At 35.8% G+C, this 126,943-nt stretch overlaps 1 protein-coding gene across 2 annotated transcripts; it reads right to left on the reverse strand.

Annotated features, from left to right (window-relative positions):
* Window positions 1-18,087: 18,087 nt before the first annotated feature.
* Window positions 18,088-120,128, reverse strand: LOC136027307 (cilia- and flagella-associated protein 58-like). 2 transcript variants are annotated; one of them, XM_065704419.1, is made up of 13 exons: window positions 110,879-120,128; window positions 105,053-105,187; window positions 98,294-98,442; window positions 96,463-96,637; window positions 91,340-91,563; window positions 88,640-88,833; window positions 83,693-84,186; window positions 70,378-70,486; window positions 55,604-55,782; window positions 51,051-51,223; window positions 42,952-43,114; window positions 26,887-26,985; window positions 18,088-18,389 (listed from the first exon to the last, which is right to left on the reverse strand). In XM_065704419.1, the coding sequence occupies exons 1-13, from the start codon at window positions 110,915-110,917 to the stop codon at window positions 18,300-18,302; spliced, it is 2,223 nt and encodes a 740-aa protein (XP_065560491.1). In that variant the 5' UTR covers window positions 110,918-120,128; the 3' UTR covers window positions 18,088-18,299. The 2 variants fall into 2 exon arrangements, with proteins under 2 accessions (XP_065560491.1, XP_065560492.1); XM_065704420.1 differs by lacking the exon at window positions 26,887-26,985.
* Between the last annotated feature and the right edge of the window lie 6,815 nt (window positions 120,129-126,943).

A 126,943-nucleotide genomic window follows, 5' to 3' on the forward strand; every position in this document is an offset into this window, starting at 1 on the left:
GCTTTACATAAACATAAAGGATAGTTTTTTTTAACTGAAAGTAAGGAGCGACATTAAAACTTAAAACGAACAGAAATTACTCCGTATAGGAAATGGGTTGTCCCCTCCGCAATCCCTCGCTCTTTACGCTAAAGCTTTTAATTGTTTTAAAAAGCAGAATTGAGGCAAAGAGTCAAACTTTAGCGTAAAGAGCGAGGGATTGCGGAGGGGACAACCCATTTCATATACAGAGTAATTTCTGTTCGTTTTAAGTTTTAATGTCGCTCCTTACTTTCAGTTAAAAAAACCAGTTTTTTTTATGTAATTTCTGAACGTTTTTGAATTAATGCATGTTTGATTTTGGCTCTCCATACATAAATTATTAAAATGAATTTTGCATATTCATTCCTTTTTAGGCTAAATGGCTTTCTCTTAGTTTTGATCAGACGATTTTGAGAAATAAGGGATGGGGAGGGAGGCCTAGTTGCAATGCAATTTTTCGGTTACATAAAAAGGCAACTATAAATTTTAATTTTTAACGAATTTTTTTATTAGTAAAAAATATAAGTAACTTAAGAATTAACTTACGTAACAAACTTTTATATTCTTTATTTTTTATTATGTATATGAGGGGGTTTGTACCCTCGTTAATACCTCGTTCTTTCATTAAATCGTAAGTTTTGTCCCAAATCTTTAAGAATGACCACTGAATCAGAAAGGCCTTAGAATAAATAGTTGAAATTACTAAAAATACTATAGCATAAAGAGCGAGGTACTCCTCCTAAATACTTCGCTCTTTATGCTAAAGTATTTTTAGAACCCCTCAAATTCGTAATAATCTCTGTTCGTTTTAAGTTTCAATGCTACTCTTTACTTTCAATTGAAAAAACTTTTCCATGTTTATTTTTTCATTGTTTTGTATAGTAATTTTAGAAAATCCTGCGCCCTTTTCATTGAATTTCTGTTCCCCCATGACATATCTCCCCAAGAAAAGATCTTCCAACATAGGCCCTTCCCCTCAACCACATCCCCAAAACCAAAAAAAAAAATCCCCTGAAAAAGACTGTACACTTCCCAGTAACCATTATTATATGTAAACACTGGTCGAAGTTTGTAAATTGCAGCTCCTCCCCCAGGGACTGTGGGGGAGTAAGTCATTCCCAAAGACATAGTTATTATGGTTTTTGACTATGCGGAACAAAATGGCTATTTCAAAATTTTGATCTGTTGACTTTGGAGAAAAAATGAGCGTGGGAGGGGGCCTAGGTGCCCTCCAATTTTTTGGTCACTTAAAAAGGACACTAGAACTTTTCATTTCCGTTAGAATGAGCCCTTTTGCGACATTCTAGGACCAATTGGTCGATACGATGACCCTTGGAAAAAAACAAACAAACAAATAAACACGCACCCGTGATTTGTCTTCTGGCAAAAAATACGAAATTCCACATTTTTGTAGATAGGAGCTTGAAAATTTTGCTTTAGGGTTCTCTGATACGCCGAATGCGATGGTGTGATTTTCGTTAAGATTCTGTGACTTTTACGGGGTGTTTTCCCCTATTTTCTAAAATAAGGCAAATTTTTTCAGGCTCGTAACTTTTGATGACAAAGACTAAATTTGATGTAACTTATATATTTAACATCAGAATGAAAATCTGATTCTTTTGATGTATATTTTAGCATCAAAATTCTGTTTTTTAGAGTTTCGTTTACTATTGAGCCGGGTCGCTCCTTGCTACAGTTCGTTACCACGAACTGTTTGATAGGGATTGTTTTCTTCAAGATGCAGATGTTTGTTACGTAATCGGGAGTGTTTTTTCATTAATTGTTATGTTAATGACTTAAAAAATCTACAAGTCAGGTGGAAAAAACCTTCAGGACCCACCATTCATAATGCGAAACTAGACGTTACGTCACTGTTTTTTAGTTGATTCTTCAAAAACCTAAGGGTCAAGGGAAAAACTTTATGGCCCGCCAATCAAGATGTTGGTATTATCATGCAAACGTAGGCATTACGTTATGTTTTTTTTCTTTGATTGCTTCAAAAAACCTAGGACGGCCAGGGGAAAAACCTACAGGATTGCCGGGGAGGCCCCGGTTGTAAAAAGATATTATAGCCCTAATATTTACTAATGAAGTTTACGTAATTTTCCGTGACTTGTTTTGTTCCAGTAGACCTTTATAATCTGGCAGAAACAGGTTTTGAAGGTCGACGAAAAGTGACTTGTTAAATCTAACAGTTTATTTACCTCAGCATTGAAAACAGTTCAATGTGTCAGCATCAAGAATGTCATTCTTGGCATATTTTGTAGTAATGGATACTTTTCAACTATTGGAACTTGAAGACACTAGCAATGGCGACATAAAGCCAAGAGTAATTAACGTAGCAGTAAAAATTATACGGGGTTGTCAGCTACCCTAGAATGGTATGAGATGTTTGCAACACATGTAATATCATTGTGCAAATACAAGTTGGAAGAGCAGTTATGTTTTGCAGCAAAAGTGAATACAATGCATATACAAAGATAACAAGATGGATTAAATGCATGTGAAATATATTGAAGACGATGATCTGAATCGATCTAGAAAAAAAGAGTGAGTTTATTACTATTTTATTAGGGAGAAAGAATCTTCATTCTTTGTTAGTCTGTAATCGAAAGTGAGAGTGTCAAGATTAAAAATGATTGGATTTGAAAAACAAAAAATCATACGGAATCTAGTGACTTGATTCTAAATGTTTGGTTCTAAATGAGGATTTTCAAGAGTTATCAGTTCAAAAAAATTCTCTCAAAGAATGCTTAACAATATATTTAATATGAGTCTCCATAATTGGACTATTGCATGAAACTTTGCGTCGTAGGCCAGATTCATTAACTCAAAATATTTACAGACTAATCGAATCAAAACAAAATGACATTGTGGATATGATTTTGAACACTACCTAGATTCAAACAAAAAGTAAGATTATTGTGTTATGTATAAGATTATGTGTTACATCACTCGAATACTCCTCCTCCTAGAAGACATTTATTTTATAGATCGCAATTCAGTTTTCTTGGAAGTGAAACAGTCAACACTGAAAGACAAATTTACAACAGTCCATTATGTTTGTACACATTGGGAAGCTTGTCATCCTGTGAGAATTGTAATATTGTTGATGTCTATACTGAAAAGTGTAGATTATGTAATCCATATAAATTTCATAGAGGATATGCAGTGCAAATTAAAGACTGTAATTCCTCTCTAGAAGATATTGTGACTCTCACACAAGAGGTTTCCTCTGCTCCAATTGTCACTATGATAAATGTGATCATTGGGAAAGTACTTACCCTGGTATGATTGGAAAAAATCCTAAACATGATTTCAGTTCATTTTTACGAGACTGATATTGTATTGGTTCTAAATTATTTTGGGGGGTAAGAACCTGGTCTACGCTTCAGCTACTGAAATAATAAGAGAGTCTGGTTTGTGAGACATTTCTTTCAAGATACTGGCTACATTGATTATAAACCTTCTGCCTTTTATTTCGCTGTTACCCAAAGTAATTCTTCATATGAGAATATCGTTTGTGACATTACTTCAAATAAGCAACTTGAAACAATTAAATTTTACAATGTGAATCAAATAATATTATTGACTTTACAAGGAAATATAATAAAAATGAGGTTACATTTTAAATATAAAATTGAAAGAGTGGCCCTGACTTTGCCTGCCACGATGAGTACAAGCTGAATCAGGACGAGCTGTCGTTACTTATCGTTGCCGATGGTTACCTATATGTGAAAGAATAAATATAAGGAATGAAACTGTGTACATACACGTTTTATTAATAAACAAATTCACATACATTTATAAAGTACTATACTTTTGGGGCTCTGAAATTTATATCATACAGGTAGGAGAGGGTATTTTCAACTAAAAAGTCATTCAATCGCGGATTGTCTACATAAATACTGAGAAATTTACTATAAGTATATACATGACATCGAAGATTAAAATATAATACCGCATGTAAACCGCAGTTTTGGTTGATAAATCTTTTACTCGCATGCGATTTTGAATAATACATTTTCTACTTTGTTCAACAAAGATTTTTGTGTGAGGCGTGTAGAATGCCTATGGCAGGCTGAGACGATCCAAAAATTCAATATACTTTGCTATTTGACAAATGCATAGCCAGTGTCCCTTCTTTACAGTTGACAGACTACTATTAACGATGATAAGAGTATTGTTAACACTTTAAATATGGTCTAGGGAATTTGAGGCTATGCAATAGGATTTGTTTTTGGACATGCAGGGATCTAAGGTGAAAATTTTTATTATTTAATTTACGTTCATGGTGCCAAATCTAATAGAAAACTACCATCAGGGTTAATTTCCGAATATGTTCCAAATTGATTAAAATAGCATAATTCCGTATTCTCCGCCAACCGTTTGGCAAAGGTAAACTATAAAAGTAATGTGCCCTTTCGGACAAAACTTATATTTTGAGTACCAGACAATTCCAGTACAATGATGCCATGAAGTTTTTGCAAATATTTCATCGGTTATACCATTTTCAAACAGTTGTAAATCTTGATCTAGGGATTTCATTGTCAATTCATATAGTACCTTGCAGGATTTGTCAAAGCATAAATTGTAAAGCGGAATTCCATTAGTTTAGATAGAAGAGATGAAGTTCCAAACATTGCAAATTTGTGTGGGGAATTTGTCCATTATCCAATTACACTAACACTTTTCACAAAAGTAAGAGCAAGTTTTGATGGAATTTCACCATTAATAAATGATGAATCGGTATAGGCACGGGAACCAGTAGCACAATGTCGTTGATTCGTCATTTTATGCAGAATGAGCAGTGTGATGTTATTTTCACAAGTTCTTAATTTTTCAATTACCAAAGCAACAGAACTCATAACCTGTTGTTTTCGTACATGGAGTATTGCCAAGTTTAGAGAGACTGTTGCATCAGGTTCAGCGGCAAGTAGTTTTTGCGAAGTAAAATTGGACGAGCAAGTTGTAGCAAGTATATTGGTAATTTCAGTGTTTATTTTATATTCTTATCCAATAGCTAAATCTCTCAATAGCTTGTAGAACTTTAGAGTCATCAGCATGAACTATATAAAACTTCCATAGTTTGATAGATTGTTGCCTGTGCTCACCAGCATTCCATTTATGTAGACACCCACTTGTCTAAACAAATTATGTAGTACACACTTTTCATATGAAAGCCTCTCGGCAATGCTTGCTTTTTCATTTTTAGGTTTTTTGACCATCACAGGCAATTTTTAAATATGGATATTAAATCTATGAAATAGTCTTCTCTGGAATAAATTTGAAAACAAACGATTTCCCAGAGGAGTTTCTGCAGAGAAAATTATTTACTGCAGAGTAAACATTAATTACACTCACATCAACATTTTCTGCATTGAAAAAATTCAATGATGAAGTGACTGAGGGATAACATTCTTTATGTTGTAGATATGCCATTTCTAGGGAAAGAAATCCTTTTTCGACCTAAAAAATTCCATTCTTGGTTTCTTTTTCTTATTTTACAAGTAATGTTTTTCACGCCTGACCTTCGTTAAGACTGCTGAGCGTTGAGGTGTTTCTAACTCCTTTAATACCTTTTCCAATTTGTCATGATTTCAATCGCTCACTGAGGGATCGTGGACAAGACTTTCCATAGCCTCAATCACGTAGTGTACAGGATGTAAAATCAGGAGCAACCGGTAAAATGTATTTTTAGCCAAGAGAAATACAGAGCGAAACAACCTAGCAAAGCAATTGCCGAGGCTGGAACATGGACAAAGAATCCCTTTAATGAAAAATACCACGACCCAATTGTCGTGGTTTATGAGTAACAATATAGCAATCAATATCAGGACAAACAAAAGTATTTTTTTTCTATTAGCCTTCTCACTGAATGTGTCGAAAATGATATGGAATCACAGACAAACCCTTTGTTATCGCTAAAGGATCCCCTAATTTGCTAATTAAGGTTAAATGAGAGAGTTCCAAATACGAAGTGTTTACTAGAATATATTGAAGCTACTTTATATTGTAATGGTGAATGTGTTCGTGAAAGTTTTGCGTTCAAGAAAACGTAGGAGGGGGACATTGGTATTATTGGTATATTTGTTTGTTTAAATTTATGAGAGAACTTGAATCGCGAACAACGCTGTAAATAATATAGTAAGTAAAATTCAAAGCAAGTGTTTTCATATATTTGTGCTGATGAAAGAGATAGTGGAGAACAACGATCATAGAATTTTTTCTGATGAGATCGGATCGTGAATAAAAGTGACATCTCCTGATACCATTCTTCAATGGATTTAGCTGAATCATCAATAATCAATCACGAGTATGGTTCAATATATCAAACATCTCCCGTCCCCGTATGAGTTTTATAACTGGTGCAAAAGCCTTTGTTTTATCATAGAACTCTTGCCACACGCTATAGCAATAATGGATGTTTTTGGGTTTTCTAAAAACATTTCTCGCGATTTTGCATTATTTTCGTTAAATGTGTTTTTTGCCAGACGTTGATGGCCGGCAAATGAATGATTTGAACAGTCTTAAATTGATACGTATTACTCTTCTCATTGTCAAAATGTAAATAACCTAACCTAACTATAATCCGTTAAATAAATACCTTAGGAGACAAAAATTAAAACGCCTGTTTTGCTTTAATTATAATACATGCACAACTTACTTACATAAGTAACTGGAAAAGAACATAAAATAGGCGCTTAAACTTATTTACATAGGCAATTGGATATTAAAAAAGCACTTGGAAATTTTAAAAGCACAAGGACATACTTCCATTTGAAAGGCGGGGCCCTGAAAACGTGGTGGTCGGAGCAGTGGCTGAATGCCGAGGCTGGGCCAGGTTGATGAAGGTAAATAAAGATAGTGAAATATCAAACACTTTTTAAAACACGATGATTCCGCCTTGCACCAGAAAATAAAACATATAAAACACTATAAAAAACACACTGCAGAGATAGAAACTGTTGGGATAGAGACTGAAAAAAATTGGAATAGCAAAACGGATCCCCTCTCACTAACGATTGAACTTTTTCCACAACGGGAAGCTGTCTATACTCTAAACATTCATGCGATCTGAAGTTAAGTAATGGCCATGTGGTAGTACCCCAACATCTGCCATACGCACATAGACTTTGTCCGTTAAGGCTGACATACCATTTTTCCTCTTTAACTGTGTAGTTTTTAAAATTCAAAGAGGAAATGGCCATAACAGTCACTCTTGAAATTGAATTATTTTCCGCATAGTCTCTATAAAAATTTATGTTGCAATTTTTCTTTACATACTGAGTATGAACCCCCTTGCACGACTTTTTTGATAAACTCATTCTGGGTTTGCACACAGTACAACACCTATGGACCTGCAAGCATACCATGGGAAATAAATTCGCTCCCTGTCTACGATTTTAAAAACAAAAACGTATTTGAGGCTTTGCACTCCACTAACTCCGGGTAAATGGACTCGTCTCAGTTGGCACAGTCAATTCGAGAGCTAATGTACTCGCCTTTTTCCAAATATTTTAATAAATTTTCCGTTTTAACTTTTAATAGTAGCGAATCTGTGTCAGCGTAAACTTTTCCCTCCCCCAGCCATTGGAGCTTTCACAAATTGTAATAAAATTCCAAATTCCAATTGAGTCGGTTACAACTTCAAAACGACTCCTATTGCACACAACCTCACACATTTTACCGAAGGCTGAATTTAAAATGAATTTAACGATTTTTTTTAACCTTCGTTTTTCCCTTTGAATGTTTACTGACAAAAGGGTCAATAATCCTCTTTATATATGGATTTTGAAAAAACAGGAAGGCTCTATGTATATTTTTGACCTTGAAATCATCGGCTAGCATCTCCATCGGCCCATGTCCTTGTAAAAGCGTTCCGTACTCACTTTGTACTGATGTCCTCGGAGATGATTTTTATTGAACTGCACGATTCTCTGGGCTGGTACGTTATCATAGGCTCCATTGCAGAGCTTGTACATTTCAATAAGATCACCACGATGGAAGCTATAGGCGAGGATTGGGATTTCAAGCTTTCTAAGCCGCTCTTCGCAGGGAAGGGAGCGTCACCTGGGAGAGAATTTAGTTATCCTCCTCTTAACATTTTCGAGAGCATCTATGTCCTTGTTGTAGTATGGTCTTGTAGAACAATGTCCATACTCAAGAATCGGGCGGACAAGTGACTTATAGAACGTAGCAAGTATTTTGTCGTCCTCGCACGAGAAGTTTCTTCTGATCATAACGGCAACTTTGGAAGCCTTCTTGACGACAGCTTCATAGTGGCTACTGAAGTTCAGTTCAGAATCCAGAAAGATGCCTAGGTCTCTTTCTTCTTTACTAAGAGTGAGTGCCGCAGAACCAAGAGAGTACGAGGACGAAAAGTTTTGTGGACCCAGAGTGAGGATATGACTTTTCTGGGTATTGATTTCCATGATCCACTTCTTCAGCCAGTCATCGATTCGTTGGAGATCCGCCTGCAGGTGGTGAATGTCTTCACATGACGAGATGACACGATAGAGCTTTGTGTCGTCTGCATAGAGAAGGATGTCAGATTCGATGCCTTCAACTAGGTCGTTGATGTGGAGGTTAAACAGAAGAGGGCCGAGGATTGTACCCCTGGGTTACTCCACTAAGAACTTCCTCTTCGGTATTGCTGAGACAAACTTCTACGCACACAACTTGCTTTTTGCCAGTTAAGAAGTCCGTAATCCATTGAAGAAGACTCGATGAGGACCCAGATGAGGAGAGACCGTATTTCCTGAGCTTCTGGACGAGACGCTTATGGGGAACTTTGTCAAAGGCTTTCTTGAGATCCAAGTATATGAGATCAATCTGGAACCCCTTGTCGATGTTTTTCTTCCAATCATCTGTGGCACAAAGTAGTTGGATTTCTGCAGATCGTTCCTTAAGAAAACCAAACTGCTTTTCGGTAAGTGTTTTTTCTCGTTTTAAGTGTTCTAGGGTGTGGTTTGCAATAAGAGACTCAAGTACTTTACACGTGATACAAGTGAGGCTTATCGATCTGTAGTTTGATGGGTCTTCTCGTTTCCCACCTTTGGATATTGGGACGACAATAGCTTTTTTCCAAATAGCGGGAAGCTTACCGAGTTCAAGAGACTTTCTGCAAATGTAGACTAGTGGCTCTGTTATTACCGTTGCAAGTTCTTTGAGCAGTTTTGGATGTAGATTGTCTTGGCCTGTGGATTTGCTTGGGTTAAGTTCTCTGAGTTTCTTTAGAACATCGATATGGTTGATCTCTATCGGTCTTATGGAGTCGCTTAGACCCTGAATTGGTTCCTCGCGGCTAAATTGGGCTTCGTTCTCAGGTTCCTGAGTAAAAACAGAAGAGAACTGGCTGTTGAGAGTATTTGGCTTGTCCGTTGGGTCGTGTACCAGCTTTTGTTTCACGGGATCGTAAAGAGATGAGACTCCACTTTTTTTTCCTTTTGCTGTTCACGTGTTTCCAGAAACTTTTTGGGTTTTCTTTCAAGGAGAAAGCTAATTTACATTCTCTAAGCTTTCCTTCTCTTCTTGTTGCTTTCCGAACCCTGTTGCGAAGCCTCTTGAATGTTTTCTCTCGGTCGTTACTTTGTCGATTGCTTTTGTAGTCTTTCCATGCTTTTTGTTTTGCTTTAATCAGTTCAATATTGGCTTTAGGTAATGCAACACAGGTGTATTTCTTGTGCATAGGAATAAATTGTTCTTCCATTGAGGCTACAATCGTAGTGAACCTTGTGTAAATGGTGTCTAACGACTCCAACCCACTGAATTCTTCAATCCAGCTGACATCCGAAAGCTCTCTTCTAATAGCAACGTAATCTCGTTGTTTCCCATGTTATTGTTATGACATGGTTATAGTTATTATAATATGGTTATATAGTTTAACCATGTTATAGTTATTATAAACTAAAGTTTATAATGTTAGTTTCCCATTAAATTCAACGTGAATAAATCATTCCATTTGTACTCATACCACTCGGGACTGCTTACTTTCCTTTTTTTCTATATGAATGTTTTGAATCATTCCCTTTGTACTCATACCCCTCGGGACTGGTTACTTTCCCTCTTTTTTGATATCAATGTTTCGAAGCATTCTTAAAAAAGATAAACATGGAAATTATGAATGAAAAGATAAGTTTCTCAAAGGAAATTAAAGGGCTCCGTTAAACCAAAAATAAGAAAAATAGAATAAAAGAGTCTGCCTAAGTGAAGGTGAATGGAAAACCCAAAAATAGAATATTTGACAGAAACTTTCATGAGTTTTAATGAGAATTAACGAGTATCGTCGACCCTAAGTATCTATATTCTGCGATAAAAAATCAGATTTTATTCTCTCTATAATAAGCAATAGTAGAGGAAAATCATTCTATTAATCATACCTATTTTGTACTTGAGCTATAAAAGTTTTATACAAAGCTGTTTAAATGAAAAAAAATAAATTCGAATCAAATAAGCTGGGCGTAACCAAAAAGGAGTGGAGAGCCCCTCTTTGGGGAGGGGCTTACACAATAATTCATTATTATATATAAAACAACGCTTGTTTGCCTATTTTTTTTTACTATAAGGAAATGATATTATCTGGCCTACCATTTAATACGAGTATAATATAAAATATTTCATGCAATGATTCAAAATGTTTAGGTAGACAAATTACCATACAATACAGGTGTTAAAAGCAACCTTTTTTGGCAATTAACTAGTGGGTAATAGGTCATGTTTGCCCTCTTCCCATTTAGGTAATTTCTAGTTCCATTGGAACTAGTCATATTTTCAAAATAAAATAAGCCACCCCTTCTCGCAAATCAAAGATTTATTGTAGAAAATAACTCATCAATTTGATCAGAAAAAACATCTTTGTTTGTGATTTGAATTTCTGGATTAAGCAATAATATAGAATTTGATTTAGCAGAGACTGGAATTGTTCCCCTATGTAATTGAGTAACGGTGTCTGATCAATATCATTAAGGTTTACAACCCATGTAACTGTTTATGACAGGTTTACTCAACTGTTGGAATAAGCTTCAATGCGGTTTAATAGAGAACGTGAATTTCACGGTAAAGCATATATCGATGTGAATAAATAAGATCAATTAATCAGCGACTGGGCTTTATTATGAGGGAGGGGTTAGGGTTTTAGTTGATGATTTCATATAGAGAATCATACTAGCTCTTAATTCACTATAATCTCACCGCCTTTTCTGGTGGGGGGAAGAGTATCCTTAATAAACATAGAGGCCTATCTGTTGGTATCTTTGGTTAATATCCATTTTTTGGAATTGACTTGCACTGTTCATCTCTAAAGTAAAACTAATAAAATTTCCCCTCTAGGGTTTTATAGTCCCCAGAGAACAAGGGAAATTACCCGGTCCTGATATGCAAGTAAACAAACTCTTGCATAATGACTCACCTTTGTTCCTGGAAAATCAAAACAAGGCCATGCAATAATATTTTTTTGAATGCCTTTGTTCTTGAAAATAACGAGGAATTTCTTTGTCTGCTAGTAACAACGAAATTAAATGGCCCTTGTAACGCAGAGAAAATCTATGTGAATATTAAGGCTACGATCAATTTTGACTATGTACCAACATGGGGTTTCTGAAAATTTTCCCCTACATCCTTTGGTCTTAAAAGAATGAAAAAAACAACTATGATATCAGAGTCTGTATCTTGATTGGTGGGCCCTGAAGGTTTTTCCCTACATTCTTCGGTTTTTAAGGAATCAAAAATACTCCCAGTTTTGTCGTAAACACTTGCATCTTGAAGACAACAATCTCTATTATGTTACAATCGAAGAAAAAATTTCCTATTACGTAACAAACACCTGCATTTTGAAGAAAATTAATAAAAACCTACGTCTTGAGTGAATTGCTGTTAGACTTCTGCGTAGTTAAAGATCTAGAAGAAAAGACACCTTTTAATTAATTCACCTTACCATTATTTTGTCGTTTTTCAAAAATTTCAGTTTTTCTTTTAGACTTTTTGTATATAAGTAATATCCTTCTTGTAACATGTGGGTGAAGTCGTTTGTGCGAGAATCCTATTGAATCTCTGGGATAGATAAGATTTAGTTTACTGGGTCGGGTTCATGTAAAATTTCTCGATAGTCTAAACAACGGAAGATCAGCGATTCCCGTGAGGAGGTCTAAAGTAGGCCTTATTAAAGAGTTTATCTCTAAAAAGGAAGAGCAAGTTCAGTCAGGTATAACAGAGGCTTTAGGTGGAGATGAGAATTCTAAGAAGGGGATCAGTAGTTTAGTAATCAAGGAGGACGACAAAGTATGAAGCTTTATCCGAGGCTATCTTTGTCATAAAAGATAGTAAGGCAAATACAGAGGAAGTGGAAGGGGAGGTCAGCATATATGTAGCTTCAGAAGTTTCAGCAATTATTCAAGCATAGAGTAATAGAAATACAATTCCATTGGATGCATTACATTTTAACCAGGTTACATTTAACCACTCAATACCTAACAACAAGCTTGATGGGTCAACATACGGTAAATTGGCAGCAGTCTATATCAACACAAGCTCTAATTAGGTCCAAGCTAATGAAATTTACAGATAGTGACTACAAAGAATCATTTTTAAGCATGTTGGAGAGTACTGCAATACCAAGTGTCTAGGGAACAATGGGCAGCCAGTTATTTCCAGTTGTATCCAGTTATGTTCGGTCCCACGTTGTAGGGGCTGTCAAGCTTATCAGTGGATATATTCTCTGATTATGATGCGGTTAAGACAGAAATACTTCTTTCACAAATGAAACATATTACACATGCTTCCAAATTGGAAGAAAGAAAGAAAATAAGTCTTACAGAGAATTTGAAAGGAAGCTGGTAACCAACTTCAATAGATGGCTTAATCTACCCTCCTATCCTGCGCTTGCAGAGAGACTTGGTAGAGGCGAAAACCCGGTTAGCCAGAAAGTGTGCACAATTGAACAATAGCAGACGGAATTTTTTAGTTTTTACAAGTTTATCAGTTTACGGAAGCAGTACCGTACCACATGCAGGTAGCCCTTCGTGAGAGATAGTTAAAACTCTTAAGGAGCCTATTTCTTTTCCTGAAGCTAGTGTGATAGCTCGTAAAATAACAAAATATTGTTTGAAGACTGGTGGTGCAAACCGAGACCAGTGTCAGGACAGGGAAGGAAGAAAACAGAACCTATAACGGCAAGCACTAAGGAGGATAGAATAGTCATCAAGCGAGAGCTGAGTCCAAGGAAGGGAGCTCACAGGAGTGTCACTGAGCACGAAACAGAAGAGTCTGCTTTGTGTGTGATGATACATACAACTGTGCAAAAGAATATCAAAGGAAAAGACAAGACCCAGAGAATACACGACAGGGTTTTCTAGCTAAGAGCCTGAAAAGACCTAATTACCAGAAGAGGGCAGGGGCAGTGGAAGTGCTTCACTGTAAAGTAGACGGTAAACATATCGAAATGCTATTGGAAACTGGGGCGGATATAATAGATCTGCACTCTGAACTGGTACCAGAAGAATGTAGTACCGGGAGGAGCTTAAAGGCTTAAAATACGGACATGATGACATACATTAATAACCTATGGCAACAGTAGAGACACGGGTGGAACAAGAAGATGCATTGCTTGTTGAGCTTCCAGTGAAGGTTGCAGTCCCATGTTGTATCCAAAAGAAGTTCCTGATAGGGAAAAATATTACCGGGTTCTCGTGGCTGGTAGATTCGAAAGCTGAGCTGTTTGTGACAATGTGAGGCAGAGTAAGCAAACAGATTGAGTCATTAATGGATATTTCGGAGGCATAGCAATTTTATCTCGACTAATCAGTGTTCATGAGAAGGAAAGCACAGAATAGTTGGGGGCAAAAGCGTAAAAAAGGAAGGTCGCTTTTCAGAGTAAGTTAAACGGAGAGGAGTCTCCAATTGAGCTTGTACAGAAAGGAAAATATTTTCATGAGTTGAGAGGATGGATGAAACCTAGCAATAATTTTGGGTGAAGATGAAGGCTAAACCTACAGAGGAAAGAGATTTCGTGGTAAAGGATGAGACCCTTTAACGAGTTGTAAATGATAAAGATGAGGACAAGCAAAAGTGGAAACTAATGATTCCTTCAGCCTACAAAACGGACGTTTTAAAATTGACCCATAATTCACCTATGGGAGGTCATATTAATAGGCAACGAACTACTGATAGGGTAATGAAGAGATGATTTTTTTTGAATATTTATTTGAACTTGACATAACATTGGAAAATGTCCTGACTGCCAGACGGTGGCCAGAAAACGCCAGATAGAGATGGTACCACTGCAACCACTACCGATCATTGAAACTGCTTTCCACAAAAAAAAAACGAACAGACCTGGTGAAATCTCTAGAGCTTAGTAAAACTGTTTCTAATTGAATACTAGCGATAAGCCACTATTCAGCCAGATGATATCCAGAGGCAATACTGCTTTGCTCGACCCATTCACAAAAGATAGCTGACAAATTGATCAAATTTTTCTCTCGAATTTCTCCTCGAATACCTCCAGAGATCCTTACCAACAACTGAAGTAACCTCATTTCTCAAGCCATTCAAAAGCTATATGTGGTCCCTGGCATTAAACCCTTCGTACCAGTGTTTACCATCTGGAGACGGAAGCACTGGTTTTAGGGTAAGCGAGACTATAGCGCAAACGCTAAGGAAATTTGTCAGAGTTAAGCAAAAACCTGGGATCAGTATTTTAATATGTTTTATTTGCCTACAGGGCAACTAAAAATGCTTCCACGATTTTTTTTTGTCAATCAAGAAAAGCATCAAGTCAAAATACCACTAGATGTATTTTGAGAGGAGTGGGAAAAGAAGAAGAAAGGTATGTCTGAATAGGTAGTCAGTCCTCTATTCAATTTGTGGGAATGACTTAGCAAATGGACCGAGACAGCAATGCTAAACTTATTGTCTAGTCAGAAGTGACAGAATACCTGGTATGATCATAGCTGGAAGCCAAGAAAACTTGAGGTGGGAGAATTGGAGTGGGAAGTTTGAGGTTGAGAGAGTACGAGAGAATTACTGGTTCTCTTTCTGTGTGGAAACATACAACATGAAGTAAAGTGGGAAAGCCCGTACAAGATCTTAAAGAATCAGAGAGCTATGATTGCGAAATTGAATTTGCCAGAGGAAAAAATAAGATCCTGAAGTACCAGATCGCCAGGAAATCCGAGAGCTTGGATTGTGTAGTGGCATTTCCCAAGGGAAAAAGAATTCAAAACTTTTCCACGTAAACCTTCTTAGAAAGAACCACAGGGCAAACACAATCGAAATCTGATTTATTCAAGTAGATAACTATGAGGAAACAAGTCTGGAAGAGATTTTGTACTGCAATGATGAAGGAAATGATGGAGACTCTGAAGAAGCCGTCCAGACATTCATGAATGAAATTTTGAGTCATAATTTGAAAAGGGAATCGGCTTAAGTCCTGAGAAGATACAGAACAAACCTCCTCGAACACACCTGTGAAAACCAATCTCGTGATGCACGACATTGAGACTTAAAGTAAGCCACCAGTGCTGAAGAATTCCTTACCAAGTTCTAGTAGTGAAATAGATGAGTGATTATACTTCACCGATAGTACTGGTATCAAAGCCAGATAAGACGGTGCTGTTGTGTACCGAGTAAATTAAATTTCAAGGCAGAATTGTTACACACTACCTCGCACGGGTGAGATCCTTGAGGGAATGGGAATGACTAAATTTATACATAAAGTAGAATTTGTGATGCCAAATGGTCTATTCGAATCTTCGTATTGCCATTTGGGATTCAAAAAGCAAGTAAACGATTCCGAAAGCTAATTGATCGTGTTCTCAGAGGTTTCAAGTTCGATCGCTGATTTATCAATGATATTGTCGTCTTTAGTGATACTTTTGAAGATATTGGCAGATAAAAGTACACCCTAATAGCACACACTAGTTACCATTTGTGATGCCAAATGGTCTATTTGAATGTTTGTATTGCCATTTGGGATTCAAGGAGCAGAGGTTTGAAATTTGATCAATGCTATACCGATGATATTTTCATCTTTATTGGTACTTTTGAATATCACCTGGACACATCGAGATGATGCTATAAAGATTGCAGTCAGCTGGGCAGACAGCCAGAGCAAGGAAGTGCAGACTCAGTGATACTAGAGTAGAGTTCTGAAGTAGAGTTCATCGACAATCAAGGTCCTGGAGATTGTCATATAGGCAAGACTCATCTCGATAAAGTATTTTTGAAATTTTATTGGATTAGATAGATACTATGGCCACTTTTATGACCAATATTCCGCAGCTTTGGCCTGACCACTCCGTTGGATGACAGCCATGAAGGCTCCTGCATGGTGTCCTAATCCAGAATTGGTCTTTAATCCCCTGAAGGAGATGTTGTGTGCAGCTGTGGTTTTTACAAGATCCAAATTATAACGAACCCTTTATGCTACAAACGGAAATTAGTGGCAAAGGACTGGGGGTAGTGACTCAGCAGCCTGACCCAGCAGACTGGTGGGAGGAAAACCCTATCTGCTTCATCGGCACAAAACTTGCACCAGCTGAGAGTTTATGCTCTAAGATTGAGAAGAAGGAAACTCTAACAATAAAATGGGCAATATCTAAGTTCCATTAATTCCTGATGACTTGGCATTTTTATGTTCAAACCACTCATGATCTGTTACGGTGGCTTTATGTGATATCAAACCAGAACGAAAAATTTTCTTATTGGACCCTCACGTAAATTATACAATCACACCGTTATTAGTCATCAAAGGGTCGCAAACACCGACGATGGGGCCCTGTCAAAAAATTACGAATAGATGACCCCTCCTCGTTTGGGAGGCTAAATATTGTATATAAATTTTTCGCTAAAGGATCAGGAGCGAATCGTCACCGCGGAGAATATAAATAAACTGGAACAAACGTGTGGGTTTGTCTACGGTGAAGTAATCCGTTTGCCGTGTCACGTTGAGTTGGTAGAGTCTGAGATGACTGATGCAAGTGGCGTGAAATCAGTCTATAGTTACACATGTGTCATCGGGCTAAACCAAGGTGCTGCCATCTTGTAAATAATGTTCAAAGTTGCGTTACCTCTTCCTCATTAAAAATGAGACCTTGAAGGAAGAACTCATGAAACAACGCTAAAAGGGGAAGGGTTGTGATGATTTTTCTCAGTTTTCCTTTTTGTTATTTTCACTTTGTGATATTCATTTCCTCTGATCGTACTTTGTTAATCTCTGGCTTAAAATAAGATAATTACCTGTTTTGGCAGAGAGTGGAGACACGAAGTATTTTCGTTTTGTATGAATGCTTTGATATAAATTTTTTGTTAAATGAGTCTGACTTTTCCTGAGCATTGAGTAATAAACATCTCTGCTGGAGACATCGAGAGCGAGTAAAACCGAGAGCGAAAGAGACCAAGAGCAAGAGAGAGCTATAGATTCCAAAAGTGATAGAGACTAAAAGTGAGAGAGAGAGATCAAGAGAGTGAGAGAGATCAAGAGAAACTGAAAGCGAGAGAGACCAGTATCGAGAGACACCGAGACTGGAAGTGAGGGGACCGAGAGCGAGAGAAACCGAGACCAAAAGTGAGAAACTGAGAGATAAAGAGAGAAACTGAGACGAAGGGAAAGTGAGGCCGAGAGTCAGAGAGACTGTGAGCAAAGGAGACCGAGAGAGAGAAAGAGAGAGAGAGAGAGAGGAGAGAGAGAGAGAGAGAGGAGAGAGAGAGAGAGAGAGAGAGAGAGAGAGAGAGAGAGAGAGAGAGAGAGAGAGAGAGAGAGAGGAGAGAGAGAGAGAGAGAGAGAGAGAGGAGAGAGAGAGAGAGAGAGAGAGAGAGAGAGAGAGAGAGAGAGAGAGAGAGAGAGAGAGAGAGAGAGAGAGAGAGAGAGAGAGAGAGCAAGAGAGACCAAGAGCGAGAGAGAACGACATGGAAAGTGAAAAAATATAAATTTATCAGAAGTAGAAAAGTAAAACTATAAATTTTTCAACTGTTGGTAAAATTTTCTACCCCATATAGTGAAATGTCTGCCAGTGGTAGCCATTTGGGTGAAAGAAAAAAATCTACATAATTTGGTAACAAAGTGACATAGTAAAGCTTCCGGTTTATTTCAGTTTCAAGAGTGAATTCAACTATATTAGAAAGATGAAGGAAGAATTCAAGTTCGTAACTTTTTTTGGCATAATTCCTTCTTTCAGTTTCGATAGCCAGTTTAAGGACTTGTTATTTTAATCACGCTCGGCCATGACAGAACTTCTGAAATATTACTATTTTGGTAAATTCATCGTTTTGAAATACAGCTATCAAGTTTGGGAAGTTTTTTTACACTGTACTTTGAATAGCCTTTGTAATCCAAGTTTGAACAACTCTTCGTTTTTATTCTTTCCTTGAGCCTAAAAGAAAAAAAAAAGAAAAATATTAAAATAGTTTGCTTAGAATCCCGCAAGAGGAATAAGAGTCAACAAGTTCACTTTTGTATATATTATGCCAATTTAAATGCAATAATGTTTTCAGTGATGGAAGTAGCTCTGTACGGGAATGGGTAAATTCCTACCTATACCAGCCTGTTGGGGATGCAGAGAGTTTCAAACGTACTAATTTTTCATTTAGTTTCGTAATTACTATTGAGTATCGAAAACCCGTTTCGGTATTAGATAAATATTCTTTCCCCTTTTCTATAAATCTGACTTCCGTTGTTCTTCAAGTGCCTTGAAATTAAATTCTTTCAAATATATTTCAAGAAGTATCGTTTGATTTTCCATCTGATATTTCGTAATCAAGATATTTTAGCCTGACTACCTGATTCATTTTTATTACCATCACTAATTGGCTACTGTCGTGTGACAATTTAAGCGATTTTTTTTTCAATCTGCTATACTAATGATTTTCTCCTAGCTCACGAAGTGGATTGAAGGGTAAAAACCGGATTTTAAAGGCTTGTGACATTAGGCTATGGTAGGAAATACATTTTAAGCTAGTTTTAAGCGTGGGCTAACTTCGCTAGTTTCCTAAGGATAATATTCCAATAGTATGGAATATTGGTTTGAATGTGCTCCCTCTACATTTCCCAAGTGGGAGAACACTATTCCCTGTGAATCTGTACTAAAAAACCTTTAGTGGCACACTTTTACGTATCTGGGCAAGGGAGTTGTTGAGAGCAATAAATTTAAATAGAGTAGCTGTCAGCAGTTGAGATTTTCCAATACGAACCCACCTTTTTTCAAGAATATATCCTTTTGACCTCTTTCCATCCCTTTTGAGGATCATTAATAGCCTTGAATGAGCTAAATATGGCAAGCTTAATTTTATCCCATTAATCTTTAGGGCTAAAAAGCTAGACTAGACAAAAAAAAGACTAGAAATTAAGTCAAATAGTTTTCTAAGCGTAGAACCTGTAACAAATCACCACCAATGAATAAATAAAACCCAAAATGAACAGAAACTACAATAAATAACCTATTCAAACCCAAAACTAGGAGAAACTAATATGTATGGGCTGACACCATCCATGCCTTCTGAACACCAAAATATAAATTGTACCTTCCTAAAAACAATCTAATTTCTATCTAAATGTTTCTATTTTTTCAACAAAAAAAAACCACTATAACCAAGATTACTGAAAACACAACAAATTAATGTGGATTGACAGTTTATTCTGCAAAGTTGAAAAGTGAAAATATCTAAAATATTGTTTTTCAATAAAGTGCAAATTATATTTTGGTCTTAAAAATGCATGGGGTTATTTCAGCACTGCTTATCTTAGTTTCTTGGTCTCGTTTTGAATTTGACTCGGTTATTTTTTATTCGTTTATCTATTGCGATTTGTGATAGTTTTGCACTCGGAATATTATTTGACTCTATTTCAGCTCATTTTGGTATATTCACTAAAATCTATTAAGCCGACAATTAACTTCTGTTCGATTTTTATTTATATGATCTTTTTCATTCGAAAATAAAATAATATTTTTAATATTTTGGAAGTTTTTTTTCTATAAGAATCCATAATTAAACTTACTATGTATGTGTTCGACAAAATTTTTTGAGTAATTTTTTATAGAAATTTTCTCTTGAAAATGTGGGCACGCACAGTATTGTTTAATTTAGTCTATACCTCTTTAAAATTTCTTGAAAAATAAGCTTAATACCATTCCCAAAACATTGTATCTATACCTTTATGACAGCCTAGATGGACTTGCACTCTTTTGATTTAATTCAATTGTAAGAACAAATATAGTAATAATAGTCGCACTCTTTTGATTTAATTCAATTGTAAGAACAAATATAGTAATAATAGCAACCTTGACAGGCTCCGACCCATCTAACAAAAATTTTTAATCTTGAGACCTATCTTTTTGCTGTCTTAGAGAAGAGAGGTAGAATATATTATTCTCTACAATTAGATGAGTCTACCGACGTGTAAGGCCTATCTCAAGTGCTTGTTTTTGTGCAATATATATGGCAGAACGACGTGTACGAAGATATCTTGTTCTGCAAGCCAATAAGTCGTGAAACTGCTAAGGCTCCACGGTCGGTAAACCCCAAGCATTATCAGTGACTCGTGAACAGCTCAGAGTTATAAAAGAATACGCAGATTATGTAGGTGTAGGTCGTTAAGAGGTCGAACGCGTAAGAGCAAGTATAATTATTTTCGTATGAAATCTAATCTGAAACCTACTACTTCCAGATGGAGTTACCAGTGTTTATTTTCATTTCTGTTTTGTTTCACAAGACTTATGCCGAGTATAGGGTTGTCAAAGGAGTTGTCTTTCGGAAGCTGAATAACATACGACCAACCGAAGGTGAATGGCAAGTAGCAATTCGTTTTGATGCATTACCTCTGTACTTGCTTCAGGGTAAAGTAAGTCTTTTGTCTAAGAACCTAGAATCCACAAAGCAAGATATGGTGTCTACATTTCAGAAACCTGAAATGTCAAATTCACCTAGCGCAAGATTTTCCAAGGAAATTTTACCCCCGGAAACTTCCCTCCCAATGAAACATTCTCCCCGTAGAAAACTGCTCTTCCCACACATAAAAATGTTAGTATACTTCCCAATAAAATAATATGTGATTACAATGGGCAAATTTCCAAACTTCTAGCTCTTTCCCAAGAGGCTGTGGAGGGTCATGGTGTCTCCAAAGGCATAGTTACTAGATCTGGCAAAAATTCTTTAATCAAATCTCAAAATTCTCGTTTGACGACGTTAAGGAAAAGGGGGCTTTGGAAGAAGAGTAGTAACAATCCAATCTTTTTATTCACTTAAAAAGCACAGTAGAGCTTTTAATTTCTATTCAAATCATTCCACTTCCAATCTTCTAAAACCACTGGGTCAACAAAATCACCTCTGGGAAAAATAAATAGTAAAACTAACACACTCATTGGATTGGAAATTGAAAGGTCTAATGTCTTTTTAAATAGTCAAAAGTGAATGGAGGACAACAAGCTCCCCCCACACCCATTATTCCCCAAAAACTTACATTAAGACTACTACAAATGCGTCAGCTCTTTCTATAGCTTTGTTTTTTGGTTTAATGAGGCTCTTTACTTTTCTTTAAAAAAACTTGTTCTGTATGTTTCCCATTAACAAATCCTATGTATAAGTAATTAAAGAAAATAAACAACAAGTTTTTCAACCAAAATAAGAAGCAACATCAAACCTTAAAACGAACTAAAAATATTACCTATATGAAAAGGGTTTGCCTCTTCTTCATTACTTTGCTCATTACGTTAAAGTTTCTTTATGGAATTTTAAAATAATATTTATTGTTCCAATTAAACGGCCATTGTGTTTCAGGAATCGTTCGTAAGGAATTGGGACAAAAAGTCAAAACTTTAGCGTAAAGAGTAAGGTCTTGTGGAAGGGGGAACTCCTTTCATATACGTAATAATTTCTGTTCATTTTAAGTTCTGATGTTGCTCATAACTTCCAGTTGGCAAAACTCGTTTTTTTTAAATTTAATTTCTGATCGTTTTAAATAATACCCGAAAATCCAGCTCTGTGTCCTTAAAAAAATTCGGTAATTGTGGATTATAAGCCAGTCACTCAAGTTTATGATGTGTAAAATACTAGAACAATTCTCTTTTTATTTTATTATCTTTTTAGGGGAGGGGTAAACGACAGGGGACAGGACGCTGGACGCCAGTATTATTAGTAGGCTATACATATAGTGACTTTTAACTAGTTCAAAATCCACCACAACATACTCTGAAAGTTCCAACTTAATAATGTAAGTCGTTTCTGAGATATTGCTAGTACACCCTTTTGACAATCAACATACTCGTAGTTCGCTTTGATAGTTAAACATTCACCTAAACATTCCGTGAAAAGCTTAGCTTATGCAGTAGCAATAGTTGTAGTAGTAGTAGCAATAACAACTGTTCTCACCCTCACCTTTGTAGCCTTAGCCATAGTTTTAATAGCACTCACAGTAGAAGTACTAGTTGCCCTAGTAGTAGGACTAGTACAAGCATTAACAGCAATAGCGCCAGCACAGTGGCAGCAATAATATTAACATATTGCCTTTTGTTTAGTTGAATATTCACCTCGTCAAGTCCTGACAGTTGCAACTTAGTGCAAAAAGCTGTTACTATGAATATTGTCGAGATGCACTTTTTTATAACCCGTGTGTCCATAGTGTGTTTTAATTTTGCTCAACTTTCCCCTCAACACTACCTGAAATTTACATTTTTAATGCTTTTAGCCTTATTAGTGGTTGTAATAGAAGCTGTAGCTGAAGTGGTAGTATTAGTAGTAGCGTGGACTTATGCTTTTAGCCTTATTAGTGGTTGCAATAGAAGTTGTAGCAGAAGTGGTAGTATTAGTAGTAGCGTCGACTTATGCTTTTAGCCTTATTAGTGGTTGTAATAGAAGCTGTAGCTGAAGTGGTAGCATTGGTAGTAGCGTGGACTTATGCTTTTAGCCATATTAGTGGTTTTAATAGAAGCTGTAGCTGAAGTGGTAGTATTAGTAGTAGCGGTGGACTTATACTTTTAGCCTTCTTAGTGGTTGCAATAGAAGCTGTAGCAGAAGTGGTAGTATTAGCAGTAGCGTGGACTTTTGATTTTAGCCTTATTAGTGGTTGTAATAGAAGCTGTAGCTGAAGTGGTAGCATTAGTAGTAGCGTGGACTTGTACTTTTAGCATTATTAGTGGTTGTAATAAAAGCTGTAGCTGAAGTGGTGGTATTAGTAGTAGCGTGGACTTATGCTTTTAGCCTTATTAGTGGTTGCAATAGAAGCTGTAGCAGAAGTGGTATTAGCAGTAGCGTGGACTTTTGATTTTAGCCTTATTAGTGGTTGTAATAGAAGCTGTAGCTGAAGTGGTAGTATTAGTAATAGCGTGGACTTATGCTTTTAGCCTTATTAGTGGTTGTAATAGAAGCTGTAGCTGAAGTGGTAGTATTAGTAGTAGCGTGGACTTATGCTTTTAGCCTTATTAGTGGTTGTAATAGAAGCTGTAGCTGAAGTGGTAGCATTGGTAGTAGCATGGACTTATTGAGTTTTGGTCAAAATATCTTCCCCTTCAAGTATTCCCTGAAAATTCAAACTTAATGCCCTATTTCACTCCCTAGATATGCCATTTTGACTATCTGCATGCATGAAGCGTGTTTTGATTTAGTTCCATCTTTCCCTTAATGTTCTCTCAATAATTTTCCACTTCATACCCTTAACTTAATAGGGCTAGTAACATAGTAGTAGTGGCAGTAGTAGGAACAGCAGTAGCAGCAATTGCAGTTGCAGTGATAACAGTGGTACTAGCAGCCGTTATGAAGGTAGTACTGATACCCCCTTGGACAATATGCATGCACGTAGTATATTTGGATTTAGCTCAAAACTCCAATCAACATTTCATTAAATTTAAATTTCTCCTCCTTGGTAGATCTCTTTAAAGATGCAGTAGTAGTAGTAGTAATAGTAGTAGTAGTAGTAGTAGTAGTAGTAGTAGTAGTAGTAGTAGTAGTAGTAGCAGTAGTAGTAGTAGTAGTAGTAGTAATAGTAGTAGTAATAGTAGTAGTAGTAGTAGTAGTAGTAGTAGTAGTAGTAGTAGTAGTAGTAGTAGTAGTAGTAGTAGTAGTAGTAGTAGTAGTAGTAGTAGTAGTAGTAGTAGTAATTGTACTAGTAGTGGTGGTACTAATAGTAATTGTAGTAGCAGTAGGATTAGTAGTAGTAGCAGTAGCAGTAGCGTGAAGTTATTGCCTTTTCGGTCAATTGGTCATGCCCTTCATCATTTCCTGAAAGTTCAAAGTTAATACACTCAGTCAATGTTGAGTTACCCCCTTTTGACAACCCGTGTGTACATAGTTATTTTAATTTATTTCTACACTCCCCTCAAAATTCACTGAGAAGTTTACCTGAATGCCTTTCGTCTTTTTCGACACTAAAGGTCAAACCTACCCACTTGTCTCAATAACAATACTATATGTAAACAATGGATAAATTGTTTGACTTATAGCCCGTGCCCTAAGGGATGTGAGGAATTGACACTACTAAAGACATACTTATTAGACCGTTCAATTATGCTGAGCAAGATGGCCTATTCAGAATTTTACTTGGATGTGTCCAATTAACTCTTGACTCTTTAAACGGGCACTAAAACTTTCATTTCCAATCGAATGAGCTCCTTCTGAACAAAGTTTGTACAACAACTCCTTTTATGCAAAGTGGTATGATGAAAAAAAAAAAAATAAATAAGTGACTAATAGCCCATATTGTTGCCACACCGCTTTTTACTTAGGCGGAATTATGGTGCTGCCTATGATAACAATTTTTGGCAAATTTTCCAATTTTTATGATTTTTATCCCATATTATACATAACTGTCCACTTTCTGAGACTATAATAATTCTTCCGAATATTTTAAAATAAATTATGAACCTTTAGGTAATATACTTGTAGCCAAATTTCTGCAATTCCAATATCTAACTCATTTCATAAATAGACATACACATAAAGAAAAATATTGGTAGTGGCAACCTATTTCATCTTAAGATAAAGACGCACTTCTTTCTAAAGTTCTTAATTATATATGATGCAGGAGTTAAAACAGATTTAGAAATAAGAATGGTACATACTCTCCCCTCTTAAAAAGCTTGATCATATTTGTTTTCAATTCTAATTACATTTATAAATTGTACCTCACCATTCAATTTCCTATATGTTTTAAATGTTAATGATAGCCCATACCTGGGATCCTGAGCTAAAACTGAGAAAATTGTGTTTTTCAGCTATGGAGCAAACAATACTTTTATTTTGACATTCCTGGTATTTAAAGTGAAATCATAAGATCTTGATGTTTCGAGGGCTAAAAATCAAACCGCAACCCCTGTTTGTCAGGCGAAGGATACAATACGAGACTGTTTTTGGATTTGCTAATGAGGAACTGTCGACATATTTTCAAGGTGTAATAAATTTCTTGTTAGTGATAAAGGGCACACAGCTAAGCAGATGTAAATATAATTTTGTTATTTAATTATGTAAATGTAAATTTTTATGTAATTGCATGTTTCTTTTAGCTCAATTTACTTTTAATTAGTGAATCGAGTTTTCCCAAGACCCCAAATAGCAGTAAATTGAGCTTCTTTCATTCTTCAATCATAAACTACAGCTTTTATTACTATTTTGTTTGATTATTAATGAGAAGTTATCCACCAAGAATCCTCATCACAGTAGTTTACGCTTCACCTCCCCTAGTGGCACCCCGCCACAAAAAATATCTACATACCCTCCATAGCCTGTTTATAGTCCTTTGCAAATCAAATAATGATAGCTCATTGTTGGGGCTCTTGACCCTGTATATCGGAAAAATGCCTTTTTTTGTAAATTTAATTTAATTTCTTATTAGTTTCAATATTTGAAACCTGAGCCTACTTGTTAATAGTCCTTTCACCCTATTAATACTTTTTCTTGGTTAACCCAATACAAGACGGCATGAAAGAATCTGCTAATTAGCAAGCCTCTAAGAAATACAGGGAACTGATAACTCATATAGGCATAAATTTAGCGTTCAAAATCCAGGTGTAATTTTTTACTTCGATAAGAAGTAATTAAATTTTTTGGCATTCATTTCTCTGGTTGGAGCTTCACGAACCTCCAAACGAGAGGCAGGTCGCAAAGTTTGTTATTTGCTTTTGTCCTTAGCTTGTATTGTAAGGTTTATTTGAGAATTAGTCAGCTTTTTTCTACTTTTACTTTTGACTGCTTTTTGATCTGGCAAAGCCAGTATAGTTTTGGAATAGGAATAGGGCTCTATATTAAGTGAGATAGATTTCCCGAAGGATAGTAGGATTTAGAAGAAAGAATTTTAGGCTTGAGGCCATGGGCCTATAGCAGGGTAGATATATAACACGGAAAGTAAACTTATCGCATCTCTACTGGTTTTTAGAAATCAGCAAGGATAGAACTCATAAAATCCGTGGCGCATCAGGTCAATCTTGTCATCGTGGTACCAGAGGTCTAACACTAGTGGTTTCAGGACTGACCCTGGAAGCTCATTAGATTACAAATATTGGTCGCGAAATAGTCCACAAATGACCGTGGGCCATGATACCATTCTCCCGTACCATTAGTAGTGTAGCTGGGGCATTGTGCCATGTACACAGGGGGCACTAGGTAATTGCACCGGTGGTGCTCGGAAATTTAGTTATACTAGTGACAATGACTTAGTGGAATAATCAAAATAATGATTTCGATAAAAAAAAAGACTGGATTAGAAAAGATATCCAATGTGTGGTTCCCAGATATTAATTTCTCATACTTTTGATGGATCACCTTAAATTTTTTCTTACTATCATGTAATTAAACTCTATGAAATAAAATAAAATATGAAATAGATTTTTTTCATATTGCGTTTATTGCATAATATCTTCCGACATCAGGGTTCATTAAACGTCTTACCTTAGTACTTAAGAGATCTTCCTTAGTAGGTCGCAGGATAATTTCTCTCGTAGCATTCTGCATTCTCAAAAAACCTTCATACGAAACAGGATCAGTCACCTAAAAAATCGCGCTGTTTGCTGAACACAAAAACCATTATATTTCGGGATAATACACATTAGCACTGTTATAAGACATTTATCACTTTGAAAAAAACTCTATTCTAATTAAACGGCACTTGTCTTCCAGGAGTCGTTCTTAAAAAACTATGACAAGCACTCTAAGTTTAGTGTAAAGAGCAACGTATTGAGGGGGTGGGGGGTGTATGTGAAATACAAAGTGATTTCCGTTAGTTTTGAGTTTTAATGTCGCCCCTTACTTTCAGTTGAAAAAATTGTTAGTTCTATCTAATTTCTGATCGTTTTTCAAATATTACTTGCAAATATACCCAATCCTCCATTAAAAATCCGCTCTTCTCTCGGCAAAATCCTCCATGGTAAGTTGCACCAGCGTCAAATATATCTCCAGCCCGTAAGATATCTCCTGGACAATTCCATCCCTACTGAAAATCCCCCACTCTTTAAAACTTCTTACTGAAGATTCAGCCTGAAAAATCCTCATTAGCATACTTTCATTTGAAAAAGACCAAGTTCCAATCATTTTTCTGATTATCCTGAAAATCTCCCCATTCGTCAAAATTATTTCTCGGAAATCTAAACACCCTGAAAATTTCCCATGGACAATTCTCACGGAACATGACATGCAAAATTGAGTTTACAAAGAGAAAGTAAGACAAATAAAATAATTTCGTACAGGAATTCTGTCAGATTCCCCTATTGTAAAATATCCCCTGGATATTTTGCCCCCAAAATGACCCTCTATGCAGAATTGTATCCTCAGGGAAACCCATCCTAACCACAACAACACTCTTCCCAGAAATGTCTTTATACTTTCCAATAAAAATGGTACAAGTAGTGAGGGGGATTCAGTTTTGAACGGCCAGATAGAGGATACTGTTGGAGTTACCAATCCCTCAAGATAATGTTGCGTGAGCTTGGGTCTTACGTAATACTCTAGTACACTTGCAGGTTAAGTAATAAGAATTGTTTATTTACTTATGGAAATATTTTCCTGAAGATGCAGGTGTTTGTTACGTAAACCTGCGTGACTTCTTAGAGCTGAAGACTCATCAGTCAAGTGGAAAACCCCTGGCTTTAGCTGAGGACGGTGCACACGTCGGTGCTTGCGTATTGATGGTGCAAACATGTGTATTACGTAATGATGACGCACACGTGAATATTACGTAATAGTGGGGATCACCTGGGTGTAACGTAATGACGGCGCACACGTGGGTGTTACGTAGTATTGCATAAGATGTTTTTTCTTCAAGGAGTTTTTTTCTTCAATAATTTTTTCCTTGAAAATTTTTTCTTCAAGATTTATTCCTCAGAAAACTTTATAACCCGTTATGGAAGATGTTTTACCCGATGTAGGATTCAAATATAAGACCAGAAATTTCCACAGTAGAACGGTACCTTATACACTTGGACCATATTGTTATGATAATACTTTCTGGTAGAAATAACTCGATAAAGCTACGGATTGCATGTTTCCTATCGCCGGGACAAGTCATATGCGGGGCGAAAATCAATTACAACAATTGGGCTACATTTGACGCACGCCTGTTTGTTAAGTAATGGTTTAGATGGTATTATCAGGAGTATTTTAGGTTGTTTTTAGCACATTTTCTTAGTAATAGAGTCTTTTACTCCATTGGAACTTGAACACATTATCAGAGGTGAAATAAAAACAAGAGTATCCTTATGATTAGAATATAGCATACTTTCATATACGTTCAAAAGTCTATTTTTCCCCTTCGCTACACAGAATGTTACTCTCATATTAAGAGCAATCTTGAACGAGCACACCTATGTACATAGGCTATAAGATGAAAAATTTGCATTAGTGATTTATATTAAACATTAATCCGTGAGCAATGGATCTAAAAGACATAGACTTTTTATTATGCATACAAGTTTCATTAATATACAAAAATTCTGAAAACACATTATTATTAGTAAACTTATATTATACAGTAAGAAAAGAGATATTTTCAACTAGAGAGTCGCTAGTCGAGGATTGCTAACATATATGCTGAGAAATTCGCGATAAGCATATCCACAACATCAAAATATAATACTGATTGAAAACAGTTTCTTTTAATCAACAAATATTGTACTCGCTTCCCAATTTGGCCTGAAAACCTTTGTAGTCTAATAAGAACATGTATAAATCATATACCGTATTCATCATTTTCTGAAATAAAACTTTTTCTTATTCTCTTTAACCAGTAGTTTTGTACGTTTCCCCTGTAAAATTAAATACATCTAAAATATAGAGAAATCGTCTTCTAAGAACAGAGCAACAACCTTAGGTTTCAACATCGCTGCTTACCCTTAGCAAAACATTTGATTTTATGTTTCATCTTTAAAGGCATTCTCAGAATTTTCTTCTTAAAAATCATGCTTTAAAACCATTGGTTTGTGTATTCGTAAGTCAACCCTCCGTGATGCCCTTTATGATGATTCCCGACCAATATCATTCTATGACTAGTCTGTGGCAACCCTCTGGTGAACATTATCACACCTAAGCCTTTTTCAGACATTTCCTACAAAAACAACCGTATACACAAAACAACCGTCTACGAAAACTGCCTTATCCAATCCCATTTTCAAATCTAACTCTGGTTCTGTCAGTTCCAAATCACCCTATCTGCCCCTTCCAATTCCAGACTTCAAATTCCACCAATTGTGTTCTTTAAAAGACCTTTACGAGGCTGTTTCAATAAGTGCAACCATGGCCATGCCCCCGAAATCTTTCCCACCTCGTTTCTTTTCTTATTCCTTTGTTTCGAACAGTATTGTTTAGCTTTTTTCCAAATAATATCTCTATCAAAGTTGAACTGCTTTGTTTTCTTTCCCGTTCTTGTGTTCCAACAAGGTTTCTTCGACTTTTCCCCAAAACACCAGTACCAAAAAAGAATTACTCTATTTTCCTTTTCTTATTATTTTGTTTCTACCCTGGTTGTTTGACCTTTTTCAAAAAAAAATTAACAAAGAAGAATTGCTTTGTTTCTTTTCTAATTCTATTGTTTCAACCAAAGTTATTCTACTTTTTCCCCAAAAAATCAATACCCAAGCAGAGTTGCTTTGTTTTTTTCTAATTCTTATTTTCCAACCAGGGTTATTTGACTTCTTTTCCAAAAAATGGCAATAACAAAGTAGAACTGCTTTGTTTCCGTTCTCATTCTATTTTTTTCAACCAGAATGTTAAAATTTTTTCACAGAAACAAAAATACCCAAGTAGAGTAGAAGTATGATTTAGGATGTTTAGTTGTGCTCTTTTGTGGTTAAGCTTGTCTGTATTAGCCATATTAGTGTTTCTTGGTGTTTGTGGTGTTGGAATTCTTTGTTGGAGTATGTTTGTGTTTTGGAAGAAATAGGCTAGTTGTACTGTTCCGAGCCTAAGAACCGCTTTTACGGTTTTTACAAATGTGTTTTGGAAGTTTTTCGTTTGAAACATAGGATTTAGGATGTTTAGGTTTGCTGTATAGTGGTTTAGCTTGTCTTTAGCTTGTCAATTTTATCGTTGTTAGTCATTCCAAGTGTATTTTAGAAGTTTCTCGTTTGAAGCTTAGAATGTTTAGTTCTATTGCTTAGTAGTTTAGCTTTTCTTTGTCAGCTCTATTAGTATTTCAAAGAGTATTTTGGAAGAAGTTGTTTGGTTCTACTTCTCGTGGTTTAGCTAATCTGTGTTAGCTTTCTTATTGTTTCGAAGTGTATTTTGGAAATTTTCGTTTGAAACATATGATTTAGAATGTTTACTTTTGCTGTTTGATTGTTTAGCTGGTATTTGTTAGCTTTTTGGTCTCTTTAGGTGTAATTTGGAAGATTTTCGTTTGAAATGTAAGATTTAGGATGTCTAGTTATGTTATTTCGTCATTCAGCTTGTTTGTGTTAGCTTTGTTGGTGTTTCCATGTGTATTTCGGAAGTTTTTGTTTGAAATGTGTGATTTAGGATGTCTACTTCTGCTGTTTTGTGACCTAGCTTGTCTGCGTTAGGATTGGTGGTGATTGCAACTGTGCTTTGGAAGTTTTTCTCTTGAAAAGAATGATTTTGGACAATTAATTTTGCTGTTTTATGATTTAGCTTGTCAGTCTAAGCATTGATTCCTGTGTATGCTTCCAAGTGTATTCTGAAAGTGTTTTATTTGAAACATATGATTTAGGATGTTTTGTTTCGCTGTTTTATCTTTTAGCTTGTCTGTATTAGCTTTGCTGCTGTTTCTAGATCATTTTGGAAGTATTTCGTTTGAAAAATAATGATTGAGGGTGTCCTGTTGTACTGTTTAACGATTCAGCTTGTTCCTGTTAGATTTTTGTTGCAGTTTCCATGTGCATTTTGGAAGTTTTCATTTGAAATTATGATTTAGGATGTTTGGTTGTGTTTTTTTTATAGTTATCTTATCTGTGGTAGCTTTGTTTGTGTTTCTAAGAGAATTTTGAAAGAAATTGTTTAGTTTTGCTCTTCGTGGATTAGCCTGTCTGTGTTAGAGTTGTTTGTGCTTCTAAGTGTGTTTTGGAAGTTTACACTTCAAACTTAAGATTTAGGGTGATTAGTTTTTTTTTGTGGTTTAGTCTGTCTCTGTTAGCTTTGTTGGTTGTTTCAAGTTACTTTGAAAGTTTTCCTCTGAAATAATATGATTTAGGATGTTTACATGTCCTGTTTCGTAGTTTAGCAAGTATGCGCCAGCTTTATTGAAGTTTCAAAGATTATTTTGGGAAAAGTTGTTTAGTTCTGCTGTATTGTTGTTTATCTTGTCTGCTTTAGCTTTGTTGGTGTTCTTACGTATATTTTGAAAGATTTTGTTTTGAAAGTTTTATTGAGGATGTCCACTTGTCCTCTTTTGTGATCTAGCTTGTCAGGTTGGCTTTGTTGGTGTCTCCAAGTGCCTTTCGGAAATTTTTTGTTTGAAAAGAATGATTTAGGATGTTTAGTTTTGCTGTTTTGGGCTTTTAGCTTGTCTGGTTTAGCGTTTGTTGTTTCCAAGTATATTTTGAAATTTTGTCGTTTCAAACACATGATTTTGGATATTTTGGTGTGCTTTTTCAAGGTTAAGCTTGTCTATTTTAGCTTTGTTGATTTTACCAAGTGTATTTTGGAATTTTTTTGTTTGAAACGTACGATTAAGGATATTTTGTTGTGCTATTTTATGATTTAGTTTGTTTGTGTTGGTGTTTTCAAATGTATTTTGGAAGTGTACGTTTGAAACATATGTTTTAGGATGTTTAATTGTGTTGTTTCGTAGTTTAGCTTGTCTGTGTTAGCTCTCGTGGTGCTTCAAAGAATATTTTCGAAAAAGTTGTTTAGCTTTGCTGTTTCGTGGTTTAGCTTGTCTCTGTTACCGTTGTTTGTGTTTCCAATTGCATTTTGGAAGTTTTCTCCAGAACATAAGATTTAGGATGTTTACTTGACCTGTTTCATGGTTTAGATTGCCTGTTGTAGGTTTGTTGATGCTTCCGAATATATTTTGGAAGTTCTTCGTTTGAGACGTAATATTTAGGATGTTTAACATAACCTACACACGGTAGGTTAGATGATGCACCATCTAACATAACTTAAAGTACCGTGTGTAGGTTAGGCTGTCTCTACTGACCAAAGGTCGTCATCTAGAAAAAAGGGTTTGGTAAAGTTGAAGACTACCAAATATTTAAAAGAGAATACACTTGAATAAGTAATTATGGCTCGAATCTGTGGTATTAGTCCCTTTTAATCAAAATTTCAAATAAGACAAATTCTGCTAATTACGTTAGAGATGGCGGCACTACTATAACAGGTTTATTTTGTCAGTCAACGTATTTCAAATAGGATACGAGAAGGTCAATTAAAGACTTTTAAGGTGAGCTAAGAACTTTGAGTAATCACAAATTAGACATAAATGTATTAGTTAAACTGAACATAAGGTGTTTACTATTTATTTCTCCTAGTAATAATAAATGTTCCTTAGAACTTAGGCAAATTTTAACTTCAAAAGTCAGAACTCTGACTGAATTTCCCTGGACCGTGAAAGAGCTTTTGAATTCCTAGCTTGACTAATAAAACTTTCCTCTCCCTAGCCTCTTTGAATATACATAATGGCTAGTCTAGCTGTATGGGCAGCAGAGAAAGGATCGGGAAGGTAAAAGAGCAAGCTGGAAGGGAACCTACCTCTTCTCAGGATTCAGACTCTACTGTATAGACACTAGAAAGCTAATCTAGGAGATAAATACAGCTAGAGTCTAGGGTATTCCAAATTCTGTGTCTGAGATCTATTAGCATAATTTCCTTGTTACGAGTTGAACCACATTAACACCTGATTATGCCAAGTTCGTTTTCACTCCTGCACAATTAATAGTAATTTGGGAAAGTGACAAATCTTAAGATTAATCAATCTTTATGTCGAGTTATATTTCAATAATGGCGATTTTAGACTAACCTGGCCTTAACTAAGAAAAGAGACAAGAGAAAATTATAAGACCCGTAACCAAATCAAAGAAAAATCTAAGAAGGATGTTAAGCTAGTTAAAAGAAAATCACAGCTTCCCACAGTGGTTTCAATAAAGCTTACTATAATGTTTTAATTAAAGGAATTAATTAAATAATACCCAAAAGATGTGGTCCTCTAAGAGGAAGACACGGCTCTAACTAAAGTTGGAGCTAAAACCCAAAGGAATTTCAAAAGATTTAATTGATAACTTAATTCAACACAAAACTAGAATATTTCGGTTTAAACAAAGCAACGAAAATTTTTTATGCTAATATTTTATATTTACATTAAAAGAAGTTGAGACAAGGCAGGTGGTTGCTATAATTAGTTAATGAAAGGTTACTTACCAAAGTTTACGTCCTTCCGAATCTGATCCCCTCACAAGACAAACCCTAGTTATATTAGATCCTTATGTCTTATTTGTTTAGTGCTTAATTGTGATTTGTTTAGAGACTGGTTTTGCACCGTCCCTTCTCAAAATTTTAGCCAATTTCTAGCTTCTTGCTAGATATGTGCTGTTTTTCGGTACCTTTGAGCCTTGCTCTAAAAACTTGTAATTTTGCAACATTTTACGACATTCAACTTAGTCTTTTACTAAAATGGACTTGGCTGGGTTTTCAACTATTTAGTTCCAGAGTTATTGTGGGTGAGTTTGCTTCTTTGCTGTTAACTGGATAAAGCTGTAAGCTATTGCATTACTTTGAGATTATTTTCATACTGATCTCTGTCCTCTAAAGATAGATGTATGGTTACATTAAATTGAGATATATTCTCCAATACCTAGAATAGGTCTTTGTCTCTGTTTTTTTTTTTACTAGTGCCATATATTTTCTCAAGTAGACTGACACCCCATTTATACTTATACTATCACTTTCATGTACCACTCGGATTTTTGACTCGGAACAGGCAAAAAAGGTGAAAAAGCCCCCAAAAGTGCCGTAATGTACGTGCCGGTGTTCAGTTATCCGCAAATTGTAGGGCATAGGCGAGGGGGTCCTTAAACTTCCCTTAGTCCTGGGTGATTTCAGTATTCTCTGATGACTATTTGCTCCACTCACGTCTATTCTGATTGGACTACGCTCTGAGATTTTGCATCTAAATTGGACCGCCCACTGATTTTGCTTACTGGGTCAGAGGCCAGTTCATTCCGAATTGGAAATGAGCAGTGTGAAGCCAGACTTGGTTTACAGCCCCATTTTGAACCTCATCTTCCAAGCAATCAAAGCGAGTAATCTAATAATAGCCATCCGGACTTGTGACGAGAAGAGAGTAGTCCTCCCCAAGCTTGTAATCTATGAGCCTGACGAGGTACCCATACTCTCAGGGGAGGTTATAGCCACTCTGACTCTCCAGGTCAATGAGCTTCATTCTACTGTGGAAGATCTTATTGACCACCTAAGCTTCTTCAGATCAGCACAAAATAAGGCTAGTGTGACTTTGGGTGCAAAAGCAACAAACTCTCCAGATGCAGCGAAACCTTCTTACTCTGTGATTCTCAAACAACCTCCGAAAGGACTCAAAAGGCCCAACAGTCAAAAGGAGTATCTTGGGCCTTTCTGGTGATTGCCGAACCAATATAGTGAACCTGAGGCCTCTTAGCAAAGAATGACGCATAATATTTGATGACAAAGATGCAGCAAAGTCTCTTACTGAAGCGCTAAACAGTGCTACAAGCACTTATGCGTGGCTGAAGAACCTCGTCATTATGGTATTGTAAGACATATTTTTGATAAAGTCTTGCTGAACGATCTATGTTCAATGATTGAGAATTGCATGAAAGCCAAGAGAATTTGACGAACTCACTCATATAAGCTTCTCTTTGAAAGTAAGGACGATTTACAAGTAGCAATGATCAACCCTATAGCTCTGGGCTATGAGCGCTTCCGAATAGACCCGTATCGGTATTGGCCGATGAGGCGTTTTCAGTGCTAAGAGTAGAGTCACACTGCTAGGGACTCTAAAAACGCTATTCGCTGTTCCCATTGCAGTGGCAATCATGCTACAATAAAGATCAGCCCTGCAATGCTGCACTGAATTGTGCTTTCTGTAAGCAGAGAGACCATCCGTGCCAGACTGTTAAGTGTCCTACGACCAGAAAGCTCATGATGAAGCCATGACCAACTCTGAGCTAAAAGTATCTCTGTGGAATCTGAATAGGGATGTACTCAATAAACTCGCACTGATTGAAAGCTTCATATCTCGCAACGACGTTTTTTATCGACAAGAACATTTCCTTTCATTGGACTCGCTTTCCCTATTAAAAGTAAAGGATAAAACTCACCTTTTTGTAGTGCCAGCTAACAATTCGGGCAGAGGAAGAAATTCCGGTGGACTGGCGATTCTAATCAGTTCTCATCTTTCGGCATCAGCATTTGTCAAGAACGAGTGCTTCCTTGGAATAAAAGTTACGAATCTGATAGTATGTTACTGCTACTTATAACTGATTACAAGAAATGGGCTTCCAAAGAAAATTCCTCTCCTGCAACAATGTAGATATAAATCTTTGCAGCAGTTTTCCTATGCATCTAATCGTGTTATCCTCACCGGGGACGTGAACTGCAACCTCTTAGTGCCAGATCACTCAAGATCAAAAATACTTCTGTCTGCTCTAACCAATCTGTATGTTGTCCCAAACGACCATTCGTATACGGATACCCATAACTCCGAAGCAACGAGTTCACTTGATTTCATGCTTTGTTCAAACGGCGTGACTACGAATGGCTCAAGCCATGTTGACTTTAGCATATCGATATTGGATCATTTACCAATCTCCAACTCTTTTGTTATTGATTGTGCTCTCTTTAAAAAAATGAAAAGAAACGGAAGTGGGAATTCAAACATGACTAAAAGGAAATAAATACTCCTGCATATAAAGCAGAGCTTGATGCAACACTTGACAAAATTAAAATATCTTTCAAACTGCTGCGACAATCCTCAGAACTCAGCGAGTCGGAGAAAATATTTTAATCAATACTTATTGTACAGAAGTCACGCACGCAATGCGTTTTGCTGAGTGGTGTGCCGCTCCTGTGCATAAAGTTCGTCCGGGTTCAGAAATACCTAACTGGTCAATAAACCAACCTTTATAGCAAAGTTGCAAACCTTCAAAGTTTTGGCAAGAAATATGGAATAATCGCGACCGGCTGAAATCTGATGCCGTTAATGACATATGTTTATATCCCAAACGTCGTTTTGCTAAGCGTCTTGCCAATCACTAAGCTGAGGCTATTGACTGCAGGAGCGAACTTATCATAACTAGCCCAAATAAAATCTGGGGACTCATCAGGGGAAAAAGTCAAAACGTGTCGCTGCAGAGCTTGCAAGTGAGAGTGACTGGATTAACTATTGAACCAGCGAATTTTCACTATCTAATCCAGTACAAGAAACCCGGTATAAATCAGTACTAGTTGATGCTGAATCAGGTATTGGTTTCGCAGTTACGGCGTCTGATATATAAAGTGCTATCATTCCCCTTCCAAAAAAGTTCTCGTGTGGTTATGATCAATTATGGGGTTTTCATTTATTAAATGCAAGTAATGAGCTGTTGCAGCATCCACATTTGTTTTACCAAATCATTTTAATTCTGGTACTCTACTCGATTCCTTTTGTGTTGGTACATTGACTCCGGTTCCAAAAAAAAACAGAACAAAAACATATAGCCGGCAATGATGCTCCTGTAACAGTTTTTTCTGTCCTATGTAAATTTCTTGAGTTAGTAGTGAATAAGGACGAAAATAAAGCTTGTTCAACATCGGACAACCACTTGGATTTAAGCAAGGCCATAGTCGGGGACACGTGTGTTATATACTTGACAACGTTCGGATGGATATAGAAAATGGTGGCAAATTTCTCCTCCTTGCGGCTCATGATGCCTCTCGTGCTTTTGATTCTAGTGTGAATTCCCATTTGTTATAAAGTGCACAGCAGCGAAGTCTCAACTGTTCAGTTGTGCTGGGGTGTAAAAATCCGTGTGCGAGATTATGTGTTATCGTGAAACTGCCTACTCTTCACCGGTTACGTAATGAGCATAGCCGTAATTTGAGTTTGGAAAGGAACCGCCAAGGTGGGGTATCTTCACCGCCATTATATAATAAGTAAGGTTGTAACCCAGAAAAATGCTAGAATTAGTTTTTTTTTTTAAGGTTTGGTCCTTTCTATACTCAATTGAGCTGAAGACATCTTGAATTTAAGTAGAACTGTATGGTCTGTTGTGGAAAAGTTTTCTCTGCTTAGTAGAGAATATGGCAAAAATAGTCTCAATTTTAATGATTCGAAGAGTAAGGTCCTTGTTTTCGGCAAATCTGTTGGTGATGTTGGATGCGTGCAGATCGGAATTCAGAGTACTTGTACTAAGCATCTCGGTCTTCCGATGGTGGATAGTGTAAAAAGGACAAGGGCTTTCCTTATTTCTCATCTAAGTGAGAAGTTTAGAAAATCATTTGGGGTGATGGCTCACTGTAAAGCTTGCTGCGGAAGGCGTATTCTCGTCCATGTCTACAACGATTTTGCGATGCCTCATGTCCTCACATTGACTCTATTTTGGAATATATTTACACCTAGTGATGAAAAAACCCTAGATCCGTATATTTCCTTTTTCGCAATATTTCTCTTGTGTATACCCCTATGGGCTAGAAACAAAAGACTAGTTTCAGCCTACGGGATAACTGAGCCACTATCCATGGCTGAGATGCGTCGCAGTCGCTATTTTTATAGACCTGACAGGACGAACAGTCTCCGTCCTGCTGTGAATTAACAGAAATATTTGAATCTATTATTTTTAGTATAGTTTTCTTTGTGAGTGTGTTTTTCTTATTTTTTATTCTCAACTACTCCATATTGGATTCTTGTGTGTTTTTTGGGCAATAAAGATATTGATTGATTAAGGTTTTAATGTTTCAATAGTTGCTAATCTCAGAAACAAAGAGATGATAATATATTTTACGATTTAAAAATTTATTATAGCTGAAATAAAAAGCGAGAAGATTTTCAGCTGTTACGTTGAAAATTACCAGATAACTGAGATAGCCGGTTTATATCAGATTTATTGGACCAAAGGGAACTTCTACTGAAATTAAGTTACTAAAAAGAAGCACATTTATTAAGCATAATGCTAAGGTGTTTTTATACTAAACAAATACTTCCAAAATACTCTTTGAAACATCAACAAAACTAACACACACAAGCCAAGAAAGAGCGTAACTAAACATGCTAAAATCTTATATTTCAAATGAAGAACTTCCGAAATACGCTTGGAAACACCAACAAAGCAAACAGAGAAGCTCTGTTTTTTTTTTTAAGATAACCATGTTTTAAAAGTTTTTAATTTTACAGGGGGAAAATTATGAAACCACTGCCTGAAGGGAATAAAGAACATGTTTATTCACGAAAATTTTGAATAAATTAGATGGTTTATGCTCGTTCTCGTTAGATTGCAAAAGTTCTCAGACTAAATTTGAAAGTGAGTACAAGATTTATTGATTAAAAGTAATGGTTTACATACAGTATTATATTTTTCATGTTATGGGTATAATTATGGCGAGTTTCATTGCATTTATGTTGACAATCCTCAACTGAACGACTTTCTAGTTGAAAATATATCTTTCCTGTTTGTATGATATAAGTTTAAGTCCCCTAAGAATAATGAATTTTTATAATGTTTGTAAATTTATTTATTAGTAAAACTTGTTTGCTCAATAAAAGTCTATCTTTCAGATTCCTTGCTCCAGGATGAATCTTCCATTGTTTTAATAATTCAATATATGCATCGTGCAACCTATGTACATAGGTATGTGTCGTTCAATATTGCCTTTAATATAAGCGTCATATTCTTATAGCAAAGAAGAAAAGATAGACTTTTTACCACATGTGAAGGAGTACTATATTCTAATCATAAGGAAACTCTAGGTTTTATTTTATCTCTTCTAGTGTATTCAAGATGCAATAGAGTAAAAGACTTACTCTATACCTTTATCAAGTTATTTTCACGAAAAAGTAGTCTCCGAATCATAACAAATCAATTGGATTTTGTTCAAAGGGTCTAAGGCACCAGCCCATTGGGGAAATCTCTGGTCTTACATTTAATTCCTATACCGGACAAAAATATAATATAATATATTGGAGTATTATAAAGCTTCCCTGAGGAATAAATTTTGAAGGAAAACATGCCTTGACGAAAAAATCCTTGAGGAAAAAATATCTCAAGGTATTAAGTAACATCCACGTTCCCACCGTCATTACGTAACACCCACATGTGAATCGTCCTCAGTTACAACTTGGGGTTCACCGCCTGAGTAGCAGACCCTGAGCTCTAACAAGTTACGCAGGCTTACGTGACAACACCTGCATTTTGAGAAAAACATTTGCATAATTAAACAAGCAATTCCTACTTCGTAACAACCACCTGGATCTTTAAGAAAATATTTGAATAACTAAACAAACATTTCCCATCACATAACATACTGGTGCGCTATAGTATTATGTAAGACCCAAGTGTGTGTAATAACGTCTTGAGGGATTGGTGACTAAAATAGTAAAACTCCTATCTGGCCACTCAAATCTTAAACCCTCTCGCTACTGCTACGTGCAAATAATTGGAAAATTTTATGAGTTAAAGACCTATATCCAAACACTCGGGGGGTCCTATAATTTCCAAAGGCATAGTTTTGGGACTTTTAAACTATGTTTAACAAAATGATTGTCTCAAAGTTTTGATCAGACGATTTTCTGGAAAAAGATGTGTAGGGGGGGGGGGCTGGTTGCCCTTTAATCGTTTTTTCACTTAAAAAGGACACCAAAGCTTTCAATTTCCATTCAAATGAGCCCTTTTCCAATATTATAGGACTATTCGTTCAATGTGATCACCCTGGGGAAAAAATCATATCCATAATCTTTGTTCTGGAAAAAAGGGAAAATTTCACGTTTCCGCAAATGGGAACTTTAGACTTCTAAAAGAGTCCTCTCTGATACACTGAATCTGATGATATCCTTGACCATTAGGGGGTTCTTCACCCATTTTAAAACGGGAAACATTTTCTCATTCTCGTATCTTTTGATGGGTAGCACAAAACTTAATGATGTGCAGCTCCAAACATCTTTTACATTTTCAATCAGTATAATTAGCCGATTCTTTTGATATATCTGCTGATATTAAAATTCCATATTTTAGAGTTACGGTTGCTATTGAGCCGTATCACCGCTTACTTACAGTCCGGTATCCTGAACTGTTTGATTACTTTATCTCGCATCTAACAAATAGAGTTGTAATTAGTTACAAGACATTTTAAACCAAAATTTATAGGTAAATATGCTTGAAAATGAATAAGATACTTACCTCCGTTTCACAAAGCGAGGGGACCCGCATCGGTATTGGAAAAATTTTTGAATACATTAGATGGTTTATGCTCGTTCTCGTTAGATTGCAAAAGTTCTCAGACTAAATTTGAAAGTGAGTACAAGATTTATTGATTAAAAGTAATGGTTTACATACAGTATTATATTTTTCATGTTATGGGTATAATTATGGCGAGTTTCATTGCATTTATGTTGACAATCCTCAACTGAACGACTTTCTAGTTGAAAATATATCTTTCCTGTTTGTATGATATAAGTTTAAGTCCCCTAAGAATAATGAATTTTTATAATGTTTGTAAATTTGTTTATTAGTAAAACTTGTTTGCTCAATAAAAGTCTATCTTTCAGATTCCTTGTTCCAGGATGAATCTTCCATTGTTTTAATAATTCAATATATGCATCGTGTAACCTATATACATAGGTATGTGTCGTTCAATATTGCCTTTAATATAAGCGTCATATTCTTATAGCAAAGAAGAAAAGATAGACTTTTTACCACATGTGAAGGAGTACTATATTCTAATCATAAGGACACTCTAGGTTTTATTTTATCTCTTCTAGTGTATTCAAGATCCAACAGAGTAAAAGACTTTATTACGAAAAAATATGCTAGGAAAAATCCACACTACTCCCTTATTTTACCATTAACAACCACACTACTCCTCTAAACCATTATTTAACAAACAGTTGGGTGTCAAATGTAACCAATTTCATATTTTGGTTCTCTCCAAGCATATGAATTATCCTGGCGATATGAAACATGTAATCCATACCTTTATCAAGTTATTTTCACTAAAAAGTAGTCTCCGAATCATAATAAATCAATTGGATTTTGTTCAAAGGGTCTAAGGCACCAGCCCATTGGGGATATCTCTGGTCTTACATTTGATTCCTATACCGGACAAAAATATAATATAATATATTGGAGTATTATAAAGCTTCCCTGAGGAATAAATTTTGAAGGAAAACATGCTTTGACGAAAAAATCCTTGAGGAAAAAAATATCTCAAGGTATTAAGTAACATCCACGTTCCCACCGTCATTACGTAACACCCACATGTGAACCATCCTCAGTTACAACTGGGGGTTCACCGCCTGAGTAGCAGACCCTGAGCTCTAACAAGTTACGCAGGCTTACGTGACAAACACCTGCATTTTGAGAAAAACATTTGCATAATTGAACAAGCAATTCCTACTTCGTAACAACCACCTGGATCTTTAAGAAAATATTTGAATAACTAAACAAACATTTCCCATCACATAACATACTGGTGCGCTATAGTATTATGTAAGACCCAAGTGTGGGTAATAACGTCTTGAGGGACTGGTGACTAAAATAGTAAAACTCCTATCTGGCCACTCAAATCTTAAACCCTCTCACTACTGCTACGTGCAAATAATTGGAAAATTTTATGAGTTAAAGACCTATATCCAAACACTCGGGGGGTCCTATAATTTCCAAAGGCATAGTTTTGGGACTTTTAAACTATGTTTAACAAAATGATTGTCTCAAAGTTTTGATCAGACGATTTTCTGGAAAAAGAGGTGTAGGGGGGGGGGGCTGGTTGCCCTTTAATCGGTTTTTTCACTTAAAAAGGACACCAAAGCTTTCAATTTCCATTCAAATGAGCCCTTTTCCAATATTATAGGACTATTCGTTCGATGCGATCACCCTGAGGAAAAAAAAAAAATCATATCCGTAATCTTTGTTCTGGCAAAAAAAAAGGAAAATTTCACGTTTCCGCAAATGGGAACTTTAGACTTCTAGAAGAGTCCTCTCTGATACACTGAATCTGATGATATCCTTGACCATTAGGGGGTTCTTCACCCATTTTAAAATGGGAAACATTTTCTCATTCTCGTATCTTTTGATGGGTAGCACAAAACTTAATGATGTGCAGCTCCAAACATCTTTTACATTTTCAATCAGCATAATTAGCCGATTCTTTTGATATATCTGCTGATATTAAAATTCCATATTTTAGAGTTACGGTTGCTATTGAGCCGTATCACCCCTTACTTACAGTCCGGTATCCTGAACTGTTTGATTACTTTATCTCGCATCTAACAAATAGAGTTGTAATTAGTTACAAGACATTTTAAACCAAAATTTATAGGTAAATATGCTTGAAAATGAATAAGATACTTACCTCCGTTTCACAAAGCGAGGGGACCCGCATCGGTATTTTCTTGTCATTTTCAAGAGCACTGCAACGCAATCTTTCTTCATCAAGCTGAAGCTCTAACTTATGAACTCTCTTTTTCAACGCAGCAATTTCCAAAACCCGGCGCTGCAAGTTAGCTTTTTCCTCTCTGAAAGAAGCATCGGTATAAAAAAAATTTGGCGAATAAATTAAGTTGATATCTGAGACATTTTGGAAGAGAATATGAGACATTTTGGAAGAGAATATGAGACATGAAATTTAGTTTTAGTTCAACAGGCCTCTCCCTTTATATAATTACCACTATTTAATTTTTTTTTAGTCTTTTATGGGTATAAAGTTGAAACAAAAGAGTGGCGTTTGGTAAAATTTAAGGAAAATTTGTAACTTGGGCTATACATATGCACATTAAGAGGAGAAAGTGAATAAGCAAATAATAAAGTGAATAGAATTTAAGAGAGAAAAACGGGTATAATTTAAATAAGAAAGTGGAAAAAAAACAACAACAAACTTTAAATAATAAAAATCCAAATGTTTCGACATCCGAAGCCTTTATCAAGGGAAAAAAACATACAAAACAAAAGACAAACACATACCCATACACGCAAATAATAAAAATTACATCTTAATAATTTCCAAAATACTACAATCACCGTGAACAGTCTGAAATTGCACTCGTAAATGACAAAAGATTGTCGTCTTTGCATCAGATTGTCTCTTGTATAATTTCAATTTGGCAATGAGATCTAGCAAAAATGCAATACTGCACTTATTTGAAAAAATCTAAATAAATCCCAGAATTTATATAAATCCCATTTTATATATGGGAACAGGTCAAAGGAACCTATGCATTATATATTGAGTGGATTTTTTCATTTGCTAACTTACTTGCATTCCGTTGACTCTTTTTTGCATTGACCTCATCCCGAGTTAGCTCACAAGGTCTACACTTTTGTGGGGACTACTGTGTAACATACTAACATTTGGAATTTTGACTTGTCCCCTGATTAAATTATTGTAAATTGGATTTAATCTATATTCCCCTTCATCAAATAGTTCGTAGTAACGAACTGTAGTAAGGAGCGACCCGGCTCAATAGTAAACGAAACTCTAAAAAACGGAATTTTGATGCTAAAATATACATCAAAAGAATCAAATTTTCATGCTGATTTTAAATATACAAGTTTCATCAAATTTAGTCTTTGTCATCAAAAGTTACGAGCCTGAAAAAATTTGCCTTATTTTAGAAAATAGGGGAAAACACCCCCTAAAAGTCACAGAATCAAAAGTCACGAAAATCACACCAACGCATTCGGCGTATCAGAGAACACTATAGCAAAATTTTATAGCTCCTATCTACAAAAATGTGGAATTTCGTATTTTTTGCCAGAAGACAAATCACGGGTGCGTGTTTAATGTTTGTTTTTTTTGTTGTTGTTTTTCCAGGGGTCATCGTATCGACCAACTGGTCCTAGAATGTCGCAAGAGGGCTCATTCTAACGGAAATGGAAAGTTTTAGTGCCCTTTTTAAGTGACCAAAAAATTTGAGGGCACCTAGGCCCCCTCCCACGCTCATTTTTTCTCCAAAGTCAACAGATCAAAATTTTGAGATAGCCATTTTGTTCCACATAGTCAAAAATCATAATAACTATGTCTTTGGGAATGACTTGCTCCGCCACAGTCCCTGGGGGAGGGGCTGCAAGTTACAAACTTCGACCAGTGTTTACATATAATAATGGTTATTGGGAAGTGTACAGTCGTTTTCAGGGGATTTTTTTTTTTGGTTTTGGGTGTGGGTTGAGGGGAGGGGGCTATGTGGGAGGATCTTTCCTTGGAGAATTATGTCATGGGGGAACAGAAATTCAATGAAAAGGGCGCAGGATTTTCTAAAATTACTATAAAAAAAACAATGAAAAAATAAACATGGAAAAGTTTTTTCAATTGAAAGTAAAGAGTAGCATTGAAACTTAAAACGAACAGAGATTATTAAGCATATGAGGGGTTCTAAAAATACTTTAGCATAAAGAGCGAGGTATTTAGGAGGAGATAAATACCTCGCTCTTTAAGCTATAGTATTTTTAGTAATTTCAACTATTTATTCTACGGCCTTTCTGATTCATGGGTCATTCTTAAAGAATTGGGACAAAGCTTACGATTTAGCGTAAAGAACGAGGTATTAACGAGGGTTCAAACCCCCTCATATACATAGTAAAAATTAAAAAAATATAAGTTTGTTACGTAAGTTAATTCTTAAGTTACGTATATTTTTTAGTAATAAAAAAATTCGTTAAAAATTAAAATTTATAGTTGCCTTTTTATGTAACCAAAAAATTGCATGGCAACTAGGCCTCCTTCCCCATCCCTTATTTCTCAAAATCATCTGATCAAAACTAAGAGAAAGCCATTTAGCCAAAAAAGGAATTAATATGCAAATTTCATTTTGATAATATATGTGTGGAGAACCAAAATCAAACATGCATTAATTCAAAAACGTTCAGAAATTACATAAAAAACTAGTTTTTTTAACTGAAAGTAAGGAGCGACATTAAAACTTAAAACGAACAGAAATTACTGCGTATATGAAATGGGTTGTCCCCTCCGCAATCCCTCGCTCTTTACGCTAAAGTTTGACTCTTTGCCACAATTCTGCTTTTTAAAACAACTAAAAGCTTTAGCGTAAAGAGCGAGGGATCGCGGAGGGGACAACCCATTTCATATACGGAGTAATTTCTGTTCGTTTTAAGTTTTAATGTCGCTCCTTACTTTCAGTTAAAAAAACTAGTTTTTTTATGTAATCTCTATAAATGCTAATACCCTCACAGATAATTATTTTAATTCCCATAATTTATCGGAAACATGCGAAAGTCCAACAGGCGGGTTTATTATTTTCGTTTAATCAAACAAATATATCATTTTGCGGAGGGGCAAATAATTGTTCTGCTAAGACTGATTTAAATTGTTTTATATGTATTATGTTTAAAATAGCAGCCTATGGTATTTTTATGTTGTTGTAACTTGTTCTCTAAATCTTGCCGTGTCCTTCCCACATAAAATTTACCACAAGAACACAGAATTCTGTATACCCCACATTGTATATTTTCCAGAATCATATCTTTTCAATTGTTCAGTAAGGAGCCTATAGTTAGTCGAGACATAAAAGCTATTTTTATATCATGGTTTTTAGTTCTTTTTTTTAATATTTGTGACAAAACTGTAATATACGGTAGAGTCGTGTAATTGTTTTTTGATTTTGCTCATTTTCCTCTTCCATTAAATTTCCATTGACTCATATTTCCGGTTCCAATAACTTTTTCTTTCTTTTTCTATTGCGAGCAAAATCAGCTTTTAGAGATATCCATTAACAAGAAAAAGATATCTTGAATGAAAATGAGTTCCCTACTTATGTATTTTGGTAATATTAATTTCGATACCCTATCAACTGAAGAAATAATTACTCCCTTTTTCATTATAATTGAGTGATTTGACATAAAAGACAAATAACGGTTGTGTTTGTAGGTTTACAATTAGCTGAAAAAGCTAATTCATTATTATCTCTATGGATCCATATATTCAAAAAACTGCAACTTATTCTCTTGTTCTTTTTCAATTGTGAAAACTAATTCCTCTTCTATATAATTTAATGTTCTAAAAAGCCCTCAATTTCTGATTCTCCATAATTCCAACTAATTAAAATATATATATATATATATATATATATATATATATATATATATATATATATATATATATATATATATATATATATATATATATATATATATATATATATATATATATATGGTAAAGGTAAAGGTAAAGGATACGGCATTAGACTTTACAGTCCCTACCGGCGGTGCTGATCTCCGTTTCATGGCCCTTCAGCCAGGAAGTGCAATGGGGGGTTGGGGGCCAGCCATCCTGTGCTTTCGCACACCCTTCCTGTTTACCTTCCCCAGATTTCTCCAGGTACCCATTTAGAGCTGGGTCGACTCTGGCTAAGCTTACAGAGTCACGCCACTGACCCCCGTCCCAACTGAAGAATTGGGTACACTGGGATTCGAACCCTCGTCCTCTCAGACAAAGGATCCCGAATCCATCGCACCAACCAACTCGTCCAGGACGGCTGGCTATATGATATATATATATATATATATATATATATATATATATATATATATATATATATATATATATATATATATATATATATATATATATATATATATATATATATATATATATATCTTCCCCAAAATTTAGGTTTTAAAAATATGCATCTGTTAAATTCGGTCTTTGGTATTTAAGGTTTCTTTTTTTTTTTGTCTTTTCTGTGCCATTGTTTTATCTAAATTGTGCCCGATTTCCTCTCCTAAAGACTGTAAATGGAAAAGCAGGGTTGTCTAAGAAATTATTTAAAGTAAAGTGAAGTACTTTTAGAGCGCTAGTTTTCAGATTTTTCTCATGAAATACGACGGTTTCAAATCGAATAAGCATATATGAGTAAAATGTGACTATAGGAGGTGTAATCCCGTACAGAATGAGAAGGGATACTAAACGTATTAAGAAGTACATAGAGGGAAATAGAAGCATTCTTGCTATGAACTATGTTTAATATAGAAATCTCACAATAATTGGAAGAAATAGTGAGTTATTTCAGTAATTTAGTAGAAGACACAGAAACTTCAAAAGTAAAAAATTAACATAAAAAAAATAGAGAAGGAATAAATAAAACCTATTGGTATTTATTATGACCTTAAAAGGATTATTTCTAATGTCTGTCAAGAGGCACTAAGTTTAATAAGAGGCTTATATTCAAGCTTATTTAAGCTTATATTCAAGGTTTGTAAGATAGTCAGGTCGCTGACGAATTTCCATCGCTCGGGGCTTGAGGAATTCCTTATTGAGACTCTGAATCATAACTAAAAGAAACAGGGGACAAAATTAACTATCTTGGAGTACTCCATTGTAGACAGGGAGGAAGAGTGAAAGTTTGCTGATCTCTCAGATAAGGCAATTATATTGTAGGTTCAATCGTAAATTTTTCAGAACTTCAAGTGGAAGGAGGAACAGGCCAATTGGCAGCTCTCTCCAAAAATAAATTTCTTAGCGTAGTGGTTCTGCTGTGTGAAAAGCGTTTATTGTATGGATATGTTTTACTTTTTCATTGTTATTCGTAATAGTCCACGACGTACAACATTAAAAAAAAGGCATTTTACAGGGAAAATGTGAAACATTAGAGGAGACACAAAGATCCAGAAGAATACTTTCTATGAATCTGATCCCAGATGCAACGCAACCCTCTTTTGTCTGTATTCTCATGTAATTCAGCCCCCGCTCAACTGAATCCTATGCAACTCTAACTCGTTTAACTGAACTCTCGTGCAACTGAACCCTCGTACAACAGAGCCCTCGTTTAGCTGGAAGCTCGTACAATTCAACCCATGTGCAACACAGCCACATTTAACTGAACCCTGGTTCAACTAAACTCCCGGCAACTCAACACCATTTAACTGAACCTCGGTTTGAATCAACCCTCGTTTAACTCAATCCTCATGTAACTCAACCCCTGCTTCAATCAAGCTCAGTTTGAATAAAATCAACCCAAAAGCCTAAGAATAAATTGAAGTTCAAAATTTTCTTCTCACTTTATTCGCAGTTTCTAGCTTACATTACACTTTTGGGCAACCAATGAGTTTTTCGAAATTGAAAAAAAAACTTTCAGAAATAAGTGTATCGTTAAAATTACGGCCCAATAAATTATAATTTCTTATTGCAAGTTTTAAGCCTTTCAATTAATACTCGGGAAAGAATTTGTCAAGGGGCAAGTGAAAACTTTGATTTTATACCTAGTTCCCTAAGCTCTTTTAGTGTAATGTTTGATAAGGAAATTATGCAAAAGCATTTTGTCCGGGTCATTCTGCATAAGATCAACCAGGAAGTGACGCCCAGTGTTACACATTCTAAAAAAAATTTTGGTCGCTTTCTATTTTTGGCTTAACAGCCATTCATAACATTGGCGATTTTCACTTCTTTGTGCAAAGGAAACAAATCTTTATATTTATTATTTTTGAAAATAATATTTTCTTGCCTATTTACTAATTAGTTTCAACGGATATTTTTTATTTTAAACACCTCTATGAAGAATAAAAATACTTTGAATCTCTAGATACTTCCAAAGGATTAAAAAATGTGCTTATCAGTAAGTGAATATTTTTCCTAAGATATCCATTTTATTCTATGGTAATATCCCAAAACATATGGTTAAAATACTTTTTTTTTACAGATTGTCAACTAGGGTCTATTCTACACTTTTATAGAACAAAAGGAGTGGAACTGAACAGCTCCACTCATTTATCAAAATGTGATAAAATTTATCAAAATTTGATAAAATCCTGTTTATAAAAACAGAATTTATCCAAATGTTGGTTGAGTTGCAGGAGGGCTTGGTTCTACAGGGCTCAGTTAAACAAGCGTTTAATTACAAAGCGGTTGTGTTGCATGAGGGTTCAGCTGAATGAGGTTTGGTTGCACGAGCATTTAATTATTCCAGGGTTGAGTTGCACGGGAGTTGAGTTAAAGGAGGTTTAGCTACACCTGGAGTCATCAGTTGCATTGGTTCAGTTGCTTGTGGTTCAGTTGCACGAGGGTTCAATTTCAATGGAACAATTCAGATCTTCTGAGATATAGCCGCGGTTGCGCCAGACTTTTATTTCATTGCGAATGACGTTGTGCTTGCAACTGAACCCTCGTGTAACTGAATCCTCTGCAATTGAACATATGTAACTGAATCCTTGTACAACTGAACCCCTGGTTAACTGAATCTCCTGTGCAACTCAAACCCCCATAATACTAAACTCCATTTAACCGAAGCCTCGTTCAAATGAACCCCGTGCAAGTGGAGACGATTTAACTGAACCCCCGTTTAACTCAGCTCCTGTGAAAATCAGCCCCAATTAACTAAATCCTCGTTCAAATTAACCCCCGACCATCTCAACCCCACTTCACTGAGCCCTCATTAAACTGAACAATTGTTTAACTGAAATCCCATATATATCATCTCTATTGAACGTAACCCTGTTTAGCTCAAACCTTGTGTAAGTGAGCCCCCATTTTAATCAAAACCCTTTGACTAATAAATTTGAGCTAGAAATTGAGAATCAATTTGATCTAGCGATGACAAGAAGCTCAAAATTTTCTTTCCACTTCGTTCACAGCTTCTAACTTATATTATCCATCTGACCAACTCCATACTTTTCCCAAACTGAACGAACATTTAAGGAATGGGTTTATTGCGAAAATCAGTGCCCGATAATGGCTGGGTAGATTTATATTTTCTTTTGTTTTTGCTTATCGGTTTTGTTTTTGCTTATCGGTAGTTTTTATGACACTTATTTTAACTCTTAATCAACCTTCAGTCTTGCCCTAATATTGTTCAGTACTGCAACTTTCAGCATCCTCCTCCATGAAAAAAGGGTGAGGTATTGGCCAACTGCAATTAAGGTTTGGGGTTTTCGTCATAGTTCTAATTTTCAGGGTACATCACCGAGAGGAAAAAACACCAAGGAAACCATTTTTCAACTATTTTTAGACAGTATTGTTATACCCTTGCACTTTGCTCGTTAGAACATGGCCATTTTGCCAAACCCATGTGCGGTTGTGCTTTTCACTTGTACCAGCCCCATGGCTTTGTCTAAGGCAAGTCATCCTTATTCTTTTAAATGCTATTCTTAAGAAATTTCATATATGCACCTGAATGAGAATTGGGCTGTATATGGTTCAGTTTAATGGGGATGGAATTTCACGACGTTCAGTTAAACGGTATTGGATTCCATTGATTCTCAGTTAAGTGGGGGTTGAGTTGCACGAAGGTTCAGTTACACGGGTTTAGTTTTACTTGGGTTCAGTTGCACGGAGAATAGGTTGTATGAGGGATCAGTTCAATAAGATTTACTTAAATGGGTTTTAGTTTTATAAGAGTATAGTTGTACGATGGTTCAGATGCACGAGGGTTCAATTACACGAGTGCAGTTGTACGGGGTTAAGTTACGCTAGGGTTACGTTGCAATGGAACTACACAAAAAAGGTACCTGATTTGAGCAATCTCAAGTTCCAACTGAATCACTTTCGTTTTCAAGTTCGTTTCAGCACTTTGAGACCTATCCATTTCGGCCCGATAGTTCTTGCCCTTCTGTACGAATTCACTTTCGCATCCAAGCTTTTCTCGAATTTTCTTAGAGAGAATATCCCTTTCTCGAATTACCTGTAAATAAAGTTCAATATTATTTATATTTTGATAAGAATGTATCTATACAATTCCAGTTTCCTTTCTATATAGTTTAAGTCTTAAAGAATATCCGCCAATTAAGTAATGTTTAGACGTGTTATGCCTTTAATGCCTTTAGACGTGTCTGCAATTTTGTATGGTCAAACAATATATTTTGATGAGGAAAGTAAAAAAAAATGTTTTCGATTTTTGTTTATATTTTAGCGAAAAGTCAATGGGATTTTTGTGTTGCTATAGTCTATTTTCTAAATTTTGTTGTGTCCTTCCTATAACATTTACCACACGAACACGGAATTTTGTATATGCCTCTGTATGTTTTTGAAACCCTATCTTTTCCCTTATTTAGTAAAGATAGTTTGTCGAGATTTAAATACTATTTGTATATTAAGCTTGCTTAATTTTCTTCTGAATTTTTCTGACAGCTTTGGGACATAAGGCAAAGTTGTATAATTTGATTGTTGATTCGACCCATTATCTTCTAGTATTTTTATTTCCGTTAACTTTTTTATCCGTTTTTCGATTATTTCGGAAATCATTTTTTATCCATTAGTTACTGAAACCTTGTGAAACCTTACTGAAACATGTGATACCAATCTTAATATCAACTAAAAAAGCAACTACTCCCCTTTTTATTCGGATAGAGTGATTTGACATGAAAAACAAATAACAGTTGTTGTTGGTTGGTTTACGGTACATTGAACATTAGCGCTATCTGCAAAAATGCAGAATTTTGTATTTTTTACCAGAAGAAGATCATGGATGCGTGTTTATTATTTTTTTTTTCAGCTATCGTATCAAACCGGGGGTGCTAGAATATCAGGAAAGGGCTTATTCGAATGGAAACAAAAGTTCTATTACCTTTTTTTAAGTGTCCATACAAATTTGAGGGTAACTAGGCCCCCTTTTCTCTTAAAATCATCTGATGGAAATCTTCATATTTTTTGGAAATCTTGCCATTTTGTTCAGCAGAGTTGAAAGGTTCAATAGCTATGTCTTTTGAGATAACTTTACCCCCCAGAGCCCTGGAGAAAGGTCTTTAAGTTACAAAACTTGTCCATTTTGCATGTAAAGTGTTTATTATTGGGGGGTGTGCATATGTTTTCAGATGGGGAAGGTGAATTTTCTGCCAGGGGGGTTTCCTTGAGGTGATATTTCCATGGAGATGAATGTTTCCGAGCAGTTAACTTTTCAGTAGAAATTTTTCACTGGAGGTATTTTCCAGAATTCCTATACGAATTTTTTTTTATTTGTCTAACTTTCTCTTTCGTGACTCAGTTTTACGTGGAAAGATGTTAAGGCTAAGTGCCTGGGGTAAATTTTTCCCTGGATTGAATTGCCTAGTTGATCCTTCCGTTGGGGGAGTTTTTTCGTGGAGGGGGATCCTGATTTCAGGCATTATTGAAAAAAAAATGTCAGAAAATTGAACAAGAAAACAAGTTTTTTTTTAAATCAATCTAAGGACCAAAATTAAAACTTAAAACGAAACAATAACCTGCCCATCCTTTTAAGGTCCAAATAGGGGTTTTCCACCACAAAATGGCAGGAAAAGTGACTTTTCTGGGGAAAAGCCTTGTTTCATATTTAAAAAGGGCACTAGATTATCTAATTTCCGCTTGAATGAGCTTTGTCTGAAATTCAAGGGAATAAGATCTGAAATTGTCTGAGTACATTCACCATGAGGAAAAAAAACAAGCAAATATGTAAAGACTCATCTGTGATCATCCTTCTTGCATAAAATACAAATTTTGCATTTTTTCTAGATAGGAGCTTGACACATATAATATTTTGATGATAATCAAGTTAACGATAATTCCTCAGGGTTTAATTCGAAAGATAATGAGTAGGATCGCTGTTACAAGGTTGACCAGAAGTCTATGCCTCCTCCCTTCCCCGAATCGGCGTGGAAAATAAAAATCCCTTATAATTCGAGCAAAACAATTATAAAGTTTGTATTATAAGTTTGTGGAGCCAGCCAAAGAGTCAATTTTCTCAGTACAGTCAATGAGGCTAGAAACAAATCGTTTTTATGGCACTTGGTATCTACCAAGTGACACATAACGATCCCAAATTCTGTCGGTCGGTTTGTCTGTCTGTACCGGGTTTACTAGTTTAGGCACTTCCAGGTAAGCTAGGACGAAGAAATTTGGCAGGCGATCAGGAACCAGACCAGATTAAATAATAAATTGTAGTTTCCCTGATTCAACCATCTGGGGGGGATGTGGAGAGGGGGGTGGTGGTGGAGAAGGGGGATGGTAAAATCGGACAATTAGAAAAAATGAGGTATTTTTAACTTACGAACGGATGCTCTGATCTTAGTGATATTTGTCAGAAGATCATTGTGTCTCAGAGTCATTATTTCAAATCCCGGCCGGATCCAAGTACATTGGGGAAGCTGGGGGAGCCTAAAATCCTCAAAACACTTAGAGTGGAGGGATCGGGATGAAACTTGGTGGGAAAAATAAGCACAAGTCCTAGATACATGATTGCCATAATCAGAACGAATCCGTTTTATTTTGGGGGAGTTGGGGGGAGGTTTAATTCTGAAAAATTAGAAAAAATGAGGTATTTTTAACTTACGAAGGAGTGATCGGATCTTAATGAAATATGATATTTAGAGGAACCTCGTAACTCAGATCTCTTATTTTAAATCCCAACCAGATCCAGCGTTATTGGGGGGGGGAGTTGTGGGGAAACTGAAATTTTGAAAAGACTTAAATCGGAGAGATCAGGATGAAACTTGATGGGAAGAATAAGCATAAGTCCAAGATACGTGACTGACATAGCCAGACCGGATCCGCTCTCTTTGGCGGAGTTGAAAGGGGGGGGGGGCAATTAGGAAAAATTAGAAAAAATGAGATATTTGTAACTTACAAACGGGTCATCAGACCTTAATGAAATTTGGTATTTAGAGGGATCTTGTGCTTTAGAGCTCTCATTTTAAATCCCAATCAGATCTGGTGACATTGGGTGGAGTTGGAGGGGAAAACCGTAATTCTTGGAAAACGTGAAAATTAAGGTATCTTTATCTTACGAATGGGTGATCGGATCTTAATCCGATATAGGAGGATCTTAGGTCTCAGATACTCAATTTTCAATTCGAATCGGATCCGAGGACATAGGGGGCTGGAAGGAGAAACAGAAATCTTGGAAACCGGAAATCTTGGAAAACTCTTAAGAGTGGAGAGATCGGGATGAAACTTGATGGGAAGAATATGCACAAGTTATAGATATGTGATTGACATAATTGGAACAGATCCGTTCTCTTTGGGGGAGCTGGGGGTGTTAATTTGGAAAAATTAGAAAAATTGGGGTATTTTTAACTTAAGAACGGGTAACCGGATCTTAATGAAATTTGATATTTAGAAGGAACTCATGTCTCAGAGATCTTATTTCAAATCCCAACCAGATCTGTTGACATTGGGGAGTGTTGGAGGGGCAAACCGGAAATCTTGGAAAACAATTAGAGTGGAGAAATCGGGATGAAACTTGGTGGGTAGAGTAAGCAAATGTCGTAGATACATGATTGACGTACATTTACTGGATCCACTCTCTTTGTGGGAGTTAGGGGGTGGTACTCAGTGCTTTGGCGAGTTTGGCACTTCTGGACGTGCTAGGACGATAAAAATTGGTAGGCATGTCAGGGAGCTACACAGATTGACTTGATAAAGCCGTTTTCCCCGATTCGGCCATCTTGGCTGCTGAAGGGAGAGGGAAAGTTAGAATAAATGAGGTATTTGTTACTTACGAATGGCTGACTGGATCTTAATGAATTTTGATATTTAGAAGGACCTCGTGACTCAGAGCTATTATTTTCAATCCCGACCGGCATTAAGCCTCTGATTTTCCTTTTAAATCAATCTATTGATTCTTAGAATTTTGCTAGAGCTAATACCATATGAGCTCTTGGCTCTTGCGACCTCGTCACAAGTGCCATATGAGCTCTTAGCTCTTGTTGAATTATCATAAGGCAAGTGCCAAAACTATCAGAAAACATACATTATTGCTGGTGTAGGAACCTTACAATTAAAGCCAAAAAATGTTCCAGTTTAACTTTAAGGCTATAAATTTTTGTCATCTTGACTATTTGTCAGGGTTTTTATGTAACTTATTTTCCAGCCATCACAAAAAGTATCATTGCAAGGAGTTGTAGGGGGTTGCTTCTTTCTTCCATCGAAAGAAGTGCGGTGGTATATAATTGGAGTAAAAAATCCCTCTTCTCGAACCCATACCAGCTAAAAACTATCTCTGATGAAGAATCATTGTGTAAAATTATGAACTAATTAAAATATATTATTCAGTTTTTCAAATAAAGAAACTTCAGGAATAATAACTTTTGTACTATAAGAGAAAATATACCTCTCTTTTTTCATTTCTTTCTCTTTTCAGCTCTTCTTCTTTGATTGTAGACAATTTTTCTGCTTTCAATATTTCCTTTTCTAGCGACTTAATTACGTTTCTAGCACCTTCTTCCTGCTTTTTCAAATCACCGATAATTGAATTGAGAACTTCAATCTCCTTCTGCAGAGCTGAATTAACTAAAATAATATGAAAATTGAAATTTTAAGCAAGTATAGTATAATGTCTGTTCTAGCGAAATACTTTGGAAAGTGAATAACATGACAGATTAAATCATACTAGCTCGTATGGCCTCAACGTTTGAGCTGTAAAGTGTCCAAATTTACATTGAGTTCAAACTTAAACCTCGTAGTTATAGAATACCAGACTTTATAGTTCAAACTGGCGGCACTCAAGAAAGTGCAAAAGGAATAAGGTATTTTGTTTCAGCCAGACTACAGTAAACAGGGGCGCCACGAAGGGAAGTAGTAATTGTGCCTTTCATCCTATTGAATGAGGACGACTAAACTATAACTAATGTATGTATATTTAAAAAAAAAGCTTAAAAGAATACAGAAAAAAACTTGAAAATTTTCAAAAATTGAAAAATATGCCGTTGGTTTTTTCAATGATAAAATTTAAAAAAAAATACATTTAAAGCGCTTACAGTTCCTGGCCTCAAAATAAACATTTTTGAGGTTAAGCTCCAGATGGAAGAAACATAAAAATCCAGCTCATTGTCAAAAAACTGGATCTTGACAGCTTGAGCAAAAGGTCAAAAATAAATATCAGGTAAATATTTTTGGTGGTATACAGCTAATAGTTTTTTTCCCTAAAACAAAATCTTTCAAGGGTCTTTATTGGGGGCCAACGCCTGATCCTCGACTCAGTTTGGCGAGTCTGTCAAATAAAACTGGCAGGTAAAATATCTCCCTTTTCCTGTATACCGGCACCAGATGTGGTAATTCCCGTGCACCAAGATGTAAGCACGGATGAACAACATAATGAATTAACCCATTAGCACCCAACGTTCCCATTTGGGAACGTCTCTTTTAATATTTTGTTGCTCAGAATGTACCAGCTTCGTCAAGTTTTAAGTTTTCCAAAGAAACCTAAGTCTAATCAGCAACATGCTCTAATTTCATGCTCTTAAATTAGAATCAGTTGAGCTTTCAGGATTTTTTGGTATATGGCTAAAGTTATTTATTTTTTTTTAACCAATAGTTTCAATGAAATACCACCAAAGATGATTGTTTGAAATTTTTTGCTTTGGTGTTTTCAAAGTTTATACTGACCTAATTTGGAATTTATGAAGGGCTTATATGAAACTATCCACAGATTAAGGACAGAGTATTACATAACTAAAAGTATTCCAAATTGGGAACATTGAGCGTCTAAGTACCAAGAAATACCTTATGAATTTGCAACTGATGGCTAACTCTATACTAGACAATCTAACTGATGACAAGAAAGAGATTGTTATGGTTGTAATTTTTCTTGACATGGGGATAGTCAGTGAATAGAAGGAGAAGAGAGGATGAGAACAACACAGAGTCTTTCGATTATCTCTCAAGTGAGGTTGCAGGGAAGATAGAATTTGATATTACCCGTAATTCTGAAACTTCCTGTCGTCTCCTGTCACTACTACTGTAACAGCGGCCTTCCTGTCGCTTCTACTTTTTCAATACAGATGATTTGGAAGTTTTCTACTAAGCTGTAGTAGGGAAACAACTGCAGCAGTATTGCAAGGACCTGCATCTAAAAATCTGAACCTTGTAAAAAAATAAAGGGGTATCCCAAACTGAAAACAGATAGTACAGTCTTAAGATCTTCCGTAAGAATCATTCTCTAGGCTGAAACACAAGGTCATTTACATGAATTTTTTTTTTAATTTGAGGTTTCCAGTCAATTCAACGACGAAACTATTCGTGCTACGACCATGTGGAAAACAGCATAATATACTTCTCTAATGGTAACATCAGCTGTGCATTGAGCTTTGACGTTTTTCATGTTTTTTTGGGATTGGGGCTACTATCAGGATGTCATCACCACACGTGTGGTGATGACATCCTGACACTACGTGTCAGGTGATGTCAGGACACTACGTAGTGTTGTGATGTGACATCACAACACTACGTGTTTTTAGAACTAGCTCTTACAACCTTCCCCACTTAAATACTAAGTAAAAAAAAATTTAAAGGGTAAAAGGGAAAAACAATAATTTACTAAGAATCATTGTAATTAAGTTTCTTCTTATGCTACCGCTATATGAAATCCTTGCAATTTTCGGTGTTGACTGTCTATCTATAGTTTTTTAATTTTATTGATATTAGTCCTACCAGAGAGTCCTATTACGGAGATAAAAAGTGGAAAAATATTGAATATCCATGTCCAATATGTTGATACATGTTGCTTTTTGCCTTCTTGCAAGGAAAGTCGTATTTTATCCACTTGATAAAGGCCAACAATTGAACTAGGGCTATTCTGAAACTAAATAGAGAGTAAATTTTTAATCCTGTCTTCTCAGTCACTAATTATTTCTGCTAGGCAAAGATTTCCCTTTAGACCTGTGATTGTAATACTTGAAGGCGCAATCTGCTTTGTAATGTGTCCACCATATGGTTTATTAACCCCTAATGTATTTGTGAGTAATGAACACTCTTTTGTACTTGAACGAGCTTAACTTTGTTTTATATAGGCAACCTTATTTTCATTTTCTTCCATACATTCTAAGAGAATTCTGATTCCCTCTTTAAAGGGGGATATTACAATATATACTGCCTTCCCAATTGGTTCAATCAAGATTGTATTCGCTTTTACTATTTTGGTTGTGCATAACTTGTTTACTATGGCACTATTTTATACGAAGTTTGCTAGGCTATATACGGTCATTTGTGTACTTCTTAAGAGAAACTGGAGTTGCATAATATTGTTATACTGTATCCTTTACATTCTTTATCTCATGTTCAGTTTGCTAGGAAATATCTAATTTGATCCTTAATGAATTAGAAGAATTCAATTCATTCTCTATTTGAAAAAAATACGAGGTATTGAATAATGGTAATGGTATACTTATTATTTCAAACATTCTGAATTTTTAATCCTGTCTTCTCAGTCACTAATTATTTCTGCTAGGCAAAGATTTCCCTTTAGACCTGTGATTGCAATACTTGAAGGCGCAATCTGCTTTGTAATGTGTCCACCATATGGTTTATTAACCCCTAATGTATTTGTGAGTAATGAACACTCTTTTGTACTTGAACGAGCTTAACTTTGTTTTATATAGGCAACCTTATTTTCATTTTCTTCCATACATTCTAAGAGAATTCTGATTCCCTCTTTAAAGGGGGATATTACAATATATACTGCCTTCCCAATTGGTTCAATCAAGATTTTATTCGCTTTTACTATTTTGGTTGTGCATAACTTGTTTACTATGGCACTATTTTATACGAAGTTTGCTAGGCTATATACGGTCATTTGTGTACTTCTTAAGAGAAACTGGAGTTGCATAATATTGTTATACTGTATCCTTTACATTCTTTATCTCATGTTCAGTTTGCTAGGAAATATCTAATTTGATCCTTAATGAATTAGAAGAATTCAATTCATTCTCTATTTGAAGAAAATACGAGGTATTGAATAATGGTAATGGTATACTTATTATTTCAAACATTCTGAATTCATCTTGTTTTTTACAGACAAAAAAATTGCAAATTACTACTAGTTTAAGTTGTTGTGTGGCTACCTTACAAGGAATTCCTATGTATAATTGCAATAATCTGTATCGTCTATGGTTGACTGATATTCTAAATCCTTTGAACAGTGCCCTCTCAATCTAGAAAATTGTCTTAAGAATGGCATCAGGACTGGTAAATAGAAATAAGAAACTCCTATTTTCCAGCTGAAGAATGGAACAAATTATCTTTTCAATTTTCCTTTCTAGTATTTTAATTTGCACTAGTCTCTTTGTTATTTCTTTATCTACCTGCAGTCGTCAGAGCTTTGTTTGATTATTCTCTTTGAATACATATTCAATAATCCTACTTGAATTTTTATCCAAGATTTCTATGGTCTTGTTTCTTTCCATTATCAATTCTTGGTCTAGCTCATTCACTAAGAAAATATTCATAAAAGATTTTATTATTTTTAAGATTCCTTCACTTTCAATCAATTCTTCGTGTAATATTTTACACGTCTCGACTACATATTCCATCAAACCCTTGATATTCCCTTCCTGCTACTTGTTCATCCCTTCCTGCTACTTGTTCCACCAAATTTACCTTTTCAACACTTGAAACGATCGAATTTTACTCATCCAAGTTTAATCAGATACATTTTAAATTAACATACCATAGTGCCAGGTGAACACCATTAATGGGATTTATTTTGCCGATATCCTTGAAGGCTATTTGGTTATGTATTTCTGCCCTATGAAGAGTTATGCCTCTTGTAAGCAAGGGCGACAGGCCAAGTAGGGTTAATACCTTTCTCTGAAACGGTTTTGAATTCTGTCAGTTAAATCTAGATGTTAAATCAAATGTTTAGTATTTTTTTATCAAACGATGGAGATTTTATCCGACATACACAAGCCACTATTAGTTTAGAAAAAATTAAAAACCTTAGTATTCGGACCCTTCCCGGTGTCTTTGAACTCTGCCTTAACGATTTTAGATATATGGACATTGTTCTAGGACTTATTCCACTTATCTGATTTTACCGTAGTATAAAGATGCTCCTACATTTTCACACCAACTTAACGTATGTGTTAATTTAAAAGGTACCTGATCAAACTTGGATGAGTTAAATTCGATCGTTTCAAGTGTTGAAAAGATAAATTTGGTGAAACAAGTAGCAGGAAGGGATTTGGAAAAAGGAAAGGGGAACTTCAAAGATCTTAAGGTGATCAAGGGTTTGATGAAATATGTAGTCAAGACGTGTAAAATATTACACGAGGAATTGATCGAAAGTGAAGGAATCTTAAAAATAATAAAATCTTTTATGAATGATGGTTCATAAAGACACGAAAGAAGCTTTATGCCCCTTCTACGGCAAGGCATAGGGTGGGTAACAGGTCAAGCCACTGAGAGGAAAGTAGAAACAATTTTTCAGGAGATGGATTATTTATAAAAAAAAAAAAAAATAATGAAGAATGAATTTATATGACTGAGGAGTCTACTTTATTAGTGAATGAGCTAGACCAAGAACTGATAATGGAAAGAAACAAGACCATAGAAATCTTGGAAAAAATTTAAGTAGGATTATTGAATATGTATTCAAACAGAATAATCAAACAAAGTTCTGACGACTGCAGGAAGATAAAGAAATAACAAAGAGATTAGTGCAAATTAAAATACTAGAAAGGAAAATTGAAACGATAATTTTTTCCATTCTTCAGCTGGAAAATAGGAGTTTCTTATTTGTATTTACCAGTCCTGATGCCATTCTTAAGACAATTTTCTAGATTTAGAGGGCACTGTTCAAAGGATTTAGAATATCAGTCAACTATAGACGATACAGATTATTGGAATAATGCATAGAAATTCCTTGTAAGGTGGCCACACAACAACTTAAAATAGTAGTAATTTGCAATTTTTTTGTCTGTAAAAAACAAGATGAATTCAGAATGTTTGAAATAATAAGTATACCGTTACCATTATTCAATACCTCGTATTTTTTTCAAATAGAGAATGAATTAAATTCTTCTAACTCATTAAGGATCAAATTGGATATTTCCTAGCAAACTGAACATGAGATAAAGAATGTAACGTATGCAGTATAACACTATTATGCAACTCCAATTTCTCTTAAGAAGTACACAAATGACCGTATGTAGCCTAGCAAACTTCGTACAAAATAGTGCCATAGTAAACAAGTTACGCGCAACCAAAATAGTAAAAGCGAATACAATCTTGATTGAACCAATTGGGAAGGCAGTATATATTGTAATATCCCCCTTTAAAGAGGGAATCAGAATTATCTTAGAATGTATGGAAGAAAATGAAAATAAGGATGCCTATATAAAACAAAGTTAGCTCGTTCAAATACAAAAGAGTGTTCACTACTCACAGATACCTTAGGGGTTAATAAGTCATATGGTGGACACATTACAAAGGAGATTGCGCCTTCAAGTATTACAATCACAGGTCTAAAGGGAAATCTTTGCCTAGCAGAAATAAGTAAAGACTGGGAAGACAGGATTAAAAATTTACTCTCTATTTACTTTCAGAGTAGCCCTTGTTCAATTGTTGGCCTTTATCAAGTGGATAAAATACGACTTTCCTTGCAAGAAGGCAAAAAGCAACATGTATAAACATATTGGACATGGATATTCAATATTTTTCCACTTTTTATATCCGTAATAGGACTCTCTGGTAGGACTAATATCAATAAAATTAAAAAACTATATATAGACAGTCAACACAAAAATTGCAGGGATTTCATATAAAGGTAGCACAAGAAGAAACTTAATTAAAATGATTCTTAGTAAGTTCTTGTTTTTCCCTTTTACCCTTAAAATTTTTTATTTTACTTAGTATTTAAGTGGGGAAGGTTGTAAGAGCTAGTTCTAAAAACACGTAGTGTTGCACTGAGTGGGACCAGTACGTTCTTTCACTGTTAAGGTGATGACATCCTGATAGTAGCCCCAATCCCAAAAAAAACATCAAAACCGTCAAAGCTCAATGCACAGCTGATGTTACCATTAGAAAATGTTACCATATTGGACATGGATATTCAATATTTTTCCACTTTTTATATCCATAATAGAACTCTCTGGTAGGACTAATATCAATAAAAGTAAAAAACTATAGATAGACAGTCAACACCAAAAATTGCAGGGATTTCATATAGTGGTAGCACAAGAAGAAACTTAATTACAATGATTCTTAGTAAATTCTTGTTTTTCCCTTTTACCCTTAAAAAAAAAAAAATTACTTAGTATTTAAGTGGGGAAGTTTGTAAGAACGCCTTACTATTATGATTAATACATTTACACATTTTCAGTAGCTCAATTTTGTAAAAAATTGAAATCCTCTTTGGTCCAATAAATCAGAAATAAACCTGGTATTTTACATAGCTTAACTTGAAAATTGGTTTGCCTTTCATATCCAATTTAGCCCAATTTTACTGGACAAAAAAGACCATGTTGCAAGGTATTGCAACATTACGTGTTTTTATAACTAGCCCTGAAATATATATATAAAAATGCTAATTTAATTACAATGCAGGGAATGGCTAGAATTTCAAGAAGGGATGGGACAAAAAGTCAGTAAATCAATAGCCAAAACGAACATAATATACGGATCTGAGATAAATAGGAGTTGTGATGTCTTGAGGTTAAGTAAAGAAGGAGAGAAACTTTTTGGTAAGTAAGTATTCTTCAGCTATCTGTGGCATCCATCTTTTTTTAAAATATAAAGTGAAAATAATATTATAGAACCTTTTGGTCACCAATTCGTCTAACCGATATATCTTATTTTTGCGTTTTGAGCTGAGTTGTCAGTTAAAGCCCTTTTAATTCCCTTTTGGGCTTTGGCCCTACCTTAGTTAGAGCCGTATTTTCCCCTTTGAGAACAAGCACCTTTGGTTTATTAGAGCATTAAATCTCTCTGATAATTTAAAGTCGCCTTTCAATTCACTCTGACTTGTTTTTTATGGCATTAAGTATTAACCAAGTGACATATAGCAATCACCAATTCTGTCGGTCTATCTGTCGGTCCCGGTTTTGCTACTTTAGGCACTTCCAGGTAAGCTAGGACGATGAAATTTGGCAGGCGTATCAGGGACATAACCAGCTTAAATTAGAAATAGTCGTTTTCCCAATTTGACCATCTGGGGGGGGGGGAGTAGGGTGCCGGTTAATTCGTAAAACATAGAAAAAATGAAGTATTTTTAACTTATGAGCGGGTTATGGGATCTTAATGAAATTTGATGTTTGGAATGATATTGTGTCTCAGAGCTCTTATTTTAAATCCTGACCGGATCTGATGACATTGTGGGGAGTTGGAGGAGGGAAACCTAAAATCTTGGAAAACACTTAGAGTGGAGGGATCGGGATGAAACTTGGTGGTAAAAATAAGCACAAGTCCCAGATACATGATTGACGTAATCGGAACGGATCCGCTCTCTTTCGGGTAGTTGGGGGGGGGGGTAATTCTGAAAAATTAGGAAAAATGAGGTATTTTTAACTTACGAACGGGTGATCAGATCTCAATGAAATTTGATGTTTAGAAGTATATCGTGTCTTAGAGCTCTTATTTTAAAACTTGACCGGATCTGGTGACGTTGGGGGGGGGGGGAAGTTGGGAGGGGGAAACATAAAACTTGGAAAACACTTAGAGTGGAGGGATCGGGATGAAACTTGGTGGGAAAAATAAACACAAGTCCCAGATACATGATTGACACAAACGGAACGGATCCACTCTCTTTGGGGTAGTTGGGGGGGGGGCTATTTCTGAAAAATTAGAAAAAATGAGGTATTTTTAACTTACAAACGAGTGATCGGATCTCAATGAAATTTGATATCTAGAAGGATATCGTGGCTCAGAGCTCATATTTTAAACCCGACCCGATCTGGTGACATTGGGGGGGGGAGGGGGAAACCTAAAACTTGGAAAACACTTAGAGTGGAGGGATCGGGATGAAACTTGGTGGGAAAAATAAGCACAAGTCCTGGATACATGATTGACATAAACGGAACGGATCCGCTCTCTTTGGGGTAGTTGGGGGAGGGGTTAATTCTGAAAAATTAGAAAAAATGAGGTATTTTGAACTTACGCACGGGTGATTGGATCTCAATGAAATTTGATATTTAGAAGGATATCGTGTCTCAAAGCAATTGTTTTAAATCCTGACCGGATCTGGTGACATTGGGGGAAGTTTGGGGTGGGGGAACCTAAAATCATGGAAAACGCTTAGATTGGAGGGATCGGGATGAAACTTGGTGGAGAAAATAATCAAAAGTCTTACATACGTGATTTACATAATTGGAACGGATTCGCTCTATTGGGGGGGGGGGGGTAATTCTGAAAAATAAGAAAAAATGACGTATTTTTAACTTATGAAGGAGTGATCGGATCTTCATGAAACTTCATATTTAGAAGGACCTCGTAACTCAGATCTCTTATTTTAAATCTCAACCAGATCAAGCGTAATTGGGGGGGGGCAGTTGGGGTGACCGGAAATCTTAGAAAATACTGAAAGCGGTGAGATCAGGATGAAACTGGAAGGGAAGAATAGAAACCTGTCTAAGATACGTGACTGACATAACCGGACCGGATCTGCTCTCTTTGGTGGAACTGGGGGGGGGGGGGGTAATTTTGAAAATTGAGGTATTTGTAACTTACGAAAGGGTGACCAGATCTTAATGAAATTTGATATTTAGGAGGATCTTGTGTTTTAAAGTTCTAATTTTAAATTCCGACCAGATCCTGTGACATTGGGGGGAGTTGGACGGGGAAACCAGAATTTTTGGAAAACGTGAACATTGGGGTATTTTTATCTTACGAATAGATGATCGGATCTTAATGAAATTTGATTTCTAGAAGGAATTCATGTCTCAGAGCTCTTATTTCAAATCCCGACCAGATCTTTTGACATTGGGGGGAGTTGGAGGGGGAAATCTTGGAAAAACACTTGGAGTGGAGGAATCGGGATGAAGCTTGGTGGATAGAATAAACAAATGTCCTTGATACGTGATTGACTGAATCGTACTGGATTCGCTCTCTTTGGGGGAGTTGGGGGGAGGGGTTCAGTGATTTGGCGAGTTTGGTGCTTCTGGGCGTGCTAGGACGATGAAAATTGGTAGGCGTGTCAGGGAGCTGCACAATTTGACTTGATAAAGTCGTTTTCCCAGATTCAACCATCTGGGGGGCTAAAGGGTGAGGAAAAATTAGAAAAAATTAGGTATTTATAACTTACGAGTGGGTGATCGGATCTTAATGAATTTTGATATTTAGAAGGACATCGTGACTCAGAGCTCTTATTTTAAATCCTGACCGGCATTAAGCCTCTTATTTTCCTTTTTAAATCAATCTATTGATTCATAGAATTTTGTTAGAGCTCATACCATATGATCTCATGGCTCTTAGCTCTTTTCACCTCGTCACAAGTACCATATGAGCTCTTAGCTCTTGTTGATTAATGTGTTTTATTAAACTCCATTCTGATCATAAAAATAAGCTGCGATTACCCTTTAAAAAGTTCAAGGGGTTTCGTAGATTTAAGTTTGATTTGGTTGGGGGTTTTATAATTTTCTCTTAGCCCCCTTTATTAGTTTTGGCCGAGTCCATCAAATCTATTGAATTAGTGTAAATAACTCAGTCTAGAAATTTATCAGTCTAAAGATTTGTACCTTTTTAAGGACCCCACTGGGATCTTTCATAAAACTTAAATTACGATTAATTGCAGAACAGCGAGAATTAACTTTGAAAAGCCAGTTGCCGAAGTGCCGAGTAACTCACAAAGGAACAGAGGGTCTGCAGAACTTTCCCCCCTCCCTCAACTTAGCGTCTCTTGAAACTTATACAGGGTGACCTAAAAAGATTCGTACCCATATTTTATTCGATAAAAAATCTATTTTTTAACAAACATTCTTTCTGATGCAAGACATGAAAGGTGAACCTTTGGATGATCGTTTGCAGCTATAGTTACCCCCAAAATGTCTTGGACCAATCGGCAGGAGATGTTCTCCCTGGAGATCTATTTTGCAACAAAATCATACCAGAGAGTATAAATTCAGTTTCGAAAACTTCCATTGTCACAACTTTCCACCAAAATCACGATTGTTATTTGGGTTGCGAAATTCAGTAAGCATGGGACGGTAGTGGACTTATTTCTAAAGCCACAGGAGGAACTTATTCAGGCAGGAAAGAGATTGCAAGGAAAGAAGAAAACATTGCTGTAGTGTGGGACTACACTGTCCATTTTAACGTGAGAACACGCCTAAGTGACTCCTTTGTCATTCCGAGTTCTTGGCTGCGTCTATGCACTGATTTCCTAGGGTTGCATCCTACTGAGTCCCTCACTGCAGCAATATTTTCCTCTTTTTCCAGCCTGAATAAGTTCCCCCTGTGGCTTTAGAACATAAGTCCACAACTATTTTGGAAAAATTCGTCCAAAATAGGTCGCAAAATAAGTTGCGACAATTGAAAAGTTTTCGAAACTGAATTTGTACACTCTGGTATGATTTTGTCACAAAATAGGTCTCCAGGGAGAATATCTTCTGCTGATTTGTCCAAGACATGTTTGGGGCAGCTATAGCTGTAAACGATCATCCAAAGGTTCACCTTTTATGTCCTGCAACAGAAAGGATATTTGTTAAAAAAATGGATTTTTTATCCAATAAAATATGGGTACGAATCTTTTTGGGTCACCCTGTATTTCAGTGTTTTTAATATATCTCACACATATAATTGATATTTCCCAGATACTAGTTTTGTTTACCTCCTAGATTTGTTTTCTAGTGTCAATAAGATGGAGTTGAGATCCCGAGAGAGGTGTTCCCCCCCCCCAAACTCGTTCTTTTACCTACCAAATCTTTTCTCTGCTGTCATTACAAAAGCGCTACCAATCCTGATTGTTTCTTTAGGTTCTTTGAGCAACTAATTTTGCAGGTTAAAATTATTATGTTGAATAAGAGCGCTTAGTAACGCAAGCTATCCAAAGTCTAACTAAGGCAACATCCATACGTTATAAAAGGTAAAGGAACAAGCGTCTTATCTACCTCATTGTTTTTCTGGTCCTCAAAAGAGGACAATCTTGCAAATGAGCAATTCTATGATTTACAGTATTTTTAATAGTTCTTCAGGACATAGGAAAAAAAAATTGGCAACACTGTAATGAAGGCAATAAATTGGGAAATTGACGAAGGGTATTCACTTAATAATTTGGCTACACTGAGCTTTGGACAATAGCGATGGGTTTTTATTTCAGGCTGGTTGTTTGACATGGTGAAGTGAAACTCTCGTAGTGAAACTAGGTCTTGGACCTAGATTGTGTTGATGATTCAAGCGTATTAAACAAAAATGTTAGCAAAAGAAACGAGTATTTTTGTGAGTTCAGGATAAAAGAATCTGTTTGAAAAATAATATCAAGAAGACTAACTCGCTAAGACTAGGAATAAGTGAAGATGAAGAGGTTATGCTGAGTAATAAGAATATTAATTAAGTTGGCAGCTTCACTTACCTAGGTAGCATTATTAGTAAGGACCGTGGGTACAGCGAAGATTTTAAAAGTAGAATAGCAATTGTTCAGGGTGTTTTTCACATTTGAAAAAATAATGGAGGAATAGAATACAAGTATTCTAAACAAGATTGAAATATTGGAAGCTAGATTGATGATAGTGGTTAAGCATGGTTCTGAAGCATTGGCGGTTCGAAAAAACGTAAAAGGATTTTTAGGGGTCTGGCTGACTGAACGAATACCAAACAGTAAGCTTTATTGCAATGTAGTTCAATCCCCTTTTCTAGGCCAATAACGAGGGAACGGATGATATGTATAAGACACATTCTGTGCATGAAGGATGACAGATTACTACAGATTGTCCTTGTTGACCCAAGGTCAAGGGCCAAACGAAAAACACGTCATCGCCAAGTGGGGTGGATTGATATCGTAAGGAAAAATTTCAGGGATATTCAAACTTCTTAGGAGGATCGAAACTTTCTCTTTACACAAAAAGAGATGCTTTTATTGTGATGGAACATGAGCGTGCGTAGCTGTGCTGGCCTCGGGTGGCCTGGTGCTGCAGTGAGTTAGCAGTAGCAGCAGTATTATTGGCTAAAGTTGTGTCGTTTGAACAGATTAGGATAGAGGATGCACTGTACGCACATTGTGCGTAGCTGTGTTGACTGCAGATGTTAGACTGAGCATAGACTTCCGTTTTATTAAAACATTCGTCCACATAGTGCTCTCCATTCGGCTTAAATAGAAATGACTGCGCCACATGAATTAGGTGAAGATTCAGTTTATTTAAGCTTAAATGATTATCTTTCCATTGAAATGAAGTTCCATGAAACTGTTTCATTACGTTGCATCTAAAAAGTTATAGTGGATTCTTACAGTCCCTTTCCTTGTCTATGACTAATCTATGATTGCTTATCAAGTGACTTACCATATTATACTGACATATGTACTTGTTGTAATCTGTTACAGTTCTTGGGCAATAAATAGTAACTCGTCTTTTCTTCTTTTTATTTTATCTGTCTTCTGTCGTCTCCTTTTCTGTAGCCCTGCAACCTGATTCAAGTTTTTGAACAAGCTTTCATTCCAGTAATTGCAATCTTTTTAGCTGTTCTTCTTAAGGCTGCGCTTAAACCTTCACCATTCTTCTTCATGTCTTTTCCCGACCTCAAAACTACTGATACAGTACCAAAACTGTTGCTCTTAATTGAACATGCCATGCTAATTCGAAGATCAAACAGCAAATCAAGCACTTTTGTCAAGTTATAAATCAATCAAAGTTCAAGAAGGAGCCAGGTGGGAGTGTTTGGGTTAGGCTAACTAATATGCCAGCTGCGAGGAAATGACCACAAAGATTCCCAGGAAGTAAGTTTTAATAGCATGAGACCCCAAGGACTGGCCATTACAAAGTTTCTAAGCCAACTGGAATATGTTTGTTAGATACAATCTGTCTTGGTGAAGTTTTTGCATGAAATAGCATCATCTACTCATCAATAGAGCCATTTATGTGCTTCAGGAGGGAGAGGCAGACGGTTAAGAGAAGTTAACAATTGGTTAAACTTGCTGTAGGCTATTATATAATCTACTGTATTGTATCCAGGGACAAAACCCAGAGAAAAGTTTAAATCGCTTTTAAGAGGGAAAATTCTTTGACATATTTTAAGCAATCTGGGCCACACAAAGCTTAGTTTTTCGATATATAATTTTCCGCACACAAAGCTACCAAACTAAGTGTCTTCAAATGACCAGTAAGTCGTCTTCAAAGTCTGACCCTTGACTGGGCTGCCCACTTAATTCAACAATCTGTCTTGGCTTTTTTCTACAATTGTGACACAATCGTGACACAAGGCTATGTCAGTTAGGTTGGTCTAAAACAAACAACTCCCTAGCAATATAATTCGAAGCCGGTTGCCCACCCGAATACACAAGGATGGCAGGAAAGTTAAAGACTACGCTTTTACCAGCACATAAACCAGCAGATAAAAGTGACAGCTCACATAGCAGCAGCCCAGGGCGATAAAATCAGAAGCCACTAGTACTAATCCTTTTTTTAAATCAATAAAATTCTCCTATTCAGGACATTAAACGGAATTTGTTTCAAAACCTATATAACAGAGTTTATCCAAATGTACTAATTATACAATTATGCACAGTACGCATACTGAGGGATTTCAAATAAAAATGGTTAGTGTCATAAAATTAAGACTTAGTAATTACTTACATGACAAAAATTCCTGCATTTTGCGTGAATTACAAGATAGACTGAGTTTTTATTTTCAATGTAGTTTGTGAATACAAGGCAGAAAATCTGAGCTTTTATTTAGAAAAAAGCTTTCTGTAGTAATATAGCAAGGATACAATCATGAAGATTATTTTTTGAACTATAAGCACTTCATTGTCAAGCAGAGTTTAGTAGCTCATTCTTATTTTAATTTTTGTTACAGAATTAGTTGAGCTTGGTTAAATTGGCACCCCATTTCTACCACTCAATCCATATCCCTAGAACCATGATGCTTATAAGTTACGGAATTCTCTAGTTTCAAAATTTCTGCTGTACCGGCCCGTACAGGGCTCAAACATTCACCCCTAAAATATACAAGTCAAAATTTTCCTACCAGATTCTTTTTTTCCAAGTTCTGTCTCAGCTTTGATGAGTTCTTTCTGGTAGTTTTTTGCTTCTTCATTAAGTCTTCTTACCTGAATCTCGGCTATTTCAGCTCTTTCCTGCAATAAAAGGTAATGAAAATATAAGGCCTCTATTAATCAATATGTTGAATTTGTCGCTTTACTATTCGAGCTGGAAACATCTAGTTAGTACCATGAGAATAAAATGAACTATAAAAAAAATGACGGCATCACAACAAGCGTATGAGGGATAAAAGGCCTAGTGAGTAAACAAAGGCAACAGAAGCCGACGAACAGGGTTTTTGGCTAGTTTCTTCCATGTATAGAAAGCTAAGTATGGGTATCTAAGAAGCGGGAGCTAATTAATTTCCTTCAGAACAAAGTAGAAAGAAAAAGTTGGTAAAATTGTCACTAAGACGACATAATTTATTTGCAATAAATAATGGATTCACATGGGCCAAAGGCCTGACCTGCTTATCTTATGTGAGTGAAGTGAGGACAATCAAAAAGCCAGTATCACGTTCCAGGTACTATTTTACAGCGGTTTTGTATATATTTAACTCACGCTGTTGCTTGTATTCTCAAAAAACATTTTGTGATGTAGTAGTTATTTTTCTTAGAATCAATACAACCTCAAGAATAATTAGGGTCACCGAATCGCAATGAATGTAAGTCTTCACGCTTATAAAATTTTTGTCTAATGTGTTCTTTCTAATTGTTCTTTCTAATTGCCTAATGTGTTCTATTTCTAATATTAAATCCTAGTAAAGGGGTCAACCTACCCCCCTCCTAATTCTGTTACGATATTATTAGTTTATTTTAAGAAGGAATATGTTAGCCTTTTTATATTTGTTATTTAGAACTTTTGTGTTTCTTCTATAATAAGGAAATTTCACTACCAGCTAAAACACGAACAAGAATTTGACCAAGGTTTCTGAAACCACAAATTATAAATGCTGAACATTTGATTCTAATACAAAACTCAAATTAAGTTAAGTAAAACTCTGTTCTGATATAATGAACTCTTATTTTTTATATCTTTGTTGTCTTGCATATTTTATTACGAGGTCAGGATTTATCAAGGCTCCATCTATATACTTTTCTCTCTCACTTACTTCAACTCTTCATTTGAGGCTTAAATAGGGTGAAATCAGGACTTCTGGCTAAATTTGAACATTGTGATCCTTACCATAAATTACATATAACAAAATGGTGGAAGCGAAGAAGCGATGTACTTCTTTGCATAAAATACGCCTATTTTTTGACACTGTACCGCATTTTTACACAGCAAAATCATGCTTATAAAATCCTTTTTGTATTTTCTGACACTTGAAATAATATAGTGAACTATTTCCCCTTAATTTTCTTTTCCTTCACTGCTTGCTTGTATATTTGGGCAATAATTTTTTTTTGTGCTGTTGCATTGGTGATTTCTTTTTTCAATATATTGTTGTCGTCTTCAATTGCTGGACAACAACTAACAGTAAACTGTAGTTGTCTAATGAATAAATAACAATAATTTCTTTACCAGTCCTACTACTTTGTTATTCAAGAACAATAAATTAGAATAATAGTAGTAGAATAATAGCAATCTTCGTCTGTTTGTATGTCTGAATTTGTCTGTTTGAAAGTGCTTGTGTCTCTCTCACACTCTGTGCCTCTGTGTCTGGGTGGGTGCTTGCTTGTCCCAGTGTCTGACTTTGTCTGTTTGTACGTCTTAATCTTTGTGTTGGTACGTTTTTTGGTTTCTCTCACTCTCTATGCTTGGGAGTCAGGGCTAGTATTTGCTCGTCCTAGTGTCTGTATTTATCTGTTTGTAAGTCTGAATCTTTGTTTGTATGTCTCTTTGTCTCTCTCACTCTTTGTGCCTGTGTGACTTGGAAGATGTTTGCTTGTCGCAGTGCTTTCTGTTTGTATGGCTGAATCTGTGCGTTTGAATATGTTTTTGTCTCTTTTACTCTCTATGCCAGTGCATGTAGGCGGGTGTATGCATGTCCCAGTGTCTGTGTTTATTTGTTTTTAAGTCATAATCTTTGTGTTTGTTAGTGTTTTTGTCTCTCTCACTCTCCGTGTCTGTGTGTCTGGGCGGGATTTTTCTTGTCCCGGTGTCTACTTTTGTCTGTTTTATATTTGAATCTATATTTTTGTAGGTGTTTTCGTTTCTCTTACTGTGCCTGTGTGTCAGAGCAGATGTTTACTTGTCCAAGTGTCTCTCTATGTCTGTTGGTATGTCTGAATCTATGTGTTTGTATGTGTTTTTGTCTCTCTCACTCTCTGTGCTTTTGGGTCTGGGCTGTTGTTTGGTTGTCACAGTGTCTGTCTTTGTCTCTTTGTATGTCTGAATCTGTTTATTTTTATGCGTTTCTGTCTCTCTCACTCTCTGTACCTGTGTGTCTGGGCGGGTATTTGCTTGTCTCAGTGTCTGTCTTCGTCAGTTTGTATGTTTAGATCTGTGTGTTTGTATCTTTTTTATTTCTCTCTCACTCTCTGTGCCTCTGTGTCTGGGTGTTTGCTCGTCCCGGTGTCTGTCTTTGTTTGCTTATATATCTGAATCTGTATATTTGTATGTTTTTCGTTTCTTTCACTCTCTGTATCTGTGTGTCTGAGTGGATGATTGCTTGTCCCAGTGTCTGTCTTTGTCAGTTTGTATGTCTAAATCTGTGTGTTTGTATCTTTTTTTCTCCCTCACTGTCTCTGCCTCTGTGTCTGGGTGTTTGCTTATCCCGGTGTCTGTCTTTGTATGTTTGCATCTCTGCATCTGTGTGTTTGCGTGTGTGTTTGTCTCTCTCGCTATTTGTGCCTGTGTGACTAGGTGGGTGTTTGCTTGTCCCGGTGTCTGTCTTTGTCTGTTTGCATGTCTGAATCTGTGTTTGTGTGGGGTTTTTTCTCTTACTCTCTGTGTCTGGGCGGATGTTTTCTTGTCCCTTTTTCTATCTTTGTTTGTTTGTATATCTGAATCTGTATGCTTATATAAATTTTGTCTTTATCACTCTCTGTGCATGTGTGTCTGCGTGGGTGTTTGCTTGTAATAGTGTCTGTCTTTTTCTGTTGGCAGATTGAATCTATCTGTTTGTATGTGTTTTTGTCCCTCTCACTCTTTGTGCATGTGCGTGAGGGCGTACTTTTGCTTGTCCCAGTGTCTATCTTTGTTTGTTTGTTTTTCTGAATATGTGTGTTGGTATGTTTTTTGTCTCTCTCACTATCTGCGCCTGTATGTTTGAGTGGGTGTTTGCTTGTCATAGTAACTGTCAATGTCTGTTTCTATGTCTGAATCTGTGTGTTTGTGGGTGTTTTTGTCTCTCTCACTCACTTTGCCTGTGTTTTGGCGGTTGTTTGCATGTCCCAGTATCTGTCTTTGTTTGTTTGTATGTCTGAATCTGTGTTTTTGTATGTTTTTGTGTCTCTTTCACTATCTGTGCATGTGAGTCTGAGTGGATGATTGCTTGTAATAGTGCCTGTCTTTGTCAGTTTGTAAGTCTGAATCTGTCTGTTTGTACATGTTTTTGTCTCTCTCACTCTCTGTGCATGTGCGCGTGTGTGGTCGTTTGCTTGTCCCAGTTTCTATCTTTGTTGCTTGTATGTCTGAATCTGTGTGTTTATTTTTTTGTCTCTCTCACTATCTGCGGTTGCGTCTCTAAATGGGTGTTTGCTTGTCATATTGTCTGTTATTATCTGTTTCTATATCTGAAACTGTGTATTTGTATGTTTTTTTACTCTCTCAATCTCCGTGCCTACATATCTGGGGCAGGTGTTTGCTAGTCCCAGTGCCAGTCTTTGTTTGTTTTTGTGTCTACATCTGTGTGTTCGTAAGTGCTTTTGTCTCTCTCACCCTCTGTGCCTCTGTGTCAAGGCGTATGTTTGCTTGTCCCAGTTTCTCATTTTGTCTATTTTTACGTTTTAATCTTTGTGTTGGTAGGTGTTTTAGTTGCACTCACTCTCTGTGCCTCTGAGCCTGGGTCGGTATTTACTTGTCCTAATGTCTGTTTTTATCTGTTTTTGTGTGTCTCTGAATCTGTGTGTTTGGATGCGTCTTTGTCTCTCTCACTCTTTGTGAATCTGTGACTGGGCTGGTGTGTGCTTGTCCAAGTGTTTGTCTTTGTCTATTTGTATTTCTGAATCTTTGAGTTTATATGTGTCTTTGTCTCTCTTATTCTCTAGGCCCGTGTGTTTGGGTGGGTGTTTATATGTCCCATTGTCTCTCTTTGCTTGTATGTCTGAGTCCGTGTTTTTGCGTGCTTTTTTGTTTCTCTCACTCTCTGTGCATGTCTCTCTGAGTGGGTTTTACTTGTAAAAGTGTCTGTCTTTGTCTGTTTGTATGTCTGAATCTTTGTGTTTATTTTTTTTTTCTCTCTCACTACCTGTGCCTGCATGTCTGAATGGGTTTTTGCTTGTCATAGTGTCTGTTATTTTCTGTTTCTATATCTGAATCTGTGTGTTTTTATGTGTTTTTGTCTCTCTCAATCTCTGTCCCAGGATATCTGTGGCAGGTGTTTATTAGTTCCAGTGTCAGTCTTTGTCTGTTTTTGTGTCTGAATCTGTGTGTTTGTGAGTGCTTTTGTCTCTCTAGCCCTCTGTGCCTCTTTGTCTAGGCGGATGTTTGCTTGTTCCAGTGTTTCATTTTGTCTATTTACGCGTATTAATCTTTGTGTTGGTAGCTATTTTAGTTGCAATCACTCTCTATGCCTGTGAGCCAGGGTCGGTATTTGCTTGTCTTAGTGTCTGTTTTTGTCTGTGTTTGTGTCTGAATCTGTGTGTCTGTGTCTCTCTCACAAAGAGAGTGAGAGAGACAAAAGTACATACAAATACAGATTTAGACATACAAATAGACGAAGAGAGACACTAGGACAAGCAAACACCCGCCCCGGCACATAGGCAGAGATATTGAGAGAGATAAAAACACACAAATTCAGATTTACCATCAGGCAAAGACAGATACTGTGACAAGCGAAAATCTACCCAGACGCACAGGCAAAGAGAGTGAGAGAGACAAAAAAGCACACAAACACACAGATTAAGACATACAAATAGACAAAGCCATGAGAGGAACAAAAAACTTACAAACACACATATTCAGAAATACAAATAGATAAAGACATCCATTAGGACAAGCAAACACTGGCCCTGACACAAAAAGACAGAGAGTGAAAGAGACGAAACACTGACAAACGCAATGATTTAGACATACAAATAGACAAAGACAGACACTGAGACAAGCAAACGCCCGCCAAGAAACAAAGTCACAGAGAGTGAGGGAGACAAAATCACACACAAACACATAGACTCAGACAAAAAAATAGACACATACAAACACTAGGGTAAGCAAACAGCCGCCAAGACACACAGGCACGGAGAGTGAGAGAGAAAAACACTTACGAACTCACTGATTAAGACATACAAACAGGTAAAGACAGACACTGGGACAGCAGTCATGCAACTAGACCAACAGGCAGAGAGAGTGAGCGAGACTAAAACCTACAAATACACAGATTCAGACACATTAACATATAAAGATAGGCACAGACAGTCAGAAGCACAGACTTGATGGTAGAGAGACAAAAACACACGCAAACACAGACAGTCAAACAAATAAACACAAAGACAGACATAGAGACAGGCCAGCACAGATTAGGACACACAGGCAGACACAGAGACAGCCAAACACACAGTCGGACAGACAAGCATGGTAAAAGAGAGACAAGAAACCACAAACCTACAGACTCAGACACACAAACAGACATGAACAGATACAAAGACAGACAAACAAACACAGTGAGACACACAGGCACAGCAAGTGGGAGAGAGAGAGAGAGAGAGATCGAGACAAAACACACAAAAACACATAGGAGTTAGATACTCAAAGACACAATGGGAAACAAGGAGATATACAATCACAAAGGCAGACACACAGGTACAGCGGCAGAGAGACATAACACACACAAATACAGACACACAGGCACAAAATACAATTACAAACACACAGAGTAAGACACACAGGCACATAGAGACAAAAACCCAAACAAACATACACAAACACACACAAACGCACGATGAGAGAGACAAAGAGACAAAGAAACACACAGAGTCCGACAAACAAGCACACAAGGACTGAAACACAGACATTCAAACAGACAGCCAGACACAAAGGCTTAGTTAGAGAGATACAAAAACACACATAAACACACAGAGTCAAACACACAAGAACACAAAGACAGACTTCGAAACAGGAAAACAAACAGCGACAAACACAGGCACGGTGAGATAGAGAAATAAAAACACGCACCAACATAGAGAGTCAAACACACAAAAACACAAAGAATGACACAGAGAAAGGGAAACACGCAGTCAGACAAATAGGCATGGTAACAGAGAGACAGTAACACACTCAAACCTACAGAGTCAGAGAACACACACAAACACACAGTCGGACACAAAAACACACATTGACAAACACAGAGACAGAAAAATGCAAAGTCAGACACACAGGCATAGTTAGAAAAATACAAAAACGCACAGTCAGACACACGAAGAAGCAAAGATAAACACCCAGATAGAATCACACACGCAAACACAGAGTAAGACACAAAGGCACATAGAGAGACAAAAACACAGACACAAACACACAGAGTCAGACAATCGAGCACACAAAGACAGACAAAGACACAGAAACACACACAAGCACACAGAATCAGACACACAGGCACATAGAGAGAGAGAAAAAAACACAAAAACACGCAGAGTAAGATAAACGAACACACAAAGACAAGCACAAAGTACATTGTCCCTGTATCTGTCTTTGTGTGTTTTTGTGTGTTTGTGTGTCTAACTGTGCGTTTGCGTGTGTTTTTGTCTCTCTCTCTCTCTCTCTCACCATGTATGTGTGTCTGACTGTATGTGTCTGTATGCATTTTTTCACTGTGTTTGTGTGTTTTTTATGTCTCTCTCACCGTGCCTGTGTGTTCGTCTGTCTCTGTGTTTTTCTTTGTGTGTTTGTGTGTCTGACTGTGCGTTTGCGTGTGTTTTTGTCTCTCTCTCTCTCTCACCATGTCTGTGTGTCTGACTGTATGTGTCTGTATGCATTTTGTCACTGTGTTTGTCTTTGTGTGTTCGTTTGTCTGACTCTGTGTGTTTTACTGTGTTTATTTTTGTCTTTTTCCTTTGTGCTTATTTCTAACTATGTATGTTTGTTTGCGTTTTTGTCTCTCTGACAATGCCTGTGTATCTGAGTTTGTGTTTGCCTGTATATGTGTCTTTCTTTGTGTTTTTCTGCATTTGACGCTTTGTGTTTGTGTTTGTTTTTGTTTCTCTCCTTCTCTCTTACCAAGCCTCTGAGTTTGATTGTGTGTTTGTCTGTCTCTGTGTCTGTCTTTTTGTGCTTGTTTGGTTGTCTTTGTGGGTTTTTGTCTTTCTATCGCCGTGCCTATGTGTCTGATCGTCTGCTTATCTGTCTCTGTTTGTGATTTTGTGTGTTTGTGATCTGACACTGTGTTTTTGCGTTTGTGCTTTTCGGATCTCACCGTGCGTTTGTGCGTGTGTGTTTGCGTGTCACTGTGTCTATGTGTGTGAATGTGTGTGTAAATGCATGTTTATGTGTCGGTCTTTGTTTGTTTGTGTATCTTAATATGTGTGTTTTTGTCGCTTTCTCTACGTGCCTATGTGTCTGACCGTGTTTGCCTGTCTCTGTGTCCGTCTTTATGTTTTTTTGTGTAACTGTGTATGTTTGAATGTGTCTTTGGCTCTCACTGGGCGTTTGTGTGCGTGTGCGTATGTGTTTGTTTGTGACTCTGTGTGTTTGTGTGTGTTTTTGTCTCTCTATCTCAATTTGTCTGTGAGCGTGAATTTGTGTGTGAATGCTTGTCTCTGTGTCTGTTTTTGTTAGTATGTGTCTCTGAATCTCTCAGTTTGTGTTTTTGTCACTCTGTCACCGCGCCTTTGTGTCTGACTGTGTGTTTGCCTGTCTGTTTGCCTGACTCTGTCTGTTTGTGAATGTTTTTGTATCTATCATCGTGTCTGTGTGGCTGACTGTGTGTTTGTCTGTCGCTGTGTTTGTCCTTGTATATCTGTGTGTCTGACTCTTTGTGTTTCTATATGTGTTTCTCTCCCTCACCATGCCTTTGTGTTTGAGCGTGTGTGTTTACTTGTCTTTGTGTCTGTCTTTATGTTTTTGTGTGTCTGACTCTGTGTGTTTGTGTATAGGTTTCTCTCTCTCTCTCTCTCTCTCTCTCTCTCTCTCTCTCTCTCTCTCTCTCTCTCTGCTTGTGTCTTTTTGTGTGAATGCGAGTTTGCATGTTTGTGTCTGTCTTTGTGTGCTTGTGTGTCAATATCTGTGAGTTTGTGTGTGTTTTTGTCTCTTTTTCACCGTGTCTGTAATTCCAAATGTGTGTTTGCTCGGGTTAGTGTCTGCCTTTATGTGTTTGTTTATTTGATTCTGTGTTTTGTGTGTGCTTTTATCTCCCTCTCATCATGCATGTGTGTCTGACTGTGTTTCCCTGTCTGTGTGTATTTATGTGTCTGAGTGTGTGTTTTCCTGCTCCTGTGTCTGTCTTCGTGTGTTTGTATGAGTGAATCTGCACACTTTTGTGTGCTTTTACCTTTCTCTCACCGTACCTGTGTATCTGGATGTGTTTTACCTATTAGGAACTGGGACTGAGTGGGTATAGTGGGAACTGGAGTTACTTGAACAGGAGGTGGAAGCCGGCGGAATTGGGACTGAAACCAGGGTCTGTGGATCTGCGGGGATTTTCTTTAAGTTTAAATGATCAATTCTTGTGTAAACGTTTATTTTTGTAGGAAAGTGCCTGGAAATGCTGTAGGCGTTATAATGCGCACCAGAGTGTGCCACAAGCCAGCCATTGAGTGTCATAGACTGGGAATTGCCTTGCACTCTTACGCTTTAACGATGAAACGGCATGTTCCCAGTGTTCAAAGAAAAATATCTATCGGGATGATTAAACGTCGAAAAAGGCTAAATTGAAAATCACCGGTACCAGAGGTTGCCACCAGACGGGCATGCTGGTGTGGGTCGCCACAAATGTTCAGAAGAAACATAATTGGGAATTTTCCTTTAAGTTTAAACGATCAACTCTTGTGTAAACACTGTTTTTGCAGGAAAATACCTGAACTCTCTAGGCACGATTATGCGTGCCAGTATGTGCCGTAAGCCAGTTATTGAGAGCCATTGAGCGTCATAGACTGGGAATTGTCTTGAGTCATCAAGTTCTAAAAATGAAATGGTATGTTCCCATTCATGTTCCATGAAATATCAATAAGGATACTCCAACAACAGAAAAAGTTCAATTGATGATGACAGTAATGATAGGGTTCCACCGGATGAACATATTGTGCCATGCTGGCGTCAATTACCACGAGAAATCAGAATAAAAGCTATTGGGAATTTTGTTTTAAATTTAAACGATTAATTCCAGTATAAACGGTTATTTTTGTATGAAAATGCCAAAAAATGCTGTAGGTGTGATAATGCACGCCAGAGGGTGCCACGAGCCAGACATTCAGTGTCATAGACTGGGAACCACCTTGGATGATTATCTTCTAACAATGAAATGGCATGTTCTCACTGTTCAAATAAAAAATATTCCATCAGGATACTCAAGCATCAGAAAAACGCTCATGTGATGATGACTGGTATCAGAGGGTGCCATCAATTGGGCACATTGTGCCAAGCTGTTTTCAATTGGCAGTAGTCACCAGAAAAAACACTATTAGGACTTTTCCGTTAAGTTTAAATGATCGATTCTAGTGTGAACGGTTATTTTTGTGGGAAAATGCTATAGAATTGATGCAGCATGCCAGAGGTTGCCACGAGCCAGCCTTGGCGTGTCAAAGGCTGGGAGTTGCCTTGGACTATCACAATATAATCATGACATGGTATGTTCCTGGTGTTCAAAGAAAATGTCCTTAGGGATATTCAAACGTATTATAACGTTCAAATGATGATGAAGGGTACCAGATCGGGCCACAAGGCGACAATACCCACGTATGTGTCGTTATTACATAACACCCGCGTGTGTGCCATCCTCAGTTACAATCGGTAGTTCCCCACGGACCCTGAGACTTAAGAAAAGACGTGAAAGTACATCATCCTCCAAAATCTAATAAGTCACGCGAGATTTTGTCATCCTCAAAGTAGAGTAAAAATTTCATATTAAGTAACGTACATTCCCTATTACGCAACATAAAACTCCCTACTACGTAACAAGCAACTCCCTATTACATAAAAAGCAGCTTCCTATTACATAAAAATCAAAGATAAACATTCCCTATTGTGTAACAAACAGGTGTGCTATATCATTATATAATTAACAGGTGTGCTATAACATTAAGTAACAAACAGGTGTATCACGTATGCCTAATAACGTCATGGAGGGCTAGTAACTCCAATAGTATACCCCCTATCTGTACGCTCAAAGTACTGCCCCCCTAACTACTAATGCGTGGAGAAATTCTTCATGCGAAGAGAAGTTTACGTTAAATTGCTTAAAGGCAAAAACTGGTAAGTGCAAAAAAAAGAAATGCACATATTTTGAAAAGACATAAAAACAATTGAAAACCCTTAAAAAAGAAAACCAAAAACTTGAAGCTTAGTAGAATCGTTGTTAGAAATAGAACTTGTTTCAATAATCAAATATCGTGTAAAAGACTGTAGTATGAAAAGACGTTAAATTGCGCAAAGAGCAAAAAACTGGCTATATGTATACACAATGTCCTTTCCAGACATAAACAAAGAATGGAAAAATGTTTCACAAAAATTTCAGAGTCGCTAAACCTATCATGTAAACTGTAAAAATATTAACTTCACCTGAGCAGTAATTTTGATATTTTAATTCAAAATAAAAAAATACTTGAAAATTTTAAAATTAGTTTTTTAGATGAGAAAAACAATGATGATTCCTTGAAACCACGTGAACCATCCCAACTTGATAAGACCAAGAGAACACTCCGAAGAAATTCAATTCACAATGGTTGAAAATCAACAACCTGGACAATCAAATGAGATAAGACCCAAAAACGATAATTTACAACTGTTATAAATGATAAATCGTTGGAAGAAAAAGAATCTTTCGTCCCACCACTTGAACAATTAACATATCTACAACCTGAACTATCATGTAAAAATAGATCCATATGGGCAGCTAAAGCAAAGGGCAGTAGTAAATTTTCTGAATTAATAAGTCTAAATTTAAAAAAAAATGGTGTTAGAACATAAGCGACAGCAAAAACCAAAACCTTCCAAAATCGAAAATGATAGTTATGATGGCTGGATTTGGGATTTTTACATATATAAGGGCATCAATATTTTCCATACTTTCATTAAAAACAATGGTTTGGCTTTTGTGTTTTTCATAATGACAAAATCCAAGCCAAGGCAAACTTTAAAGGTCGTTTAAAATGTTTAGGGGTAGAAGGATGAAAAAGAAGCACAGATGAATGTGATTTGAAGACTAGTGAAAGTGAGAATAGCACCAGCTAAATAAAAAGGCATGGACCAAACGGCAGCGAGAATCAAGTTGGAATTGAATATTTACTACCTTATTGGAATTTCATAATCAATATTGAAGTTATAACTTGTGGAGAAACAAAAAATTAGATTAACAAAGCCAAACTGAAACTTCAATTTTTTTCTGAATTATCGGTGAAATCAATATATTTGGTGATGATTCATTAACGATCACAATCGTGACTAACATATAGTGAATATAGGCCATATGTTATACCCAAGGCAATCAGAAATATCACAAAAAGTGGTATTTCAACAATTACTCGTGTATAATAGCATAATAACTTGTCCTCAATAACCAAGCTTATACACAAGCCAGAACCGATCCTTCTCTAGCCCAGTGATATACGTTTCCACCCATCATCAAGTTTAGTGGAATCGTTAGTAATCACAGCGAAACCCAAATAATCATACCACAGAAATGATTTCGCCAGGGTTGGCACTTTACTCAGTACCTAAAGTGCTAAAATTACCCAAATCTGCGTGCTACACAGCAGTTTTCGGTGCTACAGTTAAAAATTTCTGCTCCAGCCTACAGGCATGTCACGGCTTGCGCCGCGACATGCGCATGGTCTGTTTGAGTGTACTTGGATTGCTTATCTTTTGTCTGGTTATTGCAAACTTCGCACCAATCTTCCGAAAAAAAAATTGGCAAAAGGGCGGTCAATGTTATAGGAATTTTACGCCATCTTTCAAAGACAAATACGGTAAAAACACGCACTGCGCTTTTTGTTAATTCTTCTGCCCTTTTTCAGAATCTGCATTATTTCGTCCTAGACAAAAAAGAAAATTGTAACACTAAAGTGTTTCTATTTGGTCATTAAATGTGGCAAGTACTACATTACTATTCATGATGGAATAGTGCTAAAATAGTACATTCGTTCTACAGTTAGCAACCCTTGATTCCACCAAGTATAATCCTGGATTTTCATTTTTCTTGTCTTGTCCTTCTGTAGAAATGGCCAAAAAAGATTTTCCCGTTTTATTAATACACTGTAACTATTCCATAAGCGAGATAAGATTAAAAAAAAAATCCTATAGTATCCTTCCATAGCTCCAAAATACTAGTTATAAGCTAAAAATGTTTGTATATAAATTTATTTGTTTACATAAAATTATTTGGCATCTTAGTCAAATTGGCATCATAGTCAAATTTAATATATGATATTCAAGAAATTTGAATCTACTATTGACATCCAAACCATCCTGATTAATAAAACCAATTTACGTTGAGAACTACGTTTTTTCTACTCAAATGTGATTAATCTTGATAATTTCAACAATATTTGGACTTCTAACACGAATCACAAACTCAATAACAACAAAAATACTTGTTTCAATTCCAGAAAAAAAATATTAGAAATCCATTTTTTTTTACAGTGTTAGACGTATCCTGCCACTTCTCTAATCATTTTCCAAAAATTATTCCACGCCTCTTCTACATTATCAGATTTGTAACCCTCCTTTTCATATCAAAAGCTTCATGGATGGTTCTTTTCAAATTCTCACCTTGAATTCTATCCACGTCATAACTTTCTGGAAAGCTGCTAAACTTCTTAAAATTCATGTTTAAGTGAATTTCTGCAGGATTTTTCGTAGGGGTGTATTTCTAGCCGAACAGAAGCTTTGAGTTAAAAAAGTAATAGTGATTCAAAATTGACTACAAAAAAGAAAAAAACACCCATAGGTAAGTAGGAGAAGGAATTTTTTTCAAAACCCAGCTCATGAAATATTCTGTTCTTAGAAAAAACATCTTTCCTTGTAATGGAAAATTCTTAAAAAAAAGGACTCACTTTTGCTCTCATGTATTCGCTCTCAAATTTTTCTTTTTCGTGACCAATTCCTTCATTCTTCAAGCGACAATTGGCCAACTGAATGGTGTTACTTCTTACAATTTTTTCCAAAGCAGATTTTTCAATATTTAACTCAGCCAAAGCAACCTGCATCTGAGTACGCTCCGAGATCAACAAATTAACATTGCGTTCTACTTTACTTCGTTTAAGCTCTGAAGTTATCATTGAAGTTTTTAACTTTTCATATCTTATCTCTATTGTCTCCAATTCATTCTCCAGCTTCCTCATCGTTTCATGTTTAACCTGGTTTGTCCTCGCTTGGTTTTCAGTCATAACTTGTAAGGAATTTATACTTTTATTAAGATTATCCCGTTCCCTTCTAAGTCCAGAAATTGTTAATCTTTCTTTCATCGCAGCTTTTTTCAGTTCCTCAAGCTCACGCTCAAGAACAACTAACTGCTCGTCCAGACTTAAGCGTTCTTCATCTGCTCTCCCTGAAATAAATCATACTAATACATAATAGGTGTAATAATGTGATACTTTCTAAAGTCTGCAAAGTCAGAATGTTAAATATTATTTTAATCCTGTTAGAATGACGGAAAAAGGCTATTGCTCAGGCTTGCACCATGCTCTACAAAAGAGATAGAAATACGATTTAGAACTGGAAAATTATGCTAGTTCTTATATAGCTATTTTCCCAGTAGTCTCATTCAGTTTCCTTTATGTTCATCTTAAATAGGATTAGTATCTTTGGTACATGTGATAACACGGACAATTTTTCTCTCAATTGCCAGAAATTTAAATTCAGTCTAGCTACAAATGTATATTACCTCGATTTTATTGTCAGTTTAGTTTCAGCCCCCTTGAATGCATAGCAGAAACTTGATTCTGTTAAAACTATGGATGCTGGTAATTATTTATAGGCTATAGGCTATTTGTGTCCCGGTGTCCCAGTCTGTAATTTATCTTTGAGTGTCGCGGTCGTCATTTATATTCCCTGTGTCCGGTCTGTAATTTCTCTTTGAGTGTCCTGGTCGTCATTTATATTCCCTGTGTCCCGGTCGTCATTTGTATCCCGGTGCTTTGTTGATGGTGATTACTAATCGAACATTCCTTGTGTCCCGGTTGCTTTCTATTTGAGTGTCCCCGTCGTCATTTATATTCCCTATGTCCCGGTGTCCCGGTCGTCATTTGTGTCCCGATGTCCCGGTGTGTAATTTCGTCAATCAACAAACATGACGTCAGTCGACACACAAACATGACGTCACTCGACACACAGACACACAGACAACTTATTTTTATGTATATAGATGTCCCGGTGTCCCGGTCGTCATTTGTGTCCCGATGTCCCGGTGCGTAATTTCGTCAATCAACAAACATGACGTCAGTCGACACACAAACATGACGTCACTCGACACACACACACAGACAACTTATTTATATATATATATATACTAGCTGTTGGGGTGGCGCTTCGAACCACCCCCACACCTAGTTGGTGGGGGCGCTTTGCGCCCCCCCAAGCCCCCCCGCCCGCGTAAGTAGTTACGCGCCATATTAGTTACGCGCCATTGTAGTTGTGTCCCTATGTCCCACCTGTGAATATAGATAGATATATATACATATGTTTTTAACTACGTAAAACTTGCAAATATACAACATTCTTTGCTGTCCCATTGTCTGTGCATATAAATATATTGTCAGGTTTACCGATTCTTGGACATGCAACATATAATGGTTCATGGGAAAACGATCCGTATTCAGATCTATACCTCATGATTCTAATTATTGCCCTTGAGCTTTGTTGATGGGGATTGCTAATCGACCATTCCCTGTGTCGCCGTCGTCATTTATATATCCCCCTGTGCCCCCCCCCGCGTCCCTGTTGTAGTTGTGTCCCTGTGTCCCGGTCGTCATTTATATTCCCTGTGTCCCGGTCGTCATTTGTGTCCCGGTGTCCCAGTCTGTGATTTCTCTTTGAGTGTCCCGGGCGTCATTTATATTCCTTGTGTCCCGGTGTCCCGGTCGTTTTTTAAGTTTTGTTTTTCTCCTTTATTTTTCTTTTTTTTCCTTTTTTTTTCTTTTTTAGTTTTTTAGCTTTTTTAGTTATTTTATTAGTTTATGGGTTTTTTTTCTTTTTAGTTTTTTTGTAGTTTTTACCTTTTTTTTTTAGTTTTTTTAGTTTTTTTTTACTTACGTCCTGGTCGTCATTTATACTCCCTGTGTCCCGGTCGTCATTTGTGTCCCTGTGCTTTGTTGATGGTGATTGCTAATCGAACATTCCTTGTTTCCCGGTCGCTTTCTCTATGAGTGTCCCGGTCGTCATTTTTATTCCCTATGTGCCGGTGTCCCGGTCGTCATTTGTGTCCCTGTGCTTTGTTGATGGTGATTGCCAATCGAACATTCCTTGTTTCCCGGTCGCTTTCTCTATGAGTGTCCCGGTCGTCATTTTTATTCCCTATGTGCCGGTGTCCCGGTCGTCATTTGTGTCCCGATGTCCCGGTCTGTAATTTCGTCAGTCGAAAACATGACGTCAGTCGACACACAACACGACGTCACTCGACAGACACACACACATACAGACAACTTATTTTTATATATATATAGATATAATTAGGGGAAAGTGGTTTGGGCAACTTTTTTTCTAAAATTGACTTGACTTGCAACCAGTTACGTATTTCATAGCTTTCCTTATACCAAACTGTAGTATTTACTAAATAGTTTTATGAGTATATTTATGGCTTTTTAACCTTTGCCTTAGCTGATGTAAACTTCTTATGGTTCACTATGCATCATCAGGGGGGAGGGTCTACAATGAGCCATTCTATGGTCCATACTCGGCCACTGAAAGAGGCAAACAAGTATTAATTAGTTCAATGGCTTACAAAGCTGCAGAAAGTGAAGTGCAAAACCAACTATAAAAACCGCCACCTTTCTTGATCTTACCAATACTCAAAAGTTAGGAAAGAGGAAGGTCTTGATACTGTCCCTTTTGCGTGGACTGGGTTTGATATATTCTTCAAAAAATCCTCGCAAGGATAGACTATGGAATCTTCCTTTTCATGCCACTTCCACTTACGTATTCCTGTCCTGTCTAATACGCTTATTTTAGCTGAGTCATGAATCTTTGCTTGAGCAACACCAGGGGAGAAATTCCCCTTCATAGATATGTTTCACATAATCTCTCTCTCTCTCTCTGCAACATTATCAAATACTCCGTCCTCTGCAGGCTGCTTACTTTCTTCCTGTCCTAAGTGAAGAGATGAGTCATCATTCATTGAAAAACTTTTATTGCTCTCCAGATCATATTGCAGTATTTTTTTTCATCACTGCTTGCTGGACTGCTTTTGGCCTTGCTACTTAGCTTCTTTTCCCCATTTTTGCATTTTCCTCAGCTTCAATTTGTTTTTTAACTGAAGTATCAATTAATACTTTTATTGTGCCAAACTTTCTTCTCCTAGTAGATCATTTTCTAGGAACAACCTCTGCAAAAGTTCTGACTTGTTCTGGAGTGTTAATGAAAGAGGAAGGTTGTTCACTGCCAGTGAAACCTATAATAACTGCTTGCAGGCATGCATACTTGGGCAACCCTTGAGGTTTGTCTTTGTCATTTTCATTAGCCACATGATCAGACGACATGCTTGGTCTGTCACTTAAATACAGGACAAAAAATCTTTCTTAGTAAAGACATTAGGGTTGAAATGTCAAATATCAGATTTGGTAAATCCACTCTGGATATTGAAAGGGGTGAACGCACGTGGGAAAGATATACCAACCAATCCTGCTATATTGTAGAGGGTAACCATTTTCCTGGATTGCTTAGTATCCAATTATCCTTCACTCTGCTGTATAGCTCTTAGCTATAGAGAAATAATTTAGTTTTTATTATAGTTTGGCCGACTCGTAGAAACGCAACAAAAGTGAATATAGATCAATTTTCAATGTGTTTTTTAAGTTGTTTTTAGTGCCCTCCCCCTGAGAAAATTGTTTTGTAAGATCCCCCTCCCCCCGAAAAAGAGCCTGGATACGTCCCTGTATGTATATAAGCAAGTATACGGCATATATAATACAAAAACTCTTTACTAGGAAAACACCGTCTCCGCAGGGCTTTTAACGCCTCTCTCTGCTGTTTCAAGGCTTGGGTCTTAGGCACTCGTAGATAAAAGGCTCCAAATTTTAGCCCTGACGAATTTGCCTTTGAATTAGCTCCCTCCACCAACTTCAAATTAAGATCGTTAGCTTCTGGCTCTGACAATGACCGTCTCCTACTACCACGCTAAGTTTTTCTCCCTTTTTGTAAGATATTACTATATATTTTTGGGAGTGTTATAACGTAAATTTTTGTCTTTTATCCTGAAAACAGTTGTGGAAAAATATTCCCACGCAATTGATCCATTTTTTAGGATGCATTGGAAATATACTGTCAGACCGTATACAGATGTTTCAAGCATATAATAATATCACCTTTCTAGCTTTTTTAAACTATTTATTCATGTTATTCGCAAATCCTAACGATGTCCTTGTTGGTTTGTGTGAGTCCTAAACTATTTTTCATTCTTAGTTGATTTGGATTCATCTTAGCTCACATGGCTAAATTTGTGGTGATTATTAAAACTAGTATTTGCGAAGCTAATTAGTATTGATCGCCAGGATCCTTCGGAATCAGAAAAAAAAATAAACACAGTACAAAAATATTCTGCTTTATTGGGATTATATTTCATTTACTAATTCTATCCTCTCAATAATTATATCCCTATTCTATTATTCATTGGAAAACAACAGTTTAAAATGTTGGATCTTTTCTTTAGAGTGTACATTAAACTATAGAGAAAAATCCAACTTTACATTAAATTTTACACCTACGCGTTTTCATCCTTCCCTTCTCTACCAAAATAAGAGATTTTCTATCAGAACGAATCTTTTCACTGCTATTCAATCATAACTTACCACATTCCTTTTTTAACGCTTCCAACTTTGCATGTATGGTCGCTTTTTGCTTCAAAATTTTTGAACTTTCTTTCTGTAGTACGGAAAAATGGGTCTCTAGTTCCTTACTCTGAGACGAAGCTCTGGAATTTTCCTTATCCAAAAGCCGATAGGCCATTTTCAGCTCTTCGTTTTCCAGTGACAAGGATTCAATCCTAAAATTTGGTATTATGAGTAATCCGGTTCGTTGTTGTTTTTTTTTTACGGTTATGAAAAGAACAGTTCTCAGAAGCAATAAAAAAACAAAATTAAAAAAAACAGTCTGCTTGTGTTGGATTCGGCTGAGAGTTTTCTTTCCGGCTTTACTCTTACGAAAAAAACTTTCATGAATATTTCCCAGATAGATATATCCATCTCTTTTTTTTGGCTAAAGAAAAAGGGACTTGAACTATGAAATTTTGTGTTTCATAGTCAAATTTAATTTTGAGAATCAATTATGGGCTCATGAAAAAAAAATACTGAATCAAAATAGTCGGAGGACAGACGGCACAGTATTTGATAATAAGGAAATGAGCCTTAGAACCTGCTGGATGACAGGCATAAAAAAGAAAAAAGGCCTTAGTGTTTACCCTTTAAGAGAATCTAAGAAAGAATATTTAGCTTTTTCCCCAAAAATAATGTTCCAATTCCCCTTGCCTTCCATAAACCAGCCGACCTGTACAAACTTTACTGAAAGATTCAGCTCGAATTTACAGTCGTGACACAAAACAAGGTATACTTTAAAAATATATAGAATAGGTTCCTCTTTAATGTAAGCGATTGAGTGTCTGCAATCTCTACAATTATAAAATTTGCTTGCCTTAAGGTTTCAGGCATAAGTCAGCAATAGAAAAAACGTTCTTCAGACTGTCACTATTTTGAAAGCACAAAATATGTAAGAGTTATAAGAAAATTTGCTTTTTTGTGTTTTTTTTACCCAGGACATAATGGTTGACCTTCTTCAAAGTACGTCAGCAGCATACAAAAAGTGGTGAGAATCTAACTACCAAATTAAAGACAGACAAGTGAACCACAATTATATTCTAGGCCTAAGAGGTACAAAACCTGTTGAAGCAAAGTGGATTTATGCTCTGCTGGGCAATACAGGACCCAGGGTTTGATCCCACCGCAGCAAGTTTGGGCGATAAGCTTCCTACTTGTCCCTGTAAAAAAAACACCCAGCAACTGAAACGCCGTTTTGGCACGCTATGCGCTAGCAATGGCTCTGGAGGATCTTTATCCATTATCCTTTAAGATGTACAAGCAAAGTGCTTATAGCCTAAGTGGCGTTAATTAATTTAATGGAAATGTTGTAATATTTAGTGCTAAAGTGAGAGTCTGTAGTTAAAACAAAAATAAACATTCTGTTTAATTTATCCAAGGCACTCCTAAGACCGGAAATAAATATCAAGTCGGCCAAAATATTCAAATAAATTAATTATTAATGGGAAATCAATTTAAACTCCAATTAACTAAACAGTTTCAAAAATAATGTTTATTCTTATTATATAAGCCTTTAGTCGATCATGATAAAAGAGAAGAAAGGACGTGAAAAGAGCAGCTTATCGTCAACAAGATGAAAAAATACAAAAAAAGAGGAACACAGGGATAGATCCCAAAATTGATATCCTTGAAGATCAGACATGGCATGAAATTTTACCATAAATACAGCCCTAATGAAAACCAATTGAGATGATGTGCAAAAATGACCTATAAATAGTGGCAGCTTAAGAATCATGTGTAAAGTACATAATATTGTTGTTTTAAAGTAAACTATATAGAGTTGGGGACAACTCTTATCAAGGTGGGAAGTACTGTAGTATGCTGACGAATTAAGTCAGAAATTGAGTCTAGTAAAATAAAATGTTAAGACGCAAAATAAAAAATGTGAAGTTTACTGTATTAAGCTGACCAATTAAATCAGAAATTAATTTCAGTAAAATATTAAGACGCAAAATAAGAAATGCAAAGTTTTGAAATACCCTTTTCCATTATCATAAAAGTTTGCAAATTAATTGTAAAATAACCACACTTCCTTGTATTGTGTAAACTTTGAAAGGATATTGAGAAATTACCACTTCCTTGCCTGTGCACGTCTGTGGCCTGGAAAGACGTGGTTGACCTAAGGTGTAAAAGATACATTTTATGGTATCTCGCAACTGGATATATAATTGATTTCTCACGTAACATTTTTCCCCTTTTTAGCTTAAGAATATCTTGGAATATTGTAAGTGCCTTAAGGTCTTATATTTTGTAACTGTAATATTGTATTTGTTTTATGCTGTGATATGAAAAGTCCCAGTGGTGTATATATTGCCAGATTCCTGTACCGTTGTGTGTTGAGTCTAATAAAATTAATGATATTATACCGAACCTCTACATATAACATTATGCAAGCTTTTCGATTTCCTCAATAAGTAGTCTTCATATAATTAGTCAGCCTAATCCCAAGGAAACGCTACCCTAGTTTTAATCACTCCTTAAGACCTTACTCCCTCCGTGGACAAGGTTGCCAACCATTATTAGCTCTCACCTTAAGTCACTTTACTGAACTTTTCATCGTAAGTCAGTCTCACTGAGTTGTACCCAAAATAAGCATATGATTTAAGTTTTTTAAGTTCGGGAGCATCGAAATTAACTTTCTAAGCCTGGTTAATTTTAGAATATCAGAAGTGACCTTACTTATTTAAGAGTACTTCCAGCTTCTTAGCTGTTTCCTCAGATTCTTGTTGCAATTGCGTAACTTGGGCTTCAGCATTTAGTTTTTGCTCTTTTGACATCTTGGCTGTTACTTGAATTTCGGAGTGCAGGAGCTTCAATTCTTCATACTTTTCAGCAAGATTGTCCAAACGATTTTCATAATCTCCTATTTTAGATTTAAATTCATTTCTCTCTTGGCTGACAATCTGTAAGCCAATTTTCACGAATTAGTGCATTTATTTTTAAAACAACACTTTACAGGTCAAACGGGCATGTGTAGGTAAAGAGTTAAGATCTTTAGCCAGGGCCATGGTCATGGCTTTCTGAATATGAATGAATGAATGATTGACGGCATTTAAAGCCATTTTTCAGGCCGTATACACACATATACAACAACTGAAATAGTTGAATAGGCTGTATACATACATATACAACAACTGAACAATTGAACAGCAGTGAAAAGATTCGTTCTGATAGAAAATCTCTTATTTTGGTAGATAAGGGAGGGATGAAAACGCGTAGGTGTAAAATTTAATGTAAAGTTGGAGTTTTCTCTATAGTTTAATTGTACACTCTAAAGAAAAGATCCAACATCCATAATTCCAGCCTTTTGTTTAAGATTTTGTCCAAAATTTTTCCAAGACAGTTTCCTAAGCTGATTGGTTGGTAATTTTCGCACAAACTTGCATCACCTTTCTTAAATAGGGGGATAACTACAGATATCTTCCAAGGATCGGGCCATCTTTTTTATTTCATAACCAAGTTACACTATCCCAGAAGCAAAGAAAATAATATTACTTGTAGTACATTCAAAGCCTTTACGGGAATTCCATCTGGTCCTGGCGCATACCCACCCCTAGTTTGTTTTATGGCATCTTCTACTTCTTACAACTGGATTTAGCGACAAAGATGATAATTTTTTCCACTAGGGGTATTCAGTGTGTTCAGAAGAGGGGGGTTCCGACCTCTTCTGTCTGTTTTTTTTTATATCGGGTTGGGGCTGTTGTGTGCCAGATACTATACCTGCTTCTAGTTTCTCAAAGAAGGGAGACCACTCGTCCTCCTGCGGAAGACTTTTGGGAGCAGTCTCTTTTTTGATGATACTCTTTTCCAGAATTCCCAGGAATCTTTTGTCTTACAGAGATGCGCAAGTTCATTTTGTTCCCGCCATCAAAACTATAGTTTCTTCATTTTTATCATTAGTTTATATTCTTTTCTTTTACTTCTATAATGTCGGAGCAACTCGAATTTCTCGATTTCCTTTTTGGAATTTTTAACATGTTCTAGCATGTGATTTAATTCTTCTTTTTTCCGTTCACATGAATTGTCAAAAAATGTACCTTTTTGTTTCCCCTCTTTTTGCATCTTTTCAAGTAAAGGACTCCGTATCAGCTCGACAAATTTTGAAGAAACTTCATTTACAATTCCCATATTTTCCTCAATTTCACACGCTAGGGCATTCAATTGTTGTATTATCGGCTCCGCTCAAAATACTCTTTTATTCGGGTCACATTTTTCTCCACCCACTCACATAGTATTCTTCTTGTTGATGTTGAGCTTGTACCATCATCTTTGTGAATATGTATTAGTTTAGCCTTTCCCCATGGAGATTTACAAATACGTTAAGTTGTATTCCAGGTGTCGGAACTAGCTTTATTCATACAGAACTTTTTCCAATCATGATTCTTAGCTCTTAATATTTCTAGTTTTAAATTTTTTTTTAGCTTCAATAACTTTCCGTTTACCTCCATTAGTCTTATGGACTCTATTAAGTCACATTTATCTCTATATTATCTTCCCAAATTACATAATTCAGGAGTCCACCATCTAGCATACTTTTTAGCAAAACGATTTGCTAATAGTGGGGTCAATTCTGAAGTTGCCCGTTGAATTAGTTTAGTAAAAGAATCCACAGCTAAATCAATATCTTTGCAATTATTTAGAGGAAGCGAATAAACTTGATCAACTCCATCCAATAAAACACTACTGAACATATTCCAAATGGTATTCTCAAAATTATACCTTGGAGTATTGTTAATTAATTTTTGATCTGAATCAAACGTTATAGATTTATGATCTGAAAGTGATGGTATATTATCTAAAATATTCCAATCTCTTACAAACTTATGAAGCTCAGATCTGGCAAATGTTAAATCTGGACTAGTACTAGCACCATATGTATTAGCATATATGTCATTAATTACAAGTAAAGATTTACTGCCTAAAAAATCTTCAACATCTTTACCTCTTCTGTCCGTACAATAATTGTCTAGCCATAAAGGGCTTTTAGCGTTAAAATCTCCACCTAAAACAAAATTATTGAAATCTGGAACATGATCAAAAACACTAAGATAATCACTAACAGACAGATCACAGGGTGGGACGTAAATAGACGAAATACTAACTATTCTACTTTTAATGTGAAACGAAACAGTTACACACTCATTACAGGAAATATCATTATGGATATCACAGTTTAAACTCTTTTTAACTAGCATTCCCACACTATAAAAAACCTCTTACTAAGGTCAAATTTAGAGAAAACTGCATAATTAGGTGGTATGCATCACATTTTCCTGAAATTGTTTACATACGGCTCTTGAAGTAATATAGCATCAGGCTTCAGATCTTCTGAAGTTTTTTGAAGTTGTACCATAGCAATGTATGAAAGTTGCAGATTAGTTTCCAAAAACTATAATGAACGGGAATCACTATTATCGTTTAATACACAGTTATTAGAACTTGACATCACTAATGGTAAGCTATATTTAATTTCAGTTTTTCCGTATTAGCTCTGGCAGTTGCATATTTAGCGTGTTCATACGGTGCGTGTGGCTGGCACTTGATATTAACCTTATCACATGCTTGACAAATAGGTTTAGTGGAAAAAGACTTTATACAATTTGCAATTTGCGTGTGATCTTCTGTACACCAAGAACATTTTTTGAACTACCTCTACACTGTAATTTTGTATGGCCATAAATGAATCACTTGGAAAACCATTTCAGATGGACATAATCGGCACAATGAAATAGCAAAAAGCTGCATTTTATACCATCCTGTGTAATTATCTCCCTATGAACTCTCGGGCTCACTTCTAGTATCAAATTACCAGTATCAGAATCAGCATATCCCTTGGAGGAAATTACTCTAAAGGTTTCTCCGTCACTGACTAATCTGTAGATACTTGGATTAAAATCCAGAACAATTGACCAACATTCATCATTTGAAGCAAATTTTTGAAATTTGTAACAAATCATCCTCGGAAAGTGTTTTTCTTTATTTCTTTGGGCTTTAATTTAGTCAAGTACACATTTTCGCTGAAAACAGACAGCAAAGTGGAGATCTTATTTAGTGGAAATTTCTAGGATTGTCTTTCCATTTCTACCGTTCGAGATGCTTTCAGCTGAGGATTTGTTGCTGTCATTAGAAATTAAACTACTGATATCACGAATAAATGTCTCTTCTTTAAAATGGGGTTTCTTATCCTTGTCCAATGGCTCTAAAGTTATGCAAAACTTCTCATGATCTTTAACAGTGTCAGAATACGAACGTTTGTCAAGGCATTGAGTAAGGCTGAGGATAGCACAAGGATGATCACAGTAATTTCCTCTTTTAACATTGAGATCTTTCAGTTGTCTTTCTAAACTCAAAACCTCTAAAAATCTGTCATTTTATTTTTCAATACAGTTAAATGTTATTCGAGTAACCCCATATGTTCAAACTCGATAGATTCGAGTAGCTGTAAAGCATTTTTCTTATCCCCGGGATTTTATTAGCTCCGATTAAGTCTTTCAAAGTTTTAGTCAAGCTGTAAAAGCCCTGTTGATTAGAATAAATCTACCCAGTTTCATTGGCATCATCCATTGTATATCAATTCAAATCACTGTGGCAAACTTTAAGACTTCAAGTAAATTGACTTCAGGCCTCTAATTTGAAATCCGAAGCACTGGTTTAGTCTTTTTAGATCGTCAACGCTGTTGCCCAAAGGATTTAAAATTGCCCACACTGTAATCCAGATGGCAATATTGATAAAATCCACTTATGAGACTAGATACATGAACAAAGGTAAGATTATTGAGCGAACTGCCAATACTCCTCTGAAAATAAGCTATCTACAATTTATTAAACTGTTAGGTATTGGACATTGTTCATTAATTCCAAAATATCACTGATTAGTTGCTGGGAATACTAAATTAGAAATATATTCAATCCCATTTTTCACAAGATTGTTCAACAATCTGCGAACGTAGCAAAATTGTGCCAATATTTGTTTTATTTTCATTTAGTGCTGTGACGTTTATGCACAAATTTTGAACAATAATAATGAAACTTATTTTGCTAATTTGTTTTCTTTGATAATGTCATTCATTGTTACAATAAGAACAGCAACTTTGCTTTTGGATGGTTTATGGTAAATTTACATATTTTGGTTTTTTACTTTACATTCTCTTGTGAATATGACTTTTGTATTTGCTATGCTTAGGAGACCCACAATAATTATTTAACTCCACTAAAAATTTTCTTTTATTCCTTTTTTATTTGCTTTATTCCTAATAAAGTAGCTCTTTCTCTTCTTCTTTTTCTTCTAATCTAGCTACATCTTTACCAAACTTAAAGGAAGGTCAAGATAAAACAATTAATATACGCAGTCCATTCTTTGGCATACATCCTATTCGATAAGTCATTTTAGGCGTTTGCTTGACTTAGTATAAACGTATAGACTACTAATCATAAGCAAACATATTGATTCATACTTTTCTGTTGTTAAGTTATATTCTCTGTTTTACAGTCCTAGTGTAGGTATTCATAGCTCATATATTTAAATTAGACTTGTTTAAGAATTGAATTATAAAAGCCTACACGTTTTTTCCCAGACAAAATATTCCGTATGATTCTGTATGAACCTGTAGATAAACAAATTTTGACTTTAAAAATTAGGATTGGACTAAAACCTTGTATATACATTTATTCTGCTTAAAATGAATTTTCTCTCTTTTTCTGGCTTTTCTATGGAAAATCATTAGTCAGCAATTTAAGTGTGAACAAAAACATGTGACTATATACCAAGAATAAAACTAAGGTTATCTACCAAGCATGTATACCTGAAGTTCTTTTTGTGTAGCATCAGCCCTTTTTTCAGCCCTTTTCACATCATCACTCATTTCTTTTAAATCTAGCAAAAGTGTCTCCACGTGTTCATTTAGGTCCTGACATCTCTCAGTTAATTCTTTTTTGTTTGAATCAAATGTACTCTTCAAATTAAGTAGTTCTTCAAGTCTGAAAAATAATGAATATGTATTCCTAAAAATGGAGTCTACACAGTGGTCTTAAAAAATTTGCCATGTTTTAAGTTTTGGATTATGGAGTCATGACATGAAAAGGTAAAAACACTTCTAATTTGAGACCCTCCTTGTCCCTGAGACTGCATGAAGAGCCCCTCACAAAAAAATAGTAACCAGTAGCAGTCAAGTCCCTTTAACGAACTTTGCTGAGGTGTTATCCTTTTGTTACCCCAAGCAAAGTTGTGAAAATGGGTTATTATTCATTTTAAAATATTTTATTACTATTCCTCCTAAATGAAAAAAGTATTTTTATGTAACCATATTCCATAGTTCTTTTTGTTGTCATAAAATTCCATAGTAAGAAACATTAGCTATTTTTGGACGGAGGATAACAGTTCATTTTTTTGTCTCAATCTCAACATAAGACTTTTTTCATTGGTCTCCATTAAAAATTGAAACTCCAAAAGGAAATGTTAGCATCCAAAAGGAAATATTACGAAAATGTCAAGGAAATCCCCAAAAGGAAATGTTAGCATCTTATTTCGTTTGTTAAACTAAAATAGAAGTTGTAGAGTGAAAATTACGGACTTATTTAATATGTACCAAAACATTCAAAGAACCGTAAAATACAAGCTACACTTATTAGGCACATGAGCATTAATGAATTTATTCTTCTAGATACAGAATAGAATCTTACCCGGAACATTTTCCTCGGTGAAAACTATCACCGCGTTTTAATAACGATCTTAACTTTACATTTAAAGGTATTTGAAAAATTTCTTCTAAAGAACTCCACCCACGGAGAATTCTCCTCCAGAAAACTATCTCCAGCGGAAAATCTTTTCATGTATTAACAACGATCGTGTTTTTTTTTTTATTTAAAGTACTTGAAAACTTTTGCCCGCGATCACTTCTACTCATAAAGGCCCTCTTTGACGGAAACTACTCCTCCGTGGAAAGTAAGCCAAAAAAATTATGACCCTCCCCCACTTTGAAAAAATTTCCCACAAAAAATTATCGTCTACCGTGAGAAACTAACGCCGCTAATTTACAATTTTTTTATTTTTTTAATTAAAAGTATCTGAAAAAATAGGTTGGGATTATTAACTTCCACTTTTCCACCTCAATGTCATCTACTCCAAGTATTTGTGCATAGAACGATTATTTTTCTCTATTTTAGGATTTTATATTGTTAAGGGGGAAGCATCTATATCCCTTCTTGGGCCCTGGCTCTTCTGAAGTTTGGGGCTCATATACAATTTGTACATATACAGTCGACAATATTTCTTAATCGTGTCAATTCACATTGGGCATCGGTCAACATAGCCTGTTTTTATTCTTTCATTTGCATGGCTTCTAACTTGCACCTTTCAACTTCGACTTCTTACAATTTTATTATATAGATAAACATATCTAAATGTGAGAACATTGTATCGGAGTCAATGTTTTGTCCATATTATTGATACATTGCATATGGCTCAGGTAACTTGTTTCTGGAGCTCTGACATAGTTATCTACTATTAATTTGGTACGTCGTTACAGATATACCAAATAATTTTTCATTCCGTAAGAATATAATGGCACCCCTTTAGAGCAAGAGAAATATTTATGCTGTCCCGATTGCATATTTGGCAGCACAAGAAATACTTACGATAGTCCTTCACTCTTGGCTAGGTGCTCTTGCTGATTCACAATATTTCTTAACCGTGACAATTCACATTGGGCGTCAGTCAACATAGCATGTGTTCTCTGTTCTCTTATTTGAATGGCTTCTAACTTGTACCTTTCAACTTCGACTTCCTACAATGTACAATTCTGAATATATTTATTAAAAAAGATTTCTGATGGAAGGAAAGAGCGAAGTTGAAAATTAAAGTGAATGAAAATAAATGTTCTGCGGCTTATGCAACACATATCTTCAAAACTACCTCAAATAAAATTAATCATGATATTTCCTTTTATTTGTAAAATTCTGAAACACTGGCACTTTCGTAAAACAGATACAAAAAAATTTGATTTTCTCTTAAGAGGAAAAATGTCGAATTTAAAAGACTCTCAAAAGACTTTCATCAACCGTCTTATCGACAACTTTTAGTATACGAATTTAATTTCTCCAAGAAACTTCTAGTAAGGTCAGTTTTCAGTAAAGTTTCTGCAAAAAGAACTTTTGTCAAACTTAGGTGAAAAACATTAAAAAGGTAACTAGTTTTCAACAAAAAAATAGGGCATTAAATAAAGTTTAACCTCTCTTAAAATTCCAATTATTTACAAAATGTCGTCCTTCAGTAACATTGTATTTTTCATAAGATAAATAACATTTACTGGCTAAGTGCAAAGCACCAGGAAAAATACTCTAAAAGGCACCACTTATATTTATGTTTACAGTCTTAATTTCCTTACACCAAATCACCGTCACCTTAAACAAATCAAATTTTGATTTCCATCAAAATCACGTTCTCCGCTTCTCGCAAAAAAAGTCCAACTTTGCTCTTCGGGGCTCTAAGATATATCCTTTATCGAACAAATACACAGAATGGGGGTCAGTCAGAGTCACAAAAAGGCATGTTTTATAAAAACAATGGACAAGAAGAAAAAATTCCCCTCAAACGCAATGAAACATTTTTAAATTAGCTCAAGTATAAAATCTTATGAATCTATGAGATCTTCATTCGCCTTACTCATTGGTTCCTTAATCACCGTTTCTACTGCTACTGTTACTATTACTTCCAATACTCTAACAACAACTCAAGGTATCACCAACTTTTCAGAGGCCAACACAGCAACACAGACTTCTCAAAAATTCCAATCTACACAAAGCCTCCCTTTTTAGACCCTCCCAAGAAGTTTTTAATTCCCTTAAATCTTTCCTTGCGACAACATCCCATCACTTTCGGGGACAACCTGCTTTTCCTCTGGCCCTAAACAGTTGACTAACAAGGACCATCTTTAGACATCTATCATCATTTATCCACAGAACGTGTCCTAGCCATCTAATCTTTTCCCTCGTTATACCCCTAGAAAGCGGGATTGAGCCACATTGTTCGTCCCAATTACTGTTTGAGGGACGGGCAGTCAGTTTGATACCCAAAACAATCCATAGGCAATTCCTTTGGAAAATATCTCACAAATCCTCCTCCGTTTTTTTGGAGCACCCATGCTTCAGAAACATGCTTGATCACTGTCAGCACTGTAGCTTCCAATATTCTAATCTTGATTAGCAGAATTTTATTCCTATTATTCCAAGTGAAGCTGTCCGCTTAATCGATCTTCTCGTTACGTAAAATCATCTCTTCGCCATCACTTATTCCCAGTCATAGCGACTTAGTGTTCTTGACATCAACTTTTAAAACCTATTCTTACACCCTGAACTCGCAAACACTCTAACAAATCATTTATCTTACTAACGCTTTCATCTAGGATGCTTACATCATCAGTATAATGTAATCTAGGAGAATTTTACTTCCCTATCTGATTCTGTGCTTTACCATTACCTTTGCTGTGCTCCTTAATACAAAGTCCATCAAATGATCCATACAAATGGGGATACAACGCAACCCTGCTTATCTTCTGATTAAATATAAAACCAACTACTGGCTTATTTTCCTACCTTGAACAAACTCGATAACCCTCTTTTCCATTCAAAATCTGTAAAACATAAAACAAAGGCAATTACAATATAAGTTCAGACTAAACCAAAAAGGTAGTAATTTTATCTTGTACTGATTAGTAGTGTATTGCTTGAACTTGCATCTGTTTAGCAAGTATTAGAATTCTTAGCAGTGTTGTTCTCAAAGCCAGTTCCATGGCTTGAACATTGCACTTTTCCTGACTTTATCTTGATCTGTAGAAGAGTTGAAAATTCTTTTTTGCAGAGGTAAGTAGAAGTTTATGGCAATAGTATTTGGAAGAGCCCATAGAAATTTAGGATATTAATGGCACTTTGCGCTGACCAACATTGAGATGACATATTTTTTTGTGAATACATCAGGCACTGGGGATTTACTTGATAGCTCTAAACATTCATTCTACTCTTCATTGGAAGTGTCGGCAACATTGAAGGACACACGAAATGAGTTTCAAATTAAATTAGCTTCTTATACAGAGAATCCCGGAAAATAGTATTGAGTTGCAAATCCAAGGCCTTGGGTTTTTTTTTATTAATTTCTTCCCTCTTATATTGTCTTTTGATTCTCCTTTTTTATTGTTCAGCTTCGGTGGGAAGGTGCTGAAAGCGGGTAGAGTTTACAAGAATTAGTTTACGGAGCCAATTTTGTAGCTGTAATATGGAAACCTTGATATTGCCTTTGAAGACAATAATGGGGTTCTTTTTTTTTGTCCAATACTTTCAATTTACCTTATCTTTCTGATCTAAGATATCTGACTAATAAGCTACTTTTTGTATCCAGGCCTTATTATTAAAGTATGTTGTGGACTCATGTTTTTTTCCACATCTAAGTTCTGTCTGGTTTAGCTTTTTAGCTCAAAGACTTGACTGACAACGTTTCCTTTTGCTAACCACTCAATAGTAGTGTAGAAACAAAGAATTTCGTCACCAGAGTTCGAATTGCTGCAGATTTTATATTGCTGATAACGTAGACATTCCACTTAAATTTTTCCTAATTATTTCTTAATATACATTTTAGATGTAATTGGTGATCATTCCAACTGACTCAGGAGTGGTAGTCAAACAGTTCGTAGTAAGGAAATGTATGTAGGGACCGACTCGTCTAAATAGTGACGAAAACTCTAAAAACAGGAGTAAATGAACTGTTTTTAAAGAGGTTCTAAATATTTAAAGCTTCATTAGCTTTGAAGTTAACCACCGAGAGCCTGACTATTAAAAATAGACACAATCACGAAACATCCCCAAAATGTTGAGTATTTCTTACAAAAACTAAAAACTCAAATTTAGCACATCGGAGAACCTCGTTGCGAAGGTTCCAAGCCCCTATTTAAAAAATTACAAAATTTTGTGTTTATCCCGAGGAAAATAATCGCGGGTGTGAATTCGTTTGACTGCTTTCTGTTTCCCTTAGGTGACTACCAGACATTTGCATTGATCGTTATAAAAGGAATAAACCTACCAGAGGAAGGGGGTTCAGTTTTAAATACTCAGTTTTCAATGCATTTCACACTGAATCTCTCCGTCAATAAAAGACTGAAACACTTGTAGCTGAATCCTGCAAGGCTCTGAGGCGTTGAAGATACGACTGAAAATTTGAGGACCATACAGAACAATATTATAAAAGGTAACAAAGGAATAGTGGAAATTCCAAATATCGAAGATAAATTTTCGGATAGATATACTTTAATTCTATACTAATTTCAACAATATGGGTTATTTTAGGTGGTATAAGATTTATATTTTGGAAAGCTCAGCGTCTTGTCTAAAATTATGCCTAAATAGCTGATCGGATGCACTCTATTAATATTTGAATTCCTATATCTTAAAATATCTCTTCAAGGGTAAAAATTTTAGAACGAGCAAGCAACACAAATTCGACTTCTTGAAATTGATTTTCACCTTATTCAACCTAGTCTACTTATCAATTAAACTTATGCTATACAAAACCGTTGGGACCAGCTCTTCTTCAGTTATCGCACATGGAGTCGGATTAGTGCTGTCAACAAAGAAAACTAAATATTTTACAAGGATTCAATCTTTTATTTACAGTATGTTTAAAACAGCAACAACGAAACCTCAGATTAGATAATTGCCCAGGGGACTCCATGGCCCCGAAAATGGGGAAAGATTAAAGAAAAAAATCCAACAATATAAAAAGAAAAAGAGGCAACCTGATCCCAATTATCACCTTTAATCAACTCGATTCAGACAATACAGGACTAAAATGACTTCGTAAACAAAATAAATAATATATATAAAAGAACGAAAAAGGGGGATATCATCCTCTTACAGCCAACAAAAAATGCAAACGATTAATACCACGCTATTATAGCTAGCTCAAAATAAAGAAAATAATTAATACAAAAAATCAATAAACATACAAAAAAAGAAAGAGTCATATTAAAATACACCCAGGCTATAAGAAAGAATAATGCTATAATGATAAATAATTGATAACTATTCATAGATTTGACTTAACCCTTATAAATCCAACCACCAGACGTTTTGAAAATGCCAGGGTATGACAGCCCCATAGCACCAATGGAAGTGTATTCTATACTCTAGGAGATGCCACCAGAGGATTAAAATCAGACCGAACGCAAGATGCGACAGGGGCTCATGCACTGTCACAACATTATAGGTAATACGACAAGCTGTTGGATAAAAAAAAAATGGAAGACAACAGGACATTTCTGGACTGTCATTCCAATGTAGAAGAGGCATGTGGAAGGACTTAAACTGATGTAAAATGTAAGAGTGTTTTAATAGCAAATGAATTTTGAAATTTCAAAGCCAGTTTGGTCTTCTCATAAAGAATCTGGATTGAAGGATCACTTGGGTTTACTTAATAAATACGGAAATAAATATATTCTTCACTAATAGGCAATTTCACTAAATCATATTCATTCACTAATAGGCTTTACTCATCAACACGAACAAACACCTTCTCAATAAATAAAAAAAAAACTTAACATCAAAATTCCCCCTTCCTTGCCGAGCGTAGAGCAACCTCTCCCAAGTAAAGTAAAAAAAAAAATCAGTTAATGCTCAAATTTAAAAAAAATAATATGAAAAGTCATCTAATTGAAATTTTCTTCAACCTTTTTTATTTAATTTACTTTTTAAGATGAAAAGGAGCTCCTGCCTCTCAGCTGATGTTAAACCACGTTTTGACAAGGCTACAGATCAGACACTATGCTGCGTAACTTTGACTGACAAGTAGATAAAAGTTGGCCAGTTAGGAACTATTGTCTTGCATGTCTGCAAGGCATGCAGATGTATTTCGGTGGTCACAGCATAGAATAACCCGGTTCCAGTTTTATGCTTGACACGTTCTGCAATGTTTCTGGAGTTATTTACCACAAGTAGTTGAGCGCGAGCTCAACCACAGCTATTTTTCAGGGAAATTTAGAGCCTTTTTGCAAAGAGATTTATAATATCTTTTGATTTGTTGTTTGCGTATTGTCTATAAATGAAATTGTAGTTATATGATAGTAGGTCATCGGCGGGGGATATTTTTTTATTATTATTTGTAGATAAGTGTCAGATATTGGAGTTGTCCTATTAAATCGATACATTGATAAGAATTTGTCTTGAGTAAATTTGTGTGCAATAAAATGATGCTTCTGAAAAAAATACGGATCGACTGGCTATCTCTTAATTTTCATTTCGCTGTCATTTTAGCCCTACTTAGCCACAATTGTTGTTTCGTTGCAGAAAATGCACTTTTTTTGTGGCGCCACCTCTTTTGAAATATATCATAGCCACTAGGCCTTTTGTTTTTTATCCAAACGACAATCCTCATGATGTTCATTTTCTGATTGTATGAGCTCCCTACCAAGTTTTTACGAAGTGCTCAGAAAAAGATTCCGTTGGAGACACTAAGCTCTTGACTAATTGAATGCTTGTACTTTGAATCGGATTTACTCATCTTCGTCAAGAATTCTAGCCAGGGGCGCAACAAAGGGGGGAATGGAGAGGGGAATCCTCCTCAAAGCTCCAAGGTGTCGGTGCATAGTGCCAACTTTAGATTCCGTTGGAATTTAGCTTATGTTTTTAGTTTAATTTAGCTTATGTGTCAGCATCTGTCGGCACATTGGACGATTCTGTCAACATATTCTTTATATCCCCCCCCCAAACATAAATCCAAAGTTGCATCCATGATTCTTGCTACGAGTTCAACAACAAATTCAACGTTAAGATTCCGTTGGAGACACTAAGCTCTTGACTAATTGAATGCTTGTACTTTGAATCGGATTTACTCATCTTCGTCAAGAATTCTAGCCAGGGGCGCAACAAAGGGGGGAATGGAGAGGGGAATCCTCCTCAAAGTTCCAAGGTGTCGGTGCATAGTGCCGACTTTAGATTCCGTTGGAATTTAGCTTATGTTTTTAGTTTAATTTAGCTTGTGTGTCAGTATCTGTCGGCACATTGGACGATTCTGTCAACATATTCTTTATATCCCCCCCTCCAAACATAAATCCAAAGTTGCATCCATGATTCTTGCTACGAGTTCAACAACAAATTCAACGTTAAAAAGGGTATAATATATTGGTATATGATTGAAACGTGACTTTATTTGAAATATAAAAAAATTCAGCATAAGGTACACACTTAAGAAAAAATAATAGGTACTTGTCTAATAAAAAAATAAACAAAATAAGACGAATAAATATTTAAATAAGCCAACCATAAAAAGGACAGAAATTTACTTTTGAAAAGGATCTATAGGATAGGCAAACTAAGATTTTACTGAGAAATAAAAAAGTGAGCGACTTTCCTTACCCTTTCAAGAGAGGCAATTGCACCTATGTTTTCCACTCCATCTTCAAGTGTCACCGCAAGCGGGTTTTTTGTAATAATCTGAACAAGGAGAGATTTGATATCCCTGGGAGAATTTTCATCGCAAGAATCAGCAACCTATAAATAACGTAAAAATTAATAAATTGTTATAATGAACTTTTTGAATTCAGTAAAAAACATAACCAATATTCGGCTCTTTTTTATTAACTGCATAAATTTTTCCGAATTTGCTTGACAGATCCACGGACTGATTTTTGATTCTGAAAAATATGAGCATGCTGAAGAAATCAGAGTTCAAAAATAGAGAGTTCAATACATCTTTTCAAAAAAGAAGTTTGAAAATAGGGCCCATTTTGAGTTTTTTGGGCATATTCTTTAACATATGAAAGAATCAAATCACATTTCAAACTTCTTTTTTTCCTTAATAATTAACCAAAAAAGATTTTCTCAAACAAATTTTTGTGAAAAGAAAGTAAATAGCAATGTTAAAACCAAAAGAAAAACGCAGAAATAAAGTCATATGATAAGTCCAAATTTAATAAAAGTAAACAATATCAATGAATAAAAGAACCCCAAAAATTTATGTTAATTTTTTTTCTGGTTGATTTAATTATTCATTTTATTTTAGGTTCCTTTTAGGATTTATCTACTCATCCACTGCAACATCCGTTATTTTTACGTTTTATATGAATACTCAGTTAATTTCTGTTTTGTTGTGGGTACCAATTATTCATTAATATTAACTTCTGTTCGCTTTAAGTTTGAATCATTGTATAACATTTGTTCTGCTCCCTTTAGATTTTAACGATTTTTTTACATAAATTTTTTGGGAAACACTTATCTAATTAACTTCTGTTCACTTTTTAATTAATATAGTTTCGTTATTGATTATTTGGGGAGTTTTTTTAATCTTTTTTTAGTTTTATAGTTTAATAGCTATAACGTTTATTCGGGACCCCCGAGCCCTAATTATCAGATAAATGCTGTTTTTCTAGGCTAAATTATTCCCACTTTGTCACTCCGTCCCCTATATCCCTTAAATATCCCTTATCTTCCTTTTAGTAAGTTTTTTGGGGCTTCCTAATTACCTTACTGTCAAAGATAGATAGCCTGGCAATGACTCATCAGCTAACCACGAAGCAAGTTTTTAACAGTTAAAATCAGTGACATCGAAGAGGAAGGGGTAAGCCATTGCTTTGTCGCAACGGGTAGTGCACTATGACCCATTGATATTACTAATTGGCTGAATTCTCGCGGGTCGTCTCTTTGCTTTTAGATATGCCGGAAGACTTGTTTTTCTCAGTTTTATTTGTGAACCTGATTTGAGCAACAGTAAGATTATTTTAGTTTTATATCAAGTGACATTTAGCAATTAACCAAGTGACATTTAGCAATCGCAAATTCTGTCGGTCCCGGTTTTGCTACTTTAAGCACTTCCAGGTAAGCTAGGACGATGAAATTTGGCAGGCTTATCAGGGACCGGACCAGATTAAATTAGAAATAGTTGTTTTCCCGATTTGACCATCTGGGGGGGAGTGGGTAGCCGGTTAATTCGGAAAAAATGAAGTATTTTTAACTTACGAACGGTTGATCAGATCTTAATGAAATTTGATGTTTGGAAGGATATGGTGTCTCAGAGCTGTTATTTTAAATCCCGACCGGATCTGTTGACATTAGGGGGGGAGGGAGACCTAAAATCTTGGAAAACACTTAGAGTGGAGGGATCGGGATGAAACTTGGTGGGAAAATAAGCACAATTCCTAGATACATGATTGACATAACCGGAACGGATCCGCTCCCTTTGGGGTAGTTGGGGAGGGGGGGGGGGTAATTCTGAAAAATTAGAAAAAAATGAGGTATTTTTAGCTTGCGAACGGGTGATCCTATCTCAATGAAATTTGACACTTAGAAGGATATCGTTTCTCAAAGCTCTTATTTTAAATCCCGATCAGATCTGGTGACATTTGGGGGAGTTTGGGGGGGGGGACCTAAAATCATGGAAAACGCTTAGATTGGAGGGATCGGGATGAAACTTGATGGGAAAAATAAGCAGAAGTCTTTGATACGTGACTGACATAATTGGAACTGATCCGCTCTTTTGGAGGGGGGGGGGGTTAATTCTGAAAAATTAGAAAAAATAACATATTTTTAACTTACGAAGGAGTGATCGGATCTTCATGAAACTTCATATTTAGAAAACCTCGTAACTCAGATCTTTTATTTTAAATCTCAACCGGATCCAGCGTCATTGGGGGGGGGGGTGGACCGGAAATCTTAGAAAATACTTAAAGCGGAGAAATCAGGATTAAACTGGATGGGAAGAATAAAAACCTGTCTAAGGTACGTGACTGACATAACTGGACCGGATCTGCTCTCTTTGGTGGAGTTGGGGGGGGGGGGTAATTCGGAAAAATGAGGTATTTTGAACTTGCGAAAGGGTGACCAGATCTTAATGAAATTTGATATTTAGAAGGATCTTGTGCTTTAAAGCTCTAATTTTAAATTCCGACCAGATCCTGTGACATTGGAGGGAGTTGGAGGGGGAAACCGGAATTCTTGCAAAATGTGAAAATTGGGGTATTTTTATCTTACGAATAGGTGATCTGATCTTAATGAAACTTGATATATATAGAAGGATCTTATGTCTCAGATGCTCCATTTTCGACTCGAATTGGATCCGGGGACATAGGGGGTTGGATGAGGGAAACAGAAATCTTGGAAAACGCTGAGAGTGGAGAGATCGGGATGAAACTTGATGGGAAGAATAAGCACAAGTTCTAAGTAAGTGATTGACATAATTGGAACGGATCTGTTCTCTTTTAAGAATCCTAAGATGACTCCAGAGGGAAAGGGTGTCAATCCTTTTTCGTTACTTTATAGTCTCTTTCATTCAGACAGTAACGCTGTAGCCGTGAAAAAGAATTATGGTTACAAGAACACATGTTGAGAATGACTTACAAGAAACCAAAACTGAAATACCATACCTTGCATAGTGGCTTCCATTACTTAGAGATAAGATATTCAACTAATATGGAAGAATTTTGATTAGGAAAAATCTTGAGGGACCTGAGCACGTATCTAGGGACGAAAAGGGACCAATGCCAGATTTAGGGACTTCCAGGAACTTTAGGGAATTTGTGGCAGCCCTGTCATAGGAAACACATAATCAATAGCTTAACCATTCTAGTAAGTGCTGCATGAGAATTTGCCATGGGTGAAATTGGTTATTTCGTTGAATAGAATTATTTTCGTTGAAGGTTATTTCGTTAATAGATTGCTGATCTAACTGTCAATCCTAATGGGGACACAAATCCTTGGAATATAAAGGCTCCTTGAGGGAAAAAAACGCCTTGAAAGAATCTGACACCGGTTGTATCAGCCCCGGATTTCCAACTTCTGCCCTCCTGATTCTACAATTCCGATCCTGTTAGTTCCACTCCAAGTTCTGTCGATCCCAAGACTTTGTATGCAGCTGCCTCATTGGTAATCTATGACTGTCAAATGGTATACCTTAGGTGCATATTATCTGGACTAGAGATTTTTCAACCTTCTCCCCCACGAAATAACTTTATACACCATTGTTTTTTATTTGAACAGCGGAAACTTGTCATTTAATAGCTAGCTTACAATGTTCCATGGCAATTCCCAGTTTGTGACACTCAATGGCTGACACACGGCACCCTCTATCAGGCACTATTGCACTTGTGGTATTTTTCAGGCTTTTCCTACAAAAATATTCGTTTACACTACAGTCGATCATTCAAACTTAAAGCACAACACCCAATAAGTCTCTTCTGATGACTCTTGGCAATTGAAACCAGCGTGATTCAATATAGTAGCCTATGAAAACCTCTAGCATACCTCTTAAGAAATAAGAAATTTGTGTTGTAAAATACAAAATAGTTATTCTTACAAAGCCAAAATACATCCTAAATAAATCCTAATATGACTCCAGAGGGAAAGGGTGTCAATCCTCTTCATTTCCCTGAGGAAAAAAACACCATGAAAGAAAAAAAATCCAGAAAAAATCTCTTACAGTATTATGTAAAACCGGTGTGTGTCCGGCATTAAGTAACATCCCACTTGTACACTGTCATTACGTAACATCCCACGTGTTCGTTGTAATTACGTAACACCCTCGTTTGCCGCCCCCCCCCGTCATTACGTAACACCCATGCATAATATTGAGCCACATCCCACGTGTGCACCGTCATTACGTAACAGTCCATACGTACCTTGTCATTACGTGACATCTTACGTGTGCACCGTCGTTACGTAACACCCACGTATGCGCCACCATTGCGTGTCACCCACGTGTGCCCTACCATTACGTAACACCCATGTGTGTACCGTGCTCAGTTACATGCGGGGGTTCCCCGAAGGCCCATGAAGTCTAGTATGTCATGCGAGATTGCACGACTTCCAATAAATCCATCATCTCGCCCAGGATCACGTCATCTCCAACTCCAATTACGTAACATGCATCTGCATCTCTTAGAAAACTATTTCCTATGACGTAACATGCACCTGAATGTCACAGAAAACATTCTCAATGACGTAATTAACACCTGCTGGCTGTTGTCGGAATGACGGAATATGGATGCGTTTAAAACTAGGGCTTCCACGGAATCCAGGGATAGGGCTGTCACCAAGTGACGGAATAGGGCTCCGCTTAAAAGTAGGGGTCCGTTTAAAATCAGGGCTCCAGAAACAGGGATAGGGTTCCGTTTAAATCCAAAAAGGATTCAAAGTCAAAAATAGCTCAAAGTTTTCGTGAATTTGGTAGGACATTAAATAGTAGTGTTCGCTTTTTAATTCATTAAATAGACAAAAACAGGTGGGAATTTTAAATATTTCTTGAATTTTCTTTGTAACTATTGCTAAAGTTGTTCAGGACATAACAACGATTATATTGCTAAAGTACAAATAATGCCAAACTGAAAAAAAGAAGGTACAAAGCTTACGTTATATCAATGTAAAGGGAGTGGGGCTTGGATTCTGGTGAATTGGATGCAAATGAAAATGATGCTTCTATGCCGATCCGACTCTAAAACTCAATAAATATAAACATGGAAACGCATTCTTCGAATACAAACTGTATTTCTTCTCATTTCTCTTGCTTATATAAAAAAAATTAACTGAAGAAGAAAGGATACTGATATCAATTCAACGACAAATCAATAGACAAACATCTCCATGGATACAAACATCCGAAGCTTATGCGCTTTGAGAACAATTTTATGCAGTTTAGACAAAGGGGTAGACTTTGTTTTTAAATGAATAAAAAAAATGCTTTGCTTTTTGGGCATAAAAATAGAAAAAATGAACAAATTTTAAAACTCATGTTTAAATAAAATATTTAAAATATTCGATTCCTTCCATTCCAATCATAAACAAATGTAAAAAAGGGTTGATAACTCTGCCTGTTGTCCAATTAAACGGCCATTATAGACTTTATTATTAGAAATGGAAAATGTGTTATGAAAGCCGTACGATTTGGAAGCACTGAAAACATTTTGCAGCGAGCCTTCAGCTTACTGCGATTTGGTTTTAATAAATATATAAGAACAATTTATCGTTATTATAAAATTTTTCAGTTAATTAATATTTATGTTTGTTTGCTTAGTCTCCTACTCCTGATCGTCACGTTATTAGTAAAATTGTGGGTAGTTGACTTTCTGAAATTATAATAAATATTGTTTTCGCGCTTTCTTTAAACATCAATACAAGTTAAGAGCCAAAGGAAATAAAAGAACACAGACTAAAAGAAGGAATCCTAAGGTAAGAGGACAAAGCCATAAAACGTACCTGCTGAACTTCCTCAAGCACTTTCTTCAATTTATCCATTTATAATGTTATTATTAATGTCTACATTTTGAAAAAGGAAGGAGACCAATATCAACTTAACAGCAAATCAACAAACAACTATTTCCTTGGATACAAGCAGGGGAAGTTTAGACGCTTTGAGAACAGTCTCGTGTACCTTTGTGAAGGGGTAGATTTGGGTAACCTACACCTAAATTAACGTGACAGTTCGTTAGAAGCAGACATGATATACGTCAAGATTCTTTAATTCTTTTAATAAATTTTCTCGTTCGAAAAAACTAGTCTTTTTCGAACGAGCAAGGACCAACATAAAAATTTAAAAAGATCAGAAATTATGACGTGAGAGGGGTTTCCCCCACCTCAATGCCTCGCTATTCACACTGAAGTTTTTTAGTACTTTTAAAAAAGCTTCTCATTGTTCTAATTGTGCGACCCTTGTTCTTCAGGAGTCATTCGTAAAGAATTGGGTCAGAATTCAAAACTTGAGCGTAAAGAGCGAGGTATTGAGGATGGGGGGACGCCTCATATACATAATCTCTGTTTGTTTTAAGTTTTAATGTTCCTCCTTTCTTTCAGTTGAAAAAGTTATTTTTTATTTAATTTCTGATCGTTTTGAAATAACGCCGGGGAATCCAGCTCCACCTCCACGGAAAAATCCCCCTCCCACAGAAAGATACTCTAGAAAATTCAATCACGGTGAAAATTTACCCCGGAAAAGTATCCTTAACAACGTAAAACTGAATCGACAAAGAGAAAGCAAGACAAACAAAAATAATTTCGCATAGGAATTAATGCAAATTCCACCCGGTGTAAAATTTCTCCCTCAAAAGTTCACCTCCCGGAAACTTCCCTCCCCATGGAAAATTCTCCCTGTGAAAAATCCCTGCAACAGACAAAAAATGTATGCATACTTCGCGGTAACAAATGTAGAACGTAAAAAATTTGCCAATTTTATAACTTAAAAACCTTTTCCCAAGGGTTGTGGGGGAACATGCAACCTCCACGGGCATAGTTGTTGAACCTTTCAATTATACCAAACAAATAGCCATCTCAGAACTTTGATCGAACGAATTTGGGCAAAGGGGCTTTGAAGGGGGACTAGATGCCCTTCAATCTTTTTGGTCATTAAAAAAGGGCATTAGAACTTTCAGTTTCTGTTGGAATTAGCCCTCTTAAAAAATTCTAGGAAAATGGTTAAATACGATCACACTTGGAAAAAAATAAATAAATACGCCTCTATTATTTTTTCTTCTGGCAAAACACACAAAATCCCACATTCTGCAAATAGGAGCTTGAAGTTTCTACAATAGGGTTCTTGACCTTAGGAAATTTTATTCTCGTAGCACTAATAGCTCTTTAGCAGTTACCCAGCATCATACCCGGATAAAAATTGTCAATTGTAGCCGATTTATAAATGGTAAATATTATTCTGATTAAGGTTATTAGTAAAATGTTACTTTGGAAACAAGTTCACAAGGATTTTGAAAAAGAGCGTGGAAAACCTCGAAACCACCAATCTGAGATCGGATTGAAATGAGAAGATACGCCATTTGAATTGCCATTGTCGAAAACCCATTCAGAAAATTTACAATCCACCTTGAACAACAAGGAAAAACAATTTCTTGCATGGGTAGGTAGTACTGATGTGTCCGCTTCTTTTTTTAACCGCTGGTAGGGGCACTGGAATATCACAGAGAGCTTTTCAAGAACCCATTTGAGATCTTATTGTTATATCTAGTCGCTTTTCATAAATTCGACACGACGACATCATTTAAGGTCTCATTTAACATGACCTGTTTAAGGTCTCATTTAAAAGCTAATTTTTATATCTACGTGCTTTTTACAAATTCATCTTGATGAACGACATAAAGTATCATATGGAATTGAAATGGACTTTTTGGGATCAAATCTGGAGTTCAAGGCTAGGAAGCATGAAAGGGATTCCGTCATAATCTCCATGGTCAAAGACCTTAGAACTAATTTGCACAGTCCTCCCTCTTGTACACCCTACTGTCCCTACCGGTCCCTTTAATATTGTTCATAAGCCGCCTGTTGACAAACAGACCTACGCTATTTCTAGTGGCTAGGTTAGTGGTGTTCATTTAAAAAAATCTAGCGGGGGTTCCAAAATACATTTTTTACATCTAGGGGAAGTAGGATTTTTTACAGTTTTTTTTTTTTTTTTAATAAAAATACGAAAAAGGGCCTTTTCGTATGAGAGAACCTAAAAAAAAATGTACATTACAAAACCAGGCAGGGGCAAGAAGCTAGGATGGACACGGGCACCCCCTCTCCCCGCAATCATTGCCACTAGAACTAACACGCAGTCAACATCGTGGAGAGATGTTTAAATGATAGATTCGGATTTTCATCTATTCAGCGTGGTTTTCGTAGAGCACTAAAAAAGCGGCATCGAGAGTTGATAATACTTTGAGGTCTAAGTTATCTTATTGTCTTAAATTTCTAGCATAAAATAAAGAGATGATTTGAAACAGCAAAACTATGAAGCAGACTCTTGTGCAATGCTTTGTAGTCTAGTGCTACTAGCTCTGCCTTGCGGTGGTGGCAAAGCATAGGCTCGAAAAAAAAAATTTAATATGATTCTTTTCCAAGCACTGATTTGTTTTTAATGATCAGTTCTCCAAAAATATTAAAGTCTAAGAATAAAAAAAGATGGAAGTATACTCTCTTATGAGAATTTTCCCATTTTTTCCAGTATTGTGGCAGAAAACGTGATTAATAACAACATGAATTACCGTAAAGTATATTAACTATACATCTTAAACTCTTTTAAGTATTTCACAGAAATCATGTTAACTCGTTCAGTTTCTTCGCCTAAGGTGGAAAAATATCTTTTATAAGGTCTATAGTCACTATTATTAAGACCTAAAAATGCAGAAAAATTAACTTTTAAAATAAAAGTTTTTCTGATAGAAATAAACAACGAAGTTGAAACTTTAAACGAACAAAATTACTGCTTTGCGGTTTATGCAACACATGTTTAATATTTGAAAACTTTTTGAAACAAACTGACTTGCAACATTTTCCTATAGTTGTAGAATTCTGAAAAACTAGCGCTTTAACAAAACTAAGGTTTCTTGAGTTTCGTACCGTAGTCGTGTCGTAAAAATTATTGATTTCATGGCCGGTAAAAGACTGTTGAGAGCTATATGAATAATTTTTTCTATTTTCTGTAGAGCACTGACGGATTTTCTACTTCTATTCCTGATTTGTTTTATCGGTTTTGTGCTTTTAGTGAAGCGCTAGTTTTTAAAAAATATTGTATAAGCCAGTTTCTTTGAAACAGTTTCTCAAACATATGTTACATACACTGCGAAGCAGTAATTTTAGTTCGTTTTAAATTTCAATTTTGCCCTTTACTTTCATCAGAAAATATTTTTAATTAATACCTTACACATATAGGATCATATATACGTGGACCTCAAGCCGTCATAGCCGAGTGATTATCGCGTTAGAATTGAAATCCTTTGTCTGTGAGGACAAGAGTTCGAGTCTTGGCATCACTGGTTATTTGGTTTGGAACGGGGGTCAGTGGTGTGATTTTGTAGGCTGACACATTAGACCCAACTCTAAATCGATACCTGGAGAAACAAAGATCAGTACTGCCGGTAGGAACTTTAAATCCAATACGTATTCTTTGCCCTTTCTTTATATATGAACTTAACTTAAGCTTTTCCATCCGCCAAACAAATACCTGTTCATAATCTATGAAACTGAGGAGAAAAGAGGTCTGATGATTCACACACTACTCGGTTACTGATCAAAGGGTGGAAATTAGCGAATGCATCCTATATCCTTCCCAAGGCCACACTGTTCTTCCTTTAAAACTATGCAACAAAATTTAAGGAAAAGAATGAACTACATCTCTTTATAAACAAATTGGTTCGATCCCATCCAGTATGTGAATCATGTAAGAGCAGCTTAGATGACTTGGGCAAGTACTCCGAATACACCGACACTGCTTTTCGAATATATCTCTACTAAGTAACTTTTACTTTTGCTAAGTGACTTTTGTAAAAGATTACAAAAGTAATCTTATAATCTTCAGACTTCCTAGGAAGCGGGGGAAGTAGAAGTTTTATTCGTATCCCTGGCCATGGAGCCTTTCGAGGGAGAATAACTGTAATGTATTTCCATTTTATATTGTATTGAATAAACTTCTTCTTCTTCTTTAGATAGGAAGGGATGGACAAGAAGCTTGTGTTGCTATATTAGCTTCAGACAGCAAGGCGCTGCGATGTTACAAAATCAAAAAATTGTACAGTTGTGAAATACATGGGGCCACGAATTTACCCCATGAAATGCTTCTAAATTTAATAAATCGAGATTATGGCTCTTCCATAAATGGTTTTAGTTTTTTTTTTTATATTTAATGCCTCGATGAGAAAGTCAGTTAGAGCAAAAGCTGAAATATCTGGAAAGGCTGAATGGACTTATCTTCACTGTTCTTAAATGTCCTTTTTGCTTTAAATTTTTCCTTCCAATAGCAATAGCAGAGAATACATAAGAAACGCGTGACATACATTGGATCACCTGAAGCTAACATTCTTGCTAATAATGTGCATTTTAGATGGTCTAGTAGCTACTTTTGCGCGTGATATGTAAGGAAAACCAGGATGTGAACATTATTTCAAAGCCCTGTTTTCGTTAAGCATTCTAAAGAAAAACCTCAAATCTAATTAAAAATAAAATGCGACGAGACCGATTTATTTCTAAGCAAAGGTACGGCAAACGAGGTCTTCGATTGGCGTTCTATCTTTATAAGGCCAAATGAAAATAGGGCTTCATCTCTTTGGTTCTTATAACACCCAGTTTCAAAATACAGCAGCTATCCATACTATCTATATACAACAGCTATCAATAAAAGGAGGTGCAATATGCTTAATCTAATAAAAAACAAAGCTTAGGAAAGCAAAAAAGAATTATTGTAAAACTCATTTTGGTAACAATCAAATGTAGCTCATCAAAAACGTGCCTAAAAATTCAGTAAATAATAGAAAGTGGGACGACAGATCTAAAGGAGTCAATTGACAGCGATCAGATTTCTTATCATTTATTAAGCATAGCTGAAAGGTCACTCAAAGTGTTAGTTTGACAGAGAAAGGCACTTTCAAGAAACACTTATTCACGGGAGTTGATTTCTTATTTGTTTAAAAACCATCTACAAAGGAAAAGAAATCCTACAATCATATAAAAATAGTACTTTTAGATTTGATATAATTTTATAAGAAGTGATAAAGAATATTTTCCTTATTGCTTTTAATTTTAATTCCTGAGCTCTGATCGACAAGTTGTTCTCTTCACGTTTTTTTTCAAAAGTGGATTTTTTTTTTTTTTTTTTTTTTTTTTTGTACGAGACTATAGGTTTATCAAAATTAGACTCAATGTGCGAGCACTTCTCATCCTTACGTTAATTACGTTGATAGTAACCTTAAAAATGAATAAGCTTTCTTGGACTTTTCTAAAGCCTTTAACTGCACTAACCTTGACATTTTACCTGTTTAAGCGTAAAGTGTTGAATCGTGTTTGATCTTTTCTTAATGAACGACATTAAGACTTCCTCTTTTCTTCGAAACTTCTAAAGTGTTTGGTTAACGTAACTCCAATTTTCTATAAAGCAAAATTATTAAAACTGGTGTAAAAGGTAACGCGATTAATTGTTTAATCTTTTCTTAACGAGAAGACACAAAGATATGAGAAGTATCTCAGTAAATAATCAGGTATCAAATTTTCATGAAGTTTTAATGGGGTGCAACAGGAATTCTACATTACGTCAGCGTTTTTCACTTTTTGTGTGAATTATCTAACAAATACAGGGCACGGTCTGGATTTTAATCTAACCACTAATTCCAAGGGTTTGAGATCAGAGCGAGGAAAACTGGTCCTTATTTGCGGATGATAAATTATTTCGGCTTGGGGACAATTTGGTCTACCACATTCAACTTTTGTCTCCAGTCTCAGAGGGTTTTGCATAACGACCCAATACAGATCGTGGCTCGAAAGCTTGATGGAGCTTCAGTTAGGTGAATTTACAACACAGCAAAATAGTACTAAAATATGCTTTCTTTCTTTTTTGAGGAGTGGGAAGAGTGTTTTACTTATACCAATCATTTCAAGCGATAATATAAGCACGTTTTAGCTAAGTTTGTGGGAATGAAATTCAAAAGTATAACACTTGAAGAGGCAGAAAATCGCAACACTCCAACGACATCCTTATCGAGTTCGGAATTTTCTCTCCTTGTCCTATGCCGCAGATAATTCTCAAAGAGTTGTAGACCTAAATACACTCAAAAAGAAAGTAAAAGTGCTCACCAGGTCTCCTGTACGAGTATTTTGTATGGAGGTGTTCATGCATCCCAGTTTTTTTTTTTTTTTTTTTTTTTTTTTTTTTTTTTTTTTTTTTTTTTTTTTTTTTTTTTTTTTTTTTATGATAGATAAATGTTATTTTCAGGACGATTATAATAGTTAAATAACTGTGCATATATTCTCCCACTTTATTTGCATTTTTCTTTGGCTGGTTTCATTTTATGCTATAACTGCCTGGTCACTTTAGCCGTAGGTACTCCTGAGAGCTTAATTAATTAAACCTATTAATTGCATATTTTGTTCCGTCTTTTTAAAAATCAAATTTAATAGAAACAAAATAGGAAAGTCAATAAGTTGAGACGAACATTTATTGTATGCCGTTTCCCAAATAACGGGCCATTGAGCCCTTTGGGATATTGTTTTTGTTATTGTTATTTTATGAAAATAAACAGAACTTGTACTTGAACTTGAAGAAAATCCATAGATGGAACTAATTTTAGGCAACTAGACAGTTCTCTTATATATCTTCATGATACAATGGATCAATGGGTAAGATTACTTTAATATGCTCTAAATATAAAAATAGCACGTGTCTCTATGAGATTAGAGCTCAAGGACAACATGAATATGGTAATTTGATAGGCTTCATGAAACTGTTCGCAAGAGTCTACACTGCTTCATCAAAACGATTATACCGAATCAGATGGACTAATTTGCTTTCCCATATCCTATTTGTTTCTTACGATATTTATATATATATATATATATATATATATATATATATATATATATATATATATATATATATATATATATATATATATATATATATATATATATATATATATATGTACACTAGCTGTTGGGGTGGCGCTTCGCGCCACCCCAACACCTAGTTGGTGGGGCGCTTCGCGCCCCCCCAAGCCCCCCCGCGCGCGTAAGTCGTTACGCGCCATATTAGTTACGCGCCATTGTAGTTGTGTCCCTGTGTCCCACCTGTGAATAGAGATAGATATAAATATATGTTTTTAACTACGTAAAACATGCGAATATACAACATTCTTCGCTGTCCCATTGTCTGTGCATATAAATAGATTGTCAGGTTTACTGACTCTTGAACATGCAACATATAATTGTCCATGGGAAAAACAATCCGTATTCAGATCTATACCTCATTATTCTAATGATGTGTCCCTGTGTCCTGGTCGTCATTTATATTCCCTGTGTCCCGGTCGTCATTTATATTCCCTGTGTCCCGGTCGTCATTTGTGTCCCGGTGTCCCGGTCTGTAATTTCTATTCGAACAATCCCTGTGTCCCGGTCGTCATTTATATATCCCGCCTGTGCCCCCGGCGTCCCCGTTGTAGTTGTTTCCCTGTGTCCCGGTCGTCATTTATATTCCCTGTGTCCCGGTCGTGATTTGCGTCCGGGTGTCCCAGTCTGTAATTTCTCTTTGAGGTTCCCGGTCGTCACTTATATTCCCTCTGTCTCGGTCGTCATTTGTGTCCCGGTCTGTAATTTCTCTTTGAGTGTTTTTTCTTTTTAGTTTTTTACCTTTTTTCTTTTTTCAGTTTTCTTTTTCTTCTTTATTTTTCAGCGTCACTATGAAGTACATATCGACGAACCTTTGTTTTTTTTAACTTAAATCTGGTAGGCATTGATGACCTTATCCAAGTCAAAATCCCAAACCCAATCATCATCGCTATCATTTTCAGTTTTGATATGTTTTGACTCTCGCTGTCCAGGTGGATTTTCATCTAACTGCGCGGTTTTGCTTTCAAATACCGTTAATGACGTCACCGTCAAAGCAAAAATGACGACAACTAATTTCATGACGTCAGTCAACACAGAAACATGACGTCACCTGATCCACAGACAGACAGACAGACAACTTATTTTTATATATATAGATATATATATATATATATATATATATATATATATCTCAACACATATTATTTAGCCCTTTCTCGCTGATAAAAATAATTGAAAAATTAAGCTTTAAGTATACTAACTATTACCTTCATATCTGAAAGACCTAAAACAAATCAAAGTAGACGCTAATCGACCTAAAAAAGCTGAAAACGCCGAGTTTCCTAATTACAATTGGGAGCTTTACCAGAAACCAGATTTTATAGCCCATTTTTTACATTGAGGTAACCTTCTTCCAAATACAATTATGTTTAATAAAGTGTATCAGGGCTAATCTAACATAAAAATCCAGAATAAAGGGTATGTAACACCTCAAATATCGGTCAAGATTGAGAATTTCGGCCCAGTGTAGCCCTCTTACTCTCCATAATGAAATTCTGAATGTGCCCATGGAACAAAGAGCAGGTCAGTCACTTAATTTGGCAACCATTTTTAAGCATAGCTCATAAAGTAAAGATATCTTCCCAAAAGTCAAGTCCAGAAAACTAGTTGTTTCAAAGACTTTTTTTTAAGATCTCTGACAACTTTTCTACAAATTGGCAGCTTTGCAAAAGCAACAAGTGTGTAGAACTTTGTCAAGTGGTTTTCACCCCTTTTAAGTTTTACTTGTTTAACTATTTTGCTATCATTTACCAACTCTGAGCGCAAATATTCACTGTGGTGTAATACAAAGTATACAATATAACAGGCGATGCACAAAAGAAGTGAATAACTTTTTTCACGAGGTGTTCTGAGCACAAAATTAATAAATGACACTTTATGTCCTGAATGCAGCATATCCAAAGAATTCATGATGGTACAGAAAACAAGCACAGAATTAAAACTGAAAATAAATCCTCAATCTGAACAAAGAGAACACAACTATTGGTTTCAGACCAAAATTATCATACATAACATAACCTTTGCCTCCCATTTTTTCCTAAGTAGCCAATTATTCAAATGGTCCCATCACATGGCACAATTATTTATCTAAAGTTCAGAATGATAACTTAGCCTCATGAGAAACGGATTATTTCCGACCACTTCATCAGGACAACTTCCTTTATACTTTGCCTAAAAAAAAGAGATTTTTAAACTACAAGAAATAAAGTTTAAAAGGATAAAATAACATCGTAAATTAAAAACATTAATGAATATAAGAAGGAACCAAAGTAGCTTAAAAAAGACAACAGATATTTGAAGCAAATTGGTATTGAAATTAGAAAAGTTACTGGTCCTTCAATCTAAGAAGTCATTTTTAAAATTAAATGGGCGTCAGAACAACGATTTGTTGAGAGAAGTCAACTTGAATGTTGACCCTATAATTCCTTTGCGGTATTTCGACCCCCATCCCCCTTAATATATATTTGGAAGTGTTTTACCTTCTGATCGTTCTGATTAAAATGATTATCTTGAAATTTTGAGTTGATGGCAATGAGGTGTGGAGGAGTAAAAAGAGCATTGGGGGAGTACGTTGGTTAGATCCCTTCTAATCGGTTTTATAGCTTGAATGGATACTACATCACAGAATCACGAAACCTTCTCCCAACTTCTTGTAATCAGGCTATCCATTCAAGATAATATGGCAGAATTAATTTCTTAACTTTTTAAAAGAGACATAGGAGCTGCAAGCAAAGAATTTCGGACCTTTTTGAATATTACTAGAAAATCTTGAAATCCTAGAAGTTCACGAACAAAAACTAGCATATTTTAAACTTGTCATTTAATTAAATTTCTTTTTCCGTAGATAAATTTCTTTGCTACTAATATCGAAAAGGAGCTAGTTCTTACAAAGTAACAGTAAACTACTGGTAATAATTTACTCTGAAAACAAAGAACAAAAAGAGGACTATTTTTCAGTCTTCTTGCTGTATCTAAAGTACATAACCAGAAATTCACACAAAATTGAGAATTCACGGAAAATCCAAGTATAGTAAAATTTAACTCATCTGTTTGGGACTTCAAGGTCTAATACTTAAGTAATATTAACTATTTTTATAGATTTAGTGGCAAACAGTTCAATGAATGAATAAGTTTTTTTTAAGCCTTTCATTTAATTTCGTCCCTCATGGTGAAATCTCTTAATGAATTTTTTATCGATTATGCATTGGTCTGACTGAGCTAAAATTGTGCATTCTATTTGTTTTTCAGGAATAAGTGTTTTCTGTCAACATTAACACACAGATTTGCTTAATTTGCAGCGACACTTAAATTACAGGTCTGTATTTTGCTATAACATTCTTGTGCTTTTAAGGGGTCTCAGATCCCACTATAAAACAAAGAGATCATATGATACATGTGCTTGACTCCAGTTGGCCTTGAACCACCAACCTTGTGCTTAACAGCCAATCACCCTAGCCATCTAAACCACAAGATCTACATGTGCTTTAAAATCAATTTTAAATTACAAACGTTTTCAAAAGCTTACTTGAATGTTTATATATTCCCATTACAACTTAGAGTTAGCTCTTTGCAATACAGATTAAATATAAAAAAAACAACTTTTTTTAACGGAAAGTAAGGAGTGACATTGAAACTTAAAACGAACAGAAATTACTTAGTATATGAAAGGAGATGCTTCCTCATCAACGCCCCACTCTTTACGCTAAAGTTTGACTCTTTCTCTTAACTCTACTTTTTATAACAGTAAAAAACTTTAGCGTAAAGAGCGGGGCGTTGATGAGGAAGCATCTCCTTTCATATACGAAGTAATTTCTGTACGTTTTAAGTTTCAATGTCCCTCCTTACTTTCAGTTAAAAAAAAACTTGTTTTTTTTTATTTAATTTCTGAACGTTTTTGAATCAATGCATTTTTTGATTTTGGCTCTCCGCAGATGAATAATTAAAACTAAATTTGCATTTTTTATTTTTTTTGCTAAATGGCTTTCTCATAGTTTTGATCGAATGATTTTGAGAAAAAAAGGAGCAGGGGAGGAGGCCTAGTTGCCCTCCCATTTTTGGTTACTCAAAAAGGCAACAAGAACTTTCAATTTTTTTACGAATGTTTTTATTAGTAAAAGATATACGTAACTTACAAATTAGCTTACGTAACGAACTTCTGTATTCTCATGTTTTTATTACGTATACGAAGAGGTTCACCCCCTCGTCCGAACCTCGCTCTTTACACTTAAGCTTCAATTTTGTTCCAATTTCTTAAGAATGACCCCTGAATCCCAAAAGCCGTAGAATAAATAGCTGAAATTAGTAAAAATATTTTAGCTTTAAAAAGAGCGAGGTATTAGGAGGATGTGAGCCCATCATATGCGTAATAATTTCTGTTCGTTTTAAATTTTAATGCTTCTTCTTACTTTCAGTTGAAAAAACTTTTTCATATTTATTTTTGCATTGTATTTATTTGAATAATGCTAGATAATCCTACGCTCCCTTCATGAAAATTTTCTTCCCCATGATAAATTCCTCCAAGGAAAGTTCCCCCAACATATCCCCCTCTTCTCAGCTCCATCCCCCAACCTAAAAATCCCCCTGAAAACGTGTGTACACTTCCAAATAACCATTACTATTTGTAAGCATGTGTCAAAGTTTGTAACTTGTGGCCCCTCCCACAGGGACTGTGGGGGAGTAAATCGTCCCCAAAGACATAGTTATAAGGTTTTTTGACTACGTTGAATAAAATGGCTATCTCAGAATTTTGATCTGGTGACTTTGGGAAAATAATTAGCGTTGGAGGGGGCCTAGGTGCCCTCCAATTTTTTTCGTCACTTAAAAAGGGCACTAGAACTTATCATTTCCGTTAGAATGAGCCCTCTCGCAAGATTCTAGGACCACTAGGTCGATACGATCACCCCTGGGAAAAAAACAAACAAACAAACAAATAAACACGCATCCGTGATCTGCCTTCTGGCGAAAAATACAAAATTCCACATTTTTGTAGATAGGAGCTTGTAACTTCTACAATAGGGTTCTCTAATCCGCTGAATCTGATAGTGTGACTTTTGTTAAGATTATATGACTTTTAGGGGTTGTTTTTCCCTATTTTCTAAAATAAGGCAAATTTTCTTAGGCTCGTAACTTTTGATGGGTAAGACTAAACTTGATTAAACTTATATATTTAAAATTAGCATTAAAATTTGATTCTTTTGATGTAGCTATTGATATAAAAATTCCATTTCTTAGAGTTTTGGCTACTATTGAGCCGGGTCGCTCCTTACTACAGTTCGTTACCACGAACTGTGATTTAGTTTGGACTTAACTTCAGGAACTCATAACTTAAATCTCATTTCAAATTACAAACCCTTTGAAAAGCCCAGAAGTACATTGAAAGTTTTGCTTGACCCTTTGATTACAAATTATGTTTGGGTCCATCTTCAAGAACCCATCCAAGCGCTGTTTTTACCTTACCCTTTGCGGTTAAATACCTTTTTAGGAATTTTCCAGGCGGCTCAGAAAACTTTGCCGAAGTTTGACGCGCTTTGTGACGCTTTTTCCAAAGGTTTTAAAAACTCGCAATGGCAACAGATGGCCCTGTATTCCCCGTGTCTTTTTCTATTAACTAAATAATAAAAAAACTTCTATTAACTTAATAAAAAAAATATTCTCCTTCCAGAAATACCATCTTGGTCTAGCTCAACTTTAGAAAAATCGTAAGCATGAAGGAGAAAAATTGATGATAAAATTAAGAAAGACTAAAATCAAAATAAGATACGAATATTTTTTAAGAGGAAGCTTTCTCCAGAGCAAAAAAATGTTTATGTTATGTGGAAAAATTTGAAAAAATTTTCAAGACTAAAAACAAAGGTGTGGGGCACATAAGACACAACAAATCTTTCACACTTCCTTATGATCTTCATGGTGATACCTTTACGTTCACATTGATGGATACGGTGTCACAAAGGATGCGGATACACATTGAAGGATACATTGTCACAAAGGTCCAAGAGTGGTTCTAAAACATCTCACAAACCACTCTCATTTCTACCGTTCAAGCGTAACATTTTTGTGGGTGAAGGAAAGTTTTCTTTTTTTTTCTTTTTTTCTAATTTCAAACCAAATTATTTATTTCCGTAAATCAAGACATTTTTGTTTGCTTGGGTCAATATTTAGAGTTTGCGACACGTATGTTAATCTTGTTATATTCCATTTTTGCTACGATTTTTGTTCCTTTAAAATGATAGTGAGCATATATTCTTTGGTGGATAAATACAGTAGTTTTGGGATCTGGCGTTAAAATCTTAAAGCTATAAAAAAACTTACCTCGCAGTCAATGCCAATGTCACCGTCTGCTATAGCATGATACATTTCTGCAAATGTGTTGCCTTTCTTTGATGATGATAACAACCATGCCACAATAGAGCTGTAAAAGGAATATTTTCAGCTAGGGAACTAACATTATGAAAATTATTTCATTTGAAAATGAAATAAAAGGAGAATAAAGCAAAGGCTAAGAACAAGGAAAAAACAGAAAATTGAGATTAAACACAAATTCTTTACCATATATCCAGCTAGTGTTGAAAAGAAGGAACTATCTGTTATTAGTTTCGTGGTTAATGGGAAATTTCACCATTTGATTTTCTTTTTTGCTGGTCGAAAATTTTGTATCCACAATCTTTGGGATTAGGTTTTCAATTTCCTAAATTTTTTCTTCAAATTTCAGAATAACGACAGGTATCATAATTTATGACACAACAGTAAAAATTTAAAAAAACATTTCTGTTTATGGTAATGTTAGTTGATGAAACGATGTAAATCGACATCTAAACACGTCACGTATAAATATAAATTAGCGTAAATGCCGTTAGATGAAAATTATGCGAAAAAATACAACAAATTATCCAATCTATGATTAACAATGTCATTAGAATACTAGCAACTCATGCTTCATATTTTATGTCTTTCTAATCGTGATTATGGATCAAAACTGAGGGGAACAAATAAATTTTGGAGCTTTATGGGTTTTACCATGACAGGCAGAATACTATCTACCTGTAATAAACTGCATCAACAATTTTTTTTTCGCAGAGGAACTTTGGTCAAGATTTCAAAGCTACGATTTAGGTTACTAGTTTTATTATTAATTTGCACAGATTAATTCGTACTTCTTTTATAATTTACTTACTTTGCCTCAAATAAAATAAAAAAATTCCAAAAAAAAACTCGGCGGTTGTACTTATAGTGCAGATATCAATGAAGTACAGAAATGACTTGGTACGTACTTGTACTACACAGTACAGAAATGACCAAAGGCTTCCGAGTCCTGCCCTTCACAAGCATCCACCAGGCACCTGTCAAAGGGGGGGGGGGTCCCAAAACGCACCATGGCGGAGCTATCAGGCAGACTTGCGTAGCCTTAGTATCCACACCCGACCAAAGTGGGAGGACGCTGCGGCTGCAGCAAACTTGAGTTTTAAGGTTTGGAAGCATAAAACAAATTGGAAGAATCAAGAGCAATATTTATAAATCATAAAGCGGAAAAAAAAACCGGTCAAAAAGGTAAAAAGAAGCAGTTAAGGTTTAGCTTACCGACTTATGTTTTTGTTAATTTAGACACTTAGTAAACAAGAACTAGCATCAATGTAAAAATTACGACTTAATTGAAGAGTATTTTGGTAGCCTATTTACTTAAAGTAACTTAATCATATGTTGCGTTATATTTTCCAGGAGTATTCACAATCAAATGCAAAATACTACCCAGACCTCTATGTACATTAGATTCTGCTTACAGGATATCTTGCTACATGGTAAACAATTGCAACTCTTGATTTATAGCATATTACAGTTTTAGATATAAAGTTCTGGCTTTACAGTTTTATATATAGGGAATACTGAAATGAATTGAAACTTGGCACCTGAAAAATCAGATTAACATAAGCTATAGTGAATTATTCAAAGGATTTTTTAAACGCAAGAAATAAAATAGCTCCATTTCGTAACTGATTAGCTACATGTCAAACTCATTTAGGAAGACTATACAAAAAAAGAGAGAAAAAACACCAGCACGCATTACACCACAAATTATTTCCCACTTTACGAGGTTAGTCAAAAGCCCCCCTCCCCCTCCCCATGACTGAAAAATGAAAATAGTGGTCTAAAACTGTGACGCACTGAAATTTATTTCATGGCACATTTGAAATATGAAAGATAAAGAATAATTTTCATCATTTATTTTTCAGTAGTTTTGTTATAATTATAAAGCTTCAGCCAAAACATACGCACCTAGGACCGGCCACAAGGAGGGAAAAGTTTCGAGTATACACATCAATCTGATTGAGTAATGGAGGCTGGGGTAAAAAGACTCGACATATTAATAAGTACAATGTGTAGAAAATAACTAAAGAAGAGTAAAATATACTGACAAGTAGCTTTTTTGCCAGCAACAGGGGGAAGGGGTCGAAATACCCCACTCCCATTTCCTTGGTTACTGGTGTGATAGAATATTTAATTAATCAATTTGTATTTTTAACATTAACAGCCCACCATAGAACCTAATTCATGCGCATGCACCTCTTGACAAGGTTTAAAAAAGGTCATCGGTGTTTACTACTCCCTAATGGCTATTATAGTACAAATTAACAGATTTTTTACCTAAAGAACCTTGTCATTGTTCCTTTAAATTCAATATTAGTTGCTACATTATTCGGATGATTTATAAAACACAGAAGCACTTTTAAACATTCTGGATGCTCGGAAGCCTTTTTATAGAGGCGGTAGGCTTCTCCAATGGGATCTAGCAATTCTTCTTTCTGAATTTCCCCAATTTTATTCATTAGCTCAACTTTGTCAATATTGGCAAGGTTCAAATCCTCATCGTGTCCAAGTCTTAACATGGTTTTAATATTGTTTTCTAGTCTATCC

This window comes from Artemia franciscana, chromosome 5 (assembly GCF_032884065.1).
Source record: "Artemia franciscana chromosome 5, ASM3288406v1, whole genome shotgun sequence".
Classification (NCBI taxonomy): domain Eukaryota; kingdom Metazoa; phylum Arthropoda; class Branchiopoda; order Anostraca; family Artemiidae; genus Artemia; species Artemia franciscana.

Coding starts and splice junctions, on each gene's coding strand:
- LOC136027307 (XM_065704419.1), bottom strand. CDS start 110,917: ATGGATAAATTGAAGAAAGTGCTTGAGGAAGTTCAGCAG. Junction 88,834..91,339: donor CTGGAAGTACTCTTAAATAA/GTAAGGTCACTT, acceptor ACCAAATTTTAG/GATTGAATCCTTGTCACTGG. Junction 84,187..88,639: donor AGCGTTAAAAAAGGAATGTG/GTAAGTTATGAT, acceptor GATTTATTTCAG/GGAGAGCAGATGAAGAACGC.